Source organism: Dromiciops gliroides, chromosome 1 (genome assembly GCF_019393635.1).
Source record: "Dromiciops gliroides isolate mDroGli1 chromosome 1, mDroGli1.pri, whole genome shotgun sequence".
Taxonomy (NCBI): domain Eukaryota; kingdom Metazoa; phylum Chordata; class Mammalia; order Microbiotheria; family Microbiotheriidae; genus Dromiciops; species Dromiciops gliroides.
The window spans coordinates 671,475,986-671,620,164 of record NC_057861.1 but is presented as its reverse complement, the minus strand read 5'-3'; the positions used below and the strand labels follow the sequence as shown (position 1 = coordinate 671,620,164).

The 144,179-nt window shown below is 40.3% G+C and overlaps 4 protein-coding genes and 2 pseudogenes across 12 annotated transcripts in view; 3 read left to right on the top strand and 3 right to left on the bottom strand.

Moving 5' to 3' along the window:
* Positions 1 to 4,626, top strand: part of LOC122737234 (zinc finger protein 383-like) — a 16,703-nt gene extending 12,077 nt beyond the window's left edge. For all 3 annotated transcript variants that reach the window (XM_043979703.1, XM_043979702.1, XM_043979701.1), the window contains one exon: positions 1 to 4,626. This exon is cut by the window's left edge and continues 1,962 nt beyond it. The gene's annotated coding sequence lies outside the window, so the exon portion shown is untranslated.
* Positions 4,627 to 35,844: 31,218 nt separating this feature from the next.
* On the top strand, positions 35,845 to 46,675 carry LOC122737237 (zinc finger protein 239-like). 3 transcript variants are annotated; one of them, XM_043979712.1, is made up of 4 exons: positions 35,845 to 35,983; positions 38,725 to 38,933; positions 39,686 to 39,842; positions 45,622 to 46,675. In XM_043979712.1, exons 2-4 carry the CDS (start codon positions 38,841 to 38,843, stop codon positions 46,473 to 46,475), a joined length of 1,104 nt encoding a protein of 367 aa, XP_043835647.1. In that variant the 5' UTR covers positions 35,845 to 35,983; positions 38,725 to 38,840; the 3' UTR covers positions 46,476 to 46,675. The 3 variants fall into 3 exon arrangements, with proteins under 3 accessions (XP_043835647.1, XP_043835646.1, XP_043835648.1); XM_043979711.1 differs by having other exon boundaries at positions 35,850 to 35,983; positions 38,728 to 38,933; XM_043979713.1 differs by lacking the exon at positions 38,725 to 38,933 and having other exon boundaries at positions 35,861 to 35,983.
* Positions 46,676 to 57,855: 11,180 nt separating this feature from the next.
* Positions 57,856 to 63,358, bottom strand: LOC122734986 (annotated as a pseudogene).
* Positions 63,359 to 90,865: 27,507 nt separating this feature from the next.
* LOC122734985 (zinc finger protein 3-like) lies at positions 90,866 to 95,019 on the bottom strand. Of its 4 annotated transcripts, none has more exons than XM_043976218.1 (3): positions 94,926 to 95,019; positions 93,165 to 93,316; positions 90,866 to 92,287 (listed from the first exon to the last, which is right to left on the bottom strand). In XM_043976218.1, exon 3 carries the CDS (start codon positions 91,852 to 91,854, stop codon positions 91,204 to 91,206), a length of 651 nt encoding a protein of 216 aa, XP_043832153.1. In that variant the 5' UTR covers positions 91,855 to 92,287; positions 93,165 to 93,316; positions 94,926 to 95,019; the 3' UTR covers positions 90,866 to 91,203. The 4 variants fall into 4 exon arrangements, with proteins under 4 accessions (XP_043832153.1, XP_043832154.1, XP_043832155.1 ...); XM_043976219.1 differs by having other exon boundaries at positions 93,204 to 93,316; XM_043976220.1 differs by lacking the exon at positions 93,165 to 93,316 and having other exon boundaries at positions 94,926 to 95,016.
* An 8,238-nt stretch (positions 95,020 to 103,257) lies between these two features.
* Positions 103,258 to 135,094, top strand: LOC122734981 (zinc finger protein 883-like). Of its 2 annotated transcripts, XM_043976202.1 has the most exons (6): positions 103,258 to 103,512; positions 105,971 to 106,115; positions 121,339 to 121,417; positions 131,386 to 131,551; positions 132,194 to 132,307; positions 132,672 to 135,094. In XM_043976202.1, the coding sequence occupies exons 3-6, from the start codon at positions 121,394 to 121,396 to the stop codon at positions 134,504 to 134,506; spliced, it is 2,139 nt and encodes a 712-aa protein (XP_043832137.1). In that variant the 5' UTR covers positions 103,258 to 103,512; positions 105,971 to 106,115; positions 121,339 to 121,393; the 3' UTR covers positions 134,507 to 135,094. The 2 variants fall into 2 exon arrangements, with proteins under 2 accessions (XP_043832137.1, XP_043832138.1); XM_043976203.1 differs by lacking the exon at positions 105,971 to 106,115 and having other exon boundaries at positions 132,194 to 132,295.
* A 7,210-nt stretch (positions 135,095 to 142,304) lies between these two features.
* LOC122734987 lies at positions 142,305 to 142,739 on the bottom strand (annotated as a pseudogene).
* Between the last annotated feature and the right edge of the window lie 1,440 nt (positions 142,740 to 144,179).

The window sequence follows — 144,179 nt, the reverse complement described above, 5'->3', positions numbered from 1 at the left end:
AAGATCAGAATTAGAATAAACACGAAAGAAAAAGTGTTAATTGGGAAAATATGGTCTTAATCAAGTAAAGCATCTAAAATGAAATTGTTGGGAAAGTGACCTTGGCATGAAATGTTTTCCTCACAGAGCTTCTATTTGCATACTGTTGAATTTAAATAGGATTTACTCTGGGTGAAAATTGTTAAGTAGGCAAAGTCTGTCTTCAGAGTAGCCCCTCTTCCTTTTTTGTTCATTTTTATCTAGGAAACCGTGTCTCTAATCTATGATATAGTGGATAGAGGTATAGGATTTGGACCCATGGTATCTGAGTTCAAGATCTAGCTTAGCTATTCCTTCTTCATCTCTACTTGTATCACTTTAACTTTTCTGGGCCTCGGTTTCTTCATTTGTTGATTGAGGAGATTGTATTAGGTGAGCTCCGAGGCCATTATAGATCTAAATTTAAGAGACTTTGACCAAAACTTACTCATATCAATTATACTAGTCTTAGGCTATTTCCATTTTAGGCCTTTGTCTCCTGTTAAAGGAATTTTAGGCAAATGGGAAGATAGCCACTCTTTTTCTCAAATTCCTTTTAGAAAACTTCATTGTCTATAGGACCAGATACAAGTTCCTTGGCTTTATAGTCTATAGTCTGACTTCAGCTTCCCTTTGCAGTCTTATTTTGTTCTGTTCCCCTTCGCACTCTGTTCTAGTGAAACTGGTTTGATCATTGTCAGTCTATGCCTTCTTGCATTTGCCCAGGCTGTTCCCCATCCCTAGAAAACATTCCCTCCTCACCTCCACCAATTAAGATCTTTTCTTAAAGGATCGGTTTAGGTGTTACCTCTTCCATGAATCCTTCCCTGATCTACCTTGATTGAGTGTGTAGGAGGAAGTGGAAAGCATCAGCATTCCTCATATTTACCTAAACCAGTTTGTCAATTGGACCTGTGATTTCATTGATATAGGGAGCTCTCAGATAAGAAAACTCTAACCTGATAACCTACAGGTTAATACCTTCTCTGTAACTTTGTCTTTACTTCATCAAATGCTGAAAAGCTCAGAGACTGGCCCAAAGTCACATGGCTTATATGTGTTAGAAATAGTACTGAACCTAGGTTTTCCTGTTTGGGTGACTAGCCCTCTAGCCACCTCCCTATTTCACCTCTCTTATCAGACTAAATAACTGTCAAAAAGGAAATTACATGAATCTAGTATGGCCTGTTCTTGATAAAGCTATACTGGCTCTTTGTAATCCCTACTTCCTTTTCCACTATTTTTTCTTTCAATCTTTTAGAATTTTGCCAAGAATCAAATCAAATTTCACTTATTAACTATGTAGACTACATTGTTGATCTGTCCTTTTTGGTCTAGTAATCATTCTCAGTAGAAAAAACGGAAGAGTTGAACATCTCTGCCTTCTGTCCAGGGTGTATTACCATCATCTCCTCTACCCCAAAGAGGAACTCAGTGCTTCTTCACCTTTATCCCACATGGCTTTTTAAAAAATCCTTTTTGTCCTTACCTCAGTTCATTCTGACTGAGCTTTATTTAACATCTCTGACACAATTACAGAACCATATCATGGTTATATTCATCCTCTGTTAAATGCCTTTGTTTCCTGTTTGCACAGCTTTGAAAACAATCTTTGTCCATAAAGTAACTGAGTATCCATATTAGTCTCTTCCCTTCTTTCCTCCTAAACAGAATTGTATTTCTGTGTCCATTTCTTCTCTTTGGATGAGGTAGAAGATTTTTATTCCAGAAAGTCATGAGAATAAATGGCAATGTATGATAAGAAATGGATATAAAGAATTAAATATATAGGAAAAGTTGTATGAACTGATGCAGAGTGAAATAATTTGAATAAGATACAATATCCACAATAGTGTAAAAACAATTTAAAAGGTCATAAAGACTCATCATCGGTAAGCATTCCTCTCATGGTAGAGTTTGTGAATAATAGATGCATACACTGTCAGTACAGGACCAGTGTGCTGGTTTTTATTACCTATACTTTTTCACAAGGGAGGATTCTTTGGAGGAAAGAGACTTTGGGAAATGACAATGATATAAAAATAAAAGCATCAATAAAAATTTTTAAAGGAGATAAAAGCAAGGACTGAAGGCTCAGGAAAGTCTATCATACTTTAATAATAACTGACAGCTTGTAAAGGATTTACAGGTTAAGTGACTTGTCCATGGATACTATAAGAGGTGTGAGACCTGATCTTGACTTCAAGTCCAGTACTCTTGACAAGTACAGCACACTGATGGCTTCCGTGGAATCATCCATCTTTCTAATGCTATACAAAAAGACCTTTCTTCATTGTAAATGGTTTAATATTATCAATATCCTATTTGTTCATTTTTGCTTAATGTTATATGGATGGGAATGCAAAAACCATAAAGTTTGGTTCCAGCTGGGATAGTCAAAGAGTTAATGGTTGTAATTTGTTAGGTACTAAGGACATTTAGCTAGTGTAGGTCTTTGGCCTCCTAATTGCTGCATGAACATGGAATAAGGAATGAGAAAGGAAAAAGAATTGCAGATCATACAGAAGTCTTACACCTCTAGTCTGAACACCATCTTTGAAAACTTATAAAAGGAACCATCAGGTGATGAATATAACAATCACTGAATAACATCACCAAAAATATATATATATCTGAAATGACTTTGTACTGATATGAGAATTAGCCCTAGACTGGGTATTTGTGCACAAGCAGACCACCAACTTGTTAGAACAAAGATCAGAATTAGAATAAACGTGAAAGAAAAAGTGTTAATTAGGAAAATATGATTGAAACTGTTATTGATCATGACAAATGGATAGAAATGATGTGACAAATTTCAATCAAAGTCTGTTAGAAAGTAGTTTGTATGACAAGAGACCAAAAGAACCTAAAGAGTACCTTCATCAACAAACACGACCTTCTTGCCAGTTGGAGAAAGAGGTGGCTGTCAAGGGCAACACCAGCTTAGTAAATAAATTTGTAAATTCTTCCAAAGAAGGATGCTGGAAGAATATAAGTAGTATGTCACAAAGCAGAAAGAAGCAGTAGAGAATAAAATCACACTCTAAAGAAAGCTTGGTCAAAGACCTAATTGGGGTTACATTGAAGGCTTAAAGGATGAAAACAGGACAACAAGCAGGACCAAGAAATGGGAAAGGATTGACAATGGTTTTTCTAACTTCACCATCAAGCACATTAGAGCCACTGCAATTGGACTCTATAACATGTCGGACTTGCATGTACTTACAGAGGAGGTGAAAATATCGCCAATGAGAATAACACTGGGAGAAGCATCCAGATTTGATCCAGTGTACATACAGAAGATCTGTTCTAGAAGCAACACAATTGTCAGCATTAAGAGATAGAATCTTAAGGTGTTCAAGAAGAGGGGAAGCTACAAAAACTACAAGAAATAATATACTTTATTAAGAAAATGTGACAAACCTTTAGCAAATATTTGTTTTCATGCTTTACCATCAATATAAAACTTTTATATAGAAGCAGCATGGAGTAGTGGGTGGCCTCAGAGCCAGTAAGACTTGAATTCATGGCCTGCCTCTGACACAAACTGGCTGTGTGACCTGAGCAAGTCACTTAAACCTCTCTCTAGGCAGCTCTCTTAAGACTTTATATGCTTTGTGCAGAGTATGAGCTTCATAAATGCTTTTTCATTCATTAATAACTTGAGAGATGGTGCAGCTTATATTACATTGGTAGAGATATTTTCCTCACCAGGGAGTTCCCTCTACCAATGAAATCACAAATCTGTTCACTATCCCTTAAAATTTTTTATGAGAATCCTTTCTAGAAAGATTGAAGACAGGTGATAAATATCAAGTGCGTTGAAGAGGTGCATATTGTAACAAATAATAAATTATTAGAGAAATACATGACAGGAAAGAGCATGAGGTTGGTCACATGGTGAGAGCAAAAGCTGTCAGGTGAACAACCTAAGTGTTCCACTGATATCCTCATGATGTCAAGAGACAGCAAGGAAAGTTCCTTGGCATGTTGAGTGGACCTCCTGTGGCAAATATGAGAGAACAGGGACAAGAATTCCATGGCATGAGCAGGCATGAATAGGCTGTGATCTTACTCTTTGGAGGTAACATTCAAATTGGTGGATTTGAGATTGGGAGTGCCTGTGAGTCCTTTTGATTCTATTTGGGGTTTTCCTTTTATTTTTGAAGTGTCCAGATCACAGGAGATGAGCTACATAATTCCTTTTATTAAGCACCTTATATACTTGTTGATTTATTTGAAGATAAGAACATATACACAGATAAGTACATTTTAAATTATACAAAGTGAACGTGACGTAATTTCAGCAGGGGTATTGCTAATGGCTTCTTGGAGGTGATAACACTTGAGCTGAGTCCTCTATGGAGCTAGAGAATGTAGGAGGTGAAGGTGAGAAATGAGAGCACTCTAGGCATAGGACACAACCTATGTAAAGGCATGGAGGATGGAGACCGCTGGAGGAGACAGTTATTCTGGAGTCAACTAGAATGGCTCTCTTGATGTTAAATTTTTCAGTGTGAGCATTTACACTTGGGAAATCAGCAAACACTATAAATCAAAGCTTTGGTGATTACCTAGACTTTTGAAAGTGATGGAAAAAATGTTGAGGAATATTAAAAATGTTTCCACAGTACAGTTTTTGTTGTTATGTGTTGTTTTGTTTTGTTTTTTTGTTTTTGTTTCCAAATGACTTGGTTGGTCCTTAAACATGTATCACCATACTACTATTTGGAGGGAATAACAAATAGTCCTTTTTGACTGGAATGCAGAATTTGTGAAGAGGCATAATGGGAAATAAATCTGTAAAGATAGGTTGGAGCCAGGTCTTGAAGAACTTTAAATGCCCAACAAGGTAGATTGTATTTGATCCTCAAAGAAATAAGGAGCAACTAAAACTTCTTGAGTAAAGGAGTTGCGTTATCAGACTTGTGCTTTAGGACTATCAATTTCGCATCCTTGCTGGGTGTGGATTGGAGGAGGGAGAAATTTAAGATATTGAGACCAACAAGGAGGGTATTGCAAGAGGTGAGCCTGAACTTGGGTGGTGCCTGTTTGAGTAGAGAGAAAGAGATGCTACATGACTTAGCAACTGGGTTTACAAAGATAGAGTTAATCGATTTGTAACAGTCGCTGGGCAAACTGGCTTTCGAGCTATGGCCCTGGTCAGCTAGCCTGAGCAAATCACCCGGCCTCGCGCTGGCCATCCCCCTCAAGAGGAGGCGGGTGGGCCGCTCGAATGCAGCCCATGGTGGCGGGGAGTGCAGGCCTGAAAATCCATGGGACTCGACCCAGGAGTCTGTTCCCCACCGGGCTTTCACCCACCACCTCGGGCTACTCATTGGCCGCGCCCTTTCGGGGGCTCGCACCAGCAGGTTCCGCCTCCATCTAAAACGTTCCACCCCCTCCTCCAATCGGGGAACGACTCTGGCGGGCCGCAGGCTCCCGCAGTCCCTCCCCACGGGCGACTGACCAGGTGGGTGGCGGAGGAAGGAGGGTGGACCAGAGAGGAGATGCCAAGAAATATCTTCTTGGAAAGGCTCTGAGAAGGAAGCATACGGACCCGGAAGGGGCCTGCAGGCATTTCCGGCCGGGCCTCTGTTCTCTAGTGGGAGAGGTGAATACGGTCCTGTGCCCGGCCTTTCCTTGCCCCGAGCCCTCCCTTCCCCCAGTAGCCCTCGCTGCCCTCACGGTGAGTAGCGGCGGCGGGCCAAGCGTGGGCCTCCCGCCTCCCAGCTCAAGGGACCTCAGAGATCTTGTAGTTTAACCTCTCCCTCCCCCCACCCCGCCCCCTTTTTTTAACCTACCCTATGAGTTCATTGCTCAGTCTACTGAACCCAATTCAAGTTGCCTCCTACTCTTCCTGGGGGGCAGTGAGAGATTAAGTAGCTTCAGATGACACAGCCAGCGGATGTCATCGGGTCTTCCTGATTATAAATCTTTCAGACTGTGCTTAGCATAGTGACTGACACAGAGTAGGTGCTTAACAAATGCTTATTGACTGCCTGCCGGATTCAGAGACCTAATCTCTGGGCATTGACATGCTGCCTCATCTTAAGGTTAAGAAAATGGGTCCAAGAGAGTTTAAGCAACTTGTCTAAGGTCATACAGGTAGAAAGTATCAGAGTCAAATTCAAACTTGGGTCCTCTGACACCGAATGAAGATGAAGAAGTGGGGGGGGGGGGGGAGGGAGCACATTCAAGGTGTTTAGCACAGGAGCAGAAAAAGGGTGGAATGGGTTCCGGAAATAAAGTCCAATTTGGCAGGTATATAGACTACCTGAAGGGACAATGCTGTCAGCCTCCTCCCTGCTGCTGTTCTGAAATTCCTCTGGAGAGGATTAGGGACCCCTTCAGTAAGATTATTTTTAAAAATACGCTCCGAGGTTCCTCCATTCCCGTGATGATCTGAGCAACTTGTGGAGAAAACACTTAGCTTACTGACATAATTGGGTGATCAGCTGGGGTTTCCCAGGGGTAGAGAATTCAAAGAACATCAGAGGACCTGAATCAACCTGAGATACAGTAACAATCTGTTAAAGTAGTGGAACTCTAATCGGGGAAAAGTATGTCCATATTAAGGAACAGCAAGGCAATATTATCTAGTAAACTAGTTCAACTCAAGAATTTGAGAAATGTAAGTTTTTCAGGGCTAGAGGGAGAAGTGATAAAAACCAGTTTGGGCTGAATCTCGCTGGTGCTCTAGTAAAAGTAGGTAAAAGTTCAACACTAGTCACTACTTCACTTGCTTTATAGACCTTTTTTTTTTTTTTGGTGGGGCAACAAGGGTTAAGTGACTTGCCCAGGGTCACACAGCTAGTAAGTAGTCAGATGTCTGAGGCCAGATTTTAACTCAGGTCCTCCTGAATCCAGGGCCAGTGCTTTATCCACTGTGCTACCTAGCTGCCCCTTAATAGACTTATTAATATTAATTCCTCCTCCCATGCCTAAAGTCTCCATCCCATTTTCAATTGTGGGTTGCACGAAGGTGTATGTGGATGGGAGATGTAACATATCAAGGAGAATTTAGTTAGAATTCTTCCAGGAAGGCTGTGAATCTGAGCCTAGCAACCTATAGTGACTCGGGGGAGGGACTTACCAAGTCAGAGCTTAGGATAAATATGGGCTGCACACTCTCAGCATTCAAACTCACTGATTGGTTTTACTGTGGGTGCCCATTCTCATGAGAATGCAATAAAAAGCTTTTGTCATACCAAAGTGGCCTCTGAAAGAACTTATTTTGAGAAAATGGGCTGCATTTGTTTCTTACAAACCCTTCCTGAACAGTTGGTTGTACTTCAAGCAAACAATTTTTCCAGGATAAAAATGATGCGTTAGTTTGTTGCATAGCCAACAAAAATAGCTAAAAAGAAGTGAGCCAGAGCTCACATTTGAACTCAGGTCCTCCTGAATCCAGGGCTGGTGCTTTATCCACTGCGCCACCTAGCTGCCCCCAAAAGAAATCATTTATAAGTTTCTTTCAGAGGAGTGTGTGCACATGCTTGTATTTATAAAATGATATTGAACTGTCATCAAGATCTTAGAATAAATCCTTTTTAGTAAAAATTGAGTATTCATAATTGCCAATGCTTCTTTTGACCCATTTTGGAAGGTATGAGATCTTGGTAACATTTTTTTCTTAGGATTAATAGTTATATTGATGCTCATAGGTAGATTTCTTAACTTAAATTTTCTTTTATTTTAAAAGTATATTTTCTATTTGTACTCAGGTTATTTGTGTTAAAATGATAATTGTCTTCCACCTCTGCTATTCTATTATAATTTTTTATTATTATATATTGGTGAATTTTTAAGGCTTAATTAACACATAACCAATCTTAGCCTAAAGCATATTAAGATAGACATTCTGACCATCTGTGTTGGTGGCAGTCACGCCAATGAAGTTGCAGAAGAGGAGGTACAATGCTGGAAAGGTTCCCAGTTCAGTTCAACCAGCATTTAGTAAGCACCCATTACAAGCTGAGACATCTAGGTGAAAAGTGAAAATCAAACCTTCAGGTGTTTACTGTTTAATAAAGACAGGGCAGGGGAATAGGTAACTTATACAAAGAAGTTTGAGCCCAAGATTCCAGGTAGGGCATAATAGGGGAAAGGAGAAGGCTAGACAAAGTACTCTTACAAAACTAGTGACTATTGAGTCCAAACTGTGGCAGTTAGATCATTTTAAGCAATGATGTCATCAGGCCCTGATCATTTGAACACATCCAGTAAATCTTTTTAGTGAACCAAAATGTTGGGCACTCTAGACGGTGCCCTTTATTTTGCTGTAGCTCCCTAAAGGACCAGTTTACATTTTATTGCACTTTACAGTGTACTTTTCAACACTTCCACGGTTTATGTACTTGTACTCTTCTTGATTACTTCTCAGGTTGCCCCATGCTGTTGATGCCTGGGAAGCACCTGAATCTGCACAGTCAATATCTCTTCGGTTCTGCTTTAGTTTCTGGAGAGGTTTTCTATGGATGGAAAATCCCAGATGAGCAGATTCCCTGGGTACTGACTAGTTTTTCTCACTAAGTCTAATCCCTGCCCTTTGTAATTATGTTGTCCTAAAAGAAAAAGTTGCACCAGACTGGTCAACAAGCATTTATTAAGAACTTGAAATGTGGCTCTCAAGGAGTTTATCTCCTCTAGGGGAAGACATGAACACATTTACTAAGTGTACGGTTCATTTGGGGGGTGGGGGAATCTGAGTGAACTTTGAAAGAAAGATAGGAGGAAGGAGTGCATTCCAGGCATAGGAAACAGCCTGGGCAAAGGCATGGAGATGGAAGATGGAATGTCATGTTGTTGTTTGTCCTTTGTTCTCAAAGAGGACCTCAAAGAGGACATCAGGAAGGTGATGTCTTGAATGTCATGTTAGGAGCCCCAGGGAGACCAGAGCACCTGCAGGTAATAATTTATAATAAAACAGGAAGAGCTTTAAATGCCAATCAAAAGTATTTGCATATGGTCATCTAGGGAGATCCTGAGATTTACTGAGCAGGGGAGTGACACAGACAGACTTAGGCTTTAGGAATATCAGTTTGGCATCTGTATGATATATCAGTTAGAGTTTGGGAAGGGAGGAAGGTAGAGCCCGAGCACCAGTGACAGCCTACAGGAGTACTGGGCTGGAGTGCCTGGAGATGGAGATGAGAACTCAGAATCAGTTTAGGAGGAATAAGGCATATGGAAAAATGGAATGATGAGAGCTTGTATGATTTCTTAGGCCCCTTCCAGCTTTAAATTCTATGATTCTTCTATGGTTCTTCTCCATGGGTGTAGTATGATGGCAAGAGCAATGGACTTGGAATTTGAGAAGCCATGTTCAGATCCCATTTCTGATGCTTACTGGTTGTGTGGCCTGCGCAATAACCTGTGCAGATTTCAGGGTCGTAATACCTGTAGGACTGACAGGATTGCTAGGTGCAAATGAAATAGGTGTAAAATATTTTACATACCATAACACTCCATATATATATAAGTTGTCATTAATCCCATTTTCTCTGGAGCATTAGAAGCTGCAGTATTTTTCCAGGACCAGTAGCTTCATATATCATTATACTGTTTTCTTAAGTGATCTTTTATGTGACTTCCCTGTTCCTTCATTTGCCCCTTGTTGTTTTATGCCTAGAAAACATTCACTGTGGGGGTAAAAGAGTTCACGTCATCCTCTGAACTTACTCTGTGGGTTAGACATAGTGCAGAACTAGTCTCACTCCTGCTCTTTCTCCTTTCTCAGCTGCTTAGGTGCTTAGTTTTCCCCAAGAAGAGAATTTAGGAAACCAGATAATGGCCCTGCTAATGAACAACTTCCAGGTGAACTGTGGTTCCTTCTGTTACTCTGTATACTCATATGATTTCAGACTGTGAGCTATTAAAATTTGTAAACTGATTTCTTCTCTCCTAAGGCAGGTTGTTATCCCTATCTTACAGGTAAGGAAACTAAGTGCAGAGAAGCAGATACTCACATAATTAGTACCAGAACTTGGATTGGAACCTCAGGCTACTAACAAGCCCAGGATCCTTCACTACACCACTAATGAAGGAAAAAATGAAGGGAGCTGGGGACAAAATCATACTGTTCTATTTAAACAAAGGACTTTCCATTATCTTCTTTCCTGAGTTCTTCTGTGTTCCCTGAGTATGGCCTTGGCTTCTTCAAGGTGCAGCTTAGACAAGAAGACCTGTAAGGTTCCTTCCAGCGCTATGATTCTGTAAACCAAATTGGTGTATATGGGAATGATTCCAGGGCTGAAGGAGTAAATGTAGAGGCACATGAACTGTTTTCTAACTTTGTCTCCCTTGTTTTGTATTTATGTCATTGATTTTTTTGGACCCTCCCTCAAAGGGGGAAGTTTACATTTCTCTTTGTTAACTTTTATTAGATTCATCTCATTATTCTAACTGGCAAAAATAATTTTGGATCCTGATTCTGAAATCTAATTCAAGTCAACTAATGACAAATACTGTACTTGATGCCAAGAGCATAAAGTCATGGGAAAATAATGGTCCCACTTTTGGGGGGAGCTTATAGTCTATTGGAAGAAGGGAGAAGTGAATAGAACATAAATACAAAACCATTTGATAAAAGGGAGAATATGCTAGGAGAAAAAGAGAGATCCAAACAAAGTATTCTAGGAAAGTTTGGCAGGGGAAAAGATTACTTTCAATTATGAGGTACTTAGGAAAAGTTTCATAGAAGAATGGATCTTGAAATAAGAGGAGAATTTCAGCAGGTGAAGATGGAGTGCATTCAGGCATGGGAAATGGATGGCCAGTGCAGATGATCAGAAGCAGGAGACAGGATGCCCAGTTAGGGGAGTTTAGGGAGGATGTAGAAGATTCAGAGGGTTTTGTGAAATAAGTCTGCAATGGTGTACTGGAGTCAGGTTGTGAAGGGCCTAGTGAATTCCAGGCTAGTGAATTTATGTTTTAGCCTAAGTAAGTAATCAGAAAGTGGTTTTAGCAGGGGAGTTGGCATGCCAAGATCAGCATTTTACTTCTTCAAAGTTTTGCATTACATCAAAATCCATAAGCTTACTAGTATATTGAGCTAATAAAGTTGTGATTAGAGAGGGAGCCTTGATAAATAAGGGATATTTTGAGTGACTGATAGTTCCTTTTTGGTTTTGTTCTTTGTTTTTTTCCAGGGCAGTGAGGGTTAAGTGACTTGCCCAGGGTCACACAGCTAGTGTCAAGTGTCTGAGGCCAGACTTGAACTCAGGTCCTCCTGAATCCAGGGCTGGTGCTTTATCCACTGTGCCACCTAGCTGCCCCCCTTGAGCGACTAATGATACTAATGGAGATAGCAGTTTTGGGTAGAGTGGAAAAAACTTCTAAACAATGAATATTGAATTGAAGCAGTTTGTGATGACAGCTTTGTAATAAGGCCTAGGTTGGGATGGTGCTCATTAGTGAAGAGCAGTAGTAGAGGACAGCAGCTGAGATTCAGATGGTTTAGGAAGATAGCATAAAATGATTAAAAGAAACAATGAAAACCCATAGGTGGATCTATAGTTGTGTATATTGGAATGCAGAGGCCAATCAACCTTTCTTTCTCTGAGTCAGAAAAAAATGGTAGCATGAAGGCATGAACTTGAGGATGAGGTGTCTTCAGGTTACAGCCAGGTGAGAAAAATGGAGCAAGAGAATTAAGTGCAATATGAAGGAGACTGGACTGCTGATACATGAGGAGCTCCACCAAAAAAAAAAATGGCCAAGTAGACAGAGCACCAGCGCTAGAGACGGAGGATCTGAGTTCAAATCCAGCCCCAGACACTTACTAGCTCTGTGACCCTGGGCAAGTGACCTAATCCAGATTGCCTCCCCCCACTGAAAAACAAACAAAAGATCGGATTCTTTGCCACCTCAGGGAAGGGGGAGGGTAGGGAGGAAAGGAATAAGAGAGGGATAGAATTTGGAACTCAGAACTTTAAATGAATAAATAAATGTAAAAAAAAAACAAATGAAAAAAGGGAGTTCTAAGGGGTCTAACAGAAAGAAAGGTCTGGAGAATTCCTTGAACTTCTGTTGCATTTTCAATTCATCACCTGTTACACTTGATTTATATGCTTTTAAATATTCCTTTCGAAATTATTTTACTTTTTCAATTATTTTATATATTCTTTGAAGTTGGGGACCATGACTTATATTTTGACCCTGTTTCTCCTCTTTCCCCCATGTGAGAATTGCTTTTTAAATATTTATTTTGTACATTAAAAAAATTTTTGACTTCCAAATTTTCTCCTTTTTTCTTGCCCTTCTCCCACTTACTGTGAAGGCAAGAAAATATATCAATTATAATCAACTGAGTGTATGTGTTTGTGTGTGTATATTGAACATATATATGTGTGTAAATATATATATATATTTCCCTCTTTGAACCAATTCTGATGAGACTGAAGTTTAAGCATTGCCTGCCACCTCCCCTGATTTTTCCATCCATTGTAAAAGTCTTCCTTGTGCACCTCTTTTATGTGAGATAATTTTCCCCATTCTATCTCTCCCTTCCCCCATTTCCTAGTGCATCCTTCTTTCTCACCCCTTCAGTTTTTTGGGAGATCATTACAACATAATCAACTCACACCCATTGCCCTCTGTCTCAGTAGACTGCTTCTAACTGCTCTAATAATTATAAAATTCTTACAAATTACATATTTTATCTTCCCATAAAGGAATGTAAAAAGTTTAACTTTGTTGAGTTTCTTATTATTTAGCTTTCATGTTTACCTATTTATGCTCCTCTTGAGGCTTGTGTCTGAATGTCATATTTTCTATTCAACTCCAGTCTTTTCATCAGATATGCATGAAAGTCCTCTATTTCATTAAATGTCCATTTTTCCCCCTGAAGGATTGATTATACTTAGTTTTGTTGGGTAGGTTATTCTTGGCTGTAATCCTAGCTCCTTTCCCTTCTGGAATATCATATTCCAAGCCCTCCTGTCCTTTAACATGGAATCTGCTAACTTTCATGTGATCCTGACTCTGGCTTCATGATATCAGAATTATTTCTGGCTGCTTGCAGTATTTTCTCCTTGACCCTCTGGAATGTGGCTTTATTATTCCTTGGAGTTTTATTTTGGGGATCTCTTTCAGGAGGTGATTAGTGGCCTCTTTCAATTTCTGTTTTATCCTCTGGACCTAAAATATCAGGGCAATTTTCCTTCTAATTTCTTGAAATATAATATTTGGGTTCTTTTTTTGGTTATGACTTTCAGGTAGTCCAATAATTCTTATATTATCTCTCCTCAATCTGTTTTCCAGGTCAGTTATTTTTCTGATGTGATAGTTCACATTTTCTATTTTTTCATTATTTTTACTTTGTTTTATTGTTTCTTGATGTTTTGTTGAGTCCAGTTGCCCAATTCTAATTTCTAAGGAATTATTTTCTTCAGTGAGATTTAGTATTTATTCTTTTTTGGTGAAGCAACTGGGGTTAAGTGACTTGCCCAGGGTCACACAGCTAGTAAGTGTTAAGTGTCTGAGGCTGGATTTGAACTCAGGTCCTCCTGAATCCAAGGCCAGTGCTTTATCCACTGCGCCACCTAGCTGCCCCTGATATTTATTCTTTTTTCCATCTGGCCTATTCTGCTTTTTAAGGAGTTCTTTTCTCCAATGAATTTTTGTGCCTCTTTTACTATTAGGGCAATTCTGTTTTTTAAGGTATTATTTTCTTAAGTATTTTTTGGGTCTCTTTAACTAAACTCTTTATTCTCTTTTCAAAGTTTTCATAAGAATTGTTCTTGACATTTTGTCAACTTTAGACCAATACTGTAACACCATTAAGGGGGTCTGCAATTTGAGCATATGAGTTATAACTATTAAATAAAATTTATACCTTCACAGTACCCACATTTAATTCACCCATGAATAATCAATAAGTTTATTATATGTTAAGAGCATGTGTGGAAGGAGACATGAACATAAATAACAGGTACTAGTTTTTAAGTATTTGGGGGGAGTTTGGGAAGACATTTTATACTGGAAAAATAGATAAGCAGTCCTGGCCAATAGAAAAGGGGAGCAGGATTTGAATAATTATCATTAGTCATCAGTGGTTCATTGAACAAACATTTACACACATTATAGTTGGTAAGGTTACATAAGGGATGAGCAACCCCTTTCTCTGCCTTCTACTTACTTGAATTCCACTTAAATTTCATTTGGTGTCCCCAAGTAAATAAATAATTAATGCACATAGCCGTGTCTCTACCTCTAAAGAAAGGACTGATATTGGGGCAGCTAGGTGGCACAGTGGATAAAGCACTGGCCCTGGATTCAGGAGGACCTGAGTTCAAATCCAGCCTCAGACACTTAACACTTAACTAGCTGTGTGACCCTGGGCAAGTCACTTAACCCTCACTGCCCTGAAAAAACAAAAACAAAAAGAAAAGAAAGAAAGGACTGATGTTGATGGAACACAGACTGAAGCAAGCTATTTTTCACTTTCTTTAATTTTTTTCTTTTATTCAAGTTTTCTTATACAAAATTACTAATATGGTAATGTTTTACATAATCATACGGGTATAATCTATATCTGATTGCTTACCACCTCAGGGGGAGTGGAAGGGAGAGAGGGATAAAAATTGGAACCCCAAGCTATAAATAAAAATGTTTATTACTTTAAAAGTTGGCTTGAGGATTGTTTCTTCCCCACGTTCTCTTGACATCCCCACACACACGTTATAGGAATGTAAGAAATTCTTTTAGTGTGTGTGTGTGTGGGGGGGAGGACAACTTGAAATAATTCCATTGCTTGATATTTCTATTTATTTGGGGGGTTTTGGTCTCAAATGTTTTGCCTGGTCTATTGGTAGAAAATGTTTGGAATCGTAGCTCAAGCTGTATTTGCATAATTCTGATTCATAAAAACAATCCATGCCCAAACTGACCTATAGTACTGGTGCCAAACAAATGAGGGAAATCAGGCTCAGAGGGGTGAATAAAAATAGCTGATATTTACGTTGTGTTTTATGGTTTGCAAAGTACATAACATGTTACCTTATACCATTACCCCTGCTACACTCATCTGTTCAAACTTTGCCTGAGCAAACTCAAGCTCCTCTGCCTGTTACTCAGAGAACTCCCCAACCTGAGCAGCCCTTTCCTGGCCTAATTTCACATTACTTCCCTCCCTAAGTTCCCTTGAACACACCCTCCTTTTTTTTCCAGACTAACTGTATTTGTACCATTCCCTTTCCCGGGGCTGTCAAACCCAACATTTAATGTCCAACTCCAACGCCAGCTCCTCCCTGGAGCCTCCCTGATCACGCTGGCCTCACTACATCTCACGACCCTCGGCCCAGATGAGGCATTCACTGCACCACCAGCTCTTAGAGAACGAGAAGCCACGTGCTCGTGGCACGATGATGGGCGCGGGCTTACTAATCAGAGAGATGGTAAGTGTTGGCTGAATGGATGCTGCAGGAGGGTGGCCCATTTCCTTCTCTGCACCTTCTCCGTCCCATTCCTTGCCCCTGCTTTCCGGCACCCTCGCTCACTCCCTCCAAAACAGTTCTGCACGTCCTTATTCCTTAAGACCTCGTTTCCGGCGCCCTCTGCCTGTCTGCGAAAGCTCCAAATCCATTGGTTAATGAGGGATGGGCCCGCCCACCCCAGGACCAGCTCACCTGTTTATTGGCAAGTTCTCCCCGCCCCGCTCCACCCAATGGCACAACGAAAACTGACTCTCGGGCTTGATCGTCAATGCTTCCCCTCCCCTTCCGCCGGATGCCGCTAGAGGAAGTACAAGAGGAATAACGTAGGACCTACTCTTGTCCTCTAGGGCCAAAAAAAGAACCATCGAGATGGGACGACATCCAAGGCTCCTAGAGAGGAACGCACGTACCGCTTCAGAATGGGGCTCAGGCACGCGGGTACTGCTGAGAGGAGTCGTTCTTTCTCTCACCTCTCTCCCCCTCCCCCCAGGGGCCATGGGGCGGAGCGGCTGTGTGATGGAGGTGGGGCCAGGGCTGTGAATGATGTCGTCGGACCCAGGGGTCAGGAATGTGCCCCAGACCTCAATTGGCACCCACCAGTTGTGCCATTTGTGAGTTCCTGCTGCCCTCTTGATTATTGATTTGCAATAAAACAGCCACACTCAGCTTCTTCCCAAGTTCTTTGTTAGATATTCCTAACTTGTGGTCCCATAACTTTTTTTTTTAATTGGTGACTTCCAGTATAACTGACTTCCTTTGTAATTCTTCTATCCCTTTAAAAACCTGCAAAAGGGGACTCAGGCCAAATGGTCCCATGACCCCCCAAAGGGTAAAATCACTTGTCTTTGTCACGTCATACCTCCTTGTGGCTTCTGTTCCCACCTGGTGCTGATGATTCCCGGAACGATATCTTTAATTCTCTTTCTTTAAAAGTCTAATGTGGTTCAACTCTACCTAACTAGATTTACCTCCCAAACCATTCCCTTACCCAAAAGTGATGAACTATAATCAACAATCTTGCATCCTGAGGAACTGACAAAGAAACACACCTTCCTCCTCTTAGGAGGAGGTTGAGGACTAAGGAAGGAAAATGTATAATGTTGTCACTTTGCCTCTAGGTCTCACTTAAATGCTGTATTTTGTTACAAAGAAAGGTTCTAGGAGAACTGTTATGAGGAAATAACTATGGTGTAAAAATTAAAAAAAAAATTTTCCCTGTGAACATTAATCTGGATTAATCTTTTATAAAGCTCTACTAAAATGAAGGACAATATTGTAATCACAGGGTTCAAAGAGAAAAGAGTTAAACGAGGTTAGAAAAGAGTTAATTTAGAAAATAAGCTCTTCAGTACCATCCAAAAGGGACAGTACCTAGACTGAATGATAACTATGAGGAGCGAAATGCTTTCAAAATATGGAAACCTATTTGTTGTTGTTGAGTCATGTCCAACTCTTGGTGACCCCATTTGGGATTTTCTTGGCAGAGGTCTTCCTGACTCCAGACCCAGCATTCTATCCACTGTATCACCAAGCTTCCCAGAGACCTATTAGAAAGAATTGAAACCATGTGGAACAATAGAATAATTATGATTATCTTAACTGGCATTAACATAGTACTTTAAGATAGTACTACAAATATTATTATTTTTAATGCTACCTTGTTAGGTGGGTAGTATTATTATCCCCAATCTACAGATAAGGAAATTGAGGCAAGCTGAGGTTAAATGGCTTGCCCAGAGGGATGCAGCCAGATTACAACCAAATTTGCCCAAAGATATCATAAAAAAGGGAAAAGAACCCACATGTACAAAAATATTAATAGCTACTCTTTTTGTGGTAGCAATTGGAAATTCAGGGGATGCCCAACAATTGGGGAATGGCTAAACAAGTTGTGGTATATGAATGTAATGGAATACTATTGTGCTGTTAAGAAATGATAAGCAAATGGATTTCAGAAAAACCTGGAAAGACTTAGATGAATTGATGCTGAATGAAATGAGCAGAACCAAGAGACCATTGTACACAGTATCAACACATTGTGTGATGATCAACTGTGATAGATTTAACTCTTTTCAGCAATACAATGATCCAAGACAATACCAAAAGACTTATGGTGGAAATACTCTCCACATCCAGAAAAAGAACTGTGGAATCTGAGTGCAGATTGAAGCATACTATTTTCACTTTTGTTGTTGCTTTTTTGTTATTGTTCTTACTTATTCTTTCTTTCGGTTTCCCCCTCTGTTGTTCTGATCCTTCTCTTACAACATGACTAATGTGGAAATATGTTAAACATGATTGTAATTTATAATCTATATCAGATTGCTTGCTGGCCTCAGGAGGGGGAAAGGAAGGGAGGGCAAGAGAAAATTTTGGAACTCAAAAAATATCTTTACATGTAATTGGAAAAAAAATTTTTAATTAAATTTTTAAAAAACAGATTTGAATTTAGGTATTACTGCCTCCAGGTTCAGCATTCCATCCATCCGATGTGTCACCTAGCATCATCCTATGTGCTCCTGAAATTGGCTTAAACATGATTTCAGTAAGAGGATAAGGTTATACACCAACTCATATTCATTTATAAAAAAGTTATTTTATACACTGAGGCAACAATCTGCAGAACAATAAGCATATTATAATAATAGGAGAATGTGGTATTATTCCAAGACTGTCTCTATCAGAACTGCACTGAAAAGGATAAGGTGAGTGAGGTGAAGCATAATAGCAGCTGTTATTTAGGTAGCACTTTAAAGTTTACACAAGACTTTATGAATATTGTTTCATTTGGTCCTCACAGGTCATAGGAAGTAGGTGAAAAATTGGGTAATACCAGCTTTCTGGAACCCTGGTAATAATTCTAGTGCCTTCCTCTGTTAAGTATTAGTTGGGACTTGAGGGGAGCCAGGAGGCAGAGATGAAGAGGAAGAGCATGGGGGAGAACATATCTACTGACACAGAGATACGGGGATAGACACATAGAATGTGGATTTCTTCTAGAGGTGGGAGCATTAGAGATAGATAGGAATAATCACAGTCTTCTCTCCCTGTATGATGACTCTCTCCTTCTAATGGAACCTTCTCTTTCTATCATACATACTCAGCTTTCTGAATTTTAGTGGGTCTTCTCCTCTGATGATTTATGCCAGCAGCCATGCCCTTTACACAAGGAATATGTTGGAATTGTCCTTGAAGCAGCAGAATCATCTCTTTTCAGGAGTTGATGACTTTCAAATATATGGCCATGTACTTCACCCAGAAGGAATGGGCAGCTTTAGTTCCTGCTCAGAGGACATGGATGAATTAGGAGAACCTGGTAACCCTGGGTAAGGATTGTTCTTCCATGACTCAGAATCTGGCTTCTTTGGTTCCATAGTTTCCTTGTTAGAAGGTTTAACATTTCTGTTAACATTCATTTGAGTTGTGGTTCAGTGTTCTTTATCCCTCAGTTTATGGAATTGCCAAATGAGGAGAACCCTAGGATTCCTTTGACCCTGAAACAGGACTTTTGTGTACTTTTTTTCCCTAGTGAAAACGTCTACTTTTGAGGGACTCTGCTCTGGGCATAGTTGGAAGTAGTATTTTTGTACTTAAACTGAGTCCTAAAGTTTTCTGGAGGAAATCTTGGCTCTGTTCCCTCTACTTGAGTTTTATTTCCAGTTCCCATGTTCCCACTGTATGTTTCCCCTTTTCCTCCCAGAAAGAAGGCAAAAAGCTAAGTTTCTTCTTGAGGGATCTCTATAAATTTTTCACCTCCCCCAGCTCTCCCCGGGGGGGACACAGTCATCCTGAAGATCTTTTGTATCTCCCTCTGGGTCTTCCTCTCATAGCCTCCCTAAGTATTTCATTTCTTAACCATATCGCCACCTGCTGGTACCAGGCAGAAATGAATCTCTGTTTTAGCTCTGTATAACTCCATTCACCATTGCTTTTGAATTTCCTTCCCTTAATCAGGACTTCCATTTTGAAAACTAGCTGTGATTTCCAAGCTACAGCAAGAAGAACCCTAGGTCCTGGATCCATGACAAATTGTGATCAGAGAACATCTGAGTGTTGTTTGTATAGGTAAGCCATTAGTGGCTTCTCTGTCCTCTTTGTCTTAGCTTGAATTTTTTTTTAAATAGGTATTTTTATAGTCCAGTGCTGTGAGAGAGAAATGAGACTCTTAACATAATAATACTAAAGAATACAAAGTATTCCCATTAGAAACACTCAAATTGTTGTCCTTACCTATGCATACACATAGTTGCAAGTTACCTGTCAGCCTCTATGGAGAATTGTTTGATAGGATTCAAAAACTATTGCCTTGATTTCCTCTTTTATCACAGCATTTTCTTTTCTCATTGTAAATGTGTAGGATTTCAGCTGTTATGGTATAAATATGTTTTTGTTGGTTAACCAGGGACTCCCATCATTTAGAATATTACAAAATCTCTGGAGATCAGAGGTTATCTAGTCCAAGTGTTAAGGGGCTAAAATTCTAGCTAGTCTGTCTAAAATATCTAATGAGTGGTCGCCAATAAATTATAAGCTTTAGCAAGAGTTAGGCTTTTAAGCATTTATTAAGGAGAATAAGAATTTGGTACAGAGAGAGAGAAAGGCCTACATTCATCTATCTATTAAAGGGAGAGCACATTTCTAGCTCCGCTCTCCACCAGAGTCCACAGGAAAGAGAGCCTCAATCAGAGCGCCAGGCTCCCCCTTCTTCCTCCCACAAGCAAACGTCACTTACTGATGTCAAAGAAAAGACGTGTGGTCTGGCCCTCTGAGACCTTCACCTCATGGCAGAGCTTTTCTACAGTAAGTCTCCAGCAGGTGGCATCATTCCAATCGTTACACAAGGCTTCTTAAACTATGGGTCCCAACCCCATGTGAGGTTGCATAACTGAATGTGTGTGTGTGTGGGGGGGGGGTGTCACAAAAATTTGGCAAAAGTCAGAGGTTACATATACCTATTTCATATGCCCTTACACCCAGAGTTGTATAAAAATTTACTTGAATTTAAATCTTGTCTTAGGCATTTATTAGCTGTGAATTCAGAGCAAATTACTTAACCTCAGCTTCAGTGTCCTCATCTGTCAAATAGAGATAAATAGTGCCTACTTCACAGTACTATGGGAAAGACCAAACAAGGTAATATATGCAGAAGGCTATGCAAACCTCAAAGTGCCATTTAAATGTTTGTTGTAGTCATGGCCTCCTGACCCCAGCAAGGTTTGCTTGGCAAAGATACTGGAGTGGTTTTCCATCTCCTTCTTCAGGGTTCCCAATTTACAGTTGAGAAGACTTAGGCAAACAGGATAAATTAACTTGCTCAGAATCACACAGCTAGTGTCTCAAGCTGTATTTGAACTCAGATCTTCCTGACTCCAGGCCCAACACTCTATTCACTACTGCACCATCTCACTGCTATATATATATATATATATATATATATATATATATATATATATATATATATATATATATATTCTTTAAAAAAATTTTAAATTTTTTTCTATTTAAAAATTTTGTTTATTTTTAATTTTCCTCAATTACATGTAAAGATACTTTTTGAGTTCCAAATTTTTCTCCCACCCTCCCTTCTCCCCTCCTGAAACATATTTCTACATTATTCTGAACAAATGGAAAAAAAAACCAAGAAAAAACAAATAAGAACAATAACAAAAAAGCAACAACAAAAGTGAAAATAGTATATTGGAGTCTGGACAGGAGGACAAGAAAAGGAACACAATGGTCTTACTTTAAGCAAGTTAGACATTTTATTGTTTCACACAAGGCTCTTTTATACTCGCAAACCACAAAGTTTATGTAAGTATTTTCCACTGGCCCATCTTGCAACCTCATGGAGTTCCTTTTGGACCCTGGTCACACGGATGTCTGTCAAGAGTGCTCCAGAAACCACTAGGTTTCCACATCAGCACGTCCTGCCTACTCAGTGCATCCTGTGCTTAACTTGTGACTACTCTTTGACCCGTTTTTGCTCTCTTTGTCTCGAAAGGGTGAGGGGAACTACCACATGGGGGCCTGTTTCACACAGAGTCCTCCATGGAGTTCACTACAATAGTATGTTTCAGTCTGCATTCAGACTTCATAGTTCTTTTTTCTGAATAAAAAAATGAGAGCATTTTCTACCATAAGTCTTTTGCCATTGTCTTAGATCATTGTATTGCTGAGAAGAGTTAAGGCTATCACAGTTGATCATTCCACAATGTTGTAGATACTGTGTATAATGTTTCTTGGTTCTGCTCATTTCTCTCAGCATCAATTCATGTATGTCTTTCCAGGTTTTTCTGAAATCCATCTGCTTATAATTTTTTTTTTTTTTTGGCGGGGCAATGGGGTTTAAGTGACTTGCCTGGGCTCACACAGCTAATAAGTGTCATGTGTCTGAGGCCAGATTTGAACTCAGGTACTCCTGAATCCAGGGCTGGTGCTGTTTCCATTGTGCCCCCTAGCTCCCCTACATATATATTCTAATGCAAGAAGTCAGCTGGGGGAGGGGGGGATGAGAAACTCAAGAATGAAATTTTTGAGGACCTAAAGAACAATCCTGATAAGAAGAAACAATGGAAGTTATCTGAAGATGTGGCTCAAAGGGGAACTCACCAACTTACATGTACAAAAGATGGAAGTTAATGCAAATGACAATGAATACAAAAACATTGTGTCAGAAGTGCTAGAGTTTAGAATGAGCTAAAGCTGGGAAATGAACGCTGAGGACAATATAGATATTTTTAGCTACATTAGAGAAAAGTTTCTAGGGAAATGATAGCAGTGGTTGTAAGATGACTACACAAATGAAGGTAGGAACAAGGGAGATTTGGGATATTCAAATGGACAGGAAATCAAACATGAATGTACAGGTAATAGATTGACAGGAAACCTGTCTAGGAGTACAGCAGCCCACCTTAGGTTCTAGACAGATTCTAAGAAGATAAAAATGTCATAGGAAGCAGACAATTTGATATATACCAAAAAATAATTATTTGTAAACCCTAGGGTTTATAACCTATTGTCAAAGTGCTGGAGTGAAAAGGGGGGATGTCATAACGATTATAAACAGAAGTAAGGAGCATTCATTAAGGAGTCAAAAGAGCATAAAGGAAAGAACTGTTCTGGGAATGGACACATTTGTTTATTGTTCTACTACCTCTAACACTTACTAGGTATGTGAACTATTGCAAGTATTTACCTTCTTTGTGCCTCAGCTACTTCTACTATAGGAGATTAAGGAAGAATTTACATGGTGCCTATTAAGAGCCAGTTGCCTAGCTGTGTGACCCTGGGCAAGTCACTTAACCCCAACTGCCTCACCAAAAAAAAAAAAAAAAAAAGAGCCAGTTGCTTTTACAAATATGGGGGGGGGAGGGGGGCAATGAGGGTTAAGTGACTTGCCCAAGGTCACACAGCTAGTAAGTGTCAAATTCTGAGGCCCAATTTGAACTCAGTTCTTCCTGAATCCAGGGCCAGTGCTTTATCCACTGAGCCACCTAGCTGCCCCTACAAATATTATTTCATTGAACCCCACAACAACATTGAGACGGCTACTATCATTCCCATTTTACAGACTTAGAAAACAGGTTAAGTGACTTGCCTGGGATGACAAAACTATAATTATCTGAGGCTAGACTTAGGTCTTCCTGACTCCAGGTCCTTCCTTCTATGCACTGTGCCACTAGCTGTCTCTGATAATAAAAGATAATACATATAATAGACAATACAGATAACTGGCTACCTTCTTTAATGCTGGCAGCTGGGCCAGATATTTAAAAGTTGCTTTAAGACCTTTCATCTAGGATGATGGGGAAAAATGGGGGGCAGCTTGGTGGTGTAGTGGATAAAGCACCAGCCCTGGATTCAGGAGGACCTGAGTTCAAATCCAGCCTCTCACACTTGACACTTACTAGCTGTGTGACCCTGGGCAAGTCACAACCCTCAGTGCCCCGCCAAAAAAAAAAAGAATAAAGGGAAATAAAGGGGAAAATGGAAAGATAATAATGTGTCACCATTTCTCCAACAATGTCCAAGATAACAGGTAGGTGGTCCAAACCAGGCAGTTACCTTAAACCGGCATAGGCAGGGCCATTAAGAATATCTATCTACCTTTTTTATCGATCTTTCTATCTTATCTAATATAATCTATCTATCTATCTATCTGGCAATTTCTCAAACACACAAACACGATCACAGCAACCATGAGAGGCAGGCTGGAGCGATTTCAAGAACTGAGGGAAACTGAGGTCCGGAGACAGGAAGCATTTCCTCAAGGTGTCAGGAACGCAACACAAGTCTCCAGACCAGGAGCTTGGCACAGTGCCTGGACACATGATTGGCACTTAATGAATTCTTGCTCATTTGACTAGCCAGTTCCGTGCCTGTAACAGGCCCTCTCCTAACGTAGGAGGGTCCGTCGGCCTCTATTCACAGCCTCCCTTCGCTGCTACTTTCCCAAATAAAATTAAACCAAATGGGAAACGAGCAGTGTTTCTTGGGGGGGAGGGAGGGGGGAACAGGCGAAGAAGCCGTTCTCCCGATAACTCCTCCGCATACCTCCGAGCTTATTTTTAATCCTGGTTCCTGTCTCTCCCGCCCTCCCCGTGAATGTAGCTGCGCGTGTGCACGGAGCTGACACCTTGGCAGGACCAGAGGAGGGATATTCTTCTTTCAATATCCCAATTCTTCCGGGGCCGCACTCCCATGCTCCCCGTTTGTCCCCTACTTCTTCTTGTCTCATGGTAGCTTTGGGAGCTTTTGGTTCCTGGGCCCGGACTCAATGACCCAGCCAGAGGGAACAGGAGAGAGGTGAGGACAGGGATACAGGCCCCCTGAGAGATACAAGTCACAGGATCCCGAAGCATTTGTTACGGAAGTTACGTACTGCTCGAGGCCGGGGCAGGAGAGAACCACGGCTTATCCGGAAGTGCGTCGCCGCAGTTCCGAGTGTTCCGCCTTGCTATACCCACTTTCTCTCTAGAAGCACTAGAAAGGGCTCATTTTATGGTATCTTTGTTGGGTTCTCCTGCTTTCACTGGGAGGACTGCCACGTAGCCCCTCAGCTCCTCTGCGGGCAGGCCTTCTAGGGGAGGTTAATGGAATATTGGAGGACACGGGACAAGTGATTCCACTGGGCGGCGAGGGAAAGAGCTAGAAGTGCTCAGAAACAGCCAATAACCTTCGAGAGAAGGCGGGCCTTGCTTTTGATGACGCCCGATGATTCCTCTCGTCATCCTGCCCAGACAGGCCCTGTGGACCTTATTGGGCCTGGGCCAATGGGCTTATAGGGATAGGTAAAGGGTTTATAATAGGACCCATTTCTAACAACATAAAGATTATTGAGTGCTTTGTCGCAGCAGTAATGCTGTTTGCATCCCCGTTTTATAGATGAGGAATGGGGTGCTCCAAAGCCATTTCATAATTATAATTTAAGACTTAGTTATTTTCAGCAATGCAATGATCTAAGACAACTCTGAAGGACGTATGAAAAATGCATTCCATCTCCAGAGAAAGAACTGATGTTATCTGAATACATATGGAAGTCTAATTTTTTTTGTTAGTTACTTTTTCTAAAGTTTTTTATTTGTCTGCTATGTTTTGCATGACTGCGCATGTATGACATATTGAATGGCTTGAGTTCTTAAAGGGGGAGGCGGGAGGGAGGGAGGAAGAGAATTTAGAATACAAAGTTTTAAAAATCGATGTTGGGGGGCGGCTAGGTGGCACAGTGGATAAAGCACCAGCCCTGGATTCAGGAGTTCCTGAGTTCAAATCCGGCCTCAGACACTTAACACTTACTAGCTGTGTGACCATGGGCAAGTCACTTAACCCCCACTGCCCCGCAAAAAAAAAAATCGATATTACAATTTGTTTTTTACATGTAAGGTGGGGGAAAATTCTAAATAAATAAATTTTTTAAATAATTATAATTGAATATATGTGTATATATGCTTATGTACATAGATATGTACATGCAAATACAAATACACAATACACATATGTATATCGTTTTTAAGGTGTTTTACAAAATGTTATCTTATTCAACTTGGTTATATTTGATCACTTGATGGATGAATGATCCATAGCCACTCCAGCACTTAGTATATTATAGTGCCTGGCACATAGTAGCCTCTTTTTTTTTAATTATAAAAGTATTATTTTCTAGTAGCCTCTGGATAAATCTTTACTGATTGACTTCTCCAGTAACTGGGAGTCATGATTTGAGCTCTGATGATTTGGTTTCATGTACAGTGTTCTTTTTAAGCCGCTAGACAATAGCTGACACCATTCTATGTGCTAAGTTTACAAAGCATTTTACATATATTCTCATATTTGATACCACAAACAAGTCTATTGGGTGAGGTATGCAAGTATTATTCTCTCCATCAAAGGAAATGATGTTTCCCAAGGCCATATAGTAAGTGGCAGAGAAAAGGGTTTTTTTGTTTCTTTTGTGGGGAAATGAGGGTTAAGTGACTTGCCCAGGGTCACACAACTAGTAAGTGTTAAGTGTCTGAGACCGGATTTGAACTCAGGTCCTCCCGAATCCAGGGTTGGTGCTTTATCCACTGCACCGCCCAGCTGCCCCCAAGAAAATCTTAAGAAGCCAATTTATGAGAATCTGAATTGTACATAAATCATACTTGACAAGTAGGCAACTAGGTGGCACAGTGGATAGAGTGCTGGGCTTGGAATCAAGAAGACTCATCTCCCTGAGTTCAAATATGGCCTCAGACTTTAACTAGGTGCGTGACCCTGGACAAGTCACTTCATCTTCTTTGCCTTGATTTCCTGATCTCTAAAATGAGCTGGAAAAGGAAATGTCAAATCACTTCAGTAGCTTTGCCAAGAAAACCCCAAATGGGGTCATAAAGATTCAGATAAAAGTGAACAACAAAAATACTTGAAAAGTAAGCTGTGCCAAGAATTGTTAATGGGTGAAATCAGTTCGATATTGTCATTTTTCTGCTGAGACATTAAGCAGGCCTATTGCAAGAGCCAAGATACTGGATGTAGGGGGTTACCCAGGGATAAGAATCAAAAATGGCCAAAGGTTGGATTTGGTGGGGGAAGGGTATGGATGGAAGGGATTCTATGCTAGTACTTAGAGAAATTTTAAAGTGTCAAGCTCACCACAAGGATAGGTATGGAGACAAATGAAATCAGAATCTTCTTTACTATAAAATTAGGGAACTTGACAAATACGTTTTTGGGGGCATTAAATATCGGACCCCTGCTTTCCAGGGTCCTATGGTTACTATAAATTTTGTTTTGCCCTCTTTTTTCAATATGGCAATTTTCTTTTATTATTCTTGTAATGAGATATTATAGTTGTTTCTTTACATTGTTGTGATCTAATAATTTTCTGTTTGTCTCATTAAACTCGGTCCTCCAGCTATGTTGCTTTGATCTATAGAGTTCTGAGGACTTTTTCCAGTCTTGTTACTTTTAAATTTTGTGTTGTTTATTCTTCTATCTCTGACCTTAAAAAAAAAATTCTATCTGAACTATTTTCCCCTCAAAGATTCTGCCATTTTAATGAGTTTTTTCATCTTCCTCTATGTTATTTCTTTTTTGAGTGCTATTCCCAATATTATGGATAAACCTTCCTTTTAAATCTCTTACTGTGAGTCCAAATTATAAAATAAGGGTGTTGAGTCATATTATCTATGTCAATTGTAAATGTATGGTCCTATGATTCTGAAACAGTCTGGGGCTTTTTATGGAATGTCCCTTTTATCTTCTAGACATATGGTTTGTACTTTTTATGTAGATATTTCTCTTCACTTTTTAGAATAGTGAATTGAATGTAGGAGTTTGGAACAGGAAGATCTCTGTTCAAATCCAGCCTCTCTTAATTGTTAATTTAAATTATTCATGGCCTTTAAGCCAGTGGCCATCAATAAAAATTATGACTTCCTCCCTACACTTCTTTCTTATAAATAGAGGTTAAAGAAACAGCAAGATAAGTAATTCCTAGAGAGAACCAGCAGCTGGCCTAAAGTGGGACTTGGACATACTTCTAACATTACCTCTTCTCCTCTCCTCCACATTTCAGAGAATATCAGTTGCACAGGTACGGGATAGATGAAGAATAGGTAGAAGTCATGTGAAATAGAAAGCTTCCATAGAAGCTTTCATGGATGGCAAAAGTCAACAGTGAGAGGTAGTCACAGAGACAAAGACTGAAACAGAAAGCAAGAGAGAGACGAGAGAGAGAGAGAGAGAGAGAGAGAGAGAGAGAGAGAGAGAGAGAGAGAGAGAGAGAGAGAGAGCAAAAAACTAAACCCTAACACAATCTTAAAGTGCATTAAAATAGGCTTAGTGTCTCAAACAAGGGAGGTAATAATCCCCTGTACTCTGCTCTTATCAGGCCACATCTGGACAGTTGTGAATGCCTTCTTTGAGGAAGGACATTGACACTGGAGAACAAATGGGGAAGAGCAATGAGGATGATGAGGGCTCTGGAGACAATGACATATGATGATCAGCAACTAGAACATGAGAATGGTTAGAGTAGGGAAGGAAAAACAGGGTACAGATGATGACTATCTTCAAATATCTGAAGGGTTGTCACATAGCAAAGGGATTAGAGTAGTTTTGCCTAGCCTTAGAGGGAAGAACTCAGAGGCAAGTTTAGACTCACAGTGAGAAAGAAAACTTCTTTACAATTAAAGCTATAAAAGAGGCATCTCCCTCCCAAATGATCGTACAGGAGGCAGCTAGATGGTGCAGTGGATAAAGCACTGGCCCTGGATTCAAGAGGACCTGAGTTCAAATCTGGGCTCAGACACTTGACACTTACTAGCTATGTGACCCTAGGCAAGTCACTTAACCCCAATTGCCTCACACCCCTCTCCCCCCAAAAAAGAGAGACCAAATGGTCATACAAACTATTTGTGCCTGACCTGTGGTAGAGCATTCTGAACTATATTGGTATGATCAGCCACAGCTGGACACACTGTACATAGACCCCCAACATTGTGATGTCATTTTTGTCCTCTTTGAGCATGAAGGACAAACAACAATAAATCAAAGTGGGCTGCCTGAAAATGAATGGACTCTCAATTGGGGAATGGCTGAACAAGTTGAGGTATATGATTTGTGTGTGTGTGTGGGGGGGGATGTATGTGATTTTGATGAAATACTACTGTATTAAAGGTGATGAACTGAAGGTTGTTTTTTTTTTTTTTAAACTAATTCGAGACTGAATTTTAATGAAAGAGCAAACTGAGACAGATCTCCAAGCAAAATAACACTTATTAGCAGGGGCATGCTACCTGTGAATAAATGTATCCATGGCTTGCCTCCATTAATGCCAAAGACAAGCAAAGGGGCAGTTCCCCTTTTATTGGATTTTGGGGACTACAGAACAAAGAATAGAACATGGTAGATGACATCATGGAATTAAGGACAACATGATTGGTTACAAAGCTGAAGTACAGGGAACAATATGATTTGTTTGGTAACAGGACTAGCAACGACCCTCCCTCTTCTCTCATGAGACTAAGAAGTACTCATTGTTTGAGTCCAGGTGTGACAGTGGCCTAGACTTGGACAGCAAACAAGACATCCTTGAAAGATAGCTTGATGGAATAAAGATATCAGGCCCAAACTCCCTTGCTTTCTCATACTTTCTCCCAGGGAAGTTAAATTCTCTGAGCTAAGAATAGATGGATTTTAAAATTTAAGCCATTACAAGCCAGCTGAACTCTGAACTAGGTTCAGAGACAAAGAAGCATGACTTAAGCAGTTACAGGACAAAATCAAGTAATTGTAAATAGGATCAATAAGAAAATATACAGGATCAAATCTTAATCTTTTCACTAAGAAATTTTATATGAACTAATTCAAAGTCAAATGAGCAGAATTTGGAAGACATTGTATATATAGTAATAGCAATATTGTAACAATAATCAATTGTGAAAGACTTATATAGCAATATTGTAACAATAATCAATTGTGAAAGACTTATTAATACAATGATCCACAAAAACTCCAAAGGATTCATGAAAAATGCTATCTACCTCCAGAGAGAGAACTGATGGACTCTGAGTGCAGATTGAACTTATTTTTCTTTATTTTTCTTGCTTTCCCCCCACAACATGGCTAACGTGGAAATGTTTTACATTATTTAATATGTATAATGATTATCATATTCTTTGCTTTCTCAGTGAATGGAAAAGGGGGTAGAGGAAGGGAGAGAATTTGGAACTGAAAATAAAAATCAAAATAAATTTAATGTGCTGTTCATTAGAAGTCTTTGGGTGGAAACTAAAGAACTATTTGATGACATTATATCTAGGGTTATTGTTCAGGTAACGATTATACAACGACATTAGATATTTTGTGACTTGCCTTCCCTTAATAATTTTCTTGATCTCATTCCCCTCATATCTATTTTCTTCCATACAAGCTGTTCCTTGGGGATATAAAATTAGTATTCTAGACATACCTAGTAACTATTTTTTGGCGGGAAGAATAAATAGATGGTGTGTGTGTTTGGGTGGGTGGGTGGGTGGTTCTTAGGTATTCCTCTTTAAAGAATTACACTCTCTCAAACACAATTCAATTGGAATAAAATAGGCTTTTATTTGGGTGCTTAGAGAAAGTGACCAAGAGGGAAGTCAAACACCTCAAGGAGAGTAGGTTCAGAGACACGATTCTCTGAAATGCCTTTCTCCTCCACCAGGAGGGAGGCCAAAGCCTTTATAGAGGATGGATGGTGGAGGGATGGATAGGGTGACCACCTGAATATGAAAAGTTCCCTTTGGGGATGGAGTGGGGGAAAGATTCCTGAAATTCAGGGATAATCTTCTTTTGGAATGATAGTCCTGACCTCTGGAGTTATCTCTGTCTCCTAGCTCAGGTAGTAGCCACACCTAACTAACTTTCTTTCTATAGAATTTAATTTCCCCCTACTTCTTAGGTGTGTCTATCCTGATAGCTAGTTGGCCAGTTTAAACTTTAATAGTCCCAACCCCCATATCAAATGAGATTAAGTGACATTTTAATTTTGTATTTCTTGTGTCAGGTGGTAAGACCAGGAATAAGAATGATTCATTGTCTTGAAGTAAACATATTTATCAAAAAAGCAAAAATTAAAAAATCATATATTATAGCCCCAAGAAAAGTCCAGAAAGCTTACAGACCTATATAGATAGAGAAATATGTGAATCAAAAGACACCTTGGAACCTCCAAGAGAAAATCAAAGAGGATTCTCAGTATTTGGCAGTAATGGATAATACAATTTCCAAAGATAATACAATTTCTTCTTCCAAAGAAGAAAGACGTCAGAAAAAACTTAGAAATTAATTTAGAATCTAGAAAAAGAAACCTCTATGAATGTCATGAATCTAGTAAAATCTTCATTCAAAGTGTTGTACATCAGAGAATAAACACTGGGCAGAAGCCCTAAGCATATAATGAATTTGAGAAAGTTTTTGCTCAGAGCTCTAATCTTGTGCACCAGAAAAATCCACATTGGGGGAAAATCCTTTAAATATAGTGAGGAGGTAAATTTTTATGCATAGTTCACAATTTATTCAACACCAATGAGTCCATTCATTTTGGGGAGAAAGGCTATAAATGTAAGAAATGTAGGAAAACCTTTGTTCACAGTGCAAATCTTATTGTACATCAAATAAGTCAGAATGGGAAGTGTTAAAGGCTAAAATTCTAGCTAGTCTGTCTAAAATATCTAATGAGTGGTCGCCAATAAATTATAAGCTTTAGCAAGAGTTAGACTTTTAAGCATTCATTAAGGAGAATAAGAATTTGGTAAAGAGAGAGAAAGGCCTACATTCATCTATCTATTAAAGGGAGAGTGCATTTCTAGCTCTGCTCTCCACCAGAGTCCACAGGAAAAAGAGTCTGAGTCAGAGCACCAGGCTCCCCCTTCTTCCTCCCACCAGCAAACGTCACTTCCTGACGCCAAAGAAAAGATGCATGGTCTTGCCCTCAGAGACGTTTACCTCATTTCTACAGTAAGTCTCCAGCAGGTGGCGTCATTCCAATCATTACAGAAGAAATGCTATGTATATGTATGTGTATGTGCATGTGTATATGTAATGCACATGGGGAAGTTTTTAGTTATTTGTCACAACATATTGCAGAGAAAAACTATGCAGGTAATGAGGTGGAAAAGCCTTCAGTCAAACTTCATGATTTATTGTATATCAGAAGAATCCATAATGGAGAGCAACCATAAATATGTAATAAATGTGGGGGAAAAAAGCTTCACTTGGAGCTCTTATTTACTTATACATATGAGAATACATGATGGAAAGAAACTCCATGTATGTAATGAATGTGGGAAAGCCTTTAGGCCAAGGACGAGTTTGACTGTACATCATACAATACTCACTGGGGAGAAATTGTATGAATACAATGAATATGGGACACCTTTCATTTCCAACTCACATCTGATTCTACATCAAAGAATCCACAGTGATAGGGCAGCTAGGTGGTGCAGTGGATAAAGCACTGGCCCTGGATTCAGGAGGACCTGAATTCAAATGCGGCCTCAGACACTTGACACTAGCTGTGTGACCCTGGGCAAGTCACTTAACCCTCATTGCCCTGCCAAAAAAAAAAATCCACAGTGAGAATCAATTAGTGCTTAATAGTGTTTACTATGTAGGAAGAAATGAAAGAAGGAAAAAGGGAAGGAAATCCCTAATCTTAAGGAGCTTACAGTCTAAAAGGCAGGAGGAAAAGAAAAATGCTAAAATCATACGTATGAACAGGGACTAAATGATTAATACCCAATGAATCTCAATGTAGGACCTAAGAGAATGGAAGCTGAATGGAAATTAAATACAATATTGTTTAACTTTGCTGATGAGAAACTACCATCAGTCATAAAACTCGTAAGACTTCTAAAGTGGATTATAGAAGTGCTATTATGTGCAAAGCATTATGCTATAGCAGTGGGAATCGAACTAAAAAAACCCCAGCCATTATCCTCAAGGAATTCACATTCTACTGAATGGATAAAATACATGCATCAATATGTATAATACAAAGTAGGGAATAAAGGAACAAAGAAAAGATGAACATATTTTAGGACCATCCAGAGAACAATGATGATCCATCAAAGAGAAAGTAGCATCCAAGTTAAACCTGAAAAAAGATAGGGAATCAGAAAGGCAAAGATGAGGATGGCGTATATTATCTGCCAAGGAACAATTTCTACAAATGCACAGTCAGGAGATATGCTGTGTTTGGGAGAGAGCTATAGAGTTGGCAAGAACGAAGTACATGTTGTATAACTGACATCAAATTACTTGCCTTCTCAGTGGGTGGGAGAGGGACTTGAGGAAGGAAGGAATCCAAAACTCAAAATCTGAAAAAAAGAATGCTAAAAAGGATTTTTTTTTTGCAGGGCAGTGAGGGTTAAGTGACTTGCCCAGGGTCACACAGCTAGTAAGTGTCAAGTGTCTGAGGCTGGATTTGAACTCAGGTACTCCTGACTCCAGGGCAGGTGCTCTATCCACTGCGCCATCTAGCTGCCCCCATTCTTTTTTTAAAATACTTTTTAGGGGGGCAGCTAGGTGGCACAGTGGATAAAGCACTGGCCTTGGATTCAGGAGTACCTGAGTTCAAATCCGGCCTCAGACACTTAACACTTACTAGCTGTGTGACCCTGGGCAAGTCACTTAACCCCAATTGCCTCACTAAAAAAAAAAAAAAAGAATGAAGTATGTGTGTAGGAGAGTAACATGAAATAAGATAAATAACATGAAATCTGTTTCATTTTGTTGTTCTTTCCATGTACATAGTAATTTTTGTGTGTATTGTTTTCCTAAGTTCTCTATTTCATTCTTTATTACTTTCTAGAAATCTTCCCAGTCCACCCCCCATATTTGTTATTTCTTATGGTGCAGCAATATTTCATTACAGTCATGTACCATAATTTGTTTACCAATTCCCCAGTCAATGGGCACCTGATTTGTTTCTAGTTCTTTGTTACCACACACACACAAAGACTGCTGTGAATATTTTGGTATATATGAGATCTTCCTTCTTTAACCATCAACTTTTTTCACAATGCAAAACAAACAAAAAGCAACAAAAAGCCAATAAACTAAAACTGAAGCAAGTATCTGCTTTTCTCAACTATGCCATTGCATAGACAAGAGAATGTTTTTCTGACCATAGACAATGCATACTTCAGCTACTAATACTAAATATATTCATCTACAAAATAGCAACAAATACTTCTCCAAAGGGCAAATCAAAACAAACCTGAGATTTTACCTCACACTCAGCAAATTGGCAAAGGTGACAAAATATGGGCATAGTAAATGTTGGGGGGGTTATGAAAAGATAAGCACACTAATGTATTATTAGTGAAGCTTTGGATTAGTAGATCCATTTGGGAAGTAATTTTGAATTTTGCAAATAAACTGGATAAGCTGTCCATAACTTTTTTTTTTTTTTTTGGTGGGCAATGGGGGTTAAGTGACTTGCCCAGGGTCACACAGCTAGTAAGTGTCAAGTGTCTGAGGCCGGATTTGAACTCAGGTACTCCTGAATCCAGGGCCGGTGCTTTATCCACTGCGCCACCTAGCCGCCCCTGTCCATAACTTTTAATACAGAGATTCCACAGAGAAGCATGGAAAGATCTACTCAAGCTGATACAAAATGAAGTAAGCAGAGACAGGAAAATCATATAGACGAAGACTGCAACAGTATACATGAAAAGAACCACCACTACAAAATAGTAAAAATTAAATGTTGCAAAATTATAAAGAATAACCCAAAGAAGATAAATTTTCTAGGTGGTGGGTAAGGGGAACTCCTCAGGTGCAGAATATTGGTCAGGTGTTTTCAATGTATTCATTGGTTTTGCTGAATTTATTAATTCTTTTTTAAAAAAGTCTTTGTTATAAGGGACAGTTCTTGGAGAGGGGAAAGGATATGGGGAAGTCACAAGATATCAATAAAATTTTATGAAAAAGCAAAAATGCTCTCATGCCTAAGCAAAAAATAAATAAATATTGTCTTGAGACACAAATATTCTTTTATTTTTATTGGCCCCTGTCAAAGGATAGAACCTTTGAGACATCTGACCACAGCTTGGATCTCTTCTGTTGCTGCATTCTGGGTAGTATAATGACTATCCCCACTTTACATTATGAAGAAATAGAAGATGAAATGATTTGCCAAGGGTCACATGTTAGTGGGTTTTAGAGTCAGGATATGAATCCCAGGTCTGTCTAGGTCTCTTCACTTGTTTCCTCGAGGGTATCTCTATATTCCGAGAACCCAAACTAGGTATTTGCATACTATATCCTTTTTTTTTTTATTTTTTAGTGAGGCAATTGGGGTTAAGTGACTTGCCCAGGGTCACACAGCTAGTAAGTGTTAAGTGTCTGAGGCCGGATTTGAACTCAGGTACTCCTGACTCTAGGGCCGGTACTCTATCCACTGTGCCACCTAGCCGCCCCCATACTATATCCTTTTAATTAAGTGCATCATCATATTCAAGTGAGAGGTGATTTATATGGCCCAGTCCTCTGTTTATGGAGCACCTGCTAAGCATAGGGCTTTGGGCTGGGTGATCATAGGAAGAACACTGTCACAAATCAGATGTCCAGGGAGGGATCAAGTCCTGTCAACCCTCATTGCTGTGTGTCTTTGAGCAAGTCATTCTTCTGACCTCAGTTTCCTCACTTGTAAAATAAGAGAACCAGGCCTCTGAGGTTCCTTCTGGTTTTGACATTCTATGATGCACATATGGGGCATACAGTGTACAACACTGGAGTTGGAGGGCTCGGATTTGAATCTGAAGCATCAAGATTAGAGGGGCATTGGAAAGGACCCCGGGGACAAGTCCAGCACCCCTATTTTAAAAAGAAAGAAACTGAGGCCCAGGCAGCAGAAGTGGTTTCTTTGGTCCACCTGACAGAAGGTTGGGTTGGAATCCAGGTCATCTGACTTCCCTACCAGAGATTGTGTTACGTCTTCTTCAGTCGTATCCGACTCTTCGTGACCCGAACGGATTTCCTTAGCAAAGATGCTGGAGTGATTTGCTATTTCCTTCTCTAGGTCATTTTACTGATGAGGAATGGAGAAAATGCAAGCTAAGTGACTTGCCCAGGGTCACACGGCTAGTACATGTCTGAGGCCAAACTGGAATTCAGGAAAAGGAGTCCTCCTGTCTTTTGATTATACTAGGAAGTCGTAATAACAAAGGTCCTAACTGCTTGTCCATTTGATTTACAAGGAGACCATAGAGCTCGGCTTTCTACGTCACCCTCTGCCTTCCCCGCTGAGGCCTGGGGCCAGAGTGAGGACTGGCAGACCACCGAGACGCGGAGGCCTCCCGGCAGCCTAGAGAGGAAGAGGAAGTCCAAGTTCGGGCCGGGTTCGGAAGAGGCCATTGTCCTCTCCGGCGGCGGAGGCGGAGGGGTGGCGTCCGAGGAATGGGGGCTCGGCTCTCTGCGCTCAGGCCACCGGCTCGCTCCCCCCGCGCTGACTGGACCGGCCCGAGGCCAGCTCGCGCTCCTCTTCCTCGGTGAGGCCGGGTGTGGGAGCGGGGCGGGCTCTCCCAGCGCGGGCTCCGGGCGACCATCCCCGCCGGACTCGATCCCCTCCTGCGGGAGAGGCCTGATCGCCCCCGCCCCCTTCCCTGTCCCCCTCCGCCCTTCTTTTCTCCCTCTATCCGCCTCCTCCCTTCTGCCCCCTCCCCTTCCTCTTCCCCTCTCTCTCTCCCTCCCCCCTCTTTCTCGTCCCCGTCCCTTTTGCTCCCCCCTCTCCCGTTGTGAGTGTGGGATGAAGTGATTTCGGAGGGCTCTTCCCTTCCAAAGTCTGTGATCTCAGAATCCTAAAATAGAGGCAGTCATTCGCTGATGACCTCACTAGATGGTTGAGGATCAGATGAGATTACTGGTGGAAGCACTCAATTCTGGAAGAACAGTGAGATGGGCACAAATGCTATGGTTTTATTGGTGTGGTTATCTCCCTGGTGAGGAAATGCCCTCTACCAATGCAGATTAGTAACTCTTCAACAATATTCTCACTGTTGCCTGGGGAAAACTAAGAGATTGAGTGACTGGCCATACATCACACAGTCGTGGTGTCAGAAGTGGTGCTCCTGGTTATTCTGACTAGAGGCCAGTGCTTTGAGATTTAACGAGTACTTTTGTCACGATGCTGTGACAGGCATTGACATTCTTCTAATTTTACAGATAGAGGCAGCTAGATTGTTCGCTGGATAGAGCACTGAGCCGGAAGCAGGACAGATCTGAGTTCAAATCTGGCCTCAGACACTTATGAGTTGTATGACCCTGGGCAAATCTCTTAACCTCTGGTTGCCTTAATTCACTGGAGAAGGAAATGGCAAACCACTCCAGTATCTTTGCCAAGAAAACTCCACGGATATACTCCAAAGGGTCAAAAAGAGTCAAGACAACAACAATTTTACAGATAATAAAATTTGAGATCCACTCCCATCATGTTTGTAGTTATCTTCTGGTCTCTAAGTCTTTCTCCCTCCATTTATAAAGAGTTCAGCACCTGCAGGGCTCAGTCTTCCTTTCTGCATCAGCCTCTGCCTTTATGGGTAGGGACTCAACTGGGTACTTTCTCCTCTCTGGGTTTCAGTGACACTGCTCTCTCCTGGTTTTCCTCCTCTCTCTCTGATCATTTCTTCTCAGTCTCCTGCACTGAATCATTATCTGTCTTCCACCTGCTATCTATAGATATCTCCTAAGGCTCTGTCCTGGACCACCTTCTCGCTATATATACACTCTTTCTTTGGGATTGCCTTAGCTCCCATGGATTTAGTTATTGTCTCTATAAAGTCACGAGGCAGCTAGGGGATGAAGTGGATAGAACACTGAACCTGAAGTCAGTAAGACCTGAGTTAAAGTCCATTTATTAACTGGGTGACCCTAGACAAGTCATTTAACTTGTCTGCACCAGTTTCCTCATCTGTAAAATGTGGACAATAATAGCACCTTTGTCCCAGGGTTGTTGAGGATAAAATATGATAATATTTCTAAACTGCTTTGCAAACCTTAAATTTTGATATAAATGTTGGTTATTTCCATATCCATCCCTAGCATCATTAACTACCTGTTGAACAACTGCATCTGGATTTCCCCACACACTTCTCAAACTCAGTAATGTCTAAAACAGAACTCAGAATCTTTCCTCCAAAACCCAATCCTCCTGCAGACTTCCTTATTCCCATTGAAGGCACCATCACTTTCACAACCTTAGAGTCAGTCTTCACTCCTACACTTCCTCTTTGCCCCTTCTCATCTGCACCCTGTATCCAGTTAGTTTCCAAGTCTTGTCAAGGGCATCTCTCACATCTTACCCTCACTCACAGGCCACTACTAGTTCAGACCTTCATTGGTATTTCCTCATTGGAACTACTGCAACAGCTTCTCCAATTAACTCTGAGCTTATAGTCTCTCCCCTGTCTAGTCTGTCATCCATGCAGTTGTCAGAATCTTCCTAAAAAACAAATCTGACCATGTTATTTGGCTACTCAGGAAGCTTCAGTGCCTCCCTATTGTCTATAAGGCACTGGGTCTTCACCTTGCCTTTTAATTTGACTCCACCCTACTTTTCCAGGCTGGACCTGAAGGCTCACCTTCCTCATACTCCTAGGTGCCTAGAGTGGAAAGGCTTCCTTGTGATCCTAGATTTTTTTTTTTTTTTTGGTAAGGCAGTTGGGGTTTAAGTAACTTGCCCAGGGTCACACAGCTAGTAAGTATCAAGTGTCTGAGGCTGGATTTTAATTTATCCACTACACCACCTAGCTGCTGCTGTGATCCCAGATTGAGGAGTGTGTTGTTTCCCCCTCTTCTTTCTCCCACAACTCTTTAGGAACTTGAAAGTGATGACTTCTCCAAAAAAAGGACTTTTCTTCACACTTTTGAACATTATTCCCTTTCACTGATGCTATATCCCAGCCACATTAGCCAATTTGTTCTTCCCTCCACTTGGCATTTCATCCCCCTTCTCTTGGCCTTTTTTTTTCTTTTTGTATGTTACATCCTCATTGCCTAACCTAGTGCTTTGAACATAGTAAGCACTTAAATGAAGACAAAGTTGGTTTGGACATGTATGCATTTGTGAGGGAAAGGTATCTCTTCAAGTGAGCACCGTGAGCAGTGTTCTCTTCTTTCCTGGAATGTTGCTTTTCTGGCCAGACCCTGGTGAATGGTCGTTATTGTCTCAGAACTCAGCTCTCTGGGATCAGTTCATTTCTCTTATGTTAACAATGATTTTTTAATATCTCAGCAGATGATACTCCTTCCAACTCTGAAAAGTTTCAGGTGACTAAAAGTCAGACAAGAGTTGATTTTCACCAGGCAGACCCTACCTGGAACAAAAAGGCCTTTCCTTAAGGGAGGAGGATGACCACAAAAGAAAAAAAAGGAAAAGGCCTGGATCCTTTGGGCCCTATGGCAGTAAAGGAGGAGGAAGAAGATGAAGACACTTGGGGTCAGGTAGCAAACCTGAATGAATACACTGAGGCTGCCATTATAGGGGAAGATTTTTAGACTGGCCTTGGTGGACCAGGAGAGAAAATAAGAAATGGGACATACATGGTCAGGCCCATGGCAGACGGGAGAGAGGGATGGTTAAAAACAGGAATCACAACTTATCCTCTGTTCTTCTGTCGGTGTCTGAGACCTTAACTATGAAGAATGTAATGGAAATGCTACCTTATTGGAATAGTATCCAGGCTGTCGTGCTGTTTGTAGTTCATAGGATTTAGATCTGTGGGGACAATGTGGTTCATGGGGTTTTAATCTGATTGCTTACTGCCTCAGGGAGGGGGCAGGGGAGGAAAAGAAGGAGAGATAAAAATTGGAACCCCAAACTATAAATAAAAATGTTTATTACTTTAGAAAATAATAGTAATAACAACAATTTACAATTATATAGCACTTAAGGTCTCCAAAGTGATTTTCTCACAAACCCTGAAAGGTAGATCTTATTCCTCTACCACTGTCTGATTTCAGATCTCAGGAAGGACTATTTTATACATTGTTCTATAGGCTATCACAACCCACCCATTTTGTGCAGATTAATTATCACATATGTTCACCAGATATTCAGAAAGTGAATTCTTATGGAAGAGCACCCCAGAGCCAGAGTAAGATGTGCTAGAGGAGTGAGTGGCGGGAAGAGTACAGAGGTGTGATCTCTCTTGTGTCTTTTTGTCCTAAGTCTAACCATAAACATGTGCCTCCAGGTACCCTGGAAAAAAATAGTAACCCTGGGAAAAGCCCAGGCGTCAACTCTGATGTCACCCAACAACTATTCATCAACTGGAACCTCTTTGCTACCTGCAGTGATGGCCAGATCCAGGGACGGAAAGCTAGAAAATCATGGGAGTATGGTGTCCCTGGGTAAGCTCTTTCTCTTGATTTAGAGTTTCCTCTTTTCTTGGCTTCTTCTTTCTTTGTTAGTAGCAATGGGGTCTCTGAAAACTTTTTCTATATGAGGCCTTCTCTGATTCTCATCCTGCTCTGCCTAGCTAGTTCCTCCTGGAAATTACTTTGATTATGGTTTATACAGGGTGGGCCAAAACTCAACAAAAGGTTTCAATATTTAATAACTCCTTTATTTTTTGTTTTTAATTTACAATGCCATAGTATCATATACAGTATATATAGGAAGTGAATTTACATTACATGTGAAAAATCAAATCTCATAAATGGTGAAAAATAAAGAAAAAATGATTTTTAAAAAGTTATTAAAGGGGCAGCTAGGTGGCACAGTGGATAAAGCACTGGCCCTGGATTCAGGAGGACCCGAGTTCAAATCCAGCCTCTGACACTTGACACTTACTAGCTGTGTGACCTTGGGCAAGTCACTTAACCCTCATTGCCTTGCCTTAAAAAAAAAAAGTTATTAAAGTTGTGACTTTTGGCCCACCCTGGATTTACTTACATGTGCAGATCTTGTTTCCCCCAATAGGATGTTGGCTCCTTAAGGTCAGGGACTTTCATTTTTGCTTTTGTATCCCCTAGTGCCTAGCACACAGTAGGCCATTAATAAATAGTTGTTAATTGATTGGACAGAATTTTCATTCACCAGCTTTAGAATCAATCTTGAGGTCACTTTGGATACAGAGGAGGACATTTGTCATCAGTCAACTAACTGTTATTTATTTGTGCAATTACATTATTGTACTTTGTACAAGGCATTGTACTAGATGTTGAGGCAGTTACACAGCAGTGTAAGACACAGTGCCTTCACTCAAGGAGTGGACACCTTGGGCTTCTGACTAGTCCCCAAATCTCCAGGGGTCTCTTCTGAGAGTCTTAGAGTTGTCTTAGAGCTCAGAGGGACCTTAAAACATAGAATGGTAAGGGCTAAAAGAGACCTTAGAATGTTAAAGGCAATATGTGTGTGAAGTGGTACAGCTGGTGCTTTGGAAGTCCGGAGAAGGGAAAGGTTGCTGTGAGCAAGGGTCAGGAAAGGTCAGGTAAAGAAGGTAAGATTTGAGTTCCGGGACCATGAAAGAGAAAAGGAGAAGAGAGGAATAGAACATTTTAGATACATGGAATAGTATGAACAGAGGCATGGAACTAGGACTGTGCAAGGGCTTATCAGGTAGCCAATTAAGTAGGTCAATCCTGTAAGGGAGTAGAATTGAAAAAGTAGATTTTGGCCACATTAAAGACCATACCTGATTCCTGTGAGAGTTCCCTGCCCCTTTTGAAATTTTCCTCTATTCTCCATGCTAGGCTTGTGGGGTCACCTTCCCTATCCTCCCAGTTATCTAGAATGGGGAACCTTCTTTGTTGTTCTAGGCTTAGGAGGGAATGGTCTTCCCTGCCTTTTCTCCACCTCCCTCAATCCAAGGACTCCCAAGGAAACGGCTCTTCTGGGGGATTTTTCTATACTCCTGAACCAGATTTCTTTTTTAGTTCAAATCACTTCCTCCCAGGGCCCAGTATCAGTGTTAAGCAATACCCACACTCCCATCTTTTGAGATATGACTTCCATTCATCTTTTTGCGTTAGATTTTGATTGGGACTTTCCTCCCTTTAGGGGTGCGGACTGTGAGTCTACCTAGTGGGAGCGGGTTCAGCTTGTAACCTCCTTTTGAGGTCTCTACTTCCCTTTCCCGTCTCTTCCTGGGGCTGGGAAAGTGGAGACAAATCCAAAGGCCTCTAGTACAAAGTCAAGGATCAGTTTAAAGATCACTGATTTGCTTACCAAGATTTTAGTTTAAGGCAAAGGCCCCAATTCCACATGTTTTGCTTCCTCTGAAACCTAGAAAGCTTTAAAAATGTAAATTATAAATAAAATTCAAAAAATTCTCAGAGCCTCCAGGCAATCCAGTGTTTGTTGAATTGGGAAGGTGATTCTCCAGAGTCAGTTTTATCTGCCAAATCAGAGCTTGACTAAACAATCTGACTAATAGGATTTGTTAATCAGTTATCCACGGGTTCCCACCCCACTCTTTTACATTCTCTATAGCAAAAACATCAACTCAAGATACAATAAAAATTCTCTTATCTAGTTGAGGACAAAAAAAAAAGATGATTGGGGCTAGTTAAGAGGGGAAGAGTGTCAGGGTTGTAGACTTTTAGAAGAGAAGAAATCGTGCCTGCCTTGGTCTGTGGCTCCTGTTCCTCTGGAGCCACATCATTCCAACTACCCATGGGACGTGGATGGGAGGAAATATGCATCTGACTTAGGTAGCTGAAGATGAGCCAGAATGGTACAAGAGAAAGGCTGCAGATTGGGGACTGAGCAGGCTGGCTTCAAATGCTGACTTTGCTACTTGTTGCCTGTGCCCTCAGACAAGTCAGTCCTGTTTTCTCATACATGAAATGAAGGTCTTGGGCTACATGGCCCTGAAGGCCTTTCCCAGGTCTAACTCTATGATTCCCCCTCCTCTAGGAGACCTTCCCCACAAAGTGTTTTTTCTATCTTTCAAACCAGGGATGGCAAACTGCTACCAGAGAGCCTGCCAGTCATTTTGCATTTTTAAATAAAATGATAAACCTTTTTTGTTTTACATTTTTTTCATGTAAAAACCATTTTTCACTTATATCAGGCCAGATTTGACCTCTGGCCATAGTTTGTGACCTCAGTCCTAAATTGTGTCTTTTACTGTTTATACCATTCTTGGTACCTTGATGCTACACTCAACTGCATGATTTCTCCATGTATAAAGATCAAGACTTGACAGGTGCTAGGCTCCAGGTCATCCACCATGCAGGAATGGTACCTAGGATTTTTTTTGGGGGGGGGGGGGGAGGCAACTGGGGTTAAGTGACTTGCCCAGGGTCACACAGCTACTAAGTGTCAAGTGTCTGAGGCCGGATTTGAACGCAGGTCCTCCTGAATCTAGGGCTGGTGCTCTAACCACTGCGCCACCTAGCTGCCCCAACCCTGTGGTACCTAGGATTTTTGATGATAACTATTTGATGGTAAAATGTGAATTCACAGGTTTGAATTTATAAATTATACATTTTTAGCAGATTCTTTTGGAAGAGATATAAGGAAGTGTCAGGCAACACTCCTTGGCTCTCTGCTTCCTCCTGTTTAACAATCCTAAAAATCACATCTTAAAATGTAGATCTGTCCTTCCCCATGTTCTTTTTTTTCCTTTTTTTTTTTAGGGGATCGGGGTGGCAGTGAGGGTTAAGTGAGTTGCCCAGGGTCACAAAGCTAGTAAGTGTCACATGTCTAAGGTTGAATTTGAACCCAGGTCCTCCTGAATCCAGGGCCAATGCTCTACCCCATGTTCTTACTCCTTTCCCACCCATCCCCAAAACAGTGCTTTCTCAGGTTCCCACAAAAGGGGGTTGACAAACCCCTTAAAGACTGAGAACCCTCCTTGTCTTTGATGGGGCACCAAAGCTTCAATTCAAATTATGTTTAACCATTTTAAAAATTATCTTCTGAATTCAGAAACTGGTTATAAAGCAAATTAATTCCTAACGGGCTACCTACCTCTAAGGGGCTATATCTACCTACCTAAGGGGCTACCTACCTAAGGGGCTATATCTTGAACGTTTTTGTATTCTTTTCAATGCATTGCACTTAATAGGTTCTATCTTTCTTTCTTTTTTTGCTGGGGCAATGAGGGTTAAGTGACTTGACCAGGGTCACATAGCTAGTAAGTATCAAGTGTCTGAGGCAGGCTTTGAACTCAGGTCCTCCTGAATCCAGGGCCAGTGCTTTATCCACTGCACCACCTAACTGCCCCCTTAATAGGTTCTTTTTCTGGGGGGGGTGAGGGGGTGGGGCAATGAGGATTAAGTGACTTGCCCAGGGTCACACAGCTAGTAAGTGTCATGTGTCTGAGGCCAGATTTGAACTCAGGTCCTCCTGAATACAGGACTGGTGCTCTATCCACTGTGCCACCTAGCTGCCCCTTTTTTCTTTTCTTTTTTCTTTTTTTTTGGGTGGAATGGTTTCTTTTTCAAATCTTTTTATTTTTGGGGGGGGGGGGCGTGAGGCATTTGGGATTAAGTGACTTGCCCAAGGTCACACAGCTGGTAAGTGTCAAGTGTCTGAGGCTGGATTTGAACTCAGGTCCTCCTGACTCCAGGGCCAGTGCTCTATCCACTGTGCCACCTAGCTGCCCCCTTAATAGGTTCTTAGTAAATATTTGTTCACTGATTTCACCATCAGTTATTTTCTTTCACTATACTTAGCCTTCACCTAATACATGTGTCTCTTCCTCCTCATTCCTTGAATGTCATATTTGTTCCTTACTCTCTAAGATAACCTTCATTGGGGGTTTTGTCAGTTCTCTATACCATCTCTAAACCTACCCCCCACCTTTGCAAACTGATTTCCCTCTTCTCTGCCATACCCTGTGGTAGGAAAGCCATGACTTAGGCTTTCCTAAGCTACTGTTGGTAGTCTAGTTTGAAACTGGAACAAAATGATACTTGTAGGACATTTAGCAGTTAATAAGAGGAGATTTACTTAGCCATAACAGAAAAAGAATATTCAACAAAGAAATTCAGCAAGGACAGTGATTCAGCTGAGCAGCATTCCCCAGCTCTGTGTGCATAGACCCTGGTGGCCTCCAGTCAAACATGGAGGCCCAGTCAGAGTTCCCTGTGGCCTTTTTTGCCCAAATGACCAGCCATTTCAACAGCTTAAGCCTTAGTCCTCTGAGTCTTGGGATATTGTTCCTACAACAACCCCAATATTCACACCTCCACTCAAACCATATATTAGTTATGTGACCATGTACAGATCACTTCCAGGAGCTTTGCTTTCCTCGTCTATAAAACAAATGAAAACATTTGCACTGCCTGCTTTATACTGTTGTGTGGGAAGTGATGTGTCAATCTGAAATGCTTACTTATCTTTGATTTTGTTAACATGTATACTTCACTAATGCATATCAGAACCACTCTACAGTCTCCTTGACAGTCATTGGGAACTTCTGTAGCCATAAAAATTCATCTCCCTTTGGCCACCCTGATAATGACAGTTACTCCAAATAAAAAAAAATTGCATCATAGAAACCCAACAGCCCATAGCTGATGCCTTCCTACCTTGGCAGGAGTAAAAGAGCTGGCGCTCCACTGGCATGGTCATTTAACCATAATCCTCCAGGTTATGATGAAGCAGCACATTAGGGTTGGAGTTGAGGTCAACCATGAAGTGCCATTACTTATTTTTGTTTTGTTTTGTTTTGTGTTTTTTTTTTTTTAGTGAGGCAATTGGGGTCAAGTGACTTGCCTAAGGTCACACAGCTAGTAAGTGTTAAGTGTCTGAGTTCGGATTTGAACTCAGGTACTCCTGACTCCAGGGCTGGTGCTCTATCCACTGCGCCACCTAGCTGCCCCAGTGCCATTATTTATGTAAGTTGTTTCTGTTATGGCTATTTTTTGTTATCTGAATTTAATCCCTCACTACACTATGAAACAATTGTACAGGTATCTAAAGAGTTCACTTTAAGAGTCACTACTGGGGCAGTTAGGTGGTGCAGTGGATAAAGCACCAGCCTTGGATTCAAGAGGACCTGAGTTAAAATCTGGCCTCAGATACTTGACACTTAGTAGCTGTGTGACCCTGGGCAAGTCACTTAACCCTGACTGCCCCAGCCTGGGGGGGGGGGGGGAGTCACTGTTGCCCAGTTCCCTCTTAGCATTGTAAAACAGGTGATAATTTAATTTTTTGTAATTTATTTTGTGTCAGGTGGTAAGACCAGACCTGAAAGTGATGACATCCCTGAAGAAAAAGGATCCCATACAGTGGCATCAGGAAGGTTTCAGCAAGATATTCCCTTGGGATCTAAGTTTTTAGAAGCTTGTGAAGTGGAACATGGTGGGGAAGTGAGGCAGCTGATAATCCCTATAAGGAAGATAGTAAAGGAAGAGAACCAAGATATCCAAAGAATTATGGACAAAGATAAGACAAGCCCCTCAGGAGAGAAAAGCCAGAACTGTGAAAAACTGGGGGAAAGTTTCAGTATTGGCACAAAACTTGCTACACACAAGAGAATCCAGAATGCTTATGCATGTGATGAATGTGGGAAAGCCTTCAGTCAGAGCTCTACCCTTATTGTACATCAAAGGGTTCACACTGGGGAGAAACCTTATGAATGTCAGGAGTGTGGGAGAGCCTTCACAAGGAGTTCACACCTTATAAGGCATCATAGAATCCATACTGGAGAAAAACCATATAAATGTAATGTGTGTGGGAAAATGTTTAGTCAGGGTTCAAGCCTTATTGTCCATCAGGGTGTTCACACTGGGGAGAAACCCTATGAATGTCAGGAATGTGGGAAAACCTTCAGTCGAAGTTCACGCCTCATTGTCCATCAGAGAATCCACACTGGGGAGAAGCCCTATGAATGCAATGAATGTGGAAAAGCCTTCAGCTGTAGTTCCTATCTTATTGTCCATCAAAGAATCCACACTGGGGAGAAGCCCTATCGATGTAATGAGTGTGGGAAAGCCTTTGGTCAGAGTTCACATCTTATTTTCCATCAAACAACTCATGCTCGAAAGAAACATAAGCTAGCTGCACTGGTTAGAGCACCATCTTGACAGGCAAGGTTTCAGCTGTGTCAGTTCAGTAATTGTTTCTGTGCTCTTCCATTTGCCTAATAATGCTAGGTGATAGGGAATGGGAATTAAGTTGGACATTGAACATCACCTGGATATAGAATAAATGGAGAAGAGAGGGAAGGACCTTCCAGGTGAACGAAACAGAAAGAAGAAAGGCAATTAGGAATAATTTGTGTGTGTGAGGGGTGGGGGAGGGGGGTGGGGCACTAGGGGGGTGGAATAGAAGGGATAGGTTATAAGTATTGGGGTGTAGTGGTAAAAATTGACTAAATTGGGCCAAATTATGGAGGACCTTAAATTAAAAACTCAATAAATTTCCTGAATCTTATGTATGAAATGAGCCATATTTTAAATTGTTTTCAGTGATCAGATAGGTTTTGAGCTATTTTTTCATGTATATGGCCAAAGGGTGGAAGGAGAAGAAAACAGTCTTAAGGATATACAAGACCTCCAAATCTTGCAAAAGATGTAGATTTTTTCCCCCCTCAATGGGAGAGATTCATATCCTTTTCAGACCTTCATGAGGGAGATTGGGACATCTCTAGGGAAACAATGAGAGACTCTAAAAGGTAATTTTAATTCTTTTCTAGAGCAAACAGCTTTGGTGTAGGGAAGATTAGAAAGTAGAGAATAAATGTTTCTCTAATCCACAGTTTAAAATGGTATTGAGAAGCAGTGGCATAAGTGGAAAGAGCACTGGTCTTAATGGGGAATCTAACTTCAAATCCCAGACTAGGTCAAGCCACTAACCTCTTTGGGCCTCAGGTTTCCTCATCTATAAAATGAGGGGGTTGAATAAGATGATCTCCAAGTTGTCTTCCAGCTCACTGAGCCCAAAGCTGTCATTTTGCACAATGAGACAACTGGAGCCAAGATAGTTTAAGCGTTTTGACATAGGTGGTAAATGGCAGCAATTCCAAATCCAAGAAAGAACCAAAACAAAGTGTACACTTCGTCACAAGTGAAAACATTTAAGCAGCTATATATATTAGGATCAAGTATAATGAATAATAATGGTTCTGGAGAAGAGAGGATGAAACACTTCCCTCATGTGTTGGACAATGGGAGTGAAAGGTTGAAGAGGTGACCCTGGGATTGGATTTTGCTCAAGTGGCTTTCTTTCTCAGTATTCTATAGGGGAGGTGTAGGCTATATAAAAAATGAGTCATCTGTAAAACTTAAAAAGCAAATGCCTTGGGGGCAGCTAGGTGGCATAGTGGATAAAGCACCGGCCCTGGATTCAGGAGTACCTGAGCTCAAATCCAGCCTCAGACACCTAACGCTTAACTAGCTGTATGACCATAGGCAAGTCACTTAACCCTCATTGCCCTGCCCCCCCCCCAAAATAAAGCAAATGTCTTCACAGTCACACAATAAGCTAAGCAAACCCACTTCTCAACAGTTTTTATTAATTACTGAGGAATGAGATAACATTTTTTTGTTTGTTTTTGAGTGAATTGGGGCTAAGTGACTTGCCCAGGGTCACACAGCTAGTTAAGTATTAAGTGTCTGAAGCTGGATTTGAACTCAGGTCCTTCCTGACTCCAGGGCGGGTGCTCTATCCACTGTGCCACCTAGCTGCCCCAGAGATAACATTTTACCTTAGATTTTCACCCCAACTCTTACAGAAAAAGCTACCTTGCACTGCAGTTTACTGTGCTGGAAAGAGTACTGGAGTTGGAATCAGAGGACCTAGATTTGAAATCTGGCTCTGCTGCTTGCTGCCTGTGACTTTAGGCAAGTCACTTAACTCCTCAGATTGAGGTTCTTTATATGTAAAATGAGGGGATATCACTGGACAATTTCTCATAGTCTTTTCAACTTTTAACATTCTATGGTTCACATATGGTCCAGTTTACAAAATCGCTTATTTTAATTACATGAAATTGAAAAGCTTTTCCACACAAAAAGAAAAATGCATGTACCATGAGGGGAGCAATCGACTGGGAGAAAAATGGGTAGATCCTTGCAAAGAGTTTGATTTCTAAGATATGTAGACAACTACATAAATGATCAAAAAGTTGTTCCCAAATGGAAAAAGGGGTGAAAGGATAGGAACTAATATTTCCCAACATAATAGTAAACCATTGGTGATCATATGGAAGAAGGCTTCAGATGACTAAGAAGGAAAATGCAAATCAAAACCCTGAAGTTCCACCTCCCACCCTGCAAACTGGTGAAGACTGGGACAGCCAATGTTGATGGGGTTGTGGGGAGACAGGCATGCTAGAGCATTGTTGATGGAGCTGTGAATCAATATAACCATTTTGGAAAGCAATTCAGAATTAGATTTGCTTTGGCCCACAAAGGTCAATGACAAAAAGAGAGGTTCCATATACACCAAAATAATTTATATCAACATATGCTGTAGAAGGTGCCACCCAACAACTGCAGGCAGACTAGACAAGTTCTGGTACCTGAATGCACTGGAACATTACTCTAAGAAACCAACCTGATAAATACAGAAATGCATGGAAAGACAACAGGAACTGATGTAGTCAAGAAGAGGAAAACTACACAGTGACCAACTACCATCCAAAACAATGTTTTGAAATTATAAAGAACAATCTTGGATCCAAAGAGATGTGAACAGATAGCTCCCTCTATTCCTTTACAGAGGTCAAGGTCCACACTGGATTTTTTTTTCTCTTTTTTTATCAAAGATCATATAAGATGATTCTTTGAGAGTGAGGTGGGACAATATTACAGGGAGCCATCTAGGCAATATGAAAAAGTCCATAAAAACATTTTAAAAATTCTATGATCCTTGTCAGAATTTGGTGTCAAAGTTGAGGTGATGTTCATTCCAATTGCAAAGTTTCAAAGCCACTGCCTAAACAAGTTTTTGTACAAAATTTTAAATATACCACAATTAGGTTTGAAAACATATTTGATCCTGTAGTTTACTTTGCTTTGGCAAAGGGATGACGGTGGGAAAACTGCCCAGACATCATGGCACCCCCAGCACCTGATCCTCCAGCAAGGGAACTAGAAAGTATCATGGCTTCAGCAGAGGCAGAGCCAAGCACCCCTGAGTAACAGATACTTCTCTCAATCCTAGGGAGGAATCAGAGTGAGAACAGCAATCCTCATGCCTACTGAGAATGTTGGGGCATACAACTGAATGTCAATACTCAAAACTGAAAATTTCCTAATTTACTTTTTATTTCATTTTTGGAAATACTATGCCTGTGCCCCAGAGCCTGGGGTTTCTCAAGCTCTGCTTTAAGTCCACTTGTAGGGTAGGGGAGAGTGGATGGGGAGAGGTGACTTTCAGAGATCTAGACTGCCTCCTGATGACTGGCTGAAAAGCCTACCTCCCTTCTGGTATGTAAAAGGAATGAAAAAAATTTTGCTATGTGCTACACACAGTATTAGATACTTTGCATACACATAAAACTAAATCCCTACTGTCAATAAGCTTATATTAGGAGAAGACAACACATGAAGGGAATATTAAGGAAGGCATGTTTTAGAGAGAAGTCAATGGTGATTGGAGTTCTGAGGCAACTCTTGACATTGAAGTGTTATTGCCAGGAATGGTTGTGTTGATTATTCTTTTTTTTTTTTTTTTTGGTGGGGCAATTGGGGTTAAGTGACTTGCCCAGGGTCACACAGCTAGTAAGTGTTAAGTGTCTGAGGTTGGATTTGAACTCAGGTCCTGAATCCAGGGCCGGTGCTCTATCCACTGCGCCACCTAGCTGTCCCGGTTGTGTTGATTATTAAGGTGGAAAGAGTGTTTGTGTGGTATGAGGTCATAGCCTAGAAAGGAGGAGCCTGGGAAATTTGAACAGCAAACTGAGACCAGGCATAATATGGTGAAATGTTAACCACTCAATAGGCTCGGACCTCCCATCCTTTTTCTACCTTGAATTCCAAATTTGACTGGGTGGGGAGAAGGGCATTTTTCCTCTTTCCCCACTTTTCACAATCTAGGTGTAATACCATTTTGCAGAAGTACATGGCAAAGCTGAAGTTCCCATCCAATTCTTATCTGCCTGCTACCTGTTTCCCTTTCTAAGCACATAACAGAGACTAAAGACCTCCTGAGATTGTATTTTCCATGTCCAAGATATGGCAGAAGCTAGGGTATTGCTAAGACCCTTCAGAATTATGTGACAGAAGTAGGCATGTACTTTCAGGAGGCAGAAACAAATTGATTCTGAATAGATTTTCTTAGTCCTAGTGACTTATCCTGGGGATTAATCCCAAATCTGGAAACTCCAGAGTTCAAGTATTCAGAAGCCACATGTAGAGGGAGATTTCTTCAACAATTCACTCCTTAGAAAAGAGATCCCCTGCTGCTCAAGTCCAGGAGCCAAGTATTAGGGATCCAGATCTGGAATTTACCAATTCCCCATGCTATTTCTGGGAGCTGCTTGGACAGTATATGTTCTGGGTAAATGGGGAATACTCGTTTAATAATCTCAGAATATCTTTACCTTCTGGGGGAGTCTGGTGGGTTATTCTGAATGTTTTGCTCATTCCTTTTGAGTGTTTTATGTCATGCATTCTCTGCAGCAGGTAAAATTACTGCACTATACAAAATACTCACATTGTACATTAAGTCCATGTGTGGGAAGTGGGACCCTTATTACCTACATTTAGGGAAACCTAGATATGAGCAACACCTCAGCTTCATTCTAGAGATTTGCCTGCAGTAAAACTCCAGGCTGGGGACAGTGAATGAACCAAGGGAAGAAATGTACTTTTTTCAGGTCAGGCCCCCAGAACTGAATTTGACCTCATGTGAACTTTTGAAAGATAGTTGAGAAAGGAGCCTTGCAATTTAGGACTGATAGGAAGTAATTGTAAATTTTTTATATTCTGTGGTCACATTACTATCAGTGTATGCACTAAAAACTTAAGGCAAGACAACTTGGAAGATCACTGGTATAATTTATCTAACTTTAGGTTAACTGAAATTGCATCTTAATTCACAGGAGGTTCTGAGTCGAGTCTGCTTGTTAGCTTCTGGAAAGATAAATAAGATATGTTCATTTTGACACTGGCCTCATGAATGTTCTTCATCGTTCATGGATGAAGCTTGCTTCCCCAATTAGACTATAATCTCAATGACAGGGATTTTACCACCTTTCTCCCCATTTCTTTTTGTGAAATTGTCCATGTCAAATAAGTAGAGAATCTATGTTTGGGGCCTCTGAGTATATGTTTATAAGATTTTGTGGCACCCTGACTTAGTACATAAAACAAAATAAAATCTAGGGAACAGACTCTTCTATCTCAACAGGGTAGTGTTAGCTCTTGGATTTGCAAGTTCAGGAAGAGGATTTCATAGCTTTTCTAACATTTATGATTTTATTTTTATTTTTTTGTGGAGCAATGAAGATTAAGTGACTTGCCCAGAGTCACACAGCTAGTAAGCGTCAAGTGTCAGAGGCCGAATTTGAACTCAGGTCCTCCTGAATCCAGGGCCAGTGCTTTATCCACTATGCCATCTAGTTGCCCCCTTACCTAACATTTAGTAGCCACTTTAGTAACTTGCGTGATAAGAAAGAAAAAAAGAGATGTGCAGTTGCTTGGACCCTGGTTAAACCACTGATTAAGAAACACTGTTTTAAGTCTATTATACTCTAAAAGACCTATGACTTTATCATTGTGCACACTCATACTGAACACAGATGAAAATCTGAAGTAAAGAAGAGGTTCATCACCAGCAGGATGGCTGCAAGGTGATGAATTTTTTTGGCCATAGCAAATGTGTTTATAAGAAACTGAACCCAATCCCCTCCCTCATCTCATTAACTGTTTGGCACAAGAGGTACAAAACCCTACCCAAGCAAAAGATTTCTCAAAAATTAGAATAAATCAGACAGAATTTAATGACTTCCTGAGGCAACAAGAAATAATGAAATACTCCCAAAATAAAATTTCCCAGGAACATTATAGCCCAAATCCAGAACTTCCAGGTTAAAGAAAAAATACTACAAGCAGCCAGAAAGAATTCAAGTAACAAGAAGCTACAGTCAAGGTCACATAAGATTTAGCAGCCACCAATATAAAGAAGCAATGAGTTTGAAATACAATATTTTAGAAAGTGAAAGATACGGGTTTATAATCAAGAAAAACTTACTCAGCAAAACTCAGTATAATCCTACAGGGCAAGACTCCCAAGCATTCCTGATGAAAAGGCCAATTACATCTAAACTTTGAAATACAAACACAGTTGTCAAGAAAATTCAAAAATAAATATGAATAAGTGATTGTATGGGACTAAACAAGGATAAACTTTTTACAGTCTAATAGGAGGAAATACTCCTTGCATCCGCTCCGGACCACATCAATAACAGCATCAGAAGAAGTCTAATAAGATAGAAGGTCTGAGAGTGATTTTTTGTATTATTGATCTTAAAAGACAGAGGAAAATATACACGTGGGGCCAAGGAAGCGGGGGAGATAGAGAGAGAAGGAAGCCTTATGTAATTTGGCTGGACAAGTAGAGTTTACAAAAGAGGAAGGAGTGGAGGAGAAGGTAACACCTGAATCTGTTTCTCATCTGAACATGTCAAAAGAGAAAAGAACACACATACACATACATGCACATACACAGAGTTGGGTACAAAAATAGTATTTCTTTTTTTTTTTTTTTTTTTTGGTTTTATGAGATATTTTCTTTTTTCCGTTACATGTAAAGATAGTTCTCAACTTTTGTTTATACATGCTTTACAATTTCAGATTTTTCTCCCTCCCTCCCCTCCCTCCCCCCTCCCCTAGACAGCAGGTAATCTGATATAGGTTATATCTATATATCTCTATACATATACATATATATATATACACACACATATATATACACATAATAACATTAATCCTATTTCTGCATTAATCCTGTTACAAGAGAAAGAATCAGAGCAGTGATGCAAAACCTCAAAATAGAAAAAAAAAAAACAACAGCACCCAAAACAAAAGAAATAATATGGTTCAATCAGCATCTATACTCCACAGTTCTTTCTTTCTTTTTTTTTCTTGGATTTGGAGATCCTCTTCTATCATGAGTTCCCTGGAACTCTTCTGTACCATTGCATTGGTGAGAAGAATATAGTCCATCACAGTAGGTCAACACTCAATGTTGATGATACTGTGTACAATGTTCTTCTGGTTCTGCTCATCTCACTCATCATCAGCTCACGTAAGACCCTCCAGGTTTCTCTGAACTCTTCCTGCTCATCATTTCTTACAGCACAATAGTATTCCATTGTATTCATATACCACAACTTGTCCAGCCATTCCCCAATTGATGGGCACCCCCTCAACTTCCAATTCCTTGCTACCACGTAAAGAGCAGCTATAAATATTTTTGTACACGTGGGTCCCTTTCCCCCTTCCATGATTTCTTTGGGCAAAAGACCTAAAAGTGGGATTGCTGGGTCAAAGGGTATGCACAGCTTTATCGCCCTTTGGGCATAATTCCAAATTGCTCTCCAGAATGGTTGGATCAGCTCACAGCTCCACCAACAATGCATTAGTGTTCCAATTTTCCCACAGCCTCTCCAACATTTATTATCTTCCTTTTTTGTCATTTTAGCCAGTCTGATAGGTGTCAGGTGGTACCTCAGAGTTGTTTTAATTTGCATCTCTCTAATCATTAGAGATTTAGAGCATTTTTTCATATGGGAATAGATAGCTTTGGTTTCTTCATCAGAAAACTGCCTGTTCATATCCTTTGACCATTTCTCAATTGGGGAATGACTTGGATTCTTATAAATTTGATTTAATTCCCTATATATTTTAGAGATGAGGCCTTTATCAGAAGCACTGGCCTCAAAAATTGTTTCCCAGCTTTCTGCCTCCCTTCTAATTTTGGATGCATTGCTTCTGTTTGTACAAAAATTTTTTAATTTAATATAATCAAAATCATCCACTTTGCATTTTATAATATACTCTATCTCATGTTTGGTCAAAAACTGTTCTCCTTTCCAAAGATCTGATAGGTACACTATTCCTTTCTCTCCTAATTTACCTATGGTATCACCTCTTATGTCTAAATCATGTATCCATTTTGACCTTATTTTAGTATAAGGTGTAAGATGTTGGTCTAAGCCTAATTTCTGCCATACTATCTTCCAGTTTTCCCAGCAGTTTTTGTCAAATACTGAGTTCCTATCCCAGAAGCTGGAGTCTTTGGGTTTATCAAACACTACATTACTAGTGTCATTTACTACTGCATTTCCTGAGCCTAGCCTATTCCATTGATCTACCACTCTATTTTTTAGCCAGTACCAGATAGTCAAAAATAGTATTTCATTCAACAGGAACCCAGGATGGAACAGGGAGAAGAGACAGGGAGGAACAAGAGAGGGTAACTTAAGTGAGAGAGAAGTCTGAAGCCAAGAAAAACAACAACAACAACAAAATCTGTAACCAAGGAGGGTGGAGCAAGATGAAGGATTTAAAAGGAAAGAAAGGATGAGAACTTATGATTAGACCGTGAGTGAGGGAAAGAAAACAAGTTGAGGGAAACAGAAGCAGATTGTATCTCCAGGTATTAGATGCCTTGTGCTCAACATATCAAAAACTGAACTCATTCTCATTTCCCCAAAACCTTCCTAAACTTTCCTATCCCTGTTGGGGGTGTCACCATCCTGGCAGCCTCAGACTTGCAACCTAGGAGCCATCCTCACTTCTCACTCTCATCCTACCCATATCCAATCTGTTACCAGAGTCTGGATTCTACCTTCCTTACATCTCTGGCATACACTCCTCTCCTATGACACTGCCACTACTTTGGTGCAGGCCCTCATCACCTTACACCTGGACCAGGGCAAGAGCTGGCTGATTGGTCTACTTGCCTTAAGTTTCTCCCCCCTCTAGTTGAATCTCCACTCAAGTGTAAGACTGATCTTCTCACAGTTCAGGTCTGACCATGTCATTTCCCTGTTCAATAAATTTCTGTGGCTCCCTATCAGCTCCAGCATCAAAGCCTAAACCCTTTGGCAGCCACAGCCCTTCACAATAAGCTGGCTCCTCCCTACATTTATTTTCCAAATATAATCTTTGAGGTCTCTGACCCTGGCCTGCTTATTTATCCTCAAACAAGACACCCATCTCCCCAATCGTGGGCATTTCCACTGATTGTTTCCCATGATTGCTAATTGGTCTCAATGCCTTATTTTCTCCCTACTCCAATTCATTTTCCATTCAGCTGCCAAAGTGATTTTCCCAAAGTCTAAGCATGTCACACCCCTACTCAAACTCAAGTAGTTCCTTATGACCTCCAATATCACATAAAATCACATTTAGCAGAAGGCCCTTCACAATCTCTCCTCTTCCTATACTTTACCATCCACCATGGCATCTACCATCAAGCTACACAAGGCAGCTTGATGTTCTTTGTGTGAGATTTAAAATTGGATATTAGATCATAAATCTCCCCTACTTAACCTTTCCCTTAATTTATCTCCCAGACTAGTAAATGGAAGAAGCTTCTGGTTTTCTAGTTAGAGCTTTTATTGTATGGTAGTCACAAGGTGATGTTGATTAGAAGGATAGGAAAGTAGAAATACAATACAAATCGTCTTAAGTCTAGGCTTAGTCTATATTCCATATAAAACTCACCAAAACCCAAGGCCACCTTTGGGGAGAGAGAGAGAGACCGAGTCAAGTGCGTGCTGTTAACCGAGAGCCTGGTCGAGTCAAACTCCAGTCAGCATCTGTCTGTGCAGCGCAGCCAGGAGAACAGCGGAGTAGGAAAAAAGGGCCCACTTCCGTTCTCTCCTTGCCTTTTGAGCTCGCACCACGGAAGTCGAGTGCTCAGCAGGCAATCTGATGTGCGTCGCAGGCGGACTGGTGTGCGTAGCTCATGCTATTGGTCTCCTCCCCAAAAGGGTGGTCCTAAAAAAAACTGGCGTCTCTCTATTATCTAACCAACTGTTAAAACTTTTTACCACATTTGTACCCCACCACTGAAATGCTATGCTCCTTCTGACTTCACTATTCAGCTAAAATCCCACCTTCTGCAGAATGATCCCTGGAAAATTACTTTCCACCTACTCTGTAGAGAGCTTACATATGTATATTTATTTATAGGCTTGATACTCCCATTAGAAAGCCTGCTCCTCAATTTGGCATTATGCCCAAAGGGCTATAAAGCTGTGCATACCCTTTGACCCAGGCAATACCACTTTTGGGTCTTTTCCCCAAAGAGATCATGGAAAGGGGAAAAAGACCCACATGTACAAAAATATTTATAGCTGCTCTTTATGTGGTGGCAAGGAATTGGAATTTGAGGGGATGCCCATCAATTGGGGAACGGCTGGACAAGTTGTGGTATATATGAATGTAATGGAATATTATTGTGCTGTAAGAAACGATGAGCAGGAGGAATTCAGAGAAACCTGGAGGGTCTTGCATGGGCTGATGATGAGCAGAACCAGAAGAACATTGTACACAGTATCATCAACATTGTGTATTGATCTACTGTGATGGACTATATACTTCTCACCAATGCAGTGATACAGAAGAGTTCCAGGGAACTCATGATGGAAGAGGATCTCCAAATCCAGGGAAAATATATATATTACCTGTCTAGGGGAGGGAGAAAAATCTGAAATTGGAAAGCTTCTATAAGCAAAAGTTGAGAACTATCTTTACATGTAACGGGAAAAAAAATACTTTATTAAAAAAAAAAAAAGCCTGCTCCTTGAACGCAGGGAATGTTTGCCTTTCTTTCAATCCCCAGCATTTAATGCAGTGCCTAGCATACATTAAGTGCTTAATAAATGTTTGCTGACTGATTCTGAAGGAGAGGTATACTTCAGTAATTGGGCATAGGGCTAACAGGAATGGGAAGTAGTTAGAGATAAGGCATACATAATAGTTGTTGTAATAACTAAAAAATAATCAAGATGAACCAAGATTTAGTGACTGACTCCAGGAAGTTGGTAAGAAACATGTCAAAAATGACATCAACCTTGCAAACTTGAGACTGGGAAGATGATAGTAAGAACAAGGAAGGGAGACTGATTTTGAAGGGCAACTAGATGGCTGAAAATTACTAAGAATAAATCTACTGTAACCATGGAACACAGGACTTCATCAGGAGATATGCATTCAAATCCTGGCTTTGCCACTTATCAATTATGTGGTCCTGGGTAAGCCATTTCATGTTGTTGGAATTTAATTTCCTTCATCTATAAAAGGAGGGGTTGAACTAATTGGAAAGTCTATAAATGTCCTTTTTTTTTTTTTTTGGTAGGGCAATGGGGGTTAAGTGACTTGCCTAAGGTCACACAGCTAGTAAGTGTCAAGTGTCTGAGGCTGGATTTGAACTCAGGGCCTCCTGAATCCAAGGCCAGTGCTTTATCCACTGAGCTACCTAGCTGCCCCTATAAATGTCCTTTTAATCCAAACAAAAAAGTGAATTCTATGAAGGAGGGAGTGACTGTGTTTGGTGATGGTTTTTGATTTTTAAGTCTCCTTTGATGGCTTCCAAGGGCTTAAACATAGAATTAAATCATAGGTTCACGGATCAATTTCACATTTTTTATGAGATAGTTCTTTAGAAACAGATCATCAGAGGATGACATTTCCACCACAGTCTGGAAAGGGGTTCAACTTGGATTTTATTATCGTTTGGTTCAGGCACTCCCCTCCCCTATTGAGGAATCAAGGCTTTATATCTGATGAGTCAAAAAACTTAGCTGGTTACTAATTAACAATTACTTGCCACATTTAAAAAGCAGCGACTAAATGACGGTGTTCATTTTATTTTCAAAATTGGAGATGACTGAGTGCCTAGCCTCAGTGGTTAAAATATAACTTAGGCTTACATACCTCTGATTTGAAAAGAACTGAAATGGAATCACAAATCAACATACAAGTGTAAAACAATGTGTTGTCCCTTTACAGTCATACATAAGGGTTGTCTGGACCTGTTTATAATTTCTTGTTCAATTTCCATTGTGAACAAAGGTAGACATTTGTGAAATGGCTAATTTGAGTACAGGCTGTGGCTGCACAACAAGGAATCAATATGAACATTTGATCCTATTAACACTGGGCTCTAACCAATGGAGGAATCTGGTGTTTCTTTCGGGAATGAGTTGCCTGATGGAGAATTAGATGTGAATTTTGACTAAAGGCTTTCCCACACTCATGGCATTGATAGGGTTTTTCCCCAGTATGGATTCTCTGATGCACAATGAGGTATGAGCTGCAACTGAAGGCTTTCCCACACTCATTACACTCATATGGTTTCTCCCCTGTGTGGATTCTCTGATGGACAGTAAGACCTGAACTCCGACGGAAAGCTTTCCCACATTCATCACATTCATAAGATTTCTCCCCAGTATGGATTCCCTGATGTACAATCAGATTTGAGCTCTGACTAAAGGTTTTCCCACACTCATTACATGCATAGGGCTTCTCCCCAGTATGGATTCTCTGATGTCGAGTAAGATGGGATCTCTGACTAAAGCCTTTCCCACACTCATTACAAAGAAAAGGTTTCTCCCCAGTATGGATTCTTTGATGCACAGTCAGATTTGCACTTTGACTGAAGGTTTTTCCACACTCTTTACAAACATATGGTCTATCTGTAATGTGGATTTTTTGTTGTGAAAAGAGATGGGAACTCTGACAAAAGCTTTTCCCAGACTGTTTATATTTCTGGCTTCTTTCTTTGGCAGAGGTTTTCTTGGCTTTGACTGCCACTTGCCTGAAACCTCTCCTTTCTTTCTTCATTGTCTCTGTTTTAGAGTTTCCCCACTGCCTCTCTAACCTCTCACCTTCTCTGAAATTGGATCCTTATTAGGAATCTGAGGTTATGTGTGTGGTTTTTTTTCTTCTAAATTTTTCTGATTTGAGGTTATCTCTTCCTCCATCCTGATGTGAATTCTTTAACATGAAAGCAATTCTTTATATTTCTGGCTCTTCTCCTGAAGGAATCTGCTTGTCCTTGACTGTCCCTTGCCTTAACGTCTCTTTTTCCTCTCTTCAGGCTCTCCCTTGTAGTGCTGTTTCCCTCCTGAATTTTTAAACTTCCATCTTCTTCAGGGGTCTTCCAAATTCAAGTTCCTGGGAACTGTTCCCTTCTAGACTCCTCCTCATGTTGTTCTGTGTAATGATGCTTCTTCAGAAATTCCTTGTTATGAAATCTTAAACTTCATCTCACCATCTGACAAGAGACATAGACATGTATAAATCACACAATTCTCATGGTAAGGAGGGAAAAACCTCTTAAGTGACACTAAATATTACTAAAACGACTTGCTTTGAAATTTGCATGCCTGAAAAATGATTTCCTATTATGGTAGTGGGGAATGAGAAGAGACAAGAATGAGTAGGAATATGATTTTGGGGATAGTTGGGCTGGGAGGCACTGACAGAAACAAGAGCCAGATTGAGATGAAAATATCTCATATTTCACTAACATGACATTATAAAAGGGCATTATAAAGATGGCCATGTCATTTTGCAACCATGTGTCAGGGCTGTGCCTCTGGCTCCTACCTCTCCTTGCCCATGGTCATCTATTTCTTTTTTTGGGGGGGGTGGGGGGGAGGTGGGGCAATGAGGGTTAAGTGACTTGCCCAGGGTCACACAGCTAGTAAGTGTCAAGTGTCTGAGGCCAGATTTGAACTCAGGTCCTCCTGAATCCAGGGCCAGTGCTCTATCCACTGCTCCACCTAGCTGCCCCCCTGGTCATCTATTTCTAAGCCAAATACTGCCACCAGTAGTGAAGTTGCCTCTTACAAGGGCTGTTCTGTTTGGGAAGACATTGCACTTAAGAAACACTGTATTCTATTACTGGGAATTAGTGCTTTGGAGAGCCAGAAAAAAATGCTCAAGTAAAGTAAGGAAAAAAAGTAATTCTTTCTTTTCCCACACCCCACTAGTGGAGGGAGAAATGGGTAGGAGGGCACTTTTTATATAACAGAGATCTTTAGTAAAAATGTTTATAAAATCATAAATGCTGAAAGACAATGTTGCAAATGTTTTAGTCTCCCCCAAACTTTCCATCTTATTCTCCTTATATTGATTTTTCCCCCATGGATTCAACCTTTCTGGTAATTTTATATCTCCATCAGTCCTTTGAAAGCAACACAAAAATCCCAGTGGTATAGGCCATAAAGGGAAGAGGGCAAGGTAGTTGGAAAGAAAAGATGAGGAACTTCACCAACTATCAGCCCTGCTGTCTTCTCCCAAATCCCTTAAATTTGTTCAGTCAGGGTAACTGGCAGCAAAAAAAGATGATTTCTCTAGGTTTGGTTCCCTCAGTAAGAAATATCTCACATCAAGCTCTCTCAATGTAAAATTGGAGCACCTTTTCTGTTCTTTTTTTTTAACCTGTTTTTGGTCCATTTTTAGTCTCTTACACTTTCCTTTTCTCTTTTCATCTTCCCTTTTTTGTCTCTATTTTTTTCTACCCTTCTTTCTTCTTTTGTTTTTATTGTTCTCTTCCCTCTTTTTTCTACTCCAAAGACCTAACATTTCCCTTTCCACACTTCCACCTCTTTTCCATCATCAAGCACATAATTCTCTCAGCTTATCATTAACTGCTTGGGGCCCACTCAGACACACAAATCATTACTGAATATGTTTATAGGGGATACCTCCAAGTTAGGTAGCATGGAATTGGAAGATCCTGAGGTAAAAAAAAAACCCACACATGAAGAATGAAATGTGTCTCTAAGTGTTAGAATAAGGAAAGACAATACTCAGTCAATGCAAAAGTATCTTATTTTCAACTATGAACAAAACAGACTCACAAAAGTGAATTACCTATTCTTGAAGGGAGAGGAGGCAGAAACTTCCTAAGAGAACTAGCCAAAAAGGGAAGGGACTGCTTTAGAAAGTAGTGGGCTTTTCTCATTGGAGGTCTTCAAGCCATAAAGAATATATATATATATTGTTTTAAAATTTAAGATGTAAAACGTTATAGGGTTTATTATGTATGTCAATAAATTTCATGGCTGAGACTTCAACCCCCATCTTCCAATGCCCTTTGAACTGTACCATGCTTCCAAGTTAAGGCTGCCAATCTGAAACTTGCTCCCAACTATAATTCCAGCTCACAGTGTTTTAAATGAACAAAGGACTTTTTCTTCTTCATACAAGAGGTGCATGGTATGCTGAAGAGAGGCAGAGGAGCTTCAATCTTCAGTTCTGACTCTAACAGGATAAACACAGGCAAGTTGCTTTTCTTTTCCAAACCCAAGTCGCTTTACCTGTAGAAGGGAAATAATGTTCTTTATAATAACTACCTCACAGGGTTGTCATGAGGAAAGCATCTTGGAAAACTTTAAATGTTACTTGGATGAGTTATTGTCAGTTTACAAAACTGCCTTTCCTCTCTCTATATATACAATTTTGAAAAGCTATAAACTTTTCCCACTAAGTAAAATCAACAACCATTCATTTGGTGCCCTAACAGGCACCAGAGATAGGGATAAAAAGAAAAGAAAAAGAAAACTACTCATTGTTTTAAAGGCGCTCATAGTCTATTGGAGGGAATAGGCAGAGATTTCTTTTTTTTGTCCTCATATCCCCAGCATCTCCCACGATGCCTTGCTCACAGGGGGTGCTTAATGAATGTTGGCTGAATTGAGTGACTTCTCCCTCCATCTGTAAAATGAGATGGGTAGCTGAGATCATGCCCAGTCCACTTTTAAGATCTGACAGTCTAGGTTCTAGGGATGCTGCCAGTTCTGTCATTCTGTATTTTTAAATTCATTTTATGTTTTAAAATTAAATTGTTAAATTCAGAGGTTGCCTTTAGGATTCACTCTAAGAAATTAAATGTAATGGATATCTTTAATCCCTATGCAACTTTCATTTTAGTTAAATTTTACTGATCTTGTTTCCTGAAAATCTATTACTAAGCTGCTATCTTTGGACTTCTAGTCCATGATCCACTTGATGATGCCAAGGCTAGCAGGTGTCAAAGGAGCCTCCCCAACAGGAAGATCTTTTTTCTACTTTTCCAAATTAACTGCCCACTTACATGAATTTCAAAGCCGGTTAAGTTTAACAAAGCAGGTAGCCTATCACCCACTTCCGGATGATTTATTTCCCAACAAAGAAACTTTGAAAAATGTTTTAAAAGCGTCCTTCCCATCCCCACCAATCTAATTTTCAAACCGAATTAGTCATAAGATCATGAGATGTTTAGATGAAAGGGACTTCAGAGATTGCCTAGTACAATCTTTTAATTTTGTAGAGGAGTAAACCATCCCTCCCCCTCCCCCCTCCCCGAAAAGACAAGTAACGCCTTGTTCAAGGGCGGGTGCAAAGATACTAAGTGTAACAGAGCATCGAGTTCCTGTTTCCAAGTCCTCAAACAGACACCAACAGAATGATGCGAATTGGCCCCAGCTGATGGGCTCCCTTGCCCAAAGTCCTGACCAGATGGATGCCAGATTTGCTGAACCTCCCCCTACTCCCACCTCTCCCCGTCCCCAGGTCCCTCTACCTCCACCCCCCATTCTGCTTTCCTGTAAAACTGATGTTGCTCGAAGAGGCCTGAGCATCTTCACAACCTGCTGACTTCTCGGACCCTAGCCCCAAGAGGAAGGGGAAAGCAGAACTCCCCAAGAGTTCTGCCCCATAAGGGCCAAGGAGGGGAGGCGCCGGAGGCCCCCCCGGGCGGGACGAGGAGGCGCCCATGGGGAAGACTGGCGGCTAAGGCAGCCATTGCTCTTTCTCTCCGGGCCTCGCTCTGCCCACAAGCTGAGGCTCCCGGGAAGGTAGCGGCTCCTCCAGCCTGGGGGCCCGGCCTCGAAGCCCAAACGTACTCACCTAAACAGAGATGAAGTAGGGAGGAATCCCTAGGGCAGGAAATGCCAAGGGCGCAGACGCAGTAAAATCCCTCCAGCAGTGAACTGCGAGGCACTAGAAAGTGAGTGCTGCGTCACTTCCGGAATATTCAGCTTCCTGTTGTTCCCCTCTAGGCGATCTGAATGTTCCTCTTCTCAGTGGTAGGAGGCTCAGGAGGTCCTCAGTCTCCAAGCCTGGGGAGTCAATCACCAGTGCCTGAGCCTGATTCCCCAGGGAGAGAAAGGGATGGCCAATGTTATGATGAATATATAAACCATCTGGATTGGCTGGAGCTGCCTTACTATCCGGAAGAATATTTAAACCCAGCAATGTACAAGTGATTGCCAGGAAAACCACAGAGTTCTTAGGGGTGTACATATCATTTGTCTCTCCCAATGTCTGGGAAGTTTATAGTTTGCAGATAATCAATCCCCTATCTACCAACGTCTTTCTCCAGGATAATTGGTAGATTTTATGTCTCTCTAATGAACATCTTAGTCTGCTGGAGCCATCCTCCTAAAAACATCTGGGTAACCTTATCCTTGAAAACCCCCTTTGAATCATGTACTCTTATCATATTGTTTGTTTTCAAGTTTGAACTATCAAATTTATTTGTATTTCATATACTTTTGTTATACTGTTTGCTTTTAAGTTGGACTGTCCAACTGATTTGTATTTCATATATTCTTTTGATAGTTGTGAGATACAGTGACAACCTGTTAAAGTACTGGACTCTTCTCAGTTAGGGAAAAGCTTGCCCATATAAAAAACAGCAAGGCAAGTTATTATCTAATAAACCAATTTAACTCAAGAATTTGAGAAAAGTAAGTTTTTCAAGGTTAGAGGGAGATAAAAACCAGTTTGAGCTGACTCTCACTGGTGCTTTAGTAAAAGTAGGTAAAAGTTCAACCCTAGTCACTATTGCTCTGGCTTAATAGACTTTTGGGGGGGGGCAGGGCAATGGGGTCAAGTGACTTGCCCAGGGTCACACAGCTAATAAGTGTCAAGTGTCTGAGGCCAGATTTGAATTAATAGACTTATTAATATTAACTTCTCCTCCCATGCCTAAAATCTCCACCCCATTTTTGGTCATGGGTTGCATGAAGGTGTAACATATCAAGGAGAATTTAGTTAGAACTCTTCCGAGAAGATTGTGAACCTGAGCCTAGCAACCTATAGTGACTCAAGGGAGAGACTCACAGAGTCGGGACATAGGATAAATATGGACTGCTTACTCTCAGCTGTAGCACTGAATAATTGGTTTTACTGTGGGTGCCAATTCTCATGAGAATGCAAAAAGGCTTTTTTCATACCAAAGTTGCTTCTGAAAAAACTTATTTTGAGGAGGTGGTCTGCACCTGTTTCTCACAATAGTGTTTGCATTTAAGCTGAACTGTCAAAGTGATTTGTATCATGCTAATGGAACTGATAATACCCTGTTCTAATGAGCCAGGAAAAACAAAAGTTAATAATCAATCTAGATCTGATTAATTTACCAAGAGACCTGAATTAAGTTCTGTAACAGTGAGCAGTGAATGTTAATATAGCTTCACTAAAAAAGGAGTCTGAACTCCATCTTTGAAAGGAGTCTCACCATGTACATGCCTGCTTGCTCTTAGGACAAATAAAATGGGGCTGTTTTCCTCACTGTCTCTGATCTGTTCCATGAGATGCTCACTGGTTTTTGGTTTTTTTTTTTTCTGTAGAAAATGGTAATGAAAATAACATCTCTCTGATGTGTCCTATAAGTTTTTTCACTCTGTTCTTCCATAGGAGACAGCTTCCAGGAGTTTGACATGGATAGGACCTCCAGATTTCTTATTAGAAACTATGGAGGTTGTAGGGTGAGGATCAATCTTGAAACACAACTCAACAGTTGGACTGGGAGTTGGGCTAATAATACCACAGAGCTTATAATATAAACTAAAAATGCATTGTTATGAACTGGGAATTAAATTATGTCTTTGGCGTTCCTTTTTTTCCCTTTCTCTCTCAGGATTGACTAAATCACCCCCAACATAGCATCACATTAGCAGGTCTTAGGGGTTTTCCCAAAGTGGAAGGATACACTCCTACTACTCATCCTCAAGTTCCTTAGCTTCAACCAGCTTGCTTCCTATTTACACAAAGTCAGTCACAATGATACCATTGACTCTCAAAAATGAAACATTTACTAAACAAGAAGGCAAAAGTAGGAACAATGATAACTTTTACTCAATAGAAACTAAAAGCAGAAATAATGATAACATTATTCAATAGAAGACAAAAACAGGGATGATCAAATATAACAATCTTCCCATAAACTTGTTATGTACAATATCTGTATGGGAGAGTAATAACAAAATAGAAGGCTAGAAAGGAAATCAATAAGTAGGGAAGTCCACATGCCCAGGGCAACACACAGTTCTGGATGGCAAGCCTAGATATTCTTGTTTGTTTGTTTTTCAGGGCAATGAGGGTTAAGTGACTTGCCCAGGGTCACATAGCTAGTAAATGTCAAGTGTCTCAGACCAGATTTGAACTCAGGTCCTCCTGAATCCAGGGCCAGTGCTTTATCCACTGTGCCACCTAGCTGCCCCTAAGCCTAGATATTCTTGATCTGTTTAGAGAACTGTCTGAACCACATGTCACAGTCTAGACAAAACTTCTCTGCTATCTATTCTCCTTCTGGTCTTCATAACTCTCTTGCTGGACAAAATTGCTTATCTGCTACTCTCTGGCAGTGAAGCACTATCAAGCTCTTTTAGTATACAGTTATGCTTTATAGAGAGCTAAGAAAACATCATACTTTTTTTGTTTGTTTGTTTTGGTTTTGTTGTTGTTGGGGGGGTTTTTGTGGGGAAATGAGGGTTAAGTGACTTGCCAGGGTCACACAGCTAGTAAGTGTCAAGTATCTGAGGCCAGATTTGAACTCAGGTCCTCCTGAATCCAGGGTCGGTGCTTTATGCACTGTGCCATCTAGCTGCCCCTTGTGTAATTTAAGATTCTAAATGTGGATTCTAATCTGTTCCCCCAGTTTGGGGGAAACTGACTAAAAATCACTGATAAAACGAGTTTAGGTTTTTAAGGGTTTATTGGAAAATAGAAAGAAAAAGATTGAGAACAGAATTCTAACAGCCTGGCATTCCTATCTTTCCTCAAATTTCCTGTGAAGTCCTCTGTCGCCACCACCATCAAGTCAGGAAGCCAAAAAGCCCAGCGCTCTCTGCGCAGGCTCCCTTTCCTCCTTCCTGTCTCCTCCCAGACCATAGGAGGCTCCTCAAGTTGATTGGCTGGTAGCCTTGATAGACAGCACCCATGAGCAAACGTCATTTCCTGACGCCAAGGAAAAGCCACAATGCCTCTGAGGCATTTTCCTCATGGTGGAGCTTTCCCACAGCAAGTCTCAAGTAGGTGGCGTCATTCCAATCATTACACCCTGAATTTACTTGTTTTATGAGATAAATGTGTGTATGTTCAAATAGTTCATAAGAAAAAGTCTTATTTTTTAAAAGAAATTATATGGGTGATCATGGTAAATGATTCTCTTGTGTTCTTCAAGTAGTAGAGTAATTTTCTGTCTCATATCCCTAGAGGTTTTGCAAACTTGATTAAAGATTCATTCATTCAACAAATACTTATTGAGCACCAACCCTATAAAGAATATAGAAAAGAATAAAATATAATCCTTGCCCTCGTGGAATTTACAGTCTAGTAAGGGAGGTGGCACCAGGTAAGACCAGAAGTACACAAGCAATATAGGGTAAACTGCTAAAAAGACATGTAAAGAGGAAAAGAGGAGTTTCTTCTGAGGGAAATGGAAAGGGGTAAATCAGGGAATGCTTCAAGGAGATGACATTTGAATTAAATCTTGAAGAATAGGTAAGAATTAAGCAAAGCTAGGGGAAGTGCATTGCAGGTAAAGGAAATAGCATGAGCCAAGGCACAAAAACAAGAGAGTACTCCTAGTAAAGACACAAGATGTTTAGCTAGGATTTAGGCTGGATAGATATAGATTGGAGCCAAACTGTAGTCTTTGAAAAAGTAATTAATCCCTTTAACCCCCAAAGAGTGTTCTCATTGAAAGGTACTCCAGGAATTGCAAACTAAAGGGTTGTGATCAGCACTTCGCTTTTATTATTCCACCAATAATTTTTGTAATGAGTAGTTTGGGTCTTACATATATCAGACATGTGAGTGTTGTTTTGATCAGCCTGTGTATCATGATTCTCTGACAAAAACAGCAGTGGAAAATAAACCAATTTTTAAAAACTGAAAAAAAGAAAAGAAACAGAAAGGCAACGCATCTCTTCCAATCAACACTGTTCACAGCAAAAACATCTGGAGAAAATGAATGTAATTTTAGCTTTATTCTGTCTTCTTTAAACAGTTTTTCTATCACATTATGTGTCTTCTGTTTCTTTGTCTTCCTGTACTCACTCTCCTGTTTTGCTTCTATCTTCACTTGGTAGTGTCCTCTTCCTCTTACACCTATGTCTTCTAATGTCTCAATATAAAATCCTACTCTCAATAGCCTAATGTCATGATTGAAATCTGTGAATAAGAGAAACTGAAGCAAAGAACTCTGAACAAATTGGTTTATTAGCAGTGGCTAGCAGTTTACCAATAAAGTGGGCCCAAGATCACCTCAGTTGGCACAAAGGACCCTGGACTGAGTTTACAGAAGACTTTTTAACTCATAAATGAGGAACATCAGAATAAGGAACACAAATAATACACAAGGAACATGGTATTGATTCACATGGGTGTTTACACATTCTGATTGCTTGGAACTTTCCATTATCATCATGGAAGCCTGTCTCATGTAACCATCCTTGATGAGAATGGGGAACTTTCACTGGAATGGGGAACTTTGACAGGTGAGCAATACTCAGGGTGTTTTCCATCCTCATGTGAGTAGTTACATGTGACCATGGAAGAACTATGACTATGATCCAGAACAAGGCTCTTAGAAATAAGGAACCTAACTTGACAGAGGCTTTTAGTAGAAATGGGGAACTCAGTCTGACAGCTGAGCTGCAGCAGCTCAGCTGGGCAGAAAAGAAGAAGCTGGCTAACAGGGGAGCCAGCTGGAGCCAAGGCCCTGACAAATTAAACAGACTCTGATACACAGTTCTTAATCTACTATGATTAATAAACAAAACTACATAATATACTTAAAGAATGTGATTAAATAGAAGTGATTGGTCAACAATTGATTAATATTCCACAATTTTCCTCCTTTGAATTTTGGAAGACAAGTCCTAAATTATCTAAAGACTTAATCTATATTGGCAGAAATCTTGACCACAGAAGCAAAAATCAGGTTATTAAAAGCCATATAGTGCAGCATATTCTTGTTCCTGGGGTGCATTATCTCTAACTAACATATCATCTCTAACTACCATGCTGTGATCTAGGAACCAAACTGGAGCATGCTTTAGTACAACAGTTAGTGCACAGTTGAACACAGGGAGGGAGAACAATAATGATAGCCAGGATAATGAAAACCCATTTAATGATAGCGACAAATATGCCACTGCCTTGAAACCAGAAAAATAGTGAGGCAAAGCAAGAAGAGAGATCCTACCAGGAGCAACTTTCTTGTGCATGAGTTTCATTGGCAATTTGTTGAGTATCTGACATAATTTGTTGCATGGACATTTGTGATATCTCCTGATGGGTTGCTGTAGGAGCAGCAGGTTTTGTTGGTGACACTGCATGCTCCTTCCTGGGCAACAGTGAGGAAGTGTAATACCAGGTGTTGCTGCAATACCATCTCTGCAAGGGAGTCAGTTTCCACTTTCAGGAAAGTGATGGCACTGGTTGTTTGAGCTATGGCCTGAGTTGTTTCCTGAGCTAATTTCTCAAACTTAGTAGAGATATTCCTTATAGACTGAAACACTTTAATTACACCTAAACTTGGAAATGTGGTCCAAAAAACTCTCTCAACAGGACTAAAGTGTTGTACCCAATTCTATATGTTGGGGTTTGTTTTGTATGTGTCTCTCCTACGTGACAGCCCATTAGACTTTTCACTAGACCCATTAAATTCACTGCAACCCCTGGCTAAAGGATTAGTTCTACATAAAGGGGAAGGGTGTTGAAATTTGTTTTCAATGGATGGTTGTATAAGATACTCTCCACAGAGCAGACCTTCTCCCAGTGGGTTTGGTATACAATTAACATTCCTTCCACTCTTACGGTTTATGCTAAAATAAGACTCTAAAGTGGGTATTCTGGACTTTGGTCTGAACTGAAGTACTCCAAAGACAAAGGGTAACATAGCTAAGATAATCAGAAAGTAGAAGCAAGGCATCTTGGCAGGTATCATGATGAGCAAAAAGAAAATGTGTATTGCTATAGGTAGAGTGTACAACAACCACTTTTCTAGGTCATCTAATTTCCCAGAATTAGAAAGCTGTGTATTAGTTCCCTGACCTTCCAAATTGATTGAGCTAGAAATGGCAATGGGTAATAATACCAGAATCAGGAAAGCAAGGTTGAAAAGGGCCAGTTGTAGGTGTAGTTCTGTTCTGGCAAATCTACATATAATTACTCCAAAAATTGTGAAGCCATAAATAAGTGGAAAGGAAAAAAGGAACCATTCACCCTGTAATTTCTGACCCTTTATGCTTTCAGAGTTATTTACTCTGGTGTGGAGGGCTCTTTGGGATAGCAACAATACTAAGCAGCCTATCTTGTGGGAGCAATGGGTATTGATGCTAGCAGCAGGTTTCACATGTGAACAATGTTTCCAAGTCCTTTTCTCCAATTTTGACTGCAGTTAGGGTGATCAGGAATACTCAAAAAGGGCCTTCTCAGCAGGCTGAGTTCCACCAGATCATTGTTGATATACCCTTTATCCCCAGAGTAGAAATTGTGCAGCAAAAAGTTCAAAGGTCCAGTCTATATTGCGGCTCCTGCCTCGTGAGGTTCTTTCAGTCTCTTTTTTTCGGTTCCCGTATGTAAGAGGCCACAGAAGTGTCTCCTCCCAGAAAAGATATCTATAGGAGGGTGACCAAAGAGAATTTCATAAGAAGATATATATGGTCTGTTCCATGAATGGAACGAAGCAAGGGGAAGAACATTAGGCCATCTTAGGTGAGTCTCAGAGCCTAACTTGACAATTAGAGTCTTAAACTCTTTATCCTGGCCTGAGCATTGAGGATGAAAAGGGTATATGCGAGGGGGGGGGGGGCAGCTAGGTGGCACAGCGGATAAAGCACCGGTCCTGGATTCAGGAGTACCTGAGTTCAAATCCGGCCTCAGACACTTAACACTTACTAGCTGTGTGACCCTGGGCAAGTCACTTAACCCCAGTTGCCCTGCAAAAAAAACAAAAAGAAGAAAGAAAGAAAGAAAATAAAAGGGTATGGGTGAATCATGGGGGCAACTCTTGGAATGGAGCAGATCTGAGCAAATAGCATCAGTAAATGGGACTCCCCCACTTCCTCCTAGATCAGAACATTGTAAGCTGTTAAACCAAAACAAGAACAATCTCTTTGAGAAGAATTTTATCCACAAAGTCAACAGTGGCCTTGAATCCAGGGAATGTCTCAACCTACTGTGTAAGCTGGTCGACAATCACAAGGCAATACTTCTAATGGCCAGCCTTTGGCGCATTGATAAAATCAATCTGTGAGTGCTCAAATGGAGTGTGTGCTAAAGGGTGCCCTCTGAATGCCAGGTCATGAAAGGCACATCCAACTTGATGGTTTGAATAAGCAGCACGAGTGTCAGCTACAACAGGGGGGATACCAGGAGCAACCCAATACTGCTTTAATGTGTCCACTATTCCCTGAGGCCATAGCTGCCCTTCTTTAATTGAAAAGACATATCTGGTGATAGAAGCTCTGAGGCAGGAGTAGCTTACCTTTCACAGTCACCCAGATCCCACAGACCTGTTTAGCCTAATGCCACTGCTTCTACTCCTGCATCATTATAGACCCAAGGTGAGGTTTTCATAGACAAGAGGAAATGTCTCCACCTCCAGCTATAGTGAGATGAAGCACATGAGCAGAACCATCCAAGGCAGCCTGCTTTGCAGCCTTATCAGCAGGAGGCAAGATCAATGCCATTGGTGTGGGCAGAGCAGTGGATATTGGCTAGAGCTTTGGATAGACAAATGGCAGTTAAGAATTCTTTGATGAAATCAGTATCAGAGATAATCTTACCATCTAAGGTTACAAATCCACACTGCAGCCATATCATCCCAATAGCGTGACAGATTCCAAAGACCTATGTCTTTGTGGATCAGTATAGATACTCGCACATTTGTCAGCTGCAAGGTGATAGCCTCGAGTGAGGGCAATGAGCTCAGCAGCCTGGGTACTAAGATTGGAATGAAGAGAAGCAGACCAGAGAGTGTCACAGTCAGAGACCATGGCAGCATGTGTGCCAATTGCCATCCCTCATAAAAGAGGAGTCATGCGAATACAAGAGTGGGATTTAGGAAGAGAATGTGGGGGCTATTCAGGTAAGTCTACTACAGCAGAATAATCATGCAGAGGCTCACCTGAAGTTGGTAAATTAGGGAGCAAAGTTGTGGAATTGAGGATAGAATACCATTTGATAGTCACATTTTCCTTTTCCACCAAAGTTATTTCATACCTAGCATGCCTCTGATCAGAAAAGACTTGAGTGTGATGTCTCAGCCTCATGGAGGCACTGCATAAGTGGGGACCCCAGGACAAGGTAACATGCCTTTTCAACCAACAGGGCAGTTGCAGCTACTGCTCTCAAGTAGGGTGGAGCACCTGCAACCACCAAATCTAGCAGGGCTGCATTCGATGCAACCAAGTAAAGAGAGGGGCCAAGGTACTGAGCAAGCACTCTCGAGGCCACTCCCTTATGCTTGTCCACAAAAAGGGAAAAGTATTTACTGTAATCTGGGAATCCAAGGGCCAGGGCTAATAATAAAGCCGTCTTAAGGTTGGAAAGAACAGTAAGATGTTCTGGTTCAAGTTGTAACGGTTCTGCTGGTATAGATGCTTTAGTTAGGGAAGTTGAGGGCTTGGTGATCTCACTTAAAGATGGAATCCATTAAGCACTGGCCCTGGATTCAGGAAGACCTGAGTTCAAATCTGACCTCAGACACTTGACACTTACCAGCTGTGTGGCCCTGGGCAAGTCACTTAATCCTCATTGCCCCCCCCCCCCCCCCCCCCCGCACACACACACACACAAAAGATAGAATCCATTGTCAGCAGTAACTTGCAGCCTATGAGATGGCAGAGTTGCCTCTTGGTCTTTAGAATTGAGAGTTGCTGAAGAGCTCAGATGCACTTTGGAGATATGGTACAGGTGCCAGCAGACAGAATGAAGCCAAAATATTCAACCTGGGAAAGACACCACTGTATCTTTGACTTGGAGACTGTGTGGCCTCTGTGATGAAGCTAGAGAAAAAGGTATTTGCTGTTCTCTTGACAAACATAAGCACTGGATGCCGCTGGTAGATCATCAACATACTGGACCAGGGTAGAACTTTTGAATGTAATGGAATCTAGGTTCTGCTGCAGAATTTGAGAGAACAAGGTGGAGCTCTCTACATACTCTAGTGGCAGACATGTCCATGTCCAAGGAGTCCTTTTCCAGGTAAAGTCAAACAGGTATTGGGAATCTGGGTGAAAGAGGATACTAAAGGAAGTGGAGCATAAATCTATCACCATATAACAGCTTGCCTCACAGGGAATGGTAGAGACAATAGTAGCAGAGTTAGGGACTACTGGGTAAGTGCTGTACAACATGGTGTACCAATTTGTCACACAGACCTGATTTAGGTTTTTTAGCAGACAGAATGGGAATATTACAGGGAGATCTACAAATCACAATGATGCCTGATCTCTTGAGGAGTTAAAAATAGGAGTAATACCTTCAATAGCCTCCTTTGACAAAGAGCATTGAGAAATGGATGGCAGGGACCCCTCCTCGGTGGCAATGATAACTGGAATGGCAGACTTCAACAGTCCAGCATCTGAGGATGAACTGGCCTGAAGAGAATCAAGGATTTCTGTTAGTATGGATGGTCTTTCATGAGCCCCCTGAATCAATGGATATAATGGAAAGATAGGAGCTTCATCTAGAGGATAAGAAAAGTTTAAGAGGAAGTCTTCCTCAGAGGTTTCAGGGAAATGTACTAATATAGGGAAAATGGAAAGGGAGGGAAGGAGGGAGGGGGGGGAGAGAGAGAGAGAGAGAGAGAGAGATTGAGAACAATCAGCTGAGCATGTAATGGCTGCCTCAGTTTAGAGGTCTCTTCCTAAAAGGCTAACCCGGGAATAAGCTAAGTAGGAGATAAGTGCTCACCAAAGGGGGGCACAGTAACCATTTGAAGAGAGAGTAAGAATACATTTTGAGGGTCTCCTGAAACCCCAACAATCCCAGTAGGTGACCCAATAGGGGTACAATTGTCACCTGGGCATTGTCAGAAACAAACTTGAGGCTCTAGCATCTATAAGACGACCAACCATACAGAAAATCATCAATCTTGAGAGTGACATGGGATTTATTAGTGTGAGGGGAGGCAAAGACAGGGATGGCAGTAGCAAGGACATCAGGGTCAAGAAAAATAAGAGTGGTGGCATCTAGGTGGTACAGTGGATAAAGCACCAGCCCTGGATTCAGGAGGACCTGAGTTCAAATCCGGCCTCAGACACTTGACACTTACCAGTTGTGTGACCCTGGGCAAGTCACTTAACCCTCATTGCCCTGCAAAAAAAAAAAAGAAAGAAAGAAAGAAAGAAAAAGAAAAATAAGAGTTTTCTTCCTGCTTCTCAGTCCTGCCCCTGCTACATTCATGCAGCAAACTTCCCTTGGATCCTTCATAGCTCCCCACTACCCTTAAATGATCTCTTAGGTTTGAATCCCCAAGCACTATCTTGAAGCACCAATTAGCAAGATGATCCCTTTTGTAGTAATAAAAATATCCTCCTGGGTTCTGGAATCTTAGCAATGGAGGGGAGGATGGAGTTGGCTGAGCTAACTGAATGAGAGTAAAAATGGTTTGAGGTTCTTGCTTAGCTTTCTCCTTTTTCTTGTCACTCCTTTCAATTTGCTTATCCCTTCCTTCAAAAATGTACTGGGCAATACCTTTAAGTTCACTTTCATGCCTCCCTGATCAGTGTTTTTGAAAATATTTGTGAATGTCTAGCTGCAATCAAGTGAATGTGGTTCCATATATTTCTTTTCTTTCTTTCTTTTTTTTTTTTTTGGTGAGGCAATTGGGGTTAAGTGACCTACCCAGGGTCACACAGCTAGTAAGTGTCAAGGGTCTGAGGCTGGATTTGAACTCAAGTACTCCTGAATCCAGGGCCGGTGCTCTCTCTGGTTCTATATATTTCTCAGAACTTTTGCATAATCTATCAAAGAAGCAGTTAGGACTTTCATCTTCTCCTGAATAGTCTCCTGAAATTTACTCCAGTTCTCAGGATGGGCAGCACAGTTTTCCATGCCTCCAATCAATGCATCTCTAGCTTAAAAGCAGCCTGGTATAATCAGTTGGGTTGTTAGGGTTCCAGGATGGGTCTTGAAGAGACCAATTAGGAATATTTCCTGAACAGTGAAGGCTTCCAGAACCCTCTTGGCTTCTTCTATAACAAGGGAGAGAAAGGTGTCCATTATGTCTGTAACTCTCCCCAGATAGAATTATACTCTCTGAGGGGGCCGCTAGGTGGCGCAGTGGATAAAGCACCAGCCCTGGATTCAGGAGTTCATGAGTTCAAATCTGGCCTCAGACACTTGACACTTACTAGCTGTGTGACCCTGGGCAAGTCACTTAACCCCCATTGCCCCACAAAAGAAGAAAATTAATTAAGAATTATACCCTCTGAAAATAGCCCAACAGCTCCAGAGTCCTCAAATTTGGGGGCGCCCTTTCTCCAGGTGGAAAGATTGGAGTGGCTGAAAGGATGGTGATTTCTTCTTCTTTTTTTTTGTGGGCAATGGGAGTTAAGTGACTTGCCCAGGGTCACACAGCCAGTAAGTGTCAAGTGTTTGAGGCCAGATTTGAACTCAGGAACTCCTGAATCCAGGGCCAGTGCTTTATCCACTGTGCCACCTAGCCACCCCAAGGATGGTGATTTCTAACAAGAACCAGGGGGCGGCTAGGTGGTGCAGTGGATAAAGCACTGGCCCTGGATTCAGGAGTTCCTGAGTTCAAATCTGGCCTCAGACACTTGACACTTACTGGCTGTGTGACCCTGGGCAAGTCACTTAACCCCCATTGCCCTGCCAAAAACAAAAACAAGAACCAGGACTCCAGTTGTGAAGTTTTCAACTAGTCTCTCTTGAAGAGGGAACATGCTTATAGGTGGATTCCTCAGGGATTGAGAAAGAATTAGGTTTCCCTACATTAAGGGGGCAGAATAAATAGGAGAGAAAGAGGCAAGAGGGGGCACTACTCATCAGAGAGGGCCTCCCAGCAAAGCCAATAGTTTATTTGGTAAGGACTGTAAGAATTTTCTATAGCCACTCTTAGTTTTCTTTTTTTTTTTCTTTTTTTTTTTTTTTGCAGGGCAATGATGGTTAAGTGACTTGCCCAGGGTCACACAGCCAGTAAGTGTCAAGTGTCTGAGGCCGGATTTGAACTCAGGTACTCCTGAATCCAGGGCTGGCGCTTTACCACTGCGCCATCTAGCTGCCCCTCTTAGTTTTCTTAATAAACAATAATTGAAAATGCTCATTTGGGACCAAAACAATTCATCAGCTCAATCCCTAGCATTTCTAGATCAAATTTTACACAAGTTAATGGCATGTCCCTTCATCATGCCTGTTTGAACAGGGAGTTTCTCTTTGTCCCAGGATTTCATTCCAAAGGAGTTCCAGTGGGAATTCTGTTAGTATTTCCCATGATTTTACAATTTACTGACTTTGTTTTTAGTATGTTTCATGTGTAACAACTGGACAATAATTGTAAAATCTCTAAAATATTCTGAATTTCCTTAGACATGTTTTTGAGAAGTCTCATTGTTTGATTTGGTTATTAACAAAGCTATTTAAAGTTGTGTTAAGGTCAATTTTGTAGGAAACTTTCCATCTGATTACCAGTATCTGAAACACTTGAGAGAATTCATAATCACACCCAGAGCTCTACAGCTGAGGCTTGTTAGTTGATCATCAGCATCCACACCTGAAAGACTTTCATTCCACAACTACACCAGTGGAGAAAGAGGAGACTAAAGATTTCTTTTCTGCCTCCCTTCAAGCTACACATAACAACACCTCCAAGCTACATGTAAATAAGCTGATGGGCCAGAATGCCCTCTTTAACTCAATTTCCTTCCCACCCCGGTCAGAAAACAGGTTCTTCCAGTACATTTACCTGGTCCTCAGAACAGACTGTTCCTCCTTAAGCATTTTTACCTGAGGGTTTGTGATTATTTTCAAGCTTATTTTTATCAGTCATTTATACAAATGTCCTTTTTCTGCCTCTTTTAGCAAACAAAATGTCTACCTGAGAAAGGGACAGCATCCAATACTTCCACGTACCACTTCTCTGATCTCACAGGGACTGAGACATTCTCCTCTGTCCTGTAGCAAGCCATTGTGGTTTGTGGACTGAATTCAAAGCTGGATTGTCTACCTCATGTGAGAGATACCTCACTTTCCTCACATTCGTCAGTTCATTAAAACACCACTTCTTTGATATACAGGAGATCATAATGATTATAGTAATAGTTATAGCTCCCAAATCTAAAGTTTTCCTCAAGGAAGGAAAAGAGGTACCCAATATAAAGTATGAATTGGCTATGGGCTGATGGAATATTCTTATATAAAAAGAAATGCTAAACCAGGAAGAATCGTAGTGTATATTAACAGAAATAATAATAAATAAAACTTATGACTAAAGTTACAATTAACTAGGAGGATAACACTTTACTAGTATAGTTTGAATGACTGCTAATTAGTCATTTTACTTTCACTTCAGCTGGCCACTTTCCTATCAAAAAGCTAAACTTGGATCAATCTTTCTAGTTGCTAACTTCTCTAGCACCCACAATCAGAGCCTGCAAGTAGCTATACAAGTGAGGAAGAGATGAAGGGAACAGCTGTCCCTTGAACCTCACTCTCAGATGAACACAGGTACAAAGTTTTCCTTCATTCAGTAAAGAAATAGGAGGGGAAAAGGGAGAAAAACACAATTAGAGGAAGGGTACATTAAGGGAGATATGAATTGTAAGCAAAACAAATGGTATACAAAAATATTTATAGCTCTTTTTTAATATGTCAAAGAATGGGAATCTGAGGGGGTTCATATCAAGTGAGGAACAGCTGAACAAGTTATGGTATATAAATGTGATAGAATACTATGGTGCTGTAAGAAAATTTGAAGATAATCTTAGAGAAATCTGGGAAGACAATATGAACTGATACAAAATTAAACTAACAACCACAAGAACAATTTATATGACAACAATGTTGTAAAGACAAACAACTTTGACAAAATTAGGAACTCTGGTAATGTAATGACCAACCATAATTTCAGAGAACTAATAAAAAAACATGTTCTTTACCACATCATAAGGAGGTTAAAAGACTTAAAGTACAGAATGAGACATATTTTTTTTGACATGGCCAATGCAGAAATCTTTTCTGATTTGACTACACATTTGTAACAGGGGTTTTGCTTTTCTTTTGTTCTCATTGGGGGAGAGAGTGAAAAAAATGTGGATTTTTGCTGATTAAAAAAGCATAGACACATGTGTATGCATATATACATAATTATATGTATATGTTTATATACTCACACACAACATAAGTTTAACAAGATAGTAACAAAATATTTCTATTTTTGTGTGATCCCTTCATTTTGGGGGGGCTTTTTCCTCCCATATCTGTTAATACCCAGAAACCCATTACTCCCACTCCACTTACCAAAGTAGAAACCTTCCTTTGTGTAATCTACCTTCCAACCAAGCTTAGGGTGTTTTGTGAGCTGTTGCATATTCAGAAGTGATTCCTGATTGATTGGCAGGAGGCTGAGCATAATGCTTTTCCTCTGTATAATGGCTATACTGATTTGGTCTCTGAATTTCTTGGAAGAGAGGCCCATGGACAGAGGGCACTCCAGGAAGGCTAAGAAGAGACTTATAAATAGTAGACATGCATGGAAAACTAGCTGTACTCATTGTGTCTCTGGACAGTCTTAAACTAGATACTACCATCATATACCTCCCCTGGGTAAGATTGTCCTTTCTTTTCTTTTTTTTCTTTTTTTTTTGGGGGGGGGCAGGGCAATGAGGGTTAAATGACTTGCCCAGGGTCACACAACTAGTAGGTGTCAAGTGTCTGAGGCTGGATTTGAACTCATGAATCCAAGGCCAGTGCTTTATCCACTGTGCCACCTAGCTGTCCTTGTCCTATCTTTTCTACCTTGAGCTGAGTTCTTACCTTGCTATTCTCAGAGCTCATTTACTCTTGCATATCTATGGTAAATTCTAATCTGTTTAATTCCTTTGCTTTTTGCAAGAATTAAAGAGTTTACTCCCTATTTGCTATTTGTAATAGTCCTTTGAGTATCCATCATTTGATGGTGTGAGGACCAACATTTTATATACGGAGCATTATTTGGGTGACTCGCCTTAATATTGGGGTCCCAGAAATAATGAGGGACCTTTTAGGTTCACCCTCCCCTCTGAACTGCCCTTTTTAGATATTTCTCCTTAGATATAAGAAAGGAGCCTTTAAGCTTTAATTCACAAAAGGATCAGATTTTATTACTTGGGAATTAATTAAACAACAAAGGTAAAACTAAAAAAAAAAATAAAAGATAAGGAAATAGGAAAAAAAGAAATACAGATAAATACTCTTAACTTTAAACTTAACCTATGCAATCCCCAGATTGTTTCCAGTTAAGCTAGTTCAAAGGAATTTAGGGTTTTCCGTAATTAACTCACCAAAACCTGGACAATCTACAGTTGCCCGCACCACCGGGACAGCAGACACCAGAGAGAGAGTGCGTTCTGGAGGAACCTAGCCTCCCCTCAGAGAGCATTCAATCTTCCTCCCCCAAAAGGGGAGGTCTGTCAAAAACTGCCTATGGAGAGCTCTCCTTCTGACCTCAGTAGTATATGTAACTTCAGGGTGGGCCAAGTGTGGCCCCTCCCAAATGAATCAGCTAAAACTCCAACAATAATTTTATCACAAATAATTTTTACCACAATGGGAAGGAGCTAAGCTAGAGATAGAAATGCTACCTTCTCTCTTAAGAGCAACCAGGAACAAAGCTTTCTTTATGAATTCAGATTCATATCCCTATGCTTGATAGATATTTGAGATGTAAGAGAAATATAATTGAGGTATAAGATAAAAACAACTTCAGAGTGATACTCCTTTCAGAGACTGAGGGATAGAGCACCCAGCCTCAGCAGAGTTCCTGGGGCCTAATTTTCTTCATCTTTCCTTCCAACCTGGTGTGCTGGTGGTTCAGGCACTACCCCAGCTCCTCTTCTCCCCACAGAGTCCTCAGACCAAAGTTGTCCATGCCACCTACAAGCCAAATTATATATATATATATATGTGTGTGTGTGTGTGTGTGTATGTATATAATGTATATTATATAGGTGTATATCATACAAACACACACACACACACATATATATATTTTAGACAACCTATGTGGATATACATATCTTCCACTAGTAACAAATATGCATAGTACAACAAAACAAATAAAAACACTGGTCACATCTTAAAATACATATGCAGTTATAGTGAGATGGGGATGGTAAACAAGGGTTCTTCGACCATTTCTATTTACCCTCCCTTCACCATACTACTGATTCATTGCCCAGATGTCTTTCCAGGTGTAAAAGTTTTTCCTCTGCTCTGAGAAGCATAAACATGTGCTTTGCAATGCTTGTATTAACTGATTAAATATGCTAGAGCTTCTCTTTTTCACAGGGGAACCAGACAATGGAGCAGCACAACTAGCTAATCAAGAGGATTTCTGATGCCCAGGGCTGCTTGACATACCAGTGATCCTTTGCAAAGTAAACTTTAGCTGAACTCAAAGACGCCGGCAACTGCCAAAACCAGTCTTGACCAACTCAGAGAGAAAAGCAAACATCTTTCTGATTTATCCAAACAGCAGCAACCCTCCTGCTTTTTGATTTATTGTATTTGCAGATAGCTTCTCCCTAGACCCCCACTTCCTACCTGACTTCCTAATTTATTGTGTTTCTCCCTTAACCCTGGCTTAGCCACAGATACTTCAAAAAGTCCTAAATCCTTCAAACATGTATAAATGCCTCACCTTTTCCCATTCCTCTTTGAGCAGATGAGAACATTGTCTCACTGCTCCAGCTTAAAAGCTTCTTCTTCTTGGCCAATAAGTGCAGGTATAATCGTTGTAAACGTGATCAGACTCTGTTTCATTCTAGGTCCTCCTTTTAGACCTGGGATTTCTTCTGTTTTAGCAGTTCACAGACATTTTTATTTTAACAGAAGTTATGTAAAAGGATCTGTAATTCTATGTTTAAAAGATTCTGAGGCTTGTGGCAGAAACAATCCTCTTGCAAAAATATTATTAGAGCCTTCTTTGGGGCTACTCCCCACCCACCCACCCACAATTGCTCTCTTATTTTCAATGATTACACCTGTAGAAAGAGTAAACATTTAAAACAAAGAAAGTCTAACAGAGTTTCTCATGCCAGAAGGAAAGTCTTCAGGCTTCCAGAAGAATTCCAGAAGAATTATTCCAGGGGAATAAAGGAGATACAAGATTACTTTAGGTTCCATAGTCAAAGAGGATCTCAAAAATATACCATCTATCCTGATACTTTGTGTGCCCTATGAAACGATACAGCCTTACTCAGGAAGTCATGGACCTGATCCTTGTGGTAGGGACATCTGTCCACTATTCTACTCTCTTAGCTCCATGCAGCTTCTCATGGCATAGTTTCAAACTTTTTTTAATGTATTGATCAGTTTTTATACTTTTCTCTTTGACCCTAAAAGCATTGTTGTTTAAATGGGTCTCTAAGGGGAAAGGAGACAGCTACCGGGAAAATTTTTGATGGTATTAAAAAAAAAGCTATAAAAATTTGTTAAAAATTTACTTGTCCAAAAAAAACCCCACCCCAAAATAAAAATGTACTTGTCTCTTACCATGTTAAATGTCCTCCAATGGAATATAAGCTTCTTGAGGGGAGGGGCTTTTTTGAAGGGAAGGGCTATCACAATCTTGCCACTCAATGAGTATATGTTCAAGACATAGGGATGGATATAATCCCTGTCTTCAGATATCTGAAGGGTTGTCATAGGACCCCAAAGAGCAAAATTCAGGTCAATAGGCAGATTTTTTGAAGGAAAACCTTCAAAATGTCAAGAACTGCTCAAAAATGTTTTGGACTTCCTCAGCATGTATATTACCCATCACTACAGAACTTTGAGAAGAACCTCAATGACAGTTTTGTTTTATTTTGGTTTTGTTTTTCTGCCTCTGTTTGACTCCTTGGTAATTAATGTTGTGCAGTGGGTACATGGGAACATGACCTGAATCTTACATGGGAATACCTGCAAGTGACCTTTCTTTATTCTGTTTCTACACAATACCTGACCGGGCCTAGGGGTAGTGCAGGAATCCTTGACTCTGTTCAGTCTTGCTGTCGCCCAGGCCAACAGTCTTGTGAGTAAACTCCCCTAAACAACCCAATTAACCTAATAAATCTAATAAATCTACACTTCTACAACCAAGCAGGCAAGGGCTCCTCTTTCACTGGTATGTCAGTATTCTCTCCAAGGATCTGAATCCCTATAATTGGCATATCAGGGCAGAACAGATCGGCCTCCTTACAACTGACCTACCTGGTAGGATAGACTGGCCCCCTACAAATCTTGTGTCCTTACAGCACAATGTGTGGTGCATAGCAAATGCTTAATAAATGCTTGTTGACTTGATTTGTAGGTGCACTGAGGAAGTTCTATGTTCAAATCACACCTTAGACACTTAGAAGTGGCTTTGTGCTAGACAAGGCCATCTTGCTGACCCTTAATTTCCTCTTCCATAAAAAGGGGATAATACTAAGCACCTACCTCACAGGGCTGTTTTGAGGAAGAAATGAGATAATATATGTGAAATGTTTTACAAACCTCGAAGTGAGATATTTTGTTCTTGTTCAGTCATTTTCAACCTCATGAAAGAAACTAGAGTAGTTTGACATTACTTTTTCTAGTTTGTTGTACAGACTGAGGAGATCGAGGCAAACAGTGTTAAGTGACTTTCCCAGGGTCACTCAGCTAGTGTCTGAGGCCAGATTTGAAGTCAGGAAGAGTTCTTCACTGGGCTCATCTTCACCCAAACTCTTCTCACTGGGCTGCTTAGTGGCTTCCACTTCTGAACTTTTGAAGCTCACAAAGTCGTAGCCTGGTCTGTTATGACTCCTACTCCTTCACTTATAACAGGAAAGAACAGACATTAACTCTAGAAACAAGAGCAGGGCCACATGCTTATGACTTCATGTTGATTTGGGTGGGGAGAACAGGACACTGGTGCTAGTTCTCTCTTTCTGGAAGCTTACAATCTGTGCCTCCATACTTGAACATAGGAAAGCAGAAAACTGATCACAGCTGAATTATTGGGGTCTTATATGTAGCCAAATGAAAAGTCTTTTATCACATGGCAAGTGGATCCAAAACAGTCATGGAATGTCTGCCCATGCTCTGAATTCCACATAAGGGATCATATCGTACCTAGCATGCTATATGTGCTCATAAAAGCACTCACTGGCCATTCATGAGGACTTAATAAGAACTCAGACTAACAGTAATAATGAATAGAGGGGCAGCTAGATGGTGCAATGGATAGAGCACCAGCCCTGGAGTACCTGAGTTCAAATCCGGCCTCAGACACTTAACGCTTTTTCTTTCTTTCTTTTTTTTTTTTTAGTGAGGCAATTGGGGTTAAGTGACTTGCCCAGGGTCACACAGCTAGTAAGTGCTAAGTGTCTGAGGCCGGATTTGAACTCAGGTCTTCCTGACTTCAGGGCCGGTGCTCTATCCATTGTGCCACCTAGCTGCCCTAGACACTCAACACTTACTAGCTCTGTGACCCTGGGCAAGTTACTTAACCCCAACTGCCTCACTAAAAAAACAAACAAAAAAGAATGAATAGAGGCTGGGCAAAGTTCTTTACTCAATAACTGCTCTGCTTGGTTTCCACTTTTAGAAAATCATACTTTCCCTCAATATAAATTTATCACCAGAAAAGCTCAACATCATTGAGACTGCTTCAGTTTTTTTTTGTTTTTTTTGTTTTTTAGCGAGGCAATTGGGGTTAAATGACTTGCCCAGGGTCACACAGCTAGTAAGTGTTAAGTGTCTGAGGCCAGATTTGAACTCAGGTACTCCTGACTCCAGAGCCAGTGCTCTATCCACTGCGCCACCTGGCTGCCCAGACTGCTTCAGTTTTGACGTTGAACACCTTAGCACCAATGTATCCTGGGCCATCACCCATCATCTTGACTTTTGTCCTGCCACTGAACTTCAATGACTCATTGAAGAGAAAGGCTCTGCCTCACTCAAATTCAATTCATGTATGTATATATATGTACACACATACAATATCTATTATATTTTATGTGTGTATATATATAAATACATCAGTATATTAAAATAAGAGAGAAATTATATTTTAATTTGGTTTGCACTGCAATCAGGAGGGCTGTGGGCCTCAAACAGCCTGTGGACTGGCCACATATTTGACACCTTGTTTTTAAGAGATAAAAAGAACAGGCTTACAACCAAGAATAACTTTCCTCATAAAAAAATGTCCTCCTAACTCCAGATTCAGCACTCTATTCACCATGTCACTAGTTACTTCAGTAATTTGAAGCCATTTGGAGCTCTGCCCCAAAAGTTACTAAACTTTTTATACCCTTTTACCTAAAGATACCACTACTAGGCCTATATACCAAAGAGACCAAAGAACAAAGAAAAAGATACAAACATATTTATAGCAGTTCTTTTGTAGTGGCAAAGAACTGGAAACAAGTAGGGGAGCACTCATAAGTTCGGGATGGCTGAACAAATCACAGTATATGAACATTAATACTATTATGCTATATAAAATAATGAAGGGGGTAGTTTCAGAGAAATCTGGAAGACAACTAAACTGATACAAAGGGAAGTGAGCAGAATCAATACAACATATACAATAACATTATAAAGAAAAACAACTTTGAAAGACTACAAAAGTCTATGATTCAGTGTCCAACCATGATTCCAGAGGACCCGTGATGAGACTGTTTTGATTTATTGTGTATATTAGTTAAAAGATGTTTTTCCGGAGCAGCTAAGTGGTGCAGTGGTTAGAGCACCGGCCCTGGAGTCAGGAGTACCTGGGTTCAAATCCGGCCTCAGTCACTTAACACTTACTAGCTGTGTGACCCTGGGCAAGTCACTTAACCCCAACTGCCTCACTAAAAAAACAAACAAACAAAAAAAGATGTTTTTCCTCTCAATGTGGGATGGGAAGGGAGTGTTGGAGACAAGAAAATAGATTTATGTTAACTCCAAAAATGCAATTAAAATTCTAAAACTAGCTGTCTGACCTTACTTATGAAGAGAAGCCCCAGTGAACCTGAAGACCATCTGATTGCATCAGTGAGCAGCAAAATAGTTAGTCAGCAATCATTTATTAAGAGCTGTTTAAGTGATAGGTACCCTGCTAAGTGGTAGGAATTTTTTAAACAGTCAGAAGCACAATCCTTGTTCTCAAGGAGCTCACACTTTAATTTGAGAAATAAGATGTAAGCAAGTATGTACATAGAAAATATATAGAGCATAGATGAAAGGCATTAGCATTGGGGTGGACCAGAAAAGTCCTCCTGGCAGAATGGTGGATCTGAGCTGAGTACTGAAGGAAGCCAGTAATCAGAGGAGAGAGAGACCATTAAAGGCATGGGGGACAGTCATTGAAAAGTCATGGAGTCGTAGAGCATGGGGGGTGGGGGTGGGGCTCAACATGGAGCCCGGCCAGTGATTATGATTGACCATGTATTAAGGCACAAAAACATCATAGTCAAATATAGAAAGGCAGAAATAGTAAATGCATCCTTCTCAGATCATGATGCAATAAAAATTACATGTAATAAAAAACCATGGAAAGGTATACTGAAAATCAATTGGAACCTAAATAATTTCATTCTAAAAAATGAATGGGTCAAACAACAAATCAAAGAAACAATCAATAACTTTATCCAAGAGAATGACAATAATGAGACAACATACCAAAATCTATGGGATGCAGCCAACGCAGTGCTTAGGGGAAAATTTATAGCTCTAACTGTTTACATGAATAAAAAAGAGAAAGAGGAGATCAATGAATTGGGCATGCAACTTAAAAAGCTAGAAAAAGAACAAATTGGAAATCCCCAATTAGAAACTAAACTAGAAATCCTGAAAATTAAAGGAGAAGTTAATAAAATTGAAAGCAAGAAAACTATAGAATTAATCAATAAAACTAAGAGCTGGTTTTATGAAAAAACCAATAAAATAGATAAAATATTGTTTAATTTTATCAAAAAAAAAGAAAGAAGAAAACCAAATTACCAGTATCAAAAGTGAAAAGGGTGATCTTACCACCAATGAAGTGGAAATTAAAGCAATAATTAGGAACTATTTTGCCCAACTGTATGCCAATAAATTTGACAATCTAAATGAAATGGATAAATATTTACAAAAATACAAACTGCCCAGGTTAACTGAAGAGGAAATAAAATCCTTAAATAAGCCTATATTAGAAAAAGAAATTGAACAAGCCATTAATGAACTCCCTAAGAAAAAATCCCCAGGGCCAGATGGGTTTACAGGTGAATTCTACCAAACATTTAAAAAACAATTAATTCCAATATTATACAAATTATTTGGAAAAATAGGTGAAGAAGGAGTTCTACCAAATTTGTTTTATGACCCAAATATGGTGGTGATACCAAAACCAGGCAGAGCAAAAACAGAGAAAGAAAATTATAGACCAATTTCCCTAATGAATATTGATGTTAAAATCTTAAACAAGATATTAGCAAGGAGATTATAGCAAGTGATCACCAGGATAATACACTATGACCAGGTGGAATTTATACCAGGAATGCAGAGCTGGTTCAACATTAGGAAAACTATTAACATAATCAACCACATCAATAAGAAGACTAACCAAAATCATATGATTATCTCAATAGATGCAGAGAAAGCTTTTGACAAAATACTGCACCCATTCCTAATAAAAACACTAGAGAGCTTAGGAATAGATGGAGCTTTCCTTAAAATAATAAGCAATATCTACCTAAAACCATCAGCAAGCATTATATGTAATGGAGATAAGTTAGAGGCCACCCCAGTAAGATCAGGGGTAAAACAGGGATGTCCATTATCACTTCTATCATTTAATATTATACTAGAAATGTTAGCTTTAGCAATCAGAGAAGAAAGGAATTAGAATAGGGAAGGAGGAAACAAAATTATCACTCTTTGCAGATGATATGATGGTATACTTAGAGAATCCTAGAGAATCAACTCAAAAATTACTTGAAACAACAACTTTAGCAAAGTAGAAGCATATAAAATAAATCCTCATAAATCGTCAGCATTTCTATACATGGCCAACAAAGTCCAGCAGCAAGAGATAGAAAGAGAAATTCCATTTAAAGTAATGGTAGATAATATAAAATACTTGGGAGTCTACTTGCCAAGACAAACCCAGGAACTCTGTGAACACAATTAACAAACACTTTTCACACAAATCAAATCAGATATCAATTGCTCATGAATAGGCCAAGCCAATATAATAAAAATGACAATTCTACCTAAATTAATGTACTTATTCAGTGCCATACCAATCAAACTACCTAAAAATTATTTTATAGAGCTAAAAAAAATAATAACAAAATTCATCTGGAAAAACAAAAAGTCAAGAATATCAAGGGAAATAATGAAAAAAAAAACTGCACAGGAAGGTGTCTTAGCTGTACCAAATCTGGAGCTCTACTATAAAGTGGCAGTCATCAAAACTATCTGGTACTGGCTAAGAAATAGAGTGGAGGACCAATGAAATAGGCTAGGCACAGGAGACACAGTAGTAAATGACATTAGTAATGTACTGTTTGATAAACCCCAAGACCCTAGCTTCTGGAATAGGAATTTGCTATTCGACAAAAATTGCTGGGAAAACTAGAAGATAGTATGGCAGAAATTAGGCATAGGCCAACACCTTACACCTTATACTAAAATAAGGTCAAAATGGATACATGATTTAGACATAAGAGGTGATACCATAGGTAAATTAGGAAAGGAATAGTCTACCTTTCAGATCTTTAGAAAGGAGAGCAGTTTATGACCAAACAAGAGATAGAGAGTATTATGAAATGCAAAATGGATGACTTTGATTACATTAAATTAAAAAGGTTTTGTACAAACAGAAGCAATGCACCCAAAATTAGAAGGGATGCAGAAAGCTGGGAAACAATTTTTATGGCCAGTACCTCTGATAAAGGCCTCATTTCTAAAATATATAGCGAACTAAATCAAATTTATATGAATCCAAGTCATTCCCCAATTGAGAAATGGTCAAAGGATATGAACAGGCAGTTTTCTGATGAAGAAATCAAAGCTATCTATTGCCTTATGAAAAAATGCTCTAAATCACTATTGATTAGAGAGATGCAAATTAAAACAACTCTAAGGTACCACCTGACACCTGTAAGATTGGCTAATATGACAAAAAAGGAAAATAATAAATGTTGGAGAAGCTGTGGAAAAATTGGAACACTAATGTATTGTTGGTGGAGCTGTGAACTGATTCAACCATTCTGGAGAGCAATTTGGAACTATGTCCAAAGGGCAATGGGGCTGTGCATACCCTTTGACCCAGTAATACCACTACTAGGTCTGTACCCTAAAGAGATCATAGAAAAGGGAAAAGGATCCACATGTACAAAAATATTTGTAACAGTTCTCTTTGTAGTGGCAAAAAATTGGAAATTGAGGGGATGCCCATTAATTGGGGAATGGCTGAACAAGTTGTGGTATATAAATGTAATGGAATACTATTGTACTGTAAGAAACAATGAGCAGGCAGATTTCAGAAAAACCTGGAAAGACTTAAGTGGATTGATGCTGAGAGAGGAGAGCATAACCAGAACATTGTACACAGTAACAGCAACATTGTGTGAGGATCAACTGTGATAGACTTAGCTCTTCTCAGCAAGACAATTCCAAAGGACTCATGATGAAAAATGTTCTCCACTTCCAGAAAAAAGAATGGGGATTCTGAATGCAGATTGAACCATAGTTTCTACTGTTTTTGTTTCTTTTTTGAGGTTTTTTCCCTTGTGTTCGGGATTCTTCTTTCACAACATGACTAATGCAGAAATGTTTAATGTGATTGTGCACATATAGCCATATCAGATTGCTTTCTGTCTTGGGGAGGGGAGGGAATAAGAAAAATTGAAACTCAAAATCTTATAAAACCAAATGCTGAAAACTATCTTTACATGTAACTGGAAAATAATCAAATACTTTTATGATTTAAAAAAAATAAAAGCAACAACAAAAAATGGCTAGCATTTATTTGCATGTTATGTACTATGTGCCACTAGGATAGGCACTTTACAAATATTATCTCATTTGATCTTCACAACCCTGGGAAGAAAGTGCTATTATTATGGCAATTTTACAGTTGAGAAAACTGAGGCAGTTAAGTGACTTGCTCAAGATCATAGCTAGTGTCTGAAGCTAGATTTGAACTCCAGTCTTTTGATTCCAGGCCCATCACTTTATCCACTGTGCTTACTACCTGCTACATACCATGTAACTTTTACCTTCACACTATCTCCTTCTCTCTACTCATGTAGTCATCATCCTGGTACAAGCCACTATAACCTCTCCCCTGGTCTTTATCAACAGCCTGCTAATTGGTCTCAATGCCTTAAAGTCTAAGCATGTCACACCCCTACTCTAACTTAAGTAGTTCTTTATGATCTCCAATATCACATATATAATCATGTTTAGCAAGCCTTCACAACCTGTCCCCTTCTTACCTTTCCAGTTTTCCTCTACTTTACCATCCACCATGGTTTCTACCATCCAGCTACACAAGGCTGCCTGATATTCCTTGCAGGAAACATTCTCTCTCCACACCCCACCACTGAAATGCTGTGCTCCTCCTGACTTCACTATTCAGCTCAAATCCCATCTTCTGCAGAATGATCACCCAGCTCTTAGTGCCTTCCCTGGTGACTGCACAAAGTTGATAATAAACATGTTAAAAATGACATCAACCTTGCAAAATTGAGACTGGGAAGATAGTACTAAGAACAAGGTAGGGAGACTGGTTTTGCAGAAGGGCAACTGGATGGGTGAAAATTACTAAGTACAAATCTACTGTAACCATGACAGTACTGGATTTCATCATTAAGAGATCTGCATTCAAATCCTGGCTTTACCATTTATCAATTATGTGGTCCTGGGCAAGCCATTTCATGTTGTTGGACCTTAATTTCCTTCATCTATAAAATGAGGGATTGGACTAACTGCAAAGTCTATAAATGTCCTTTTTTTGCATGTGTGTTTGCAAATTCTTTTGAATAGAAATTTTAAAAGCAAAATTTTTATAAAAATTCTTTCAATAAAAAATTACTTAGTTAACAAAATTACATTGTTCTCTATAATGGTTTCTGATATATTGTCTGAAAAATTAAATGTTCTCCAGTGAATTGATCTTAACGAGCTTAGGTACAATGCTGTATTTCAATGAGAATTTTCAGTTATTTAAATTATATTTCAATTAATCAATAGCAGGCTCATTACTTGACACAGAATCCAAAGTTCATATTTAGAAGAATAAAAACACAACTTAGCATCCAACATGAAGGCATAATAAAAAGGCTTCAAGATACTGGTGTGGATCTAGTCTTGTTCTTCATTAATTGTGTTAATTATAAAAGTCTTTTTAACCCTAACAAAAAAGAGAATCCTATGAAGGAGAGAGTGACTGCATTTGGTGATGGTTTTGGATTTTTTAGTTTCCTTTGATGGCTTCCAAGGGCTTAAACATACAGAGCAACCAATCATAGGTTCATGGATCAATTTCACATTTTTTATGAGATAGTTCTTTAGAAACATATCATCAGAGGATTATATTTCCAGGAAATATAATCTGGAAAGGGTTTCAACTTGGATTTAATATTGCTTGATTCAGGCACTCCCATCCCCTATTCAGGAGGAATCAAGGCTTTATATTTGTTAAGTGACTTGCCCAGGATGACACAGCTAGTTGTGTCAAGTGTCTGAGGCTGGATTTAAACTCAGGTCCTCCTGAATCCAAGGCCAGTGCTTTATCCACTGTGCCATCTAGCTGCCCAAGGCTTTATATTTGATAAGTCAAAAAACATATCTGGTTACAAATTAACAATTACTTGCCATATTGAAAATGCAGCTAATATTGGGGCATCTATGTGGTGCAGTGGATAAAGCACTGGCCCTGGATTCAGGAGGACCTGAGTTCAGATCCGGCCTCAGACACTTGACACTTACTAGCTGTGTGACCCTGGGCAAGTCACTTAACCCTAATTGCCTCACAAAAAAAAAAAAAAAAAAGAAAAGAAAAAGCCGATAATAAATGATGTTGTTCATTTTATTTTCATAATTGGAGATGACTGAGTGCCTACCCTCACCGGTTAATATCTAATTTAGGCTATATACCTCTGATTTGAAAAGAACTGAAATGGAATCACAAATCAACATACCAGTGTAAAGTAATGTGTTGTCCCTTTACAGTCACACATAAGGGTTGTCTGGACCTGTATAATTTCTTGTTCAATTTCCATTGTGAACAAAGGTAGACATTTGTGAAATGGCTAATTTGAGTACAGGCTGTGGCTGCACAACAAGGAATCAATACGAACATTTGATCCTATTAATACTGGGCTCTAACCAATGGAGGAATCTGGTGTTTCTTTCAGGAATGAGTTGTCTGATGGAGAATTAGGTGTGAATTTTGACTAAAGGCTTTCCCACACTCATGGCATTGATAGGGTTTTTCCCCAGTATGGATTCTCTGATGCACAATGAGGTATGAGCTGCAACTGAAGGCTTTCCCACACTCATTACACTCATATGGTTTCTCCCCTGTGTGGATTCTCTGATGGACAGTAAGACCTGAACTCCGACGGAAAGCTTTCCCACATTCATCACATTCATAAGATTTCTCCCCAGTATGGATTCCCTGATGTACAATCAGATTTGAGCTCTGACTAAAGGTTTTCCCACACTCATTACATGCATAGGGCTTCTCCCCAGTATGGATTCTCTGATGTCGAGTAAGATGGGATCTCTGACTAAAGCCTTTCCCACACTCATTACAAAGAAAAGGTTTCTCCCCAGTATGGATTCTTTGATGTATAGAAAGGTTTCCACTCTGACTGAAGGTCTTTCCACACTCTTTACAGACATAGAGTCTATCTGCAATGAAGATTTTTTGTTGTGAAAAGAGATGGGAGCTCTGACAAAAGCTTTTCCCAGACTGTTTATATTTCTGGCTTCTTTCTTTGGCAGAGGTTTTCTTGGCTTTGACTGCCACTTGCCTGAAACCTCTCCTTTCTTTCTTCATTGTCTGTTTTAGAGTTTCCCCACTGCCTCTCTAACCTCTCACCTTCTCTGAAATTGGATCCTTATTAGGAATCTGAGGTTATGTGTGTGGTTTTTTTTTTCTTCTAAATTTTTCTGATTTGAGGTTATCTCCTCCTCTATCCTGATGTGAATTCTTTAACATGAAAGCAACTCTTTATATTTCTGGCTCTTCTCCTGAAGGAATCTGCTTGTCTTTGACTGTCCCTTGCCTTAACGTCTCTTTTTCCTCTCTTCAGGCTCTCCCTTGTAGTGCTGTTTCCCTCCTGAATTTTTAAACTTCCATCTTCTTCAGGGGTCTTCCAAATTCAAGTTCCTGGGAACTGTTCCCTTCTAGACTCCTCCTCATGTTGTTCTGTGTAATGATGCTTCTTCAGAAATTCCTTGTTATGAAATCTTAAACTTCATCTCACCATCTGACAAGAGACATAGACATGTATAAATCACACAATTCTCATGGTAAGGAGGGAAAAACCTCTTCAAGTGACACTAAGTATTACTAAATGACATGCTTTGAAATTTGCATGCCTGAAAAATGATTTCCTATTATGGTAGTGGGGAATGAGAAGAGACAAGAATGAGTAGGAATATGATTTTGGGGATAGTTGGGCTGGGAGGCACTGACAGAAACAAGAGCCAGATTGAGATGAAAATATCTCATATTTCACTAACATGACATTATAAAAGGGCATTATAAAGATGGCCATGTCATTTTGCAACCATGTGTCAGGGCTGTGCCTCTGGCTCCTACCTCTCCTTGCCCATGGTCATCTATTTCTTTTTTTTTGGGGGGGGGGAGGTGGGGCAATGAGGGTTAAGTGACTTGCCCAGGGTCACACAGCTAGTAAGTGTCAAGTGTCTGAGGCCAAATTTGAACTCAGGTCCTCCTGAATCCAGGGCTGGTGCTCTATCCACTGCTCCACCTAGCTGCCCCCCTGGTCATCTATTTCTAAGCCAAATACTGCCACCAGTAGTGAAGTTGCCTCTTACAAGGGCTGTTCTGTTTGGGAAGACATTGCACTTAAGAAACACTGTATTCTATTACTGGGAATTAGTGCTTTGGAGAGCCAGAAAAAAATACTCAAGTAAAGTAAGGAAAAAAAGTAATTCTTTCTTTTCCCACACCCCACTAGTGGAGGGAGAAATGGGCAGGAGGGCACTTTTTATATAACAGAGATCTTTAGTAAAAATGTTTATAAAATCATAAATGCTGAAAGACAATGTTGCAAATGTTTTAGTCTCCCCCAAAGGCTGCCAATCTGAAACTTGCTCCCAACTATAATTCCAGCTCACAGTGTTTTAAATGAACAAAGGACTTTTTCTTCTTCATACAAGAGGTGCATGGTATGCTGAAGAGAGGCAGAGGAGCTTCAATCTCCAGTTCTGACTCTAACAGGATAAACACAGGCAAGTTGCTTTTCTTTTCCAAACCCAAGTCGCTTTACCTGTAGAAGGGAAATAATGTTCTTTATAATAACTACCTCACAGGGTTGTCATGAGGAAAGCATCTTGGAAAACTTTAAATGTTACTTGGATGAGTTATTGTCAGTTTACAAAACTGCCTTTCCTCTCTCTATATATACAATTTTGAAAAGCTATAAACTTTTCCCACTAAGTAAAATCAACAACCATTCATTTGGTGCCCTAACAGGCACCAGAGATAGGGATAAAAAGAAAAGAAAAAGAAAACTACTCATTGTTTTAAAGGCGCTCATAGTCTATTGGAGGGAATAGGCAGAGATTTCTTTTTTTTGTCCTCATATCCCCAGCATCTCCCATGATGCCTTGCTCACAGGGGGTGCTTAATGAATGTTGGCTGAATTGAGTGACTTCTCCCTCCATCTGTAAAATGAGATGGGTAGCTGAGATCATGCCTAGTCCACTTTTAAGATCTGACAGTCTAGGTTCTAGGGATGCTGCCAATTCTGTCATTCTGTGTTTTAAAATTCATTCTATGTTTTAAAATTCAAGTGTTAAATTCAGTTGTTAAGTTCAGAGGTTGCCTTTAGAATCCACTCTAAGAAATTAAATGTAATGGATATCTTTAATCCCTATGCAACTTTCATTTTAGTTAAATTTTACTGATCTTGTTTCCTGAAAATCTTTTACTAAGCTGTTATCTTTGGACTTCTAGTCCATGATCTACTTGATGATGCCAAGGCTAGAAGGTGTCAAGGGAGCCTCCCCTACAGGAATGATCTTTTTTTCTGTTCTTCCCAATTAATTGATCACTTACATGAATTTCAAAGCCGGTTAAATTTAACAAAGCAGGTAACCTATCACCTACCTCTGGATGATCTATTTCCCAACAAAGAAACTTTGAAAAATGTTTTAAAAGCGTCCTTCCCATCCCCACCAATCTAATTGTCAAACCGAATTAGTCATAAAATTATGGGATGTTTAGATGAAAGGGACTTCAGAGATTGCCTAGTACAATTTTTTAATTTTGTAGAGAAGTAAACCATCCCCCCCCCCCCCACACACACACACCCACCCCCGAAAAGACAAGTAACGCCTTGTTCAAGAGCTGGTACAAAGATACTAAGTGTCACAGAGGATCGAATTCCTGTTTCCAAGTCCTCAAACAGACACCAACAAAATGATGCGAATTGTCCCCAGCTGATGGGCTCCCTTGCCCAACGTCCTGACCAGGTGGATGCCAGATTTGCTGAACCTCCCCCTACTCCCACCCCTCCCCATCCCCGTCCCCCGGTCCCTACCTCCACCCCGCATCCTGCTTTCCTGTAAAACTGATGCTGCTCGAAGAGGCCTGAGCATTTTCGCAACCTGCTGACTTCTCGGACCCTAGCCCCAAGAGGAAGGGGAAAGCAGAACTCCCCAAAAGGGGGTCTCCCGATCCCCGTGAGGGCTAGGGAGGGGAGGCGCCGGAGGCCCCCCGGACGGGGCGAGGAGGCGCCCATGGGGAAGACTGGCGGCTAAGGCAGCCATTGCTCCTTCTCTCCGGGCCTCGCTCTGCCCACAAGATGAGGCACCCGGGAAGGCAGCGGCTCCTCCAGCCTGGGGGTCTCGGCCTCGGAGCCGAAACCTACTCACCTACACAGAGATGAAATAGGGAGGAATCTCTAGGGCAGGAAATGCCAAGGGCGCAGACGCAGTAAAATCCATCCAGGACCCTGGCAGTAAATCCTGCTGCACCGGAAATAAATAACTGCATCACTTCCGGAAATATCAGCTACCTTTCTAGAGTCATTCCCTTCTAGGCGATCTGAATGTTCATTTTCTCGGTGGTAGGAGGCTCAGGACGACCTCAGCCTCCAAGGCTGGGGAGTCAATCACCAGTGCCTGAGCCTGATTCCCCAGGGAGAGAAAGGGATGGCCAATGTTACTATGAATATATAAACCACCTGAATTGCATCGAACTGCCGTATTATCGAAAGGAATTTTATGACACCTTGGATCAATAAGACTAAAATGTCTTATGAACTCCAAGTGAACCCAGACAATATACATGTGGATGTCAGTAAAACCCCAGAGTTCTTAGGGGTGTTATATATCATTTGACTATCCAAATGTCTGGGAAGTTTATAGCTACCAGATAAGTTCCTACCTACTGACTTTTCCCCCCAGGATAATTGGTAGATTTTATCTCTCTCTAATGAACACCTTAGTCAGCTAGAGCCATCCTTGTAAAAACATTTGGGTAACCTTATCCTTGACAACCCTTTTTGAATCGTGTATTCTTATCATATTGTTTGTTTTCAAGTTTGAACTATCAAACTGATTTGTATACTCTTGTTATAGTGTTTACTTTTAACTTGAACTGTCAAACTGATTTGTATTTCAAATTGTTGTGAAAATGTCTAAGTTGCAGTGCTAGGCAAAGCAAAAAAACAGTCTCCAAGCATAAAGAAAATAAGTTTATTGAGAGAAGGATCCTATCTCAAAATAAAGCCGGTTTCAGGTGTAGGACCCAAAGATTCTGAACCTCAGGATCTTTGGATATTTATATGCAATAACTTCCCCCACAATTTAACACAATCCAAGTGGTACAAATACAGTAAGTATAAAATAGGAAGAAAGAAACCATCAGTTAGATACCAGCATAGTTACTTGCCATTCTATATACCCAACTTAAAATAGCCCTGTTAATAAGTAATAGGATCATACCATAGGAAGCCATCTATTAGAATGTATCTTTGCCATCTCAGATGAAGCCTCTCTTACCTGTATTTCTCTGAGTTGTTTTCTGATGTCAAGAATTTCCACCGTATTTGTTGACTGTGGCTTTCCAACTTCTAAATAGCTCTGATTGGTCCCTTATAACTCAGAAGTTACTACTTTAGGTATCTGACCCTTAAGTAGATTGGTAGCTATACCTAACCACAATCAGAGGTCAGATAGTTGGATTCTAGGTAAGTTGTTGACAAGTTGACAATATATCAATTGCATGTGCTCCTTTCAATATCTATTTTACTTCATTATTATTTGCTTAAACTATTAAAGAATATCTAAATATGTTAAATCACAGTTTGTAGTGTATAAACTGATTAGTACTACTGTTAAATCACTTGTATCTAAGAGACTGGGAAAATCTCATTCATAATAAATTCTTGTGATAATGTTTGCTTTTAAGTTGAACTGTCAAACTAATTTGTATCCTGTCAATGGAACGGATAACTCCCTGTACAAATGAGCTAGGAAAAACAAAAGTTAATCAGTCTGGATCTGATTGGTTTACCAAAAGAGACCTGAACTAAGGTCTGTAACAGTGAGCAGAAAAAGTTTATATATCTTCTCTAAAAAAGAAGTCTTTGAACTTTTTTTGAAGAAGTCTTAGCACATACACAGGCTTGCTCTTAGGACAAATAAAATGGGGGGGGGTGTTTCTCTCTCTGTTCTGTTCCATGAGATGCTCACTGTTTTTTCTGTAAGAGACAGTTATGAAAATAACCTTTCTCTGATCTGCCCTATGAGTTTTCTTACTCTGTCTTTCCATAGGGATGGAATGAAAAAAAATACTTTTTTTACACCAGCTTCCTGGAGTCTGGCACTGGTGGGACCTCCAGACTTTTCATTAAAAGATATAGAGGGCAGGGGCACCTAGGTGGCACAGTGGATAGAGAACCAGCCCTGGAGTCAGGATGACCTGAGTTCAAATCTAGTCTCAGACACTTGACACTAGCTATGTGACCCTGGGCAAGTCACTTAACCCTCATTGCTCCACCAAAAAAACCAAAAGGAAACAACAAAAAAGGAAAAAAGTAGAGGATGTAGGATCAATCTTGAAACACAATTCATCAGTTGGACTGGGAGTTGGGCTAATAATGCCACAGATCTTATAATGTAAACTAAAAATGTATTGTTATGAACTGGGAATTAAATTATTTCTTTGGCATTCTTTTTTTTCTAGATTTAGTCCAAAACCACAAATATCCGCTACACTCTGTGTACTCATCATCTTACCCCCAAACTAAATGAATCAAACATGATTCTTGTGTAAATAAACTGGGGAAAATATTTATTTATCCCAGAAACCATTTCCCCCAAAGGTTGCACATATTAGACACCATGGACAGCAAACACAGCATCATCAGAGATTCTCTGACCTATTCACAGTCTCCTTTGGAAGTCTGGTGAAGAGAGTAGGAAAATAAAAAATAAAATAAAATAAATGAGAGAGTAGGGATTATGGAGGGAGCATTCTACTAGAGAAAATGGGATAATATCAAATCATTTGTGAGCATAGAAGAGTTTGCTTTTGCAAAAAAAAAAAAGCCACCTCTTAATGTGAGATAGGGGTAAAAGGCATCTGGGCAATTCAAGGCAAGGAAGAAGGGGAAAACGGAGTTCTTGACTAATGTCCTTAATTTTTTTCAAATATGAGGCAAGGTATTCAGCTGAGAGAGTAAATGACAGGAAGCCATAGGAGGATTGAGGAAATGTGAAAAAGTCTGGAAGAACTACTCTCATGAGTATAAAACCAATTACATGGAATTATCAAAACTTTAAAGAAGTTTATAAGCACCAGGTTATACATAGAAGGACATTTCAGATAGACTTGGTTATAGGGCTGACCCTTACTTTCATCTCCTCTGAGATCCTGGGCAAATCACTTATAGACTCTGAGCCTCAGTTTCCTCATCTGTGATATGAGAATGATATCAATAACTCCTATTCCTTGAGCATTTTTTTTGTTTTTGCAGGGCAATTAGGGTTAAGTGACTTGCCCAGGGTCACAAAACCAGTTAAGTTCAAGTGTCTGAGGCTGGATTTGAACTCAGGTCCTCCTGAATCCAAAGCCAGTGATTTAACTACTGTGCCACCTAGCTGCCCCCTTCCTTGAGAATTTTAAGGTTTACATAGCACTTTTTGTCAAAATAGCATCCAGGGGCAGAAGACCTGGCACATTATCTAATATAGCCCAGAGGCAGCACTAATCTATTCACATTGTCCCAACACTGGTACCCCCCTTCTCTCTCAGGTTTGTCTAAATCAGCCCCAACAGCATGTCTTAGGGGTTTTCCCAAAGTAGGATAGACTCCTTCTACTCACCCTCAAGTTCCTGAGCCCCAACCACCAAGCTTCCTATTTACACCAAGTTATGACACCATTGACTTTCAAAAATGACACATTTATTAAACAAGAAGGCAAAGTAAGGACAATGATAACATTTACTAAATAGAAACAAACAGCAGAAATAATGATAACATTATTCAGTAGAAAACAAAAGAAGGGATAATCAAATATAACAATTTCCCCATAAGCTAATGCACAATATCCATGAGGGAGAGTAGTCATATACTCACAGAATTCTAGAAAGGAAATAAATGAGTAGGGAAGTCAGAGTAACATAAAATTTTGGATGGCAAGTCTAGATATTCTTGATCTATTTAGAGAACTGTCTGAGCTACATGTCACATTCTAGGTGAGAGAAAAAAGGAAAATATGCTCTCCTCCTTATAGGCAGGCTGCCTTGCTCAAGTGTTTAGGGCCCCCTCCCTTTTCCCCTTTCTGCTGAGCTGGAAGTTGCATTTGCTGAGGGCAGATAACAAGAAGACCACAAAATCCCTGTCCAATCAGAAGTTGTCCCACAATGACGATTTCGCCCTAGAATCAGGGAAATTAGTATACTAGCCAAAACCAGTCCCTGTGTGCCCCAAGCTAACCCCAAATTGTACTGTGCTTGCTTCATAAGCCTCATGCATATAATTTGACATACATTATATGATCAGGGTGGGGGTACATGTTTAGGAGTTAATATGAAGTATGAGTATCATCCCAAGAAGCCAGCCACAATGAAACGGGGGAGGGAATCTCTTCATTAAAGACAATTTAAAGGGCCCCTGCCATGAGATCACAGTGTACAGCTTCCTCAGGAGTACCTGAGTTCAAATCCGTCTCAGACACTTAACACTTACTAGCTGTGTGACCCTGGGCAAGTCACTTAACCCCAATTGCCTCACTAAAAAAAAAAAAAAAAGAAAGTATGTGGCCTTTCTTGCAAGATTGTAATAAAACAGCCTTCCTGCTTTACACCAGACCAGGAGTTATGCCTTAGTTTGCCCATTTCAAACACTAGACAAAACCTCTTCTCTATCTCTGCTCTCCTTCTGGTCTTCATAACTTTCTTGCTGAACAAAACTGCTTATTTGCTACTCTCTGGCAGTGAAACACCATTGAGTTCTTTTAGTACAGTTATGCTTTATAGAGTGTTGAGAAAACATTATACTTTTAAAGCAAAAATATAACAGCACAGGGGCAGCTAGGTGGTGCAGTGGATAAGGCAGTGGCCCTGGATTCAGGAGGACCTGAGTTCAAATCTGGCCTCAGAGACTTGACACTTACCAGCTGTATGACCCTGGACAAGTCACTTAACTTTCATTGCCCTGCAAATAAAATAAAAATAAAATAAAATTATATTTATATATTTATATATATATATATATATATATATATCAGCACAGCTCAAAACATCAGAAAGCCTATCTGTCCCATTGTTAAGATAATGGGCAGTAAAAGGCATCACCGACATCCTAAGAAGTTTCCTTTCTCAGAGTGTTGATAGTATTGGAGGGAAATTAGCCTAGACAGTGTTATAAGGTTGACCCTTGGACTCATCTCCTCTGTGAGATCCTGGGCAAATAAATCACTTAAAGTCTCTGAGCCTCAGTTTCCTCATCTGTGAGGATGCAGGACTCTCTTCTACTGACCTAGAAGTTGCAAAGCCTTTCTACTTTCAGTTAGCTGACTCTGCCTTGCTCTAGCCATTCTACTCTTAGCTCTCAGAAAGGCAACGCATCTCTTCCAAGCAACACTGTTCACAGCAAAAACATCTGGGGAAAATGAATGTAATTTTAACTTTATTCTGTCTTCTTTAAACAGTTTTTCTATCACATTATGTGTCTTCTGTTTCTTTGTCTTTCTGTACTCACTCTCCTGTTTTGCTTCTATCTTCACTTGGTAGTGTCCTCTTCCTCTTACACCTATGTCTTCTAATGTCTCAATATAAAATCCTACTCTCAATAGCCTAATGTCATGATTGAAATCTGTGAATAAGAGAAACTGAAGCAAAGAACTCTGAACAAATCAGTTTATTAGCAGTGGCTAGCAGTTTACCAATAAAGTGGGCCCAAGATCACCTCAGTTGGCACAAAGGACCCTGGACTGAGTTTACAGAAGACTTTTTAACTCATAAATGAGGAACATCAGAATAAGGAACACAAATAATACACAAGGAACATGGTATTGATTCACATGGGTGTTTACACATTCTGATTGCTTGGAACTTTCCATTATCATCATGGAAGCCTGTCTCATGTAACCATCCTTGATGAGAATGGGGAACTTCCACTGGAATGGGGAACTTTGACAGGTGAGCAATACTCAGGGTGTTTTCCATCCTCATGTGAGTAGTTACATGTGACCATGGAATAACTATGACTATGATCCAGAACAAGGCTCTTAGAAATAAGGAACCTAACTTGACAGAGGCTTTTAGTAGAAATGGGGAACTCAGTCTGACAGCTGAGCTGCAGCAGCTCAGCTGGGCAGAAAAAAAGAAGCTGGCTAACAGGGGAGCCAGTTGGAGTCAAGGCCCTGTCAAATTACACAGACTCTGATACACAGTTCTTAATCTACTATGATTAATAAACAAAACTACATAATATACTTAAAGAATGTGATTAAATAGAAGTGATTGGTCAACAATTGATTAATATTCCACAATTTTCCTCCTTTGAATTTTGGAAGACAAGTCCTAAATTATCTAAAGACTTAATCTATATTGGCAGAAATCTTGACCACAGAAGCAAAAATCAGGTTATTAAAAGCCATATAGTGCAGCATATTCTTGTTCCTGGGGTGCATTATCTCTAACTAACATATCATCTCTAACTACCATGCTGTGATCTAGGAACCAAACTGGAGCATGCTTTAGTACAACAGTTAGTGCACAGTTGAACACAGGGATGGAAAACAATAATGATAGCCAGGATAATGAAAACCCATTTAATGATAGTGACAAATATTCCACTCCCTTTGAAATCAGGAAAATAGTGAGGCAAAGCAAGAAGAGAGATCCTACCAGGAGCAACTTTCTTATGCATGGGTTTCATTGGCAATTTGTTGAGTACTTGACATAATTTGTTAAGGTTCATGGACATTGGTAATAATATTTCCTGACCAGTTGATGTTAGGAGCAGCAGGTTTTGTTGGTGACACTGCATGCTCCTTCCTGGGCAACAGTGAATTAGTCTAATACCAGGTGGTGCTGCAATACCATCTCTGCACGGGAGTCAATTTCCACTTGCAGGGAAGATGGCACTGGTTATTTGAGCTGGCCTGAGTTGTTTCCTATGCTAACTTCTCAAACTTTGCAGAAAAATTCCTTATATGCTGAAACCACCAGCGCTCAAATCCTTTCCCCAACAATTACTAGATAAATAACCATGGGCAAGTAGGATCACGTGAGATCAATTCGAATGAGATAATATGCAACACGCTTTGCCTACATAAATGTTATGTTATTATTACAAACTGACTTCTATCTAAGCTACGTGGGTCTTCTCTTCAAAATGAGGACATTTACTCCCACTGTTTTACAGGATGGCTGCGGGAAAAGTGTTAAGCAATTCTTTCTTTCTTTTTTTTTTTTTTTTGTGGGGCAAGGAGGATTAAGTGACTTGCTCAGGGTCACACAGCTAATAAGTGTGAGTCTGAGGCCGGAATTGAACTCAGTTTTTCCTGAATCCAGGGCCGGTGCTTCTGCGCCACCTAGTTGCCCTTAAGTAATTCTTAAAGACCTTATCTTTTTTAAAAAATACAAAGCCACAGCGACAGGCCAGATCTAATGAGGTCCAGAGAGGCTAAAATAGACCAGGACGCCACGGGGGCTTTAGCAAAGAAGAGCCCAGCCTCTTTTCTTTTTTTTAACATATAAGGTATTTTATTTTTTCCGTTACATGTAAAGATAGTTCTCAACTTTTGTTTATACAAGCTTTACAATTTCAGATTTTTCTCCCTCCCTCCCCTCCCTCCCCCCTCCCCTAGACAGCAGGTAATCTGATATAGGTTATATCTATATATCTATATACATATACATACACACACACACACACACACACACATATATATATATATATATACATATTAACATTAATCCTATGTCTGCATTAATCCTGTTACAAGAGAAAAAATCAGAGCAGTGATGCAAAACCTCAAAATAGAAAAAAAAACAGCACCCAAAACAAAAGAAATAGTATGGTTCAATCAGCATCTATACTCCACAGTTCTTTTTTTTTTTCTTGGATTTGGAGATCCTCTTACTATCATGAGTTCCGTGGAACTCTTGTGTACCATTGCATTGGTGAGAAGAATATAGTCCATCACAGTAGGTCAACACTCAATGTTGATGATACTGTGTACAATGTTCTTCTGGTTCTGCTCATCTCACTCATCATCAGCTCAGGTAAGACCCTCCAGGTTTCTCTGAACTCCTCCTGCTCCTCATTTCTTACAGCACAATAGTATTCCATTGTATTCATATACCACAACTTGTCCAGCCATTCCCCAATTGATGGAGCCCCGCCTCTTTTCGAAGATCATAGGCAATTAATTCCTTGACAGCTGGGACTCTTCCCCTTCCCTTCGCCGTCCAGTGGGATATCTGTTCCCAGTTTCAGACAACTGCTCTTTCCCCTCCCGCAAGAAGCAGCGCCCACAGGGGCTGGATGGAAGTGGATGGCTTAAGGAATGAGATGCCAAGGAGAAGCTCTCGGGGTCCCTGACGATTTTTTTGGAGAGGAGGGGGACTGTAGCACGCTCCCCGGTCTGGCGCGGTGTTTAGGTGACGCACTTCCGCCTAAGCAGTTTTCTCTCGGAGCAAAGGTAGGCGCAACTTCCGGAGCAAACGGCTCCGGAACAAATGCGACCTCTGCCCTTCTCGGAGACAGGAGTCCTGTCCCCACATTTCCCCCACCCAGCGTTAGTTCTTTCCATGGGCTCGAGACTCACTCGATCTCCAGAGAACCGAAAAATCCCGAGGCAACCGCGAGACAGGAAGGAATTGACGACTTACGGGGAGAAAGGAGGGGCTGCCGCAGAGGCTGTCGGGATATATGGGGGAACTGACTGACGGAGAGAGGCCGAGAAATATCCCCTAATTCCGCCTGGGATGGTTCAGGTAGGTGCGCGTGCGCGGACACGCCCACGAGGAAGTGGGGGAGGGGGAGCGGGGAGGACTAACAACCTAAGGTGAAAGAGCGCGCTCTTGAGAGGTTCCCGACTGTTAGCACGAGACTTGCTGCCTGGGAAAACTACTCTATGGGGGGGCTGTGAATAGCAGGTGCAGGCAGTGGTACGGTTAAGGCACTGCCAGGTCGAGTGAGCAAGCAAGCAGTTATTAAACGCCTGCTGTTGGGTTCTGGGCCGTGCCAGTGGCCAGCTCTGTGGCCTTAAGTAAGCTGTTTCCCCTCTCCGGGCCTGTTTCCATCACTTGTCGAAGCCTCTAGTGCCTCCCTTGAAGGATCGTTGGTTGATCGAAGGATCAAAAAGATGACGTTTATACGTCTAGAGTATTTCAGGAGCTGGCTCATCACTGTCAGGGATGATCATTCCTTTGTTGTAGCCAAGTAGAGCCAAGCTTGCCTCACCATGGTCCTGGGTCTACTGGTGTAATTTAACTGCCTGGGTCTGGGGAACGGTTATCTTCCGGACAGTGCAAGGGAACTGAACTAGAAAGTCACCTGTTATTTCTCCAGAGAAGTTAAAGCCCTTGCACTAGCTCACACACCTAGTAATTGGTGGAGGGAGGAGTACAACTGAATCGGAGGTGTCTTTACTCGTAGTACATTTCTCTCTTTTATACTATTTTGATGCTTTAAAGACTCCTCCTCATTTTGGGTAGGGCTGGTCATTTCATCACCCTTTTTTTCAATATTTTGATAGCAGGTTACAGACTTTAAGGTTTACAAATGATCTTTCCTTGAGTATCACTGTTCCCTGTGATACTTAGGGAAGCAGTTCTTTCTTCGGGTTAATCTGTACTTAGGACCTAAAGTGAGCTGGCTTACTCCTGGACCAGTTTCCTGCCAATTTATTGCCTAGATTCTTACAGTTTGCAGTCTTACACTTTACTCCCCACAACTGGAACAGACCTTTCTGTTCATCTTTTATTAGTAAGATGCAGCTAGGTGGTGCAGTGGATCTAGCACTGTCCCTGAAATTGGGAGGACCTGAGGTCAAATCTCACCTCAGACACTTACCAGTTGTGTGACCCAGGGCAAGCCACTTAATCCCATTGCCTTAAAAATCCAGGGCCATGGGGCAGCTAGGTGGTGCAGTGGATAGCGCACTGGCCCTGGAGTCAGGAGAACCTGAGTTCAAATATGGCCTCAGACACTTAACACTTACCAGCTGTGTGACCCTAGGCAAGTCACTTAACCCCAATTGCCTCACTGAAAAAAAAAAATCCAGGGCCATCTCCAGCTGTCCTGATGTATATCCTGCCACTGGACCCAGATGGCTCTGGAGGAGAAAGTGAGGTTGATGACCTTGCACAGCCCTCTCTCACTTAAATCCAGTTCAGTGCAAGTCATGATATCACCCTAATGTCATGGTCATCTTTGAGAAGGAAGAACAAATAATAACAACAACAACAAAAATAAATTTATTCCCTACATATGAACAGTAGCCAACACTCATTTCTATAGCATGTTGAGGTTTATAACACCTGCCTTATGAGGGTGTTTTTTACTCCCATTATGGAGGATGGGCCAAAAGTCACCAGTTACTAGGTGTGTGAGCTAGTGAAAGGGCTTTAACTTCTCTGGAGAGATAACAGGATGTTGTAATAAATTTTTTTTTTTAACAGGGCAATGAGTGTTAAGTGACTTGCCCAGGGTCATACAACTAGTGCATGCTAAGTGCCTGAGGCTGGGTTTGAACTCAGGTCCTCCTGAATCTAGGGCTGGTGCTTTATTCACTGCACCACCTAGCTGCCCCTGTAATAACTTTTTGAAAATTGTTTTTCTTTTTTTGCCACATATGATGTAAATTAATTTCATATATATTGTATACAATGCTATGATATTGTAAATTAAAAACAAAAAATAAAGGAATTGTTATATCTTAAAATTTCTTTGTGACTTTTGGCCTACCTTAAACAAGCCCCTGAATTTTAGTTTACTTGTCCAATACCATATATCTAGTGCACATAAGAGTAAGTATTTGAACCCAAACCTCTTGACTCAAGATCTAGCTCTTTTTTTCAATTGTACAAAGAGACTCAAAGCTTCAATTCCTGAATTAGGAGGGCAACATCTTTTTTTTTTTTTTTAGAATTTAGGGGGAAGCTAGGTAGTGCAGGGGCAACTAGGTGGTACAGTGGATAGAGCACCGGCTCTGGATTCAGGAAGTCCTGAGTTCAAATCCCCAGCCTCAGATACTTGACACTGAACAGCTGTGTGACCCTGGGCAAGTCACTTAACCGTCATTGCCCCACAAAAAAACAAAAAAAGAATTTAGGCTCCTTATTTTGGACCTATAAAATTCTTCCCGTTTGAGCATTCCAGCCTTCTCTCATTTCTCCCTTCATTTCCGTGGCATCAAGACAACCTTTGCTTTCTGTTATGTTTTGATAGATAGAATTGCAAAATTTGATTGGAAAGAACCTCAAGCCAGCATAACTGAAAAAGAATCTTCACAAGTAATCATCCTGTCTTTGCTTGAATATCTCTAATGATGTGGAATCCAGTGCCTCCTGAGGAGGCAAGCACATGGCACATGGTAAGCACATGGCACAGCACTCACACAGCACACGGCAAGCACATGGCAGGCACATGGCAAGGAATCTATTCCCTCCATAGTCAAAACTCATTTCTGTAGTATGTTGAGGTTTATAACACCTGCCTTGTGAAGGTATTTTTTACTCCCATTATACAGGGTGGGCCAAAAGTCACAGTGTTGTAATAACTTTTTGAAAATTATTTTCCTTTTTTGCTACACATGATGGCACACAGCACATGGCACACAGCAGGCACATCTAAAATGTGCATACACATGAAAAATACAAAATTAATCACAAAAGTTCTACGGAGAATCTATAAATAAATGAAGAGAAAATGTGGTAAATGCAAAGGAGAGGTTCAAAGGTTCACAGCTGGCATACAGCAGGCACATGGCAAGCACATTGCACATGTCGAGCACACCTAAAATGAGCACACACATGAAAAATACAAAATTAATCACAAAATTTCTAGGGAGAACATCTAAATAAATAAATGAAGAGAAAATGTGATAAATGCAAAGGAACAGTTCAAAGGTTCACAGCTGGTACCTATCTGAAGATTTCTGACTCATAGCACACACACACACACACACACACACACACACACACACAATGCACATGGTACACACGGCACACAGCACACTGTCATGAAAATTTCTAAGTCCAACAAAAGAAACAAAAACGAAGTCTCCAAGCCATAGAAAATAGGTTTATTGAGAGAGGGCCTATCTCACAATAAATCCAGTCTCTGGCAGGGGTAAACCTGCAAAGACCCCGAGCACAGCTGGAGACTGGCATTTATACCCACACAAGGCTTAAATAAATGTTTATATACCCTACTAATTTTAATTAATTAATTAATTGATTAATTTTTTGCCCTACTAATTTTAGACAAAACTTCTCCCATAGTATCTTCTGAGCCAATTTCAAATGGTACAGAACATGAGCATTGACAAATGATCATCAACTAAAAAATCATGAACACGAGCTTAGGGGTGCCCCATCACAGCTGTCAGTCAGCCAAATGTACAATATTTGTGGCAAATTCCTAAAATCAAACAATCTCCAATGCTGATTGGTTCCTTCAGCTTAGAGGTACTATTCTTAGTACCTTATTGACCATTTAATCATATTACAAATGGACTTGTTATGATAGTCAAGGGAAAAGTTTATAATACGTAAGAACATATTACATGATATCAACTCTTTGTTTCATTACTGTTGATTTCAGCCACTAAAGAAATAGGTAAAGCATATTAAATCACATTCTTTTAGTCAAAGAACTGATTTGTTTCACTCTTAAGTGTTGGGGAAAATTTCACTCACAATGTACTGGCACAGTGCTTCAGGAATCCAATGCCTCCTGAGGCAGCCCGTTTTACTTTGGGATAGTTTTAATGGTTAGGAGGGTTTTTTTCTTATGTCATGCCTAAGTTAGGCTCTGGATTCAGAAGAACCTGAGTTCAAATTCGGCCTCAGACACTTGACACTTACTAGCTGTGTGACCCTGGGCAAGTCATTGCCCTGCCCCCCTCCAAAAAAAAAAAAAATATATATATATATATAGTGAGAAAATAATGGGTTTTGGAATGCCCAAAGGCTCCAGCTCTGAGGGGATTGATTATATTAAGACTGATTGGATTGACTTTGCTGATTGACTCACTTGAAGTTGACTTGATTGAAACCACACCTGCCTGGCCCTCAAAAGGGTGTGTTCTCAGAGGGTGTGAACTCTGACCTCAACACAGGACCACCCTCAAGTCCAATGAACCAATGGATTTAGGTGATGCAAGCCAATTAGCTTGAAGCAGTGTGTAAGGACCACCTCTCCTCTGGACTCAGGGAAAGCTTCCACTGGCAGTTTGGCTGTTGGACAAGCTTGTGATGGAGGACTTGGAGAAAGAAGCAGTCCAGGCTGGAGCTTTAGGCTAGATAGGCCTTTTCTTAACTTTCTGACCCAGGTGTTCTCTTTTTACTAATACTTTTATAAATGCTTAATGTCCCAAAACTAGTGCTAAAGCTTCTAGTTTATAAGTAACAAATACATTAGAAACCCCAGCTAGTTTTCCCCAAACTTGGGACAGAAATAAGGATACCACACATTTAATTTTACTCATCACAATATATATAGCCATCCACCATAGAATGCAAACAGCTAGGAGAGCTAATACATTAAATTTTGATCAATCAAAATACATATTTAAAAAAAATACATATTTTATAAATTAAATTAATTTTTAAAAGATCTATATTCCTCTGTGACAAGAACAGGAAACTGAGACATAGGCAGTTTAGAAGGAAGAAAGGAACAACAATTTTAGAGCATGGTGTACTGTATTATATGGCTTGCCAAGAGTAGAATGCATTCAAAAGCATGAAAATAATAAGCATCTGGAGGGAAGGAGGTTCTGGGCAGCAGGAATGAGGTAAAAGGTGCAAAGAAAGAAAGTAGTCAGACATAAAAAGACAAACTTTTCTGAATTCAGTATTTTCCCAGCAGCATTTTAGCTCACCTTGGCTATAAACCAGCAGTCCTTTAGTTTAGTCAGTCACCTAGATATCCCAGCTTTGCTGCTATTTAATTACATTGGGCAAACCAATTAAGTTTTCTGCAATTCAGTTTCCTTCCTTTGTAAAAGAAGATATTAGGCTTCTAGTGCTGTTTGGCAGCCAGGTGGGAAATAATGGGGAACATGGCCTGGACCCTCTCTTCATTTTTTTTTTTTTATTTGTTGCTGTTCTTGTTTGTTTGTTTTTTTGTTTTGTTTTGTTTGTTTTTGTGGGGCAATGAGGGTTGTGACCTGCCCAGGGTCACACGGCTAGTTAAGTGTCAAGTGTCTGAGGCCATATTTGAACTCAGGTCCTGCTGAATCCTGGGCAAGTACTTTATCAACTGTGCCACCTAGTTGCTCCCCCCCCCCTTTTTTGGACCCTCTATTTGCATAGAAATCTGGGAGGAGCTCTCCAGTCTGAAGGAAAGATGGACCAAAAGCAAGATTCTTTCAGGTATGTGGGGGCTATCTGACCCATGTGTTAGGCTCATTATGGAAATTTCTCTAATGAAATTTCTGTTTGTGACCTCCTCTCAAACTAATGATAGTCTCTGAAAAAGTTGGAGAAATTCTTAAGAGTCCATTCTCCCAAAATTGCCAAAAGGTTACTTGTCCCCTCTGTGTATCTGCTTAAATCAATCAAAATTTCTGAGGGCTACAGAAATTCACATAGTAATATAGTATCTGCAAATATATACTACCCTTGTAAAATACATTCTTTTCATAATTTCTAGAACACAAAACTTAATGTTGTGTCTCTATAGAATCTCAGGAGCAAGTCTTATTCATCCATAATACGTTCCTGTTGGAGCATATGTTCTATATCTTAAATCTAATTAACCTCAGGGAAATTCCTGGAAGATGCTTTTGCTAGGAGTTGAGATCCTTATTCTTCATATGATTTTATAACCAGGGCATGATTGTCATACATCCTCACCTGCTTTGTGGCTCCAAACACCCATAAACTGAATGAGTTAATATCTTGGTGAATTTCAACTGTGTAATAGATTTTCCAGAGGAGAGGGGTAAGCAAGAGGAATGAATGAATGGTCTCATGAAACCAGTTCATAGGGCCAAGCCAATTCAAAGCTTTCTCTATTTTCAGTAGGGAAGAAATTTATCTTATAAGCAAGTTCACAAAAGATAATATTGACAATTTGGTGAGGTAAAAAAGAATACTACAATCACAGAATATGAGAGTTTGGAGGGATCTTAAGTGGCCATCTCATCCCATGCATATATTGTTATACAGAGTTATATTGCATGGCATGGTAAGACATTGCATAGCATAATATAGCAAAGTATCGCATAGTGTAGCATAGACTGGTATAATATAGACTAGAATAGAATAGAATAGCATCATAAAATATAGCATATTAAATTGTGTAGCATAGTATCATATAGCATATTATATAATATAGCATAGATGCCATAGTAATGTAGAGCATCTTTTAGAATAGCAAAGAATAGTATAATATAGTGTAACATAGGAGAGTATAATAAAGGAGAGTAGAGTATGGAATAGCATACCACAGCATAGTATAGTAGAGGTACCAAAATTTTGCCACAAAAAACCCCCAAATGCAGCCCAAACCAGATTATAATATAATTGGGAAATGCTTAACAAAAAAGTAAAAATACAATACAACATCATGTGAATTTGGTCTACGTGGATCCCTTTAAATTTGACTGTACTACAGTAGAGTACCAGACTATATATGTAAAATATCATATCACACAGCATAGTAAAGTACAGTAGAGGAGAGCATATTGTACTATACAGTACAATGGTATAGCATGGCACATTAACTTGCATCACAGAATAGTGTATTGATTAAAGCATGGTATATAGTACAGCATAAGAAAGGATAGCATAGTATCATGTAACTTGTACCATGTACTGTGTACCATGTATTGTGTACTGTGTACCATGTATCTTGTAGTGATCCTTTTATGCAGTATCTTTTGACCCAAATGGGGTCACAAAGACACTACTGAAATGACTGAACAACAGCAACAGCACTTTGAGACAACTGAAGTATTTCCTTATGTGAAACCAAAATTTGCCATTCTGCAAATTCCATCATTCTGACTTCTAGGGTTAGCCAAATAAGTGAAAACAGTAGATTTTGAGTCAGAAGCTGTGAATTCAAATCCTGACTGCTACTTATATGATGGTGGTGTGATGTTTAAATTCTAACTGATGTCTAAAAAATCTAATGTGTGGTCGCCTTAAATTAGAAGATTTAGCACCAGTCTTTGGGCATTAAGCATTTATTAAAGCATACCAGGTATATGTGGAGTTCAGAAAGTTAAGAAAAGGCCTATCTAGCCTAGAGTTCCAGCCTGGTTGGGTTCTTCCTCAAGTCCTCTGCCATGAGCCTGCTTCAACCACGAACTCTCCAGCAAACTGAGTGTGGAAGCTTTTTATAGATCCAGAGCACAGGCGGTCCTTACACATTGCTTCAAGCTGATTGGTTATCATCATCCAAATCCATTGGTTCACTGGACTTGAAGGTGGTCTCAAGTCCTTAGCTTCTGAGAACAATACCTTCTTAAAGGCTGGCCAGGTGTGGTTACAATCTAATTAACATTAAGTAGGCTAATCAGCAAAGTCAGTCACTCTCACTTAATTCAATCAGTTTAGATTAATCTCCAGGTGGGGCCTTTGAGTATCTGTCAAATCCCATTATTTTCTTGCAGTGGTATAGGTTAGGGTTGTCTCAAGTGCTGTAATAGTAACAACCCAAACTGGCTTAAGTCAATAGGAAGACAGGGTATCACTTTACAAAGAATCAACCAGCAAGGCATCTTTCTGTTCCCTAGTCCCCTTCTAGCTACTCTGGAGGCAGTGTGCCCTGCACACTAGTCCTTGAGCCTAAGGGCTCTTAGTTAAGCTTCTGCTCAGGGTCAGTCTTGGCTCCATAATGACTGTGTCTCATCTCTTCCCCAAACCCCGTTCTGAAAACATTCATATTCAGGGTCTATCCCTGCTATCCCACCTCTGGCTCCAAGAGACATGGAAGCAACAAACAGAAATCACTCAATATGATTTTGAAGAGTAAAATGGCAAAAGTCTAATATTTTTCTCTGCTCCCTGCCCAAAGGCATAATTGTGTATTACTATTGCCCAGATCTCATCTTACTCCTCATATTGTCAGGTATCTCGCCGCAGAGTAAGGACACACTCTCAGATTAGGGGGGAACAGGTGGTGGTGTAAATAGAGCATCTTCGTCATCAGTACTCTCAGTGCTGGGGGTGTACAGGTGTTCAAGAGAGGCTTCCAAGCCTTTTTCAGAACTGCTTTCTACATTTAGTGTCCAAATATCATGCAATTCTCAGTTGTGGCTCCAGGGAGTTTATAACATGTAAGGGGCCACACCCCAGTGAACCATTTTAGCAGATGGGCTAAACCATTAAATTCATTAGTGAGTAAAGGGAGTATCCACCCCAAGCATATGAACACTTCCCCAGTGGAATAGGAGGATGTGAACAATTTGTTCCAGCAGCCCATGAACATGATAGAGGCAGGTGCTGTAGACACTTAAAGCTTGGTTAGACATCAAAGACACCAAAATAATCCACTTCATCCTAAGCCACTGACAGTCATCTTGACTTTTTTCTTGCCGTTGGACTCCAATGACTGGAAGACAGAGTGAGGCCAGTGATGTTGCACAACTCTGCCTCACTTAAATCCAACTTATACTTACATCGAGAGACATCAACCACACCTTTTTGCCATTTTTACCTAGCTCAAAGTCTTGTGGCAATAGGCAAATAAAAATGCAGCAGGTGAGGGTGGCTAGGTGGCACAGTGGATAAAACACTGGCCTTGGATTCAGGAGGACCTGAGTTCAAATTCAGCCTTAGACACTTGACACTTACTAGCTGTGTGACCCTGGGCAAGTCACTTAACCCTCATTGCTCCTAAAAAAAAAATGCAGCAGGTATGGATACACTGGGAACTATAGTCACAAGCTGTACCCAGGCAGCCCAGGCCATATGGTTGTCTTCTTATTAAACTGAAGAAGCAGTGGGATTTGGCTGCTCCCTGGGTGTCTGAGTCACCTTTTTTAAGAACCACACTGCTTACCTCCTGGAGTGAAGAAGGGGCTAGAAAGATGCCCCAAAATTGTCTGCTTCACCTAACCCTGGCCTGCTTGCTATGGCAGGTGGGATTCTACCCTGTAGTTAAAGCACAAAAAATATATGAAAACTTTTGTGAAGATGATTCCACTCACCATTGCTACATGGAATATGTGCATAATTATGGAAACCAGAAATCCAGTACGCCTGAAAGACAGCTCTTGTTGCAAGAGAACTCAGCAGGTAATGCATCTAAATAGTGATACTGCATGAAACAATAGTGGCGAATGAAGGTCAACTTAACCAAAGTGGGAGCTGGGTACTTGTTTTTCTGAAGTGGCCACAGTGATGGGGAGCACTGTGAAGCTGGCATAGATTTCACAAGACTAATCTAGTCAACGAGCTTGTACGCCTCCCAAAAGGAGGGCTCATGACGACGTGATTGCCACTTGCAGGAAAACACCATGCCAGCATCATCAGCGCATATCCTCTCACCACGACCAATCCTGATGAAGTCAAAGGAAAATTTTATGGAGACCTAGAGACTCCCATCATCAATGTACTTGAAAGAAAACATCCTCGTAATTGTGGATTCCTTTAAGGCCGGGCAAGCACAGAGTATCAGACATGTCAGCAAGTTCTTGGAAGGAATAGAGACAGGAACAGCAACTTACACTGAAGACTTGTGCATCTCCTGACCTCAGCACCACTACTGCCTTCCATTTACCTACATGCAATAAAATTTCATGAATCCACCCTTGCAGCAAGCATTAGCATTGAACACACTGTGTCGTTGAAAAATTTATGGGAGCGCCTGTCTCTTTCCCAAGTTTTAGAGAATTTACCTGGGGTTTCTAATATATTGTTACTTAGAAATTAGAGGCTGCTGCACCAGTGTTGGGCATCAAGCCTTTATTAAAGCATACTAAAGGTTAGAGAAAGTGAGAGCCCATGGTTAGAAGCCCTACATACCTAGGTTAGACAACAAGACCCAGAGGGCAGCATGGGGAGGAAAGAGCGTGCAAAAAGAGTGTGAGAGACCCCTCTGGAGGGTTTTTAACCTGACTGGTAGAGGTGGGTCACTCCACCTTGATCTAAGCTAATTGGCCAGTAACATTTAAGTCCATTGATTGACATGACTTAAGGGTTGTCTTAAGGTGAGTTAACTTCTGCTGACTCTGGGCTGGCCTTAAGAAAGGTCAGGCAAGGCTTTGGTGTTAGGCCCTCAGGTAAGGGGGTCTCTGGGAGTCCCTAAATCCCATTATTTTCTCACAAGACTACGTCATAGTAAGGAGAAAAGACAAACAGGATATGAGAATAAGGTGATGTGTGGAATACAGTGCTAGACTGATCATAGATTATCCTCTCCAAGCTAAACATTCACATTCAGTGAAAGCAGCAGCCCCAAGACAAGATGACTACCAGAAGACTTAATGTCAACGTATTAGAGCATTTCTCCTAGTGTGAACAGTTTGTCACTGCCAAACTGAAGGTCTGCAGAACTGTTGTGCTGACCTCTTTGTTGCATGTCTATGAAACCTGGACAGTTTACCAGTACCATGCCAGGAAACTAAATCACTTCCACTTGAATTGTCTTAGGAATATTCTGAAGATCACCTGGCAAGATAAGGTACTGAACACAGGCCCTTTCTCAAGCTGAGCTGCCACATTGTCAAACTACTGCAGAGTACAACTCCAATGGGCTGGCCACATTGTTCAAATGATAAATGTACTTTTGTTTAAAAGATTATTTTACAGAGAACTCACACAAGGCAAGTGCTCTCATGGAGGTCAGAAAAGGTGATACAAGGGTATTCTCAATGTGTCTCTGAAGAACTTTGGAATCAGTTATGAGACGTGGGAGATACTGACACAGCACCACCTACCATAACATCCCTGTCTCAAAGAAGGTGGTGTACTCTATGAGCAAAGCAGAATTGGAGTAGCTAGAAAGAAATGTAAGATGTCTAAATTTAGACACCTCCACTCCAAATGTTCACATGGACTATTTTGTGCCTGATCTGTGGTAGAACCTTCTGAGCTCATATTGCTCTGGTCAGCCATAGTTAGACACACTGTACCTTGACCCCAACATAATGATGTCATTGTGGTCTTCTTGGAGCATGAAGGACAAGAACCAACCAACTCAGTCCTGACACATTCTCTCTCTCTCTCTCTCTCTCTCTCTCTCTCTCTCTCTCTCTCTCTCTCTCTCACACACACACACACACACACACACACACACACACACACACACACACACACTGTCTATCTGTGCATCTCTCTTCCTTAAGTCATCATCACTCGAGGGCCCTGAAGTAAAGTCAAGCATATTGATTGATACTTGGAGCATGGCATGGGTATGAGTTATGCTTATTAATTTGAGCAATCACTTCACCTCTTTGATTCAGTTTTCTAGTCTATAAAATGAGGGAAATGGACTACATCATTGATCTATTATTGGGTCCTTTGTTCTAGTCCATTAAGATCTTTTTGGATCTTAAATGTGTCATTTCAGTTTTGTGTCATATGCAAATTTGATAAGCATACCAACTGTGCCTCCTTGCAAACTATGGATAGAAAAATATTTAATTAGAATAGAACCTGACCCTTACTGATCACCATGTTTCTAAAGCTTCCATTTTTCTAAGGGCTTGTGAGATCCTTATCCTTAGGAGAGTGAATTAATACAGATGCTCAACAGAGAGTGCTCAATACAAGTCATATCAAGGACTCATGGATTGAGGATTCCATGACAATTCAAGGGTCACTCAACTAAATTATCATTCTCTTCTCATCAATCAGTCAATCAATGAGCATTTAAACCAGTGGATGCTGAGTGCTGCTTATATAAAAAAACAAAATTGAAATAGTCCTTGCTCTTCCTTTAAGAAGTTTATAATTTATAAAGGGAGACTATCCATCTATCTATATGTGTATGTATATATATATATATTCATATACATACATATACATATGCATTTATACATATATACCCACATGTGTATGTATATACACATAAATAGATATAATATATTCAACATAAATACACTAGTAAATAATAGGAAGATTTATAGAATGTAGTGCCTGGGCAGCATTTTGAAGGGAACAAGGGAAAAGAAGGAATGCATTCTATGTATGGAACACAGCTGATGGAAGGCTAGTGGGAGACAAGAAATAGAGTTTTATATAAGGAATAGCAAGAAAAGGACAGTTTTGCTAAAATGAAAAGTACATGAAGGAAAGTTATATGAAAAAGTCTGGAAAAGTAGGTTGGGACCAAGTTGTTAGCACTTTAAATGCCAAACAGAGGAGTCTATACTTGATTTTATAAATAATACGGAGCAAATGGAATTTATTGAGGTGATGGGTGGTATGGTAAGACTTGCACTTCAGGAAACCATTTTAGTTTCTGAGCAGAGGATGGATTGTAACATAGAAGTTTGTTTCAGGGATATCAATCAAGAGGCTATTGCAGTGATCTGATTGAGGGCTGATAGGGGCCCAAACTAAAGTGGTTGCTTTGTGAATAATGACAAGGGATCAGATGTGAGAGATATTTGGGAAATAGAAATGACAAATTTTGACAACCAACTGGGTATATGGCATCATTACTAGTGAGGAATGATCAATTTTTTGTGTGTGTGTGAGGCAATTGGGGTTAAGTGACTTTCCCAGGGTCACACAGCTAGTAAGTGTCAATTGTTTGAGACCGGATTTGAACTCAGATACTCCTGACTCTAGGGCCAGTGCTCTATCCACTTCGCCACCTAACTGCCCCTAGGAATGATCAATTTATCAAAGATTGCAAATAGGAGTAATTGGAAGGATAGTGATGTCCTCTAGAAATAAAAGTGTCCTTTGACTCTGCATCACATATGAACCATAATCTACATAAAGGAAGGATGAGTTATCCAACTCAGCTGATTTACAAGTAATAAATGGGGGGGGGCAACTAGGTGGTGCAGTGGATAGAGCACTGGCCTTGGATTCAGGAGGACCTGAGTTCAAATCCAGCCTCAGATACTTGACACTTACTAGCTGTATGACCCTGGGCAAGTCACTTAACCCCCGTTGCCCCGCCAAAAATTAAAAAAAAAAAAAGGTCATTGCTTCTCTCTCCCTTTTTTCTCTATCAGAGTGGAGAAGGAGGAACAGTGCTGGCAGCAGTCTCTGCTTGTTGCTGCCATGGCCGCTGGAACCAAAGGTGGGAGAGCAGAGACAGACCCTGGAGATCAATGCTATGGGAGGAAGGAAAGATGAGGCCAAGTCATTGATGAGGCAAGACTGACTCTGAGCAGAAGCTTAATTGGGATCCAGAGCAAGGACCAGTGTGTAGGGCATCTCAGGCCTGAAGAGTGGCTAAGTGGTACAGTGGGTGAAGTAAAGAGAGAACTAGAATCAGGAAAACAATAATTAGTTGTGTGACCTTGGGCAAGTCACTTCACTACTATTTGCTTCAGTTTCCTCATCTGTAAAATGGGGATAATAATAGCACCTATCTTCCAAGATTGTTATGAAGACAAAATGAGATAACATTTGTGCCTAGCATATAATACTTGATAAATGACTTATTTTCCTCCTTTCTTATTCCTTTCATCTCCTGGCACTCACTGAGACCTGGTTCTCTCCATATGCCTTGATATCCCTCTCCATCTTTTTCAGTCCTGGCTATACCTTCTCTTATACCCTTTTCCCCATTGTATACACTATTTATAATGTCCACTTACTAAAGGGGAGTGCCCTCTTTAGTTTTTCAGTTTGTAATGTCTACCTGCTAAAGGGGAGTGCCCCCTTTAACCTCTGTTAATGCGTCGCTCAATTTCTTTTCTCTCTTTTCATTCTCTTTACTTTGTTAGTCATAAGTATCTGTAATGTTATTGCTTCATGTAAGGAAATGATGTTTCTTTTCTTTCTTTTTTTAAACTTTTTTTTGGAAACGATGTTTCTTCATGAAGCACATGGGGGAGTGTGAGAATCAGGGTGCCGCCACCTGCTAAGAAAGACATTGTGAGAACCAGGGCGATGCTCCCCTGAAAAGAAAGCATGTGACTAGCGTCCGGAAGCTGCCTGGTGTCCGGAAGCTACGTCTATTCATAGACCGCCTGTAAGTCATGTCAGTCAATGGACCAGCTAATTAGCTTGGAGCCCTGTGTGGGGCCCACCTGAATTCCAGTCCCACAGGAAACTTCCACTGGAACGCATGAAGGATCAGCCTTTTTTGTTTGGGGACCAGCTTGTGGCGGGAGAAGCAGGCAGGGTAGACAGATCTCCTAACTTTCAGAACCTCATGTGTTCTCTTTAGAAGTGTGGGTTGCTAGGTGAAGGTGGCTTTCTCTCTCTCTCTCTCTCTTGGCTAACCCCTAATATACTTTAATAAATGCTTAAAAGCCTAAATTGTTGCTGAATTTATCAGTAAACTTAGCTAGTTCTACCCACATTGGGAGGGGCAGATAAGGTGACCACATGTTAGATTTTAAACATCACATAACTGGTCTTGGAGAGGCAATCAGAAAACACCTTGCTCTTTATTGCCACTTCCAGACTTTCCTTCTGACATCATCACTCAGTGATCTCTCCTCCTTTGAAATCTACTCTATCTAAATTTGTCACCCAATCCATATCCTTGGTGGCTGTTATTCTACCTCTTTTCTCAATGAGTTCAGCAACTAACTCCTCTCTCTCTCCCTCTTCCCCCTCTATCTCCCAACTGCTACCCCCATACTTGAGGACTTGAACATGTACGTTCCTCAAATGTTAACCACCAAGTTAATCAATCTTCTCAACTCTCATAAGCTCTGTTCTACACATAGGAATTCATCTTGTCTAAATTTTGTGCTTGTTGCATGTAGACATTTGAAGTCATGGGTTTTACTACTGGTTCCCTTCTTGGATTTTATTTCTTATGGGTATCTCTACACCTTTTTTCTTCATTGTGTCTACTTTTTATCAATGTGCAGTTTTTAAATGTTTACCTTGTGGAAAAGGCCCTGTGCCTGGCTGTAAGACCCACCTCTGACACATAGTTGAACCTGGTTATGTGACTTAATCTCTCAGTTTTCTAGGCAGCTCTATAAAATTCTCAGTCAAAGAGAAGATTCTGACCTGAATTTATAAAGGGAGACTATCCATCTATCTATATGTGTATGTATATATATATATATATATATATTCATATACATACATATACATATGCATTTATACATATATACCCACATATGTATGTATATACATACATATATACATATATACCCACATGTGTATGTATATACACATAAATAGATATAATATATTCAACATAAATACACTAGTAAATAATAGGAAGATTTATAGAATGTAGGCATAGTAGAGGCAGGAAATGGAATACTCTATTTGGGTCTAAATAAGTAGAGAGCTGGTGTTGAAATTATGAAGGACCTGAGTGTGAATTCTGCCTCAAACACTTAACTTGCTCTCTCATGTGAGGCAAGTCACTTAACCTCTACCTGTCTCAGTTTCCTTATCTATGAAATGGGACTGATAATAGCATCTCCCCCTAGTGCTCAGCACAGTGCCTGGCATATAGTAGGCTCTTAATGTTTATTGACTGAATTGTTACTTTGCTTTGTTGAAGAGTTGTTTTGAGGATAAAATGATATCTGTAAAGTGCTTTTAGTTTTGCAGCACTATACAAAAATTAAAGTCCTTCTACAAAGCACTGTATGAATGTTAGCTATGTAGGGGCAGCCAGGAGAGTTTTAGGAGATGTAGAGGTGAGTAATGTGTAAGAAGGCCTAAAAGGTTGTATGGGGCCAAGCTGTGAAAAGCTTTCCTAGACACAACAGGAAGCCCCTGGAGTTTGTTGAGGGCAGGGGAGCAGTGACATGATTAGAGATTTATTTTAGGAAAACTCTTTGGCAGTTTGTGGACTTTGGATGATAGTTGGGAAGAATAAGTGAGGAGACCACAGAGGATACTATTGCTGTAATCATGGCGAGATTAATGATAAGGTCCTGAACAAGTATGGGAGTTACATGAATGGAAACAGGGGGATATCTAACATGTTACATAGTTAACTATGTGGTATAAGTGAGAGAGGGGCATCAAGGAAGATACTAGGGGTTGTGAACCTGGGGGACTGAAGGGTGGGAGTGCTTCTGGAAGTTTGGAAGAGGAATGGGTTTTCAGGCAAAGTTAATGAATGGGGCAGCTAGATGGGGCAGTGGTAAAGCACCAGCCCTGGATTCAGGAGTACCTGAGTTCAAATCCGGCTTCAGACACTTGACATGTACTAGCTGTGTGACCCTGGGCAAGTCACTTAACCCTCATTGCCATGCAAAATACCAAAAACAAACAAACAAAAAAATCAAAGTTAATGAATGCTGTTTTGGACATGTTGAGTTTGAGAGGTCTCTGGGAACTCGATTTGAAATGTCTAATAGATGTGGGACTGAATTGTTGCTCTGAGAATTACCTAGATAGAGATGATAATTGAACACAATGTTAGCCAGTTAGGTTGCCAAAAGAGACAATGTAGAGAAAAAAAGAGAGGGCCCAGGACAGAGATTTGGAGCATAGCCACAGTAAATGAGCATGACATGGATGATGAATCAGAAAAGAGACTGAGGAGAAATAGGGAGGATGCGAACCAGGAGAGAGTACTAGATGAAAAACCCAGAAAGAAGAAAGCATCTGGGGGAGAATGTGGTCCATAGTGTCAAGTGCAGCAGAATGGCCAAGAAGGATGAGAATTGAGGGGAGCCTCCTAGATTTGGTGTAACTTTGAAAAGAGCAGTTTCAGTGAGTGCTGAGGTTAGGAGATTAAAAAGGAATAGGGGGAGGGGCGGCTAGGTGGCGCAGTGGATAAAGCGCAGGCCCTGGATTCAGGGGTTCCTGAGTTCAAATCCGGCCTCAGACACTTGACACTTACTAGCTTTGTGACCTTGGGCAAGTCACTTAAGCCCCATTGCCCTGCCCAAAACAAACCAAAACAAACAAACAAACAAAAAGGAATGAGGGGGCAGCTAGTAGGTGGCCTAGCAAATAAACACTGGCCCTGGATTCAGGAGGACCTGCATTCAAATCCAGCCTCAGACACTTGACACTTACTAGCTGTGTGACCCTGGGCAAGTCACTTAACCCCTATTGCCCCACCAAAAAAAAGAAAGGAAGGAATGAGTATAAGGGAGAAGTTGAGGTGCCATTGTGGAGAAAGCTCTTTCAAGCAGTTTGCCTGAGAAACAGGAAATCTATCTGGGACTATAGTTAGCAGAGAAGGTAGGAACTTGGTACATAGTTTAGTCTTTCTTTCTTCCTTGTTCATTTTATAGTTCAGGTTTCACTGAACTCTTCCCTTTATTCATTCTTCCACTTGGCTTCTCCCCCACTCTTACCTGTAACAAAAAAGAATGGTGTCTAGAACATTGATGATTACCATGACCCTGTTCTAGAGGACCACCTCAAAATATTACTTCACTTTTATTTGAAAGCAGAGGGATTATTTATGAATCTCCCTGAGTTGACATTAGAGGGGATGCAGGTCCCCTCAGTATAGGAAACACAGGGTAGGAAAAGTCTCACTCATGGCTCTTTTTCCTTCCTTAGTCCACGAAGTTCTTGCTATCCTCCAAGTAAAGACTATGACCAAGTGACATCAGTCATGTTGATTACAACCAGGCCTGAGGTGAGTTGTTGTTCTCTCTATTGTTCTTTACAGACCACATTTTTTGGAGACAGAAGAGAGGAGCCTGTTGACTCCTTCATTGCAAACCTGAAGTCTTCCTTTGTGGACTCATGAACAGGGTTCTTTTTATGGGTCTGTGATTTAAAAAAGAAAGGTCGAGAGGGCAGCTAGGTGGCACAGTGGATAAAGCACTGGCTGTAATGATTGGAATGACGCCACCTACTGGAGACTTGCTGTGGAGAGCTCCACCATGAGGAAAATGCCTCAGAGGCATTGTGGCTTTTCCTTGGCGTCATGGGTGCTGTCTATCAAGTCTACCAGCCAATCAACTGGAGGAGCCTCCTATGGTCTGGGAGGAGACAGGAAGGAGGAAAGGGAGCCTGCGCAGAGAGCGCTGGCTTTTTGGCTTCCGGACTGGATGGTGGCGGCGGCAGAGGACTTCACAGGAAATTTGAGGAAAGATAGGAATGCTAGGCTGTTAGAATTCTGTTCTCAATCCTTTTCTTTCTATTTTCCAATAAGCCGTTAAAAACTTAAACTCGTTTTATCAGTGATTTTTAGTCAGTTTCCCCCATACTGGGGGAACACATTAGAATCCACATTTAGAATCTTAAATTACACATGGCCTTGGATTCAGGAGGACCTGAATTCAAATCCGGCCTCAGACACTTGACACTTACTAGCTGTGTGATCCTGGGCAAGTCACTTAACCCTCATTGCCCCACAAAAAAAAAAATTTTAAAAATAAATAAAGGGGCAGCTAGGTGGTGCAGTGGATAGAGCACTGCCCTGGAGTCAGGAGTACCTGAGTTCAAATCTGGCCTCAGACACTTAACACTTACTAGCTGGGCAAGTCACTTAACCCCAATTGCCTCGCTAAAAAACAAACAAACAAACAAACAAAAAACCAAATACACGACCTAAGATTTGGACTTAGATTCAGAAGATCTGACTCTGAGACCTAGCTTCTCCCCCTTCTTAGTTGTGTGACCTTGGGCAACTCACCTCATTATTCTAGGCCTCATTTTCCTTATGTAGAAAATAGGGGAGTTGGGCAAGTGATTTTAAAATTCTCTTCCAATTCTTTTTTTTCCTTCCAATTCTTAACACTTAAAATTCTGTGGTTTTATAGGATTATAAAATTTACAATCCTATGGTAAAAATGAAACAGTACTTGCCTTCAAGGGGGTATTGAATATTAAAATATAGTGTTTGTATCTGCCTGTCTCCTACAAACAGATCAGAGAAATAATCTTTAATCTCTCCTACAAAATTAATAAAACAGATCAGAGAAATTATAATATGTTATAATATCTTCTACAAAACCAGATCAGAGAACGTGATACCTGCCAATAACAGACAGATGGGAAAGCTAGATGCCTATTCACTTTAGTTGTTTAGATTCTAAAAGGGTCAGATAGCTTGAGTGTTATACCTGCATCTCACCCAGATATTATAGTATTAATCTAGGGATGAAGAGCCAATATTGTGTTCATGCTGATCAAATGACATGATTATAGGAATTTGCCATAAAAGAAGAGAGGAAAAGCTCTCAGGGAATAATATATCCCCAAACTCCATATGTCCATTCCAGGCAGAAGTTCGGCAGACAGCCAGGTGTCTTGAGTCAGGCTCAAAGTCAGCTATGTGGGAGAGTTTACATTCCATGTGTAATATTTGGGGAAACTGAGTCAGGAGATGCCTACCTCAGCCTTTGCCAAAAAGTTGGTCTCCCAGCCTTTCCCCAGGAGAACTCCACCTGCAATGCATACATGTAAAAACCCCATAGGGTTGCTGGCATCATGGGTCATATGGCTCAATATTCCTTGATGGTCATAACTAGAGTCAGACTCAGAATAGTCCCATAATGTCTTAAATAGCAAGTTCCAGTAATCAGTTCTAAAAGTGAATTCACTTCTCAAGGATCACATACCCTATGCAGCAAGCATTAATTATGCTTGTACCCATGTTAAATTGATGCTTTTCATCCCTGAGTTAGCACTACACAAATGAATCTGCCTTGAGATGCTCAATAACAAGCAATGGTTGAAATGAGTGTAAACAGTCCCAAACTGCATACTGGGAACAAACTAGAAAATGTCCCACTCAACCACAGAGGGTACTGCCCTCAGAATTCCTTGAAATTTTTGAGATGACTCAACTACTCTACATGTGTTCTTACACATGTTCTAATTCCAAATAACAATCATAGGTAAATTCCTATTTCCTATTAAGGTGATATAAGACAGTTCATAAAATACCAATGTTATACGTATCAAATTCAGGCACTAATTTAACTATTGCTTAATACCAATATAAATTCAGGTCAAAACAGCAAGATCTTTTTTACAGCTTACTAGTTATTTAGATACTTTAGTATTAGTTTAATAACCAATTAATTCCATATTGAAATAACAACCTTCCACTTTGTCTACTCAGGTAGAAATTGCTTTTTTACCATAGCTGATACAATTGTTTAACTAATTATACACTATAAGAAAATTTTTGAAATACATAATACCTTAAAACATTAGGAATAGATAGATAGATAGATAGATAGATAGATAGATAGATAGATAGATAGATAGATAGATAGATAGATAGATAGATAGATATTTTTTTTTGGCAGGGCAGTGAGGGCTAAGTGACTTGCCCAGAGTCACACAGCTAGTAAGTGTCAAGTGTCTGAGGCCAGATTTGAACTCAGGTCCTCCTGAATCCAAGGCCAGTGCTTTATCCACTGTGCCGCCTAGCCGCCCCCTTCCTGTGTATTTTTAAGCTATTCCATTCCTATATGTGTGTGTGTGTGTGTGTGTGTGTGTGTGTGTGTGTGTGTGTGTGTGTGTATATATACATATATATATATTTTAAATGGCAATATAACAGATTTTACTTGACTTTTGTATGAATCCTCAAATTTCTTAACTAGATGGCCCAATCAAATTCACTGACCTTTTTGATGATTTTTTTTCTTGCTAACACAAACTCTTCCTTTGTTTGTGAGCCTGTCAGCTTTTAAAAAACAATAGCAAAGCTACCTTTCTATAGTCACTGAAATGACCCTTTTCTTTTTTTTTTATCTAGTTGGAAAAAAATTTTAATGACACATTCACTTTTCTAATTAGTTTTCAAGATACTGTTAGAGCAGCAAGTTTCTTTCTGTCCTTCTCCCACTTCCTTAACCTAGCCATGTTTTGGGGGTAGTTTTACCACATGATTAGACAAAACTTTCCTTCTAAATTCCAAGCACAAACTTACATTTTCAACAGATACTTGAACACACGAGACAATCTCACACATTTACACAGAGACAAGACAATATAGACACACATGAAACAATCCCATATAATTTCTTTTTAGCTTTTATTTAACCTAATTTAGACAGTCAAAGGAGCTCCAATAGGCCAATTTAGTTTGTCATTCTCTTTAGTCAATTCTAATCATTTTAGCAATATTTGTGCATTTGCAATGCAACAGACCTACAAGAGGACATAACCAGATTAAATAATTGAAATTTATATTCCCACACTGAGGAATTCCTACCTTTTAGAAATAGCTTGTCTCTTTATCTATGATCCTATTATCTGTTCCCACCTCTGTCCCCAGTCCATGTTGTTCTCTTCCTGATCTTCCTGCTCAGCTGAAAGAGAAGTGTGCAATGATGGACAAAACAGAGGTCTTGGGTTCAAGTGACACCTCAGACACTGACTAGCGCTGTGGCCTTGGGGGTGTTTATGATCAACGGGGACCTTGAAGTGGGTTTTGTAAATAGCCAAAGTAGGACTGCTGCCCACTGTAAATCAGTAGATGTGTCTAGCTCCAGATGGCCCCCACTCCTATGTACTGTGTCTAGAACAAAGGATTATATAAAGTGAGAACTAACGGAATCTAATAAAAAAATGAACCTTAAAAAAAAAAAAAGAAATAGCTTGTGATAGCTATCTTCTATTGAGCGCTCCAGTTTCTTCATGGGACAAGAATTCAAACTAATAGTGAAAGTTTGAGGTTTGAATTGGAAGCTAGAAAGGAATATTTACCTTACAAGCCAGAGTCCACAGCTTATTCAGGAGAAAACTCCTGGAGGGTGCCTTGCCATGACCTTTGTTGGAGGGTGAATTCCATTTCCAATTTTCAGTCAAATCTGAGTCGCAAGGCACCATTTCTGTTGAATATTAAAATATAGTTGGGGCAGCTAGGTGGCACAGTGGATAAAGCACTGGCCTTGGATTCAGGAGGACCTGAGTTCAAATCTGACCACAGACACTTGACACTTACTAGCTGTGTGACCCTGGGCAAGTCACTTAACCCTCATTGCCCCACAAAAAAAAAATATATATAGTTATTTTGTCTGCTTTTCTCCTATAAACAGATCAGAGAAATAATGTTTAATCTCTCCTACAAAATTAAGAAATAGATCAGAGAAATTATAATATCTTATAATATCTCCTACTAACCAGATCAGAGAACATGATATCCATACCTGTCCTCCTACAAAACAGATCAGAGACAGACAGAAAAACATAATTTCAATTTAATATTTTGTCCCAAGAAGAAATATATAACACACGATCATGTAGAGACTCCACTCCTAAGAGGAAAGCTCAGAGACTCCCCATTTCTGAGGGTATATATGGGGTTTTTGTCCACTGATTACAGGATGTTATCAGTTTCAATACTATGATACAGAAGCAAAGGCAGTTTAACAATTTCAGTTATAACAAGTATAGAGGAAATAGAAAAGCATCATGATAAGATTACAGGATTCCAAAAAAGGAGTTTGGCAAGGATGAGGATGCCCAGATGTTACCATAAGATAGGGACTTACTATCCTGAGGGAAAAGAAGATACTAGGTAGGGTCTTTTATCTGCTAGCTATCTGGGTTCAGTTTGGAGTTCAGTTGAAGAACATTTTGCTTCTGTTAATCCAGGGTTTCATAAAAATACTTTTGGATAATAAGGTACCTCCATCAAATCCAGGTGATCCATATATTCATATTAACAGGGGCTTATAATCATGTAGACAGATAAGTAATGAGAATAATTTGAAGAGGAAGAAGACTTTAGCAATGGTGATAGCATGGGTGTCAAAGAAGGCTTTGAAGAGAATGTGGCTGAGCTTTGAAGGAAGATGAAGATTCTGTGGAGCAAAGACAAGGAAGGAGAGTGTTCCAGGCATGGGTGGGGATGAGGTGGAGGGTGGGGAGGATATCTTAGTGTCACAACATGGGAGATGGAATATTAAGGTAACTTAGAGTATTATTGAGTAACTTATATTCTAGTTGTGTTGGAATGAAGTTTTGTGAAAGACACTATTATTAAATAAAGTGAGAGGTAGGCATGAGTCAAATTATGTAGGACTTTAAATATCAGGCTAAAGAGTTTATGATTTATTCTGGGGTCAATGGGGAACCCCTAAAGATCTTTGAGTAGAGGAGTGACATGATAAGATACATACCTTAGGAGGAAGATTAGTTTGACAATTGTGTAGTAGATAGATTGGAGAGGGGAGAGACTAGAAGCAGGGAGACCATTGAGGTATTAAAATAATTAATCTGAAAGCATTATTAGATGCCACTGTGTGCTAAACATTACTGGTATAAAAGGAGAAAGCAAAATTGCTCCTGCCCTCAAGAAGCTTGCATTCCTGAGGGGAAGTCAGAGAAGATAATAGCAGTTGGAGGGGATAAGGAAAGGCTTCTAACAGAATTTAATACTTCAACTGAGACTTGATGGACAGTAGGGATAATAAAAGGTGGCAGAGAGAAGGGAGTGCATTTCCGGCTTGGGGCATGGCCAATGCAAAAGCTTGAGGAGATAGTCTTTTATGAAGGACAAAGAGAAGCACTCTTTGGTTGAGAAGTAGAGTATGGGTTTTAATATACATAGTAGAGGATTGAGAAAAGAACAATAGATTTCACAATTAAGAGCTAATGGGTAGGGAGCAGCTAGGTGGCACAGTGGATAGAGCACTGGCCCTGGATTCAGGAGGACCTGAGTTCAAATCCAGCCTCAGACACTTAACACGTACTAGCTGTGTGACCCTGGGCAAGTCACTTAACTCCAATTGCCTCACTTAAAAAAAAAAAAGCTAATGGGTAACTTTGAAGAGAGCAATTGCAATTGAATGATGTTAGAAGTTAAAATTAGTTTAGATAAGAGAAAGAGTTTATAGATAGCAGGGAAAGAACCAGTAGATAGGGAGAGATTGAAGACTAACAAGGTCAGGAAATCATAGTGAGAGCAATATTCTGTAAAAGATGGGAGGAAATGAGATCAGTGGTACACATACAGAACTTTGCCTTAGCAAGGAGGAGGACTATCTCTTCAGCAGGCTGGAGTAAAGAGGAAAGAATGAAGGTGATGTCCAGGGGTTTTGAGAAGTAGAGAAGTGGGAAATAGGGAGTTCTTGGTCACTGACCTTCATTTTTTTCTCTAAACTTAAGAGAAGATCTGTTTTGTATAGCTCTTTGTATCCCCAGTACCAAACACAGCATTTTGCATTTAATATTTGTTGAAATGAATACTGAAGTCCTTACCAGTCACCTTTCTGAGGGAGTTTCTAAAAGTGGCCTCAGCACTGGGCCCTTTCCTGGTGTTGCTGTGTTCATTCATTTGACATCTCTGGCTTTTCTCCCTACCCCCAACAGTGATCTCCCCCTCCTGCTTCCCCTATTCAGCCAGTGTCATCATTCTTCTGATTTTCCAGGGGAAATCTCAGGGTTCTTTTTAACTCATCTAGTTCCCTCATCCCCCATTATCTGTTCAGTTGCCAGGTCCTATCCTTTCCTCCTAATGTTTTTAGCATCTGTCTCTTCTCTATTGCCAACATCTTAGCCCAGAACACTATCACATCACTCATTCAGAGGCAGAGTGGAAAGAATGCTGGCCTTGAAGTCAAGAAGACCTGCGTTCAAATTCTACCTCTAACACTATCTTTGTGACAATGGGTAAGTCACTTAACCTCTCTGAGCCTTAGTTTCCTCATTTGTAAAACAGGGATAATAGTACTTTTATTTCCTATTGACAGGATTTTTGTGAAGCTCAAATAAAATGTTTATGAAGCACTTTGCATATTTTAAAGCACTATAAATGTTCTAGAGGTTGTCAGCCTCTCCCAGGCATTCTGCACATTTTTAGCAGATTAATCTCTCATCATTTCATTCTGATAAAGACATAAAAATCTCTGATCCCTTATCTTGAAAAGGTAGGACTTCAGGAATTTGGAATGTTATTTCACACCTGCATTGTACCTTTGTTTTAATCATCTATAAGAAACCTTGTTTATCATTATCAGCAAGCCTGGGGGGAGCTTAAGATTTAAATGCAGCTCCATTTTCTTCATTGTCATTTTAAAAAAACATATTGTGATTGCTTTTTCTATACAAGCTATTCTTGGTGTTAATGAATAGTCTTTGATCTCTTGAAATGTCTAAAAATCCCTCTGTGAACCTTGCTCTTTGAGGGAAGGTCCAGTCTAAATTCAGGCTTAGCATTAGGCTGTCTTCCCTGTAGAATTGCAGGAAAGGCTGGCTCTTGATACATTTGGCATCATGAATTTATTTCCTTGACAGTTCACATAGACACCTCCCTTTCCCACTCAAAACCCTCATTAGCTTCCTCTAACCTTCCTTCTGAAGTCCAGACACCAATTGGCTGGCATTCAAAGTTCTTCCCAATATAAACATCTTTCTTCTCTGTGTAAGGGGGGTTTTAAAAGATCCCCCAGGTTCATTAAGCCCCTATGGGCCACCAATCTGTAAGGGCCAAATTTAATATGGGAAGAGTTAATTGGGAGGCTAGCTGCAATATTGGGACTCAAAAAACAATGGGGAATCTCTAGGTCCCGAGCCTCCTCTCTTCTACACTGCCCCCTCCCCAATTGTTTCTCCCAGACTGATAAGAACCGAAATTAAAAAGCCTCTTTTCAAAAAAACAAAAAAAAACCAGGGTTTAGGGGGCAGCTAGGTGGCACAGTGGATAGAGCACTGGCCCTGGCTTCAGGAGGACCTGAGTTCAAATCCAGCCACAGACACTTGACACTTACTAGCTGTGTGACCCTGGGCAAGTCACTTAACCCCAATTGCCTCACCAAAAATAAAAAAGAAATAAAAAAAAAAAAAACAGGATTTATTGATGGGAAAAAATAAGGACAAGGAAAAGCAGGAAATACGACCTGTAAACTCACCCACCAGACTCAGCTGCTTCTCATTTAACTCTCTATCCACCTGCGTGTCCATGTTTAATTCCCTCACCTGCCACCATGAACTCTTTTCTCTCTCTCTTTTCTTCTTGTCTCTTCCCTCCTCTTCTCTACCCCCCAGAATAAAAAACCCTTCTCTCACAGGAAACCCCGGGCCTACCACCCGCACACTCCAAGCTAATTCATTGGCACCCCTAGAGGTGGTGCCCAAGGCCGGCTGGGTGGAGGGAGCCAGGGCACGCCCAAGTCTTTCTAATTTTAGCCAAAGATTGGGTCCCCAAATCGCAATCAATTCTTACATCTGGAAAATGGTTCACTTACACAGTCTTCCTTCCCCATAAGGAAAGAGTTCTCAATGTGGAAAGCCACCAGTTTCTCATTTTGAGCCTATATTATGTATGTGCTTTAGGTTAAAGGCAACTTTCTATCACTCTAATGGCCCTATTTAATAGTGAATTAGGGAAAACAAACAGCACACTGAAATAATGTTTAGAATGCTTTACATCATACCACCAAAGTGATTGATCCAGCTTCCTGTGCACTGCAGAGTTTTTAAATGTAATTCAACAAATTATATTTACTTTAGCAAAGAAGTATTCGGTACCTACAGTGTGAAGGATCTATGCCTATGCCTCAGCATGCAAGGTAGATTTAACACAGGCTTTATTTTTTTTTCTTTTAATCATAAAAGTATTTCATTATTTTCCAGTTACATGTAAAGATAGTTTTCAAAATTTGTTTTCATAGGATTTTTAGTTCCAAATTTTTCTCCCCCCCTCCCCTTCCCCCTCCCCAAGACAGCAAGCAATCTGATATAGGTTATTATGTATAATCACATTAAACATATTTCTGCATTAGTCATATTGTGAAAGAAGAATCAGAACACAAGGGGAAAACCTCAAAAAAGAAAAAAAAAACAGCCAAAAAGTAGAAACATTATGGTTCAACCTGCATTTAGAATCCACAGTTCTTTTTTCTGGATGTGGAGAACATTTTTCTGTCATGAGTTCTTTGAAATTGAAGTGGGGAAAATTGGGTAGGGGTTTGGGGTCCTTAGGAATCCCTTTTTAAAGAATTATACCTTCTTGCACACAAAAGCAATTAGAATAAGATAGTAGTTTATTCAGGGGCAAGGGAATGGAAACCAAGAAAGAAATCCTTGGACTTCTCATTGGGAGAAAAGCATGGCACAGAGTGTGTCTCTGAGATACCAATCTCCTCGAGCAGGAGACAGGCAGATACTTTTATAGAGGACTGATGGGGTTGATCATCTGACTGGGGAAAGTTCCCTTAGTGATCGAGGACCCTCCCCCACTGGTGGTGGCTAGAGGAGCTGGGTGAGGGGTGGCTGAGAATCTCTCCAGCCATCTCTCTGCTCCTCAGGCCACAAAGTCAGCAGCCACACCTAATCTTATCTCCCCAGGGGTGAGGGAGACTAGAGTGAAGGGTGGGGGTTCTTGCCATTAGATCATACTACCTCCAGCTAAATGACAGGCATAATCACATTAGTGGAAGACTAACTTCTTTCTCACTCAAATACTTGATTTTTCATTGAACATCAATCAATACAAACAACTAAGCCTGTTTAGACTATTTACATTCGTTAATTCATTTTAGTTCATTATAGTGTCATAGCACTATTTGAGCTACTCCCTCCCTTCAGAGTTCCTTGTCCATTTGTTCTCCTTTACTTTTCCTCATATGATCTGTGTGTGCCAGCACCTTTGTGTTTGCTTCCCACATTGCTGCTAGTTCTTTCTCTTCTCAGGACCATGTGAAGAGAAGCAAGACTGTTTTGGTGTTTCAGGAATCAGTGATGTTCAAAGATGTGGCTGTATACTTCACCCAGGAGGAGTGGGGGCAGTTGGACTCTGTGCAGAAGGATTTATATAGGGATGTGATGCTGGAGACTTATAGGAATCTAGTCTCCTTGGGTAAGATAGTTTTGCCTTAAGGCTTTTCTCCCCCTAAGATTTTGTTATGTGTGGGTTTTTTTTTTTCATATTCATGGCTGTGGCAATTCTAAAGTATGCTGAGCTGAGATTTGGCTGAGGGTTTTGGTATCACAGCTTCCTAATCACTTTTGATTGTTTTAATCTCAGACACCTGGCATTTTTGTCCTTTTATTTCATATTTCTTCCCTTTTCCTTTTTTGTCTTTCCTTTTCCTTTTGTTTTTATCTCAACATAAGCCAAAAGTCTAGCAAAATAAGAAATAAAGTTGTATGCAAAATGCCAAATTCCAGACTATCAATAATAACAATAACATCTAAATTATTCATTGTCCCCTTCCAATTTCTATTAGTATACTTAACTAGTTGTGCTGTTTTTAGTATAATCAATGTGTATGTTATGAGTAAATTTTGTAGTGCTATAATACTCCATTGTGTTACTACATCAGTTCATTCAGCCTTTTCTTATGAGACATAGAATCTGTTCCTATTTTGAATAATTATAAACAAAGCCACTTTGAATTTTTTTTGTTTTGTTTTTTTCCTGAGAGGGAACTGGATATGCATTCTTGGGTACTCTCTCAAAATCATGAACAAAAATGTCCCGATTCCTTCTTATGAGCAGGAATCCCAGTTTCCAAACCTGAAGTGATTTCTCAGTTGGAGAAAGGAGGGGAGCCCTGGATTCTGGATCTCCAGGGAGTTGAAGAAAGAGAAGTCCAAAGAGGTACTTGGTCAGGTAAAGGGAGTAAAGATCAGTGATATGGGAAACTTTGAAGTAACAGCCCAGCAGGTCAGGATGGGAGGGCAACTTTGGCATTTTGTAAAGGAAGTTGGTTGGGGGGGGGGGGCTTGGGGAGGCCTTGTTTATACTATTTTATTGATTGCTCTTAGGTGGAGTTTCCTCTTTCTCTGCACTTGACTTCTATGTAAGGCCCCTGCACTTCTACCATCATTTCTCTTTTCCCCTTTCCCAGGCACTCCACAAATAGTCATTTTTGTGACTTAGCTAACCAGGTACTCCTATTAGATTTAGTATCCCATCACAGAAAATTTCTGTCAGCAAAGAGGTTATGGATATTTGCATTTTTTCTTTCTTTCAGGATGGAAGACTAGGTATATTACCAAAAATTTTATTTCTGGAGTAGAATCACTAGATGCAAAGGAACAGTTCACAGAAGTTATTCCACAGGGTATTAGATTTGAAGAAGAATTTGATGTTGAGGATGAGTCATCAAGGAAATGGGAATACTTCACAGGAGAAACTCAAAAGAAATACTTCTCACAGGAGAGATGTTTCAAGCAAATGAAATTTACCCACAAGAAATCATCTACTGGGGAGAGAGACTATGAACATAGTGAATATGGGAGAAATTTTCTGAACTCAAACTCTGAAAGCCATTCAAGATTTTCTATAGGAGAGAGAACCTATAAAGTTGATATCAATGGGAAAAGCTCCAAACAGAATTCAGACAAAAATAAATACCAGAAACTTTCCACACAGAAGAAACCTTGTAAATGTAATAAATGTGGGAAAACCTTCACTCAGAGCTCATCCCTTACTCAGCATCAGAGTATTCATACTGGAGAGAAACCCTTTAAATGCATTGAATGTGGAAAAGCCTTTAGCCGGACCTCCCTCCTCACTCAACATCAAATTATTCATACTGGAGAGAGACCTTATAAATGTAACATATGTGAGAAAGCCTTCAGCCGTAACTCATTCCTCATTCAGCATCAGAGGATTCATACTGGAGAGAAACCCTATAAGTGTAATGAATGTGGGAAAGCATTCAGCCAGAGCACATGCCTTACACAACATCAGAGAATTCATACTGGAGAAAAGCCATATAAGTGTAGTGAATGTGGAAAAGCCTTCAATCAGAACACATGTCTTACACAACACCGGAGAATTCATACCGGAGAAAAGCCTTTTAAGTGTAATGAATGTGAGAGGACATTTCGTAAGCATTCACAGCTTACCCAACACCAGAGAGTTCATACTGGAGAGAAGCCCTATAAGTGTAATGAATGTGATAGAGCCTTCAGTCAAAGGACACGTCTTACTCACCATCAGAGAATCCATTCAGGAGAGAAACCATACAAATGTATTGAATGTGGAAAAGCCTTTTTTCAGAGTTCATCTCTCACTGAACATCAAAGAATTCATACTGGAGAAAGAGACTATGAATGTAATATATGTGGGAAAACCTTCCCAAAGCACTCACATCTTGTTCAACATCAGAGAATTCATACTGGAGAGAAACCTTATCAGTGTAATGAATGTGGGAAAGCATTTAATCAAATTACATGCCTTACTGAACACCAGAGAATTCATACTGGAGAAAAACCTTTTAAGTGTAATGAATGTAAGAAAGCCTTCCAAAAACAGTCAGCGCTTACTCAACATCAGAGAATTCATACTGGAGAGAAACCATATAAATGTAATGATTGTGGGAAAGCCTTCAGTCACAGCTCAATCCTAACTCAACACCAGAGAATTCACACAGGAGAGAAACCATATAAATGTAATGAATGTGGAAAAGATTTTCGCAATCATTCACATCTTACTCAACATCAGAGAATTCATACTGGAGAGAAACCATATAAATGTAATCAATGTGGGAAGGCCTTCAATCAGAGTGCATGCCTCACTCAACATCAGAGAATTCATACTGGAGAAAAACCCTTTAAATGTAAAGAATGTGGAAAGTCCTTCAGTCACAGTTCCTCCCTTTCTGAACATCAGAGAATTCATACTGGAGAGAAACCCTATAAATGCAATGAATGTGGGAAAGACTTTCGAAACCACTCACACCTTACACAGCATCAGAGAATTCATATTGGTGAGAAACCTTATAAATGTAGTGAATGTGGGAAAGCCTTCAGCCGTAGTTCAGCCCTTATCAGACACCAACAACTTCACAGAGGAGAGTAATAAATGTGGGGAAAGCTGTTGCTGGATTTATCACTTTGTTTAATAGACAGATGTAAAACATCATAATATGAGGAATTTGTCACAAGTTGTGATGGTGTTTTAAGGTACGAGCAAAAAGGACTCCCCTATTCCTTGTTTCCTTTCAGAGCATTAGTTGTCACCAAGAAATCATTGAGGTTAATTTGAGGTTTGTCATCGATTAACTTTGAAGTTAATCATTAGTCTGATCAGGGATGTTACTGATATTTCTATATATGGCTACAAAACCGCAGGATTTCAAAAAGTTGTAGAAAACTTTATGAAATATAATTATAACTTGAGTATAAACAGTCCCCTATTAATATATTATTTTATTTTAAAGGTTTATCTTATAGTAGTTGTTTGGAAGATGTGATTTCTTTTTCCACTAGATACATTGCTAAGACTGATAGGTTCCCAAGACAGGAGCTACAAAAGCCTATTTAATGCTGTAAGGGGCTAAAATTCTAGTTAGTCTGTCTAAAATATCTAATGAGCGGATGCCATTAAATTAGAAGCTTTAGCAAGAGTTTAGACTTAAGCATTTATTAAGGAGAATAAGAATTTGGTGAAGAGAAAGAGAAAAGGCTGAGATTCAGCTGTCCATCTATCTCAGGGAGCACTCATTTTAGCTCCGCTCTCCATGAGAGTCCTCAGAAAAAAGAGTGAGCCACACCTCCTTCATCCCACAAGCCTCCTGTGAAACTCGGAACATTCCATCCACTCATACACACATCTCCAAGCTAATTGGCTGGTAGCCTTGATTGACAGTACCCATGAGCAAACGTCACTTCCTGATGCCAAGGAAAGCTGCATGGCTTGCCCTCAGACATCTTCTCCTCATGGCGGAGCTTTCCTACAGTAACTCTCCAGCAGATGGCATCATTCCAATCGTTACAATGCATAATAGCTTAAATATCATGTTTATATGCACATGATGAGAAATATTAAAAAAATTTGAAACAGTAATTAAACAATTTATTAAGATGTTTCTTTTAATGGGTCTTTGATAATAAAGCTTTAGGAAAAGCAGATTTAGGTAGAAGAGCATGAAAGGTTAGTTAGATGAGCAGAGATCATGAAGGACATGGGAGTTTACAAAGACTTAGAAGTTGATGGCTACTATCACATCCAGTGTTCCTTCAAAACTTGTCATTATTCTCTTTGGTACAGGTACTGGCCCTACTATTACCCTTATCAGACATGCTCCCTCAGTCAGTATTGTTTACTGCAGTTAATCAGTTTGACTACCTATTAGTGCTAAAACTAATTTCCATAGCACTTTAAGGTTTTCAAAGTGCTTTTGTCAAAAACTTGAGGTCGTGTGTATGTGTGTGTGTGTGTGTGTGTGTGTGTGTACATACTCATATTAGACTGTTTTACAGATGAAGTCACTGAGGCTCAGAGATTTAAGTGATATGTATAAGGTCACACTGGGTTTGCTCAAAATTGCTAATAGTTGTCTGCTTGTCTTTTTTTCAAGCAGGTTTTGATAAGGCAGCAGATTAACTTCAACTGCACTAAGGCCACATCTGTTTTGTATCTATCTTACCCTACCTGTTGCTTCTTAAGCTTTGGTTTCTTTATTTAAATTCATGCTTATTTTTTATGTTGTAGACTGAACCTCAACTTTGAGGTTTTCTCATTTCCATTATGTGTACCCTGCCCTACTCTAGCCACTGACTGGTTCCCGAACATTCTTTTTTTCCTGTCTGATGGACAGCCCTGAGTTGGTGGCAGAAAATTAAATCCTAGAAGCCACAGCTCACAGAAAAACCCATACCGATCAGAAATAAATAAAATTATGGTACTCTGAATTAAAGCCACTCATTACAGCAATTTGAGTGAGGGTTCTCTTGTGAGTTCTAGTAGTTTTTAAATAGATTTGATCATTTTCTCCTACCCATTTCAGCTCCTTTATTTAGCAAAACAGGTGTTTTGAAATGAACGTATGCATTTACTGTTACTAGGAAAGGGTAAAGAAAATCCACATATAAAACAACCATTCAAATAAAATTTATTAAAGAATATTCATTATAGCAGGCTGGAGATGGGAGGCATGCTGCCTCTTATCTGAGTTCATATTGGGGTGCTAGTGGATCACTTTTTGCGTGTGTGTGTGTGTGTGTGTGTGTGTGTGTGTGTGTGGCAATTGGGGTTAAGTGACTTGCCCAGGGTCACACAGCTAGTAAGTGTCAAGATTTGAACTCAGGTCCTCCTAACTCCAGGGCCGGTGCTCTATCCACTGTGCCACCTAGCTGCCCCAGATCACTTTTATAGATAGATTACCAGCTTTCTCCTTTTATACAGGAAAAAGTATATCTCTGACCAGTGTTGGAAATGTTCTCTTGCTTTTCAGGGTATCCCACAATGGTTATTGGTGGGGAAGAAAGTTATCTCACCATCTAGATCTATGCTTTGGGATTTTTGAGCATTGTAATTAGTTGAGAGGGGATGACAGACATGGGACTGGAATGTAAAAGATCCTGTCCATGGGAGTGGTTCCCATACTTTTTAAAACTGAGCATCTCATTGGTAAAAAATTTTTGGAACATGCACTACCAATATATATACATATATATTTGTCAATATACTAATACTTAGGTACATTATAAGGCATAAAAATAGACATTTCAAAAGCACAAGAAAAATAAAATATTTTATGCTAGAGTCAACAAGAAGTCACTGTAGTATATTGAGTAGAGGAGACAAATGGACCTGAACTTTAGAAAAATCTGGCATCTGTGTGGAGAATGATTTAGAACAGGTAAAGATCTGAGGAAAAGAGACTAAGAGGCTATTTTTATTTATTTAAATGTTTTTTTCAGTGAGGCAGTTGGGGTTAAGTGACTTGCCCAGGGTCACACAGCTTGTGTTAAGTGTCTGAGGCCGGATTTGAACTCAGGTACTCCTGACTCCAGGTCCAGTGCTCTATCCACTGCGCCACCTAGCTGCCCCGTAAGAGGCTATTTTTAAAAATTTAAATTTATTTATAATTTCCCCCAAGTTACATGTAAAAAACCCACATTTTTTCATATTGATTTTTAAAAAACTTTGTGTTCCAAATTTTCTTCCTCCCTCCTCACCCCTCCCTAAGAAATCAAGCCATTCAATATAAGTTATACATATGCAATCATGTAAAACATCTCCACATTAGTAAGAGGCTATTATAATAGTCCAGGGTTCAGAGGTGATGAGGCCTTGAACTATGGTGGTGGTAGTGTGAGAAGAGAGGGGACAGAAGTAAGAGATATGAAGGTAGAAATGACAGGATTAGATAAATGAGTGGATACATGCATGTGGACTGAGGGAAAGTGAAGAGTTAAAGATGACACTAAGGTAAGATTCTGGGTGACTAGAAAGATGTTGGTGCCTTCACAACAGTGATAGGGAAGTTTGGAATGAAATCTGTGACCTAGATCACAGTCCATTCATGTTCATGTGATTTGCTATATTTTTCCTAAAATAAAAAAAAGGAAGTGAGGCTCTAACTAATTTTTGCCCCTAAGCATGAAGCCCACCCTCAGAGGGGCACTTACCAGAGCCATGAGGTGATCTGGGAGTAGGACCAGAATTCTCCTAATGGTACCTGTGTAACTGCTGTGTGTGCTTGGATAGTGACTCAGAATGGGGGAGATTAGGAACTTGTATATCATAGGAAGGGAATGAAATGAGGAAGAGGGTTAAGTGTAGGTATGGATATGTTAGAGACTTGACCCACAATAGAGCATCAAAGCACGGTGGGGTCCAGTCTTTTCACCCTGCAATTGATTGGCCCCTATGGGGTGATGCCACAGCTCCTCTGGGGATCCTATCCATCCCTTTGGAGACCACTGACCCATGATCCCAGGTACTATGGACCTGTTTGAACCCACGTCAAATCATCAGTGAAGTTATAATTAAGGAGATGGGAGACCTCAGTGGGCTTTAGAGGGGAAAACAAAAGGGTGAAAATCAATAAAAATTACATTGGTACACAGTAATCAGTTTAATCAGGAAATTGTCTCTAAAATGCCTAGCCGATGGTAAGAGGATGACTTAGTTGGACATCTGAGAAATTTCTACACAGATAACCATGACCTCATACAAAGGACAAAGAGACCAAAGTTTATTCATGACCTGAATTTCTGATTTAATTCAACTCTGCTGAACCAATCTCCAGCCTCTAAAACAGAGCTGTCAGATTCATGGATTGTAAGCCAAGTGGCTGGAAAACAGTGTGGCTAACTAGATTAAAGTGAAACTAGATTAAAGGGAAATAGTGAACAAGAATAAGTTTTTAAAATAATACAGCATAGATAATGTTAGGGATCCATTTCTAATTGACACCACTACTCTAAAGATTATATATTAAACAAATAAACACTCACTAAAGGGTATTTTGCTCAATATTTTATATATTGGTAGATCTTGCATTTATGAGATGGGCCAGCGGGTAACTAACTGGCCAGGACTAGAATAGGCCCTAACACAAGTTCCCTGAAAGGTCACTATGGGTTAACTAGCTCTTGTTCAAGTTAGTCACATCTTGTGTACTCCTTTCACTGCCCATCAAAGTATATTTTATCCTATCAAGTCAGCTGTTATGAGGTGTAGGCCACTGGTAACCAAATAACTTCTGTTCCAATCTCAGATCAGTCTGCTTATTCTGAAACTGGGTCAACACTGTGCACAAGACCATTGCTAACATGTCATTTTCTATGTGGAATGATTATGAATTAAGATGCTTGAGGTATCACTCGACAGTCAACAAACATTAAATACCCATGTGCCAGGCACTGTGTTAAATGCTGAGGATACTAATGAGAAAAAAACATTCTCCCTGTCCTCAAAAGACTTACAATCTAATGGGGAGAAATAGTACTCAAAAAGGAAGGTGAAAAGGTGTAGAAGGGCTGCTGGTAGAGGATACCTGACCTGAGGCATGATGTTACTGGAGCAGAAACCAAGCAGAGCTGCTGATGGAGAATGAAGACTTGCTGGAAAGTTATTTTTGTTGTTTGTCCTTAATTCTCATAGAGCACCATAACATCAGGCGGTGATCACATGACTTGTGCTGAATTGGATTTAAGTGAGAGAGGGCTGTGCAAAGTCACCAACCTCACTCTCTCCTCCAGAGCCATCTGGGTCCAGTGGCAAGATATAGATCAGGATGACTGGAGATGGCATCTGATGTTTAATGCAATTGGGGTTAAATGACTTGCCCAGGATCACATAGTAAATATCTGAGGTGAGATTTTAATTCAGGTGCTCCCAATTTCAGGGCCAGTGCCCTATCCACTGTGCTATCTCGCTGCCCCCTGGAAAGTTCTAAGCCCTCTATCAGAGGGGAAAGGCAACAGCAATTGAGGGTGCTGAGAAGGTGTTGAGGAATGGTCTCCATTATGATGAGATTTCAAGTGGTGATCTCTCCTTGGGTGAGGTATAATATTTATGAAGTGGAAACCAAGCAAAGCAGTTAATGGGAAAGGGAAACTCCTAGGAGCAGTATCCATTGATAGACTGCTTTTTTTGGAACAGTATAGGCTGAAATAGAATACAGATAAAAATCCCAGTTGCTGAAAACCAGTCCCTATGATTGAGCCTATGCCTGGATCACACAGCTTAGAAAGAGAGATATACAAAAAGTAGATCAATAGACTAGACAATCAGAAATAAGGAAACAGGTACCCAGTACTTGACAAGCCGAAAATCATAAATTGCTTAGAAAAGGTCTCCCTTTTTCCTAAGGATTTCTGGGAAGACTGGAAAACAGTCTGGCAGAATTAGACTTGGACCAACATCTTATACTAAATTCCCACAAAACTGGATATATTGACTGAATATTAAAGGTAAGGCCATTTAAAAAATTAGAAAAGGGGCGGCTAGGTGGCGCAGTGGATAGAGCACCGGCCCTGGAGTCAGGAGTACCTGGGTTCAAATCCAGCCTCAGACACTTAACACTTACTAGCTGTGTGACCCTGGGCAAGTCACTTAACCCCAATTGCCTCACTAAAAAAAATAAAATAAAATAAAATAAAATAAAAAATTAGAAAAGAAACATGCTTCCACAGTTGGGGAAGAAGATATAAATTCTTAAAGAAGAGATAGAGGCTAACCCTCATTGCTCCCACACACACACAAAAGAAGAGATAGAGGCAATTATGAAAAAAGTAACTTTGATAGTATGAAATGAAAAAAAGCTTTGCACAAAATTAACATCTAATACAAGAAGAGAAGCAGTCAACTGAGAAAAACATCAGACATCTCTGATAAAGGATCTGATGTACCAGATATATAGAAACAAAGTCAATAGCTATACTCTGTTAGAGAAGTGGTTAAAAGATATGAACAAACAATTGTCAAGAGAATTACAAGCTATTAACAGCTGTGAAAGGATGCTCCAAATCCAAACATTAAGAGAAATGCAAATAAAAACAACTTTGAGATCTCACACAGTAAATTGGCAAAGATGATCAAAGATGTGAATAGTTAATGTTGAAAGGGCTGTGGAAAGACTGGCATACTAATGGATTATTGGTTGAACTGTGAGTTGGTGCAATTGATGTTAAAGGACCAAAGTTCAAGAGAGAAACTAGAGCTAGATTTATAGATGTGTGACTCATCTGCATAGAGATGATAATGGAACCCATAGGAACTGATGAAGTCAGTAAGACGATGCAGCAGAGAGAGAAGGGAGCCCAAGACAGAGCCCTGGAACACACTCACAATTAAGGACATGGATGATGATCCAGTAATGACTGAGGAGCTGTCACATTAGAGGAGATCCTGGGGCAGCTAGGTGGTGCAGTGGATAGAGCACTGGCCCTGGAGTCAGGAGTACCTGAGTTCAAATCCGGCCTCAGACACTTAACACTTACTAGCTGTGTGACGCTGGGCAAGTCATTTAACTCCAATTGCCTCACTAAAAAAACAAAACAAAAACAAAACATTAGAGGAGATCCAAGAGAGAAGGGTTAAAGAAATCTAGGGAGGAGAGAGTGTCCATGTCAGAGAGTGTGATCCATAGCTTTTTGTAACATTTGATACTGTTGCATCCATCAGGATGGGGATTGAGAAAAAGTGTTAAATTTACTGGGAGACTACCAGGGAGCCATGATATCTTATGACATAATATGATAGCTTATGATATAGGTTCCCATTATAGAGCTTTCACCTTACAACTAGCTCTAGAAGGACCAAGCCATCACTCCCTCCTATCCTGCTACCCCTTACCAAGAATGGAAGAAATAGTAAGTGACACAATGGGAAATAAAACTATAATGAGAGGTAAGGAATTGTCCGATCAGATGATGTTTTAGGAAACTCCTATTTCTCAGGATGTGGATGCTTAGGAGCTAGGACATGCTAGGCTATTTCAGGATAGAAATAATATCCTACATGGGCCAATTCCAAATTCCCAGTGAGTCGTCTTTTCTCCTCATCGACAACCTATCTAAGAAATCCATATGACTAAAGGGCCCACCCAATATGCACCAAATTCAAATAGTATGATTTAGACCAGAGATATCACTAAGCTGGACCAAAGAAGGGATCGTAAGGAGGCAGATGCTACATCATCTCTATAAATAGAGAAGTGGCACTTCATTCTGAAGAATAAAACAAGACTTTCTGGTGATCGAGGCTTAGAATGCCAAAGTCTCAATGCTTATGGAACAACAGTAAGTAATGATCCTTATGAGGAGAGGATCCTCCTCTCCCAACCAATGTCCTCAACAAGAAGCAGAGCCACAGAAGCAGTAGAGAAGTGCGTTCCTGACCACCTACCCTAGGCCTGAGAAAGCGGTGCGGGGCTGTGAGATCTGAGCTGGAAGGAAGGAAGAACATTCATAGTCCATTTTATCTTATTCACAAGCTGTGGCTTATTTCTTGGGTTTCTCCAGAATGTTGAGAAATTTTCCCTGAGTCATCTCTCTAGACTCATCCAATCCCAGTTGATAGGCTAGATTCTGTAGCCCTTTCTCCATTAGTACTTTCTCCATTAGGTTAGCTGTGGTGAGGCTGCCTAACTCTTTTAGCATATCAATATCATCATGTTCTCCATCCATTTGGGTGGAGAGCTTGTGATAGGACTTTTGAAGGATGTTGCAAATTCAGCAACACCTGGTAATTGTTCAGGCCAGAGGTCTGGTGAGGCTTGATCAAGTTTTTCAAAACTCAACAAGGATGCTTCCAGGTCGGTCTCATCTGTGGGAGATGCCATCTTCCGACCCATGTCACATGATCAAAAAAGTGTTAAATTTAACAAGAGATCAGTTGTAATTTTGAAGCAAGTAGTTTGAATTGAATGATAAAATTGGAAGTCAGATTGTGAGGGTTTAGAAGAGTTTGAGAGGAAAGGAAGCAAAGGCAACTAGTGTAGACAATTCTTTCAAAGATAATGACTGAGAAAGGGAAGAAAGTATAGGACAATAGCTTTACGGTACAGCAAAGTCTTAGTTGTTCAGTTGTTTGGAGTTTTCTTGGCAAAGATAATGGAGTGATTTGCCTTCTCCAGCTCATTTTACAGGTAAGGAAACTAAGGCAAATGGTAAAAGACTTGCCCAGGGTCATGCAGTTAGTAAGTGTCTGAGGCCAAATTTAACTCAGAATATGAGTTTTCTGACTCCACATCTGGCACTCTATCCACTGCCCCACCTAGCTTCCCCTAGGGGCAGTAAAGTTTACTGAGGATTTTTAAGGATGGAGGAGCCTGGTGGTGGGTTTGTAGCCTCCAGGAAAGTAAACCAACAGATAAGAAATTCTAAATTAAATAAATACTGATAGCAAGGGTAGCTTGCAGAGAGGTTAGTGTGGGAATACTGGAGTAAAGCAGGAGACAATGAGGGATAATGTTAAGGGGTTGTTATGAAGAAAAGGGAAAAAGAGGAGCTTGGAATTAGGGTTAGTATTAGGGGAAAGAATAAGGCATGTTTCTCTGTTGAAAGGTTAGAGGGAGATGTGGGTGACTTAATGGTTCCTCATTTATGAGAGAGGAAACCCGTTTTACTGGAGCTGCTGTAGTTTCTGATTATGACACCCTCTGGGCAGTTTCTCTGCCTTCCCATTTTAGTGCGCAGGCTGCTGAACTTGTGGCTCTTACACAGGCCTGTAATATAGCCAAAGGTAAGATGACTTTTCAAAGGCATTTTAAGTATATGCTGTGGGTGAGGCCATCGAGCCTCAGAAGCTACCAGAATTCTTTTTTTTTAATAGTGGCTTCCCCTTCTACCATAATAACATCCAGCAGGATCTGGCCTCCATTACCTTTAAAGGCTCCACACTAGTACAATATGTTGATGACTTAGCTCTAGTATCCAATTTTAAATCTCACATTAATTTGGAATAACTGCTGTGACTAGGATAGAAAATAAGGATGGGGGCAGCTAGGTGGCGCAGTGGATAGAGCACTGGCCCTGGATTCAGGAGTACCTGAGTTCAAATCCGGCCTCAGACACTTAACACTTACTAGCTGTGTGACCCTGGGCAAGTCACTTAACCCCAATTGCCTCACTAAAAAAAAAAAAAAAAGAAAAGAAGGATGAGTAAAAGGATTTTCTTTGTGCTGTGTGTACAGTTGAGATGAGATAATATACATTATCTGGGAGTGGATCCAATCAACATAATTGCCTGAATTCTTCCAGCACAGTTCTGCAGCAGGAGAATTAGGAGTAAA

Coding starts and splice junctions, on each gene's coding strand:
- LOC122737237 (XM_043979712.1), top strand. CDS start 38,841: ATGACCACAAAAGAAAAAAAAGGAAAAGGCCTGGATCCTTTGGGCCCT. Junction 38,934..39,685: donor ATGAAGACACTTGGGGTCAG/GTAGCAAACCTG, acceptor ATGTGCCTCCAG/GTACCCTGGAAAAAAATAGT. Junction 39,843..45,621: donor TGGGAGTATGGTGTCCCTGG/GTAAGCTCTTTC, acceptor ATTTTGTGTCAG/GTGGTAAGACCAGACCTGAA.
- LOC122734985 (XM_043976218.1), bottom strand. CDS start 91,854: ATGAAGAAAGAAAGGAGAGGTTTCAGGCAAGTGGCAGTCAAAGCCAAG.
- LOC122734981 (XM_043976202.1), top strand. CDS start 121,394: ATGTTGATTACAACCAGGCCTGAG. Junction 131,552..132,193: donor TAGGAATCTAGTCTCCTTGG/GTAAGATAGTTT, acceptor TCTTATGAGCAG/GAATCCCAGTTTCCAAACCT. Junction 132,308..132,671: donor CCAAAGAGGTACTTGGTCAG/GTAAAGGGAGTA, acceptor TCTTTCTTTCAG/GATGGAAGACTAGGTATATT.